The sequence below is a fragment of the Brienomyrus brachyistius genome, chromosome 2 (genome assembly GCF_023856365.1).
Source record: "Brienomyrus brachyistius isolate T26 chromosome 2, BBRACH_0.4, whole genome shotgun sequence".
Lineage (NCBI taxonomy): Eukaryota > Metazoa > Chordata > Actinopteri > Osteoglossiformes > Mormyridae > Brienomyrus > Brienomyrus brachyistius.
The window spans coordinates 25,427,164-25,544,495 of record NC_064534.1 but is presented as its reverse complement, the minus strand read 5'-3'; the positions used below and the strand labels follow the sequence as shown (position 1 = coordinate 25,544,495).

The 117,332-nt window shown below is 41.3% G+C and overlaps 2 protein-coding genes across 2 annotated transcripts in view; one reads left to right on the top strand and one right to left on the bottom strand.

The window, feature by feature from the left end:
• Positions 1–6,416: 6,416 nt before the first annotated feature.
• Positions 6,417–91,128, top strand: LOC125714667 (versican core protein-like). The gene is made up of 12 exons (XM_048985484.1): positions 6,417–6,623; positions 8,124–8,191; positions 8,470–8,835; positions 10,886–11,060; positions 11,252–11,379; positions 12,489–12,782; positions 13,559–14,440; positions 83,631–83,789; positions 84,099–84,181; positions 88,726–88,870; positions 89,193–89,375; positions 89,455–91,128. The coding sequence occupies exons 1-12, from the start codon at positions 6,601–6,603 to the stop codon at positions 89,562–89,564; spliced, it is 2,616 nt and encodes an 871-aa protein (XP_048841441.1). The 5' UTR covers positions 6,417–6,600; the 3' UTR covers positions 89,565–91,128.
• An 8,992-nt stretch (positions 91,129–100,120) lies between these two features.
• The window catches only part of LOC125719993 (hyaluronan and proteoglycan link protein 1-like), a 17,412-nt gene continuing 200 nt past the window's right edge, over positions 100,121–117,332 (bottom strand). Inside the window, exons 2-5 of the mRNA XM_048994929.1 lie at positions 108,959–109,065; positions 104,399–104,761; positions 101,590–101,892; positions 100,121–101,086 (exon numbers count right to left, since the gene is read on the bottom strand). Of these exons, the coding sequence (XP_048850886.1) occupies positions 100,797–101,086; positions 101,590–101,892; positions 104,399–104,761; positions 108,959–109,040 (1,038 nt within the window). The 5' untranslated portion in view covers positions 109,041–109,065 and the 3' untranslated portion in view covers positions 100,121–100,796. The remainder of the gene's footprint in view (positions 101,087–101,589; positions 101,893–104,398; positions 104,762–108,958; positions 109,066–117,332) is intronic.

Genomic DNA, 117,332 nt, shown 5'->3' with positions numbered 1-117,332 from the left:
TCCCAGCTCTGAGAGCTTTACATTTTTCAATACCACTTATTCAGTGCCTCAGTGCCTATCCACAAAATTGACTTTGGGTGAGCCATGGGGAAATAAGGTGCCCGAGAACCGTGTACCTATGATAACCATAATTTCCTAAAGGCCAAGCATATTAACAGTGTTACATTGTAGTTAAGGTTTCAACTTTCAATCTGAAGAAAGGCACCATCCCCACCCCCAGTCCCCAGCAATAAAAACTTCAGCATCTGGATAAACTCACGTAAACAAAGGAAGAACATTGAAAATCAAACTGTGACCCATTTTAGACCTGCAATACTTCAATTTTAATGCAAAACCTTCACGGACCAACCACGTTGCTCCTTTCTATTTCAGGCCTGGAGCATTTTTTCTTCCCAGATATGCTTAACCCCTTCACAAGCACGAACAACAGTAGAAGACTGTCATATGATCACCATCATGAGGGATTACTGTTTAACAGCATAGTTCACAAATAGCTGCTCTGTAACAGCTGTGGATTATATATATGTGTAAAATAATACTTAACAAGCACTATGCGATTTGCCATTAATTTTTGAAGAATTGGTAATACCACCACACCTATAATACATCATGTTTTCCTTTGTACATTACTACATCATTTCCTTTTCCCATTTTTTGTAAAAAAATGAAGTTTGATTCGCTGAAAGTGTGTCAGTAAAATCAAACTGCTTCTGTGATGATTGTTCAACTGTGCCACAACAGGCAGGACGAATGACTCATCAGAACGAAATCAACAAGATCGCGAGGGATCAAACCGAGAGGGTTAGAAAGGGGATGGACATGGGCTAGCAGGAGGAGCAACGATTGTGACTAGACTGGGGAGCACAGCACAGGGAAGCACGTGTATATATGGGACTAACGAGGGAGCTAGTGAGAGGCAGCTGGGAGTGATTAACACGAGGGTTAGGAACAAGAGGTAAGACATGAGTAACAGACGTGGCTTGTTAGGGCCATGCCATAGAGGAGACAGGAGGACCAGGTGGACATGGTGGGCAGGATGTGACAAATGTTTAGTGCATTAAATATTAGCTTTGTAATATGATGAGAGTATATGATTCTAGTATAATTCTACATAAAATATTTTAATTTTAATACTATTTTGCTTTGTAAAATGTCAGATTTGTTAATTTTTACAATACTTTTTACAGTAACATCGTACACGTCATTGTGAAACTGGCATGGAATCACCGCAAACTGAGAAGGAATGGATGAAATTTCCTAATGGTAGCATCATCACAAAAACTTATTAGACACCTTTGTTTCTACAATTGCTTCACTAGTCTTGTTACAGTTCCCTCCACAGCAACCTTGGTAAACACAGTACAGTAAGGGAAAGCTGTAGTGGCTGAGTACCAATAGGAACCTGGATCTTATCTATTTATACACTGCTTATTGCATGCATTCATATGTCATTCACATTTATTTAGCAGATACTTTTGTCAAATGCAACATACAAGTGAAGCAAATAGCACATTACAAACATACCTGCTGCTGAGGAGTCGAGCAGACATAGCTGCGGCTAGGCTGAGCTTCCACTGAATGTCCAGTTACAAATGCAAATATTGGAGCAAGAGCTACAGTACATAACATCTACTAACAAAGCGGTATGGGACTAAATAGATCTTCTTCCCATGCACCTCACAAGGATGACCTTTTGTTTCATTGCCCTGTAGGCCTGAAATATTGTTTGCGTTAGTTCTTAATACCACTTGTTCCCATCCCTCCTCTGTAACTGCTTATCCTATTCAGGATTGTGGGGGGTCTGGAGCCTCAGAGCCTATAAGTGCAAGGTTGGGAACAACCCAACATGTGGTATCAACCCATCACAGGGCACACATGCATAAACCTACAGGCAATTTTTGCAACTCCAATTAAGCTCAGCATATTTTTGGACTTTGGGGGAAATCTGGAGGAAACCCCACAACAACGCAGGGAGAACACATGAGCTCCACACACATGGAGCCACAGCAGACACTCGAACCCGGACCCCAGAGGTACGAAGCGACAGTGTGAACCAGTGCACCACCATGCAGCCGCTCACTTGTCCCCAGAAACACATAATTACAGAAGATTCTTCATATTGTTTCCTTAACTCTGTCTTTTAAAAGGATGTGCTTATACGTATATGTTTTTTAAATCAGAAAATTGATAATGTTCCTGAATATCAAAGTATACAATTAATGAATGATTGTTTCATCAAGTGAAATTATATATATTCAGTGAAAAAAATGATAGGGTGGGATTTACATATTATTATTTCTTTCTGCATAAGATACATGCAGAGAACAATGCTGTTATTTGTTGTTTATTACTATCCTTGACTACCATGTTTTCAGGACTGGTGTGTTTAAATATGAAAGTTTTTTTTTTCTTTATCGTTCAAGGGCCAGAAGCATGGAAGCAATTGTAGAAAGTTTTACCTCATTCATACTGGGTGCCAAGATTTTTTTCCTTATACAATTAACATTGTGCTGCAAATGGCAGCCGGCTGGTGCACGTTAAAACAACCTTCATCTTCTGTCAGCCAGGCTGCTATCAGTACTGTCGTCCTATTAGTGGGAAACATGCACCATTTGCTGCTTTTAGAACACATGGCAAAGCTGAAGTGAACTTTTCTCTGCAAGAAAAAGCAAGATGTAAACAAAATAAATCGTCATGGCAGATATATTTTCCTGTATTGTTTCATAGAAACAACTATATTAATACTTGGCTTGCCCTGGGGTGAGAGTTTGCTTGAGTTTTGCTCAAATTTGTGAGCAAAATATTGATAGGGTGGTGGGGTGAAAAAAAGATGTGAAATTGGCCGTCCTGCCCTTGATGACGTTAGCATGCCGTTTCAAGCCAGAAACTGATGACAGGCACAGGCGTGATGCCCATTCTTCTTACAAACAGGGAGAGTTACAGCAGCATAGCATGGAACTTAGATTCAATATAGTGCAAAAGATTGCTTCACTTTTAATACATAATTTTGATTTATTTCAGATGATCCATTAAAACATGAAATTCAAAACCGCAGAGCTGGTATTTAATTTGAATTGATAATGTAACATAGTCTGATAATCTTCATAATTTTCACGTGGCCTGTATCTTGTAAAAGTAAATTTTAACTACATGTCCTTTCATGTAGTTTGTTTCTGGGGTAAAATTTACAGTGTAGACTTATAAAAAAAGGCCAAGTCTTACATTAACCAAAAGGAGTTTGTCAGCAGTCTTGCATTCTGTGGCCCGTACCATATGACAATTAATGCATAGCTCAAATATTGATTCTAATCGGACAGTGTTCTTCTGTACACTAACAACTATTATTTTACATAATGAGTCTTAACCAGGTCTTTTAATAGTTTTGTGATTATTGGATAGGTCACTGTGTTTGCGTGTATGTCTGGAAAATTGATATTTGTGTATTAGTGGGAAGAAATCAAAGTTCGGAAACATATACGCATGCTTTCACAGATAAAGAGTGTTAAAGAGCAGCAGTGAGAGTTTTAAACTCAGTCAGCCCAGATTCAGTGAAGGGTCGACACTTTGTTCCCTCTGATTTGCTGAAGAGTGTGAGTTATCTTACTCACCAAGTGATAGATGCATCTGCTCTTCAGACATCTGTATTTACTCAGACACAGCTAATTTCCCAGGGAAGCACAAGAGAGAAATTCAAAAGATTATTTTGGGAGTCCTTTACTGAAGTAGGGAGTAAGAGTTAGTTACGTATAAGTCTGTTCACCCATAAAGGTATTGATGGGGCTACTCTGAATGATACACCACATTCTGAGGTTAGTAACTGCCTGAAGGTTTTTCTCAATAGCTGGATTTGTACTTTTTATTCTACAAAACAATGATGTCATGAAGGAGTTTGTAGCTTCCTGAAATTGTTCATTTCTGAATTTGATTGCGAGCCGTACTTCACTACAGTATTTCTGCTTGTGAGATCATTTCAGTGTGACTTTATCTGTCGTTTTCTTCCAGCTAACTACTCCATATGATTAACCCGGGAACACTGGGGCTTATTTTGAAAGGTCTCTCTGGCATACAACATGAGACATTATGTTTATGAAATATAGGCCCATTCAAGAATCCAAGAGATTCCAAAGCTTTATTGTCAATTAAATGATAAACAGCCAAGAACCAGCACAGTTTTAGGGCAAATAGCATAGATACAATGTGCTGGCTGTTAATAAGGTAAAATTCTTTATTTGCACAAGTATGAGGACAGGTATATTGGAATGCTTCGCTCTCTCCTACCCAGTTCTGCTCTCCATGCAACATGCAAGTTACATCAGAGGGTTAGACAGCATGCAGCACCCCTGGAGCTGGGGGGGGGGGGGGTTTCCAGACATTCCCTAATTCATGCCAAAAAAAATATTGCAAATTGGACTATGAAGCTCCACCTACTTTTTTGTTTAATTATTATAATTTTTAAAAATATTGGTGCTAGACGGTTCATCCAAATCGTACAAAACTCTAACTGTAGCATCTTGAGACCCTGTAGACAAAAATTTTTAGGCAAATTGTTCAAATGCCACAGACCAAGGAATTTCTTGGGTGTGACTGTATTGAACTTATTGACCAATTTCAACAGAACATCTGATTCTCACCGAACTTGCTATGTGTGGATGGTACGACATTCTAAAGCTACTTCCCAAATTTCGCCCAATAAGAAGCACTATAACACAAACTAGCTTATAACTTGGAACCCCCCTCCCCAATAATCAAAACCTGTCAATACAACACCCTGAACCCCCTTAAAAGAATGGATACCTCAACCCCCCAATGCTCAAACCACAGTTACGGCCCTGCATACATACAGTATACAACCTTCAGTGCAATATTGAGGAAGAAAAAACTCAGTGAACATATTGTAGCTTCACATACAAAATTAAATAATAATAATGAAAGGAATCAAAGTATTAATGTACAAAAAAGTGATAAAGTACCTAAGACCCAAGGTTGCTGGAAATAGGGGGGATGGTATAAACAGTGTATTCCTTATCTTTTAACATGAAGCCACACATCAATGAGGTCATTTCACTGCACATACAGAGCATGAGGACGAAACATACACCTAACGAAGACTGTAGTCCTGTATCAGACAAACATTTTATCATAAGGGTTAGTTTCTTCTGTTTTTTTTGTGAACCTATACCTTAAACAGTGTGTGTCTTATTAAAAAACATGAAATCTTTATTAGTCTAAGATAATTTTTAAATCTTTCTAGCATCACATCCTTTCACGATGTGACTATTACATGTGTGTCCATTGTTTCCCCCACAATTTCTACTCAAATAGTACATTCTGGATGACTGTAAAGTCATTGTTTCCCTTTGTTAAACCGTATATCTACATCATTGGTTTACCGAGTAGAAAAAGGCACTAGTGTATAAGAAAATATTATACAATTTGTTAAGTATACGGTTCGAAACGTTCAAAATGGCTAATTACTTTTACAAAGTGATTAGCCCCATTTTCTTGCAAATACAACTCTTCATTTAAGATACATGGTTCTTTTCCATTAACTATCAGATCCTTCTTCAGACCAGCCACATTTTCATGCACATGTGATGACAGATTTTTTTGCTTTTTTTTGGGTGCAGCAGAATAATTTTAATTGACAATCATCTGCCAGAGGTAATAATACTGTTCGTACAAGTCACACCTATAGCAAGTCTGCCAACTCTTTGGTTCTCACACGTGCATTTCTAGGACATTTAACAAAATTTCAATCATGATTGAATGAAGCAGGGGCTGATAGGCGGTGGTGATGGTTGCCTAGGACGCCATATTGGCTAGGAACTGGGTGCTGAGTATAGCCAAGCTAACTACAGCCCTGTCTCTCCCCCATGTGGAAGACATAGGGAAAGTTATTGTATCTCGGAGTTCTTGATGAGGTTGACAAAGAACAGGGAAACAATAGGCATTAAACAGCATTATCATTCCATTTAAATGTTAAAATGTTAAATTCTGCAGTACAAGGCATTAACAAACAAACAAATATGCTGGTCACCTCAGGACTCTTAATTTGAAGTGGGATGGGCACAAATGATACAATTAAGTGTAATATTTTTCCTCACACCAGAAATCAAATTATCTATCATATTTATTGCCTACTTATAATCATATCTATCTATCTATCTATCTATCTATCTATCTATCTATCTATCTATCTATCTATCTATCTATCTATCTAAATTATTCAGGTTATTATCTAAATTATATTGGTTATTTTTTCAACCATCCATCCTTCGACTCCTACTTTAGGAGGTACCAGCTCACTTTCAGAAGGGCTAGTGTGCCCCTCCTCTTGGGGACCATGACGAAACTATAGTGGGTGTAATTTGAATTCGAAGTACCGAATGGCTTTTCCTTGTTTAGGAAACGAACTGAGCTCAGTGTAATCTGCGAACTGAAGTTAGACACTTACTTCTCCGTTCAAACAAGAAGAGTCCTCAATGCACTATAATCAGGAGAATTGTTAGAATTGCTGTGCACGGGGGTACAACACGCGACTTCTGAATGGAAGGGAACAGTCTAATACATTGGAATTATTAATACAACTGAAACTCATTTATGGGATTACAAATTTGTCAAAGGTATTATTATTATTATTATTATTATTATTATAGTTTTTCAAGAAAAAAGTTTAATATTCCATCAGAAAAAGAAGTTATTTCCAAGTTACTTTTTTCAGAATGTGATTTTGCACCAATTAGCTTATTAGTTTGAAATGTATCTAGTGAGTCAACGTAAAACAATTGCAATTCTAAATTCTGTTTTTCTCTATAAATACTGAGAAAATCGATATATATATATATATATATATATATATATATATATATATATATTTCAGTTAATTGTTATATATATATATATCGACATAAAGATATATATAAATCTTTTATGTGTTTGAATTAACGCTCATTCGCCCTTTACGAAGTATAAAGCATGTTTCATGATTTGCTTCAGTATTTACTCCGCTGTTTTCCAGTGAATCCTATATAGCTATCGGCTCATTAAAATCTCGTATACGAAGATGCAGACGTTAATTTTTCTGGTCTCTGTCTATGTTTTGAAACGGGTTTGATACAAATGTCTGTCATATCACCTGATGACATTATTTTGACAGAAAGCATTATCGGAATCGGAAATCATTATTGGGAACTCTGCTTTTGTTTTTACCGTGTTTTAGCTCATTGATATATTGAGCACTGTCAGTTTCAATTTCGTGTCAAAGGCTAGCCGATTTTCAATAAACTGTCTATATTTGACAATATCAAGCATGCCCTTTATCCTTGTTCTCCCGTTCCTTAATTAAGTTAATCACTTCCATAACATTATGCTGGCCATACCACACTTTAAAGCAGAGATCCTTTTTCGAATGATGTGTAATACTTTTGCAACTAAAATACACTATTTTGGTTTTCCCCAGTGTTACTTTGCTTGTCTTAGAAGATGCTCCATGAATGCTTCTTTAAACAGAAGTCTTCTGGCATCTTTACATAGAATATACATGTATGCAGTGCTTTTTGATTCTGTTCTTTGACCAAAGTTCTACTGCTTCTTCAAAGTTGATTTAAAATGTAAACAGTCCTCTCTTCATCAGCCCACCCCCCTCCCCTGGTTCTCTCCTCCTGCTTTGTCAGAAGGCACAGTCATGCTTGATCATATTCCAATAATGTTTTTGAAACTTTGTAATATTTCATACCCATCTGCTGATCCTCTAAGGGTTGCTTGTTGCCCGTTGCTGACTTCGTACTTGGATTCGTACCATCTCGTAAAGGAGGGTTACATGCGCTTTATTCTGGACTAATAATTATTGAATCATAGCACAGGGGGGAGGATAAATTAGCTGTAAGGCAACTGGACAGACTTGAGCTTATTAAGAATAATTACTGCTGTGAGAATGTACAGTTTTCCAAGTAATAATTTTAAAAATTATTTTAAATTATTTGTTGCTGTTGTTATAACAAACAATCATTATAACTACCTAGCTTTAAGAAGCTGGATAGATGCAGAAACTGCTTTATAGTAGTGGTATATGATATTACCTTTTGAAACAGTTATTGATGTATTATTTGTGTTTTTTTTTTCAGACCAAGGATGTTATTTAATATAAAACATATCCTGTGGTGGTTATTTTATGTACACCAGACAGTTGATGGTAAGATATGAAATATATTCCAATCATGTATATTAGGTGTAATCTTTCAAGTTTAAGTTGACCTAGTTATATTGACATGTATTCAGCATGAACAAATCTTCTACGGTTCTATGTATTTAAAAGAACAGTGATTAGATCAGTCAATTAAAAAAAACTTATTTACATATAACCCTGTAAAGATGGCAAAAGAACATACAATTACTGAAAATGCTTGCTAAATATATAAGACTATGTGAATAACATTTGTACCTTAACTTCTTCTTCATCACTAACTTCAGGCACTTTTTTGGAACTGAACCCCATCAGTGGTTCTCTTTCGGGCAGGGTAGTCCTACCCTGTCACTTCACTGCTTTCCCCACCACTATGCCCATCATCAACAGCACTGGGAGGACAGAATACTTGCGCATCAAATGGACAAGGACAGAGGGTGATACCGAAAGTACAGTTCTGGTGGCACAGCAGGGGAAGATTAAGATTGCATCTAGCTACAGGAAACGGGTTTCAATCCCCAGCCACCCCGAGGACATAGGGGATGCCTCCCTGACAATGGTCAAGCTGCGTGCCAGTGATGCAGGGCGGTATCGCTGTGAAATCATGTATGGTGTTGAGGACAAGCAGGACACCGTTTCCTTGGATGTCAATGGTAAGAATCTGCTAAATTTTCTTTTAAGCAGTGTTTAATTTGAAAATGGCACTAACGCAAGTATTATAATATTCATGGGCTCCATATTGTGTGTGTGTGTATATATATATATGTTGTTGAATACATATATATATAATAGTCTTTTGTGTTGCATCATTAGAACTATAAGGTGACATATTTCATTTAACAAACAGTAAGAAACAGAGCAAACAGTATTTAAGTGCATCCATTAACGCAGCCTATCACAAGCCCACCTGAGGGATAATTATTTTGGTGTAAGTCTGTATTAATAAGAGCATTCCCAATTTTCCTGTTCCCTCCTACTGTATAATACATAAAACGTGCAGTTAGGCCAACCAGTGGCCCTGAATTGTCTATAGGGTTGGACTGACATGCCATCTAGGGTGACCTGTGCGTTCTCAACTCTTTATCTACTAGATAAACAGTTATACTAGATGGAAAAAGATGGATAGATGAAAGATCTTATCTGATAATGATATTACAACCTTATGCTATGTGGACAAAAAATAGGACAAACGAGTATAAAATATAGCTACTTCATGATGAGGTCAAAGGGTCTTTTTGAAGCTTCAGCAAAGAAAGTGTTGCTTCACGTCGCAACTTCAAAAATACACATCGAATAATTTACAGAAAAGGTACTGCGGAACTAATATGGATAGAAGCATTCAGTTGTGAAAAATATAGCATCTAAATAAAATTATGATTCAGCACCTGGTTTAAAACATAGGAAAAGACAGAACTTTATAATCTTCATCATGTGTAGAAACCATATCATTTCACTGTGCAATAACCCTACACCTAAATAATATGTTCAGGCGATCAGAGGAGGGCCATTGTATTTATTAAAGAAACAGTTACAGTCATTTGTATCCATGTTTGCTATCTTCATGTTCTTCAACAGCTTGAACAGCACATTTACCAGCCTCTTAATATCACAACCAGTAGACAAAGAATGTTAACAATCTGTGAACAATTAAATGAACCATGGACCCTCTTCATGTTCAGTATGAGATCTGTTAGCCTCATTGTAAAGTAGTTGTAACAGTTTTAGTTAAGGTGTCCAGTGACATTTACATGATTGTGGTTCTATTTCAGGAATTCTGAAATAATGCCAGTTTAACTACAGTAGGAGGCACCAGCTCACTTTTATAATGTATCTACAGAAATGCAGATTTTAATAAGAATGAGTAGCATTTGGATAAGCTAACAACAAATTATTAAGGGAAAGGGTGGTTCTAAATTTCAATATGAGTATTTTCTATATTGTAATGGTGCTTTGGCAGGCTGAGATGTGTTCAACAAAGCTTGATAACACAAAACTCAATTTTTTCCTTCCTTTTCCCCATACCTTCTTTCTAAACATGATGTTTTAGGTGACCCAGCACCACAAATGCAGCATTCAACTTCTACCCATTATTTATAGAGACGCCCCTTAAGGCTACGTCAAAGGCTGGTCAAAGATAGCATGTACTGCAATGAAGTACAATGTAGGACTAGCACTCATTCATCCAGCTGTCTCCTATAATTCCATTTCAAATAAAGTCAGTGACCCTGGGGCAATAAGCACAGGGCCTGAGACAAGGGAGGCCTTGGATAGGATGTCAGCCAATCAGAGGACACACACACAAACTAATAGAAAAATGACTGATTGACTTAAATGTTCAGTTTTGAAATATGTGAGGAAGCCAGAATTCCCAGACAAAATACATATAAATATGAACATGTAAACACCAGACACACACCAGGCAGGTTTCAAACTCCCAGCCCTGGAAGTGTGAGTTTGCAGTGCTAACCAAAAAAAAAACACTGTACCACTCAAACTGGACTCATCGCTCTCACAATGACAATGTGCATCACCTTATATTTATTTTTTTGCCTGACACTTACACTGCAAGCATTTACCTGTGAAGGACCCCACCCAGATACAAGTACTGCTAAACTACGCAGATAGTTGTTCATTAAAGAGGAATGCAAATTCTGCTTAACAACCTTGAATCCTAAGCTAAAGATATCTTTGGATTTTGTACAGGTGTTGTGTTTCACTACCGGGCAAGTACCAGCAGGTACAGTATGGATTATGATCAGGCTGTAAAAACCTGCCAGTCAATAGGAGCCTCAATTGCCACGTTTGCCCAGCTAAAATCAGCCTATGAGGATGGTTTTGACCAATGTGATGCTGGCTGGATTGCAGACCAGACAGTGAGGTAAGATATTTATGTTCATATAGTCTATATTATAACAAGGTGTACAGTCTGTGAGTTGGTTTAACAATATTTTGCAGCAATTTAATAGTTCATTTTGACACATTTTTTAACAAATAACTTTTTGGCTACACTGTGAGAGTGTCTTTGGTCTTTTGATTAAATTAACTCAATATGTCTGATCTTCCATGAAGATATCCAATCACAAAACCCAGAGCTGGTTGCTATGGAGATAAAATGGGAAAACCTGGTATCAGAACATATGGAGTTCGAGACCCTAAAGAGACGTATGATGTATATTGCTATGTGGACAAACTCGAAGGTGAGAAAAGTCTTGATAACACAAGCTGGAGCAGCAGGTGTGAAAAGTCAAATGGATCTAAATAAATTATTTTGAATTTCAAAGTGATAAAGAGGTGCCTGATTTCCATTGAAAGTGCTAAAATGTTAACAGATGAACATGTTTCAAAATAATTATGCTCATTTCATTACAAAAAAAAATCATACTTAAAAAAATTACTTTGTTTTATTGCTCTGCCTTGTTCCATGTGCTGCCTTGCAAGAGGCCTCAGGCACTGCTGTGATCCTGTACTGGAAAATCTCTTGGAAAAGTTTTAGAAGGACAAATTAAATTTTCATTTTATTTTGGTCACACAAATCAAAAAAATCCATAAAGTATTTGTAATCTTGTTTACATTGACTTATAACTACTAACAGCCAAGAATCATTTTAGCTTGCATAGTTATATACTGGTTACTCACATTGTGCTGTTTATAATTGTCTTTATGAGATTTTTGTTCATGGCAAATGTCTTGCCAAAACACTAAAACATAATTACATTATGTGCACAATAATAACAACATATTCAGGATTAATTGCAAAGTGCACAATGCATTAATTGCAAAGTGCACAGTTTTTCCAAAAATGTTTGCAGTGGTACAACTTTCTGATGGCTTGCTCAACATCCCAGCATCTATATGTGCGTATGTCTATATATATACACATGTATATTACATATCACACAATCACACAAAACCATATGATCATCTAACTGAGTTATTTACAAAACCGTAGACAGTTTTGTGAATGACAAAAACATGCAGCGAGGCAGATTGGTAACATTTAATTACCCATGGTGCAAGGCAGAGTGCCACATACCTTTGGCCTCCTTGGTGCGATACTGGCTGTGAATGCGCCGGTGCTGGTTAAGTGCTTATGAAAGATGGACTGATTGAGAGGATTCTATTGCATGTTGTCAAGACAACAAATTTCATTATGCAATTGCCTCATAATCATTACTCAGGAGCAGTATATACAATATGTTTGGCGTTCCATTACCAAATGTTAAGTAGATACATTTGACAGAGTGGGGCCAGCTAGTGCTTGGAGCATATCAAGGGCCCAATGGTAATATCATTCTATCAACCACAGGTGAGGTTTTTTATGCACCTGTCAATTACAAGATGACCCTAGAAGAGGCTAAAGAAGAGTGCAAACGGAAGAATGCTGTCCTTGCCTCCCCCGGTCAGCTTCATGCTGCCTGGCGTCAGGGTCTGGACAGATGCGACTATGGATGGCTGTCTGATGGAAGTGCCAGATACCCAGTTTCTAAACGCAAGTCCCAATGTGGAGGTGGTCTTCTGGGAGTAAGGACCATGTACCGATATCATAACCAGACAGGTTTTCCTAGCCCCAACTTAAAACTGGGGGCCTACTGCTTTAAAGGTAACTCAGCTTTAAAAGTCATATGTAAATGATTCATATGTAAATGATTAATATGTAAATTCAGAAAAAATATGGAATACATATACCAAGTTACATGTTTTCTGTCCACTAGTCATGATTATTTTCATGATACATCATTGTTTTTCAGGATTTGTGCTTTTGTTATGCACTTATATGTTATGCACTGTGGGCAGTGGAGGCTTAATGGTTAGGGATGAGCAGTCGTAATTGAAAGATTGTAGGTTCGATTCCCCGCTCAGCAAGGCACCATTGAGGTACCCTGAGCAAGGTGCTGCCCCCAAGCACTGCTCCCCGGGTGCTGAATTAGCTGTCCCCTGCTATGTCACATATGGGTGAAATGCAGAGGACACAAAGTAGTCTGTATGTTCGTTGTTGTGCACTGTGTGCTATGGCGTGTCAACAATGACAATTAATCACTTAATTGTAACATATGTGAGATATTATGCTACAGAACAGAGAAATGCTAGTATGCCTTAAAAGAGCTTATCTTTTGATGTCAATAATGACAGTCTGCAGAACTTGGGTACAGTCTCTTTCCCTCTAATGTTGTACTAGTGTTTCATAATACAAATAAAAGATTCTTATAACCATATGCTTATGGCCTAAAAAGATCATTATTGATCATTAGCATTGTTAAGCTCTGACTTGGCTTATTTAGCCAAGTCAGCAAGGAAGTACTACTTTGTATTTGTTCATGTGTAGTATGTAGCATAAGTAAGTAGTTTTTATAAACATTATTTTTTTTTTACATCTAGGGAAAATTCCTGCAAACCAAATAACTTGGGTTGATGTTGCTGTGAAAAGTAGTACAGCAGCTTCACAAAGGTTTGGAGGGTCATCTGCCAAGCTGTCTGCATCTTCAATCTTTGTGGACAGGACCTCTCCTAAACTAACTTCTAAACCAACTTCTAAACCAGCTATACCGAAGGACACAATAGACACAAAGCATGAAGAATTTCCCAAAGCAGAACATGTCAGATCGTCAACATCGGAGCTCACGTTTACTTTTCCACCTGATACAACTCGATCCAGGATCTCCTCCCACATTTTTGAAGATGGAGCTCAGGATTTACAACCAGACACGTCTGAGGTTCCCACAGAGCCACCTTCTATGTTTTCAACAAGCATGGCTATTCCACGCCAGAGAGGGACAGACAGCATTATTCGTGGATCCCTCACAGCAACTTCATTCCAAACTGGAAAATACAGTGAATTCACAATGGCACCCTTGTTTGACATTAAGGATTTTTTTCCACAGAGTCAGGTAGAGTCATTTCCCAGGGGTGACACACTTTACCCCACGCAATACTATCCTTTTACAACTCAAGAAGAAACTGCAACAACTGAGGCTCAAAAAGTGCAGACACCTGTAACCACTAAGGCATACCCCATTGAAATGACAGAGAGAACTACAGTCTTTGCTAAAACCGAAACAGTTATGGGTGTTACAAATCGCTTCACTGAAGAACCTACCACAGGGATTCACACAGCCACAGCAGATATGACAAAAGCTATGGACCTGGAAACTAAGATTAATGAAGAGTACTATATACCAGGGACCGGCGTCTACAGTGGAGATAAGCTAACAACAGCCTTACCGAAGACTGAAGGAACCATGAAAGAGCAGCCACAATCTGGTATGATTGGCTTTTCTTTTCATATAGTACTTGTTAGATGATTTTAATTCATTTGGTAGAGAAGGTCAAAGGACAAAGTAGTCTGTATGTTTGTAGAATAAAGGTTGTATAAATAGAGGTTTTATAGTTTGAAGTAATATGTGAGCTGTACAGTACATGCATTTACATTGAATCAGTTAGAAACTAAACAACATGTTTTTGTTTATAAATGGGGTTTACAATGAGTGGATACATTGAATTCATAGTCTGAGAAGGATTCAGTACAAAATTACAGCATATAAAGTATCATGTAATATTCTGTGATTTCTAATGTTCAGTAAAGGAAGAGTCAAAGATCTTGCAGATTATTACGGCTAAAGTACTGTTATATTATAGTGTTCTGATGTACCCACATTCCTAGATGTTACAAGCCATCATTTGGTGCACATTATATACAAAACAATGGATAAAATAATATAAACAATTTAAAAAATATTTAATTAATGAAATTATGAGTAAGACCACCTTTTGCCTTCATAACACCTCCAATATTTCTTAGAATTCTGATATAGATCTCTATAATTATATAATGGAATATTGGGTGAATCTTCAAGAAGAAAAACCTTCTGTTCTTTGATGAGTAATGGAGGCTGACAAGTACAGTGTCTTCAATGCTCCAGAATTTCGATAAAAGTTCAATCATCTTGAGATGTGGTGATTATGAAGGCCATGGATGGATTTTAATCGTATCCTACTGTTCATGAAACCACTGTTGGAGTATGGGGCAATGAAGAGGGAGCAGGGTTTGCACCATAGGATGCATCTGGTCTTGTAAAACATCCTCCAGTTCCTTTTGCTATAGTAATTAGGCCACATTTTTTTCATGTTTTGTGCTGCTTAACATAGGGCTTGCATCTTTATGCACTGGACTTGAATATAAGCAGTTTCTGAAGAGCAGCCCTGCTATTCATTACAGATTTGCAATGGTCACAACATATTTTTGGTTGTCAGTAGGACAAAGAGATCCCGACTCAGTTGTTTGGTTAGAATTTTCTTTGCTGAGTTTAGCAATTATCCTCTTAAGTGACCTTCTGTCAGTGAAGTTGCAGCTAATTTTTCTCTTTGAGAATGCAGTTTGCTTTTTTGACACATGCTGGCATGATTTTTAAGACTGTTCCATCCATTAATTTAACAGCTTTTGTGACCCGTGCACCTGCAGTTTGGGCATTAGTTACTTGTCTTCTTTAAAACTCCATTAGTTGAACCTCGTTGCTTTGAATAACTCACCCATCTTACACATACTACCAACTGGCATTCTATCCAATATGACTTCCTTCTGTAGCTACTTATATAAGTGTGATTTAGTTATTATCGCTTTAAAGGCCCTTTTCATGTATGGTTTCTGTTCTTCACCACCTGTATATCGCCTTGATTTTGTTAATCCCGCGCCCACGCCCGAGGCGCTCCCTCTGCCGGCAGCTCCAAATTTGATGAATATATGTAAAAAGATTTTAATAAGTTGCAATACATCATAACTCTAGCTATATTCTTTAATTTTGAACTAATAATATAATAAATTAAGTACAATAGCTGTGATTCCTGCATAAGTCATAAATCACTCATGCTATAGCAGCATGTTTTTATTTATTAGTTTAGTTCTTAGATTTTATAACATTTACCTTAACATGTAGGGCTAAGCATTCATCCAGTTATATTCAACTTAAGCAACATGCATAATGTAGTCTATCCATCCATCCATCCATCCATTTTCCAAACCGCTTATCCTACTGGGTCGCGGGGGGTCCGGAGCCTATCCCGGAAGCAATGGGTACGAGGAAGGGAACAACCCAGGATGGGGGGCCAGCCCATCGCAGGGCACTGTATAATGTAGTTTCTGATCTAAATATGCTGGATAGACCAGTGATATATTTTGAGATGTTGTGGCTGTCCAGGGTCCTGAAATAAATTATATTTTAATTTTGTTCCAGTGCCTTACATAGACCGTTGGGGATGGATCAGGTGAATGGTCAGACATATATGCGCGCCTTCTTAGTTTTGTGGTCAGCACTGTTGCCTTACAACTCCTGGGTTGGTGTTCCACTTCTATCCCTGCTCTTTATGTTTGCACCTAGCGCTTCCAAAAACTGCATCTGGACATATCCATCCATTTTCCAAACCGCTTATCCTATTGGGTCGCGGGGGGTCCGGAGCCTATCCCGGAAGCAATGGGCATGAGGCAGGAAACAACCCAGGATGGGGGGCCAGCCCATCACAGGGCACACTCACACATCGTTCACTCACACATGAACCCCTACGGGCAATTTAGCAACTCCAATTAGCCTTGGCATGTTTTTGGACTGTGGGGGGAAACCAGAGTACCCGGAGGAAACGACATGGGGAGAACATGCAAACTCCACACACATGTGACCCAGGCGGAGACTCGAACCCGGGTCCCAGAGGTGTGAGGCAACAGTGCTAACCACTGCACCACCATGCCGCCCCTACATAACTGATATGAAATATAAAATATATTCTTCTGTGGAGCAGTGTATTCATCTCTATATGTTGCATTTGTGATGTTAGGGACAAAGTTGTGTTATATATAGTGTAGGTGCTGTGGGTTAATTACGTTGGATCAGTCTCATAAAATGCACATAAATTAATAAAATAATTAAAATAACAAAATTTCAATGTTTAAAATTGTTAAATCACCGTATTCTTACTTCCATCAGGCTTAATTATATAAGTAATTCAACCAGTTCTGATGATTAAGAATGATTGATAGTGGTGGCTTCAAATGATATCTGTATGACCAGAAAGGACCGTTGGTTTCAATAAAGGACATTCACTGAGACAGAAAATAGTACACATTAACTAACTACATTTCTATATAAAATAGACCCAAAAAGAGCAAGGAGGGAGAAAGGAAGAAAGAGCAGTAAGGCAAAGAAGTGAGGACTGAGTGTAGCTGGAGAGCAAGCTGAGTGGCTGCTGTAGGTGTTCAGGCACACCTGTGAGTTAAGTGTCATGATGCGGGTAGCTGGTAAGGCGAACAGGCAAGCAAGGAGCAGGCAAGCAGGCGAAAATCGGGGAAAACGGGGATTTATTCGAGGGCAAGGGCAGGATGGAACACTGCCAGGTACTGACATCGACAAACATCAATGATGGACGAAGGACTCAGGCAAGACATGGACTTAAAAGGACAGGATCAATCAAAATAACAAGACACAGCTGGGTACGATCAGGGAAGCACACGTGGATAATCAGGGGGGCGTGGCACACACGAGGATCATACGAGCCGGGTATGACAGAACCCCCCCCCAAAGGCACGCTCTCCGGGCGTGCCTCAGGGGAGGCGACGGACGAGACGAGGAAGACAGGACCTGGAACAGAAGAACAAAACCATTAACGAGAGACCGGGAACAGAACAGACAGACAGAACTGGCACAGGGGCAGAAACCAGGACAAGATCTGAAACAGGACAGGGAACGCGGATAGACAGACCAGGAAGGGATACACAGAGGGAACAGGCGAGACAAAAGGACTAGGAGTGACTGGAGGGAACACCGGGGGACGAGGAGCAGAGACGGGCGGAACAAAGGGACGTGGAGCAAACGAAGGAGGGACAAAGACGGGAGGAACAAAGATGGGAGGCCAGGGAGAGAAGGAGGGGGAACAAAGGGAAGCCCAAGGGAGCCCCAGCGGGCGACGGGTGGCAGCCGGAGGGGCGGCAGGTGGCCGGGAGGCCGGAGCCGGAGGGGATATTGGAGGGGCCGAGGAGGCAGGGCGAGGGACTGATGGAGGAGCCGAGGAGGGAGTTGGAGGGAGAACCAGGGAAGGGGACGAGGGAGCTGGAGGGGACCCTGGAGAGGGCAAGTAGGGGGGGGGGAACCGCAGCAGGCGGCGACGTCCTCCGACTCGCTAAAGCGGGGGGACCCGCAGGCGACTGAGGAGCCGCCACAGGGGAGCTCGCAGGCGACCGATGAGGCACCGGAGCGGGGAGCGAGGCAGGGCGACGAGGCCGTGGAGAGGGACCCACAGGCGACAGCCGACCCGGAGGGCCAGGACCTGCAGGCGCCGACCGAACCCCAGTGCAAGCGACGGAGGACGAGCCAGGGGGCAGGGTGGATGGGACCCCAGCCCTGCGTCTGTGTCCTCTCCCCTTACGGGACACAGACATAAGGACCCTTGGCCGGGCTTGGGCTCGCCAGGGCGAGGGCAGAGGAGTCACAGGGGTAGAAGGGACTGGAGTGGGGCCAGGAACGGGAGCCACAGGGGGCACAGTCACTTGAGGCGGCGGGAGCGCCTCGGGCGTGGGCGCGGGAGCTGCAGGCAGAGGGAGCGCCTCGGGCGTGGGTGCGGGAGCTGCAGGCAGAGGGAGAGCCTCGGGCGTGGGAGCTGCAGGCAGAGGGAGAGCCTCGGGCGTGGGCGTGGGAGCTGCAGGCAGAGGGAGAGCCTCGGGCGTGGGCGCGGGAGCTGCAGGCAGAGGGAGTAAGTCTGTAAAGGCAGACACCAGGAGGTCAGTCCCTGGTTCGCTTGGTGCGACGTACTGCTCTGTCCGGAGCTCAGCCACTCGCTGGAAGTTCGCGCGCACTTCCTCCGCGAGGTGCGCGTCCTCTTCCAGAGAGAGCCGGTCCAGGATATCCCAGCTCCGGTTTACGAGGTCCCATGCCGGGGGATCTTCCCGGATACCTGGCTGGGCAATCCAAAATAGCAGCTGGTCGACGTAATTGAGGTAATCCTCCTCAGCTACGGAAGCTACTTTTCCCTCACGGTCTGTCATTCTGTCACGATGCGGGTAGCGGGTAAGGCGAACAGGCAGGCAAGGAGCAGGCGAAAATCGGGGAAAACGGGGATTTATTCAAGGGCAAGGGCAGAACGGAACACCGGCAGGTACTGACATCGACAAACATCAATGACGGACGAAGGACTCAGGCAAGACATGGACTTAAAAGGACAGGATCACAACAGAGAGAACCATCTATGGGGGGGGGGGGGGGGGGGATATACAGCAAATGGTTTATGAAGCATCGTTTTAGCCATCAATAGTCAGGAGTAGTGAGCCACAGCCTCCATACGTCTCGGAATGCACACAGCCCAAATAAAAGAGATTACAGTAGGAGAATGTAAGTTTACGTTTAATATGCTTAGAAAGCGCATTTCGCAAAACAGCTGTTGAACAAAAGTGCTGTGCAGTCAAAATAACATAAATCCATATACTGTACAAAAAACAAAGAATCCCAAGAATAAAAGTGTGTTTTCAATGGCTTTTGCATTCTTGAGGGACTACAGCTCAGATTTCAGCTCCACAACTACACTTCAGTCAGGTGTCCTCTCACCCTTAACATGGTCCTGCCTAACAGAACATGTGTTGCTCTGGTGGGAGGTATTGCCACTCTGCCCTTAAGGTGATCATGCATCTGGTGACATCTATCCCCTTTGGGATTAGTTTGCCTTTCATTCCACCTTTGTGCACCTTCTGATTTTTGGAAAGAGCGGCGCTGTGTGCGCCCAAGATGGACCACAGGGGTCTCAGAGTTTTCTAACTGTAAGGGAGTGTCCAGAGGTCTTTGGAGTGCAAGCACATATGACGCATCCTCTTTTTTATCACTGGTCTCTCATGTCGTTTGAACCATATGCCGGATCTCATGCCTTTATGGATTACCTTGCTGTTCCATGAGTGTGACATAGCTGGGTACCAATGGGTCCCAATGCATGTTTGTAGGTGTTGGAGGAAGAGAAATTTGAAAGTCTATCATCCTCCAGACCTGGTTAGTTCCTCCCTCAGAAGTAAGCTTGCCTCTCAGGTTCCTGATAATGTGTGATCTATGTTAAATGTAGTGCCTCTGATTTACCTAAAGGTTTACTAGCCTTACAGCCCAAAACACTCTGCTAGCTTAGTTAATCAGGATTTCTGCCCTGGCAAGACCCAGAGACCCGTGCAGTAGCCAACTCTTATACCACCACTGACTGCACCAGGAAGCAATGAAAGCGGTGTGAGAGACTACGGAAATGCAGCACTTGAGTGGGGATCAGTGCTAGGCTAAAAGCTAACCCCTATGGACCTGTACTGACATTTATTTTGTCTAACATCCACTTGCTGGAAAACAAAATGGACTATTTTTCACCTCCCACAATATAGAATATTTTTTCTCTTCCCTCCAACACTGCATAATGCAACAACAAACTGCGATGTTCTTTATAATGTAGAATATTTATTTTAGTCTGTATAAACTTGTCCGTGTATCTGCCATTATGTTTATTTGGTGTCAGATAGCATGGATAGCGTGTCTGTGTTTGTACATTGAACCTGGAGAAATGCAATTTCATTCAGCTGTGTACTCCTTCCTGTATAGTCTGAATAACAATAAAGTTCAGTTCAAGTTCCTATGATCAAGTGGTTCAAACCAATGGTTCCAGGGGCTTCCTGGCTATCAGGCTCAAGTTCCTCATCAGAAAAGACCTGTTCTGGAAGTTGAGTGCTATACATCCCTCTGGAAGTAGGGTCAACCTATTGAAACCTTTTTTCACTTCATCAACACTTATGTCAGACTACCTCTCCAAGAATTCAATTCTGCCATATAGGGCTTTCAGTTCAAGACTACCTCCTATGTGTTACAATCACTGGGATCACGGCAAGAAGGGAAAACATGGGACTCCAGGTGTCGGGAGAATGCGGGGTTTAATCAAAAAAGGCACAAAAACATACAGCGAAATATCACAACGTTAATGACCAGACTGGAAAAACAGACTTGAATGCGGACTTAAATACACAGGACTACTCAGAAACAACACAAAACTGCTGAATACAATCAGGAATTCACACGAGGCAACGAGGGGCGCGTGGCACATGAAAGGATCTTACAAGCAGGTCATGACAGAAAGAGATGTGCCTCAGGGGAGGCAACTGACGAGACGGGACCAGGGACCTGGAAGACAAAAGCGAAACCATCAACGAGACACTAATGTCTTTGCTGGGAGCAGGACGGACACACAGAAGTGGCACAGAGACAACAGGCTAGATAACCATTGACAGACCACAGGGAAGGCAAACAGGCGCAGGGGTACCAGGTAGGGAGACACAGGGGAAACACCAACGGGAAGAACGAAAGCACCAAAAGGGAACACAGGAGACACAGAGGGACGAGGAGCAGACACAGGACGCCAGAAGGGAAAGGACGGGGGACAATGGGGAGCCCGAGGGAACCCCAGTGGGTGGAAGGTGGCAGCCACAAGGGCAGCAGGCAACCACGAGGCTGGAGCAGGAGGGGACCCCATAGAGGGAGAGGCAGACAGAGGGACTGGCAGAGGAGCCAAAGCCAGGGAGACCGAGGACGAGCCAGGGGGCAGGACGGGCAGGACTCGACCCCTGCACAAATGTCCTCTCCTGTTCCGGGACACCGACAGGCCGGGATTGACCACGCTGGGGTGATGGTCCGGGTGACCCACAGGAGGGGTCCTTTGGGGCCATCAGGGAAATCCCTGAGGGGTTCCATTTGAGCTCCTTCTCCCATAAGGGGGAAGGAGTGGTGTTCTGATAGTCTGGGACCTCCTCAGGGACAAGGACTGAGGTCAAGGAGCTGGAGGTGCTGGAGCTGGGTCAGGATCATACGAGCAGATCATGACACTATGATAAAGTAGAAACAGTTTGCCAATTCTGTCCTGAATGCTGAGGGACTTGGGTTCTCTTTGAACTAGTGACAGTAGGTCATGAATCCACACTCATGAGTTCACACTCAGACATGGAGTACTGCATCATATTATGCATATCTGTCTCTGAGAGGTACATAACTTGGGCAACAAAATCTTCAATAGAGACCTGTTATTAGGCGCTGGCTTGTTCCTCTGGAACTTGGCTGGGGCTAGAGCTCATAATTAGTTTTTTTGCAGAGAGTTTGTGAGTGAAGGAACAGGAGTGATGCTACAAAGTGGTGTAATGTAATTACAAGCCAACAATAATTTGCAGGATAAATTTGCCCTCGCGAACGTTTTGCCCAGGGGCCCACACAACCCATAATCCGTCCCTGTTTATGGAAGCACTGAAAGCAAAAACACAACAGCAAATAAAAAAAAAACATGCCAGCAAATGCAAAAACAAAACAGCAAATATGAAAACACACCAGGAAATGAATAAACACTACAACATTAGCAGCACTGAAAACAGAAAGGGTTATGTACCTACCGATCGTCACATGCTTCTACCTGACAGTCGGCTTGTAGCTGACAGTCGTAACTATAGTGAATGCAAATATACATGTTTAGAAACTTTTAACAGGCCCTGTTCTTGTGAACACACATTGCTTTGCCTGTATCTTTTCATTGCAACTCTAAATCGCAACATATTTTTCTCGTGATCTCAACATAGCCTATGTTCGAAATCACAAAATAAAAGTTATCTCTGAAAAACAAAAGTTGTAAACACAGGTACACCATTTGTCTAGACTATTGCATGTACTGTAAAAAAAATGTTCTGTTAGGTTATTTACGTGTACTATTTTCAATACATTTAAAGTTTTTTTTGTTACGGTGGACCTTACAGCTAATCATAAGGAGGTGTAAAATTTATGTTGAAACTATCTGCGTGGTGCAACCAATTAATGTTTATTAGTTCATAAAGTAGGGGCAGTTTCCTTCCACCGTAGGCTACGACCAAACTAACTCTTACAGTAGCTGGTGAAATCCCTGCATAAAACTTGTATATCTCTGTATCCATGCAGAAAGAGTCATCAGGTCTGTTGGGAGGAAATATTCCATTTTTTTCATAGTACTTTACTTTTGGAAATGTTACATATAAAAGAGAGAGACAAAGAGGCTTAATAAACAAAATAGCAAGAATATGATGTGCCTTAAATGTCAGTCTGTTGTTCCATTTGAGTGAGAATTTTCTGGAACTTGAAAAACAAAGCAGCATGTACTGACAAACCATATTACTGTATGACCACTTCATTCTTGGTGCCAGTTGAAGGTTTGTTCCATATTTTGCCTTTAAATACGGGTCAATGAGAAATCTCTTAAATCACAATCACTTTATTTACATGTATCATAGAACTCAGTGAAAATGAAGTTCTTGTGCCACAGTTACAGGGGACAGAACAGGTGCATGGGGGACAACAGGACACAGCACTATAAACAGTGAAAAAGGAGATGGGAGAGTGCAATGTGGGGAGAGAAACAATAAATATATTCAGTACACATAAGTTCCTGCAGGTTAGGCAAAGTGCAAAGACCATTGATAAAAGTGCAAACAGATATGTAAACAGTACACTCAAATGTGTGAACTTCTCCATGTTTCCTGGCAAGGAAAGAGGATCTCCCAGGAGTAACGGACGTGGGAGCAATTATGAGAACACAACAGCAAATTCATGGACATTGAAACAAATAAATCCTTCTGCAATTCACCTATAAAACACATTCATTTATGTGCGATCAAACCAGATTTGTTGTAACGATAATGAAAACAGGCATAGCATCGTAACGTTAACATTACAGCCCATAACAAACTATATGGCTTAATATTGCCATTACATGATGAAATTAAGATAATGATAATATATAATAATAAATGCTGAGTAAACATGATTTATACTTGTATTTATCCATGAACTCACCAAAATATTTTGTCCACTTCAGAGTCACCCCCAACCTTTGAAAAACCATGTAATTCACAATATCCTCGTAATTTACAGTGGGAGGCCACATCTATAAGTCTTTTGATTTCAGTGTGTATAGTTACATCTAATGACATCCATTTTCTCTTTGTATCTTTTGCTTATATCTGATACCTAAATATGTACCTTTGGATTAACTATAGTTATGTCTGTTGGCCGATTGACAAGGTGCCTGTCCAGTAAAGCATGCGATAAACAGTAGGTACATACCCTTTCCGTTTTCAGTGCCACTACTGTTGTAGTGTTTTCGTATTTGCTGGTGTATTTTCACATTTGCTGGCATGTTTTCATATTTTCTTTTGTGTGTTTGCGTTTGTTGTGGTTTTGTATTTGCTGGACTGCTTGGTTTTGTATTTGCTGGCGTGTTTTCATGATTGTTGGTGTGTTTTCATATTTGCTGGTATGTTTTGCCCTTCAGGGCTTCCATACTATTCCACAGACATGAAACTACCACAAGAATTCAAGTCTATGGATTTACACTGGACTCACTTGAGTCAATAACTTTGGCGACACCTGGCGGTGATTTGGGGGTTTGTTAGTTCCAACACAATCAATTGTTTAGACAAAATACAAAGTTTGTATCATTCAGATATAACTGAAGCCAAGTCACAATCCCTTGCACATGGCATCAATAATATGTTGGATCAGTCTCATAGAATACACCTAAATTTATTTATTGTAATTTTAATTTTAATTGTCATTTTGAATGTTTACAACTGTTAAATTCACCGTATTATTTCCACTAAGCTTTATTAAATCAGCAATATGGGTGATTCACCTAGTTCTGAAGGTTAAGAATTCTTGATAGTGATGGCTTCAGACTGTATCTGAATGACGACATCCACTGATTTCAATAAAATACATTTATTTATACACAAAATAATAAACATGTTTGGTCATATGGATGAGAGTGGGTTTGTGAAAGGAAAGGAAGGAATGGGTTGGTGAGAATGCACATGCAGCTATGCAGAAGGGGAGTAGCGTGTAAATCTGTTTGAGTGGAATGCATGCATTATCCCTTTGATCTGAGGCTGAAAGGCAGTGGCAGCTGGCCCATAGGGGGCGCTCAGTCGCCGCCCTCGCAGATGTGGGGGGGGATATAAAATATATATATATATATATATATTTTTTTTTTAAATCAATGGCACATTTACTTAATTGTGTGTGCCTACATGCAATCTGAATTATTTAAACAACATTTCCACCAACTGACTCTCATTCAACAGTGAATTTCCACCGACAGATTTCCACCAATCATTTTTCATTATGGGTGCTCATCAAAGCGCCCCAGAAGTGCAGTGAAATAGCCAATCGTGTATGGTTGCTAGGCGAATATAATAAAGGTTTCGCCTGTCAGCATCGCTGACTTAAATGGTTTTGAGGAGCTGGAAATTTTGCCCCTGCTACAGAAAATGAAGGAAAGTTTTGGATTGCAGGTCAGTCAGTCAGAGAGAGATGATGGCGACGAGGACAGTTGAGGGGCAGCTTCCAGCAAGTTCGGTGAGATCGCCATTGAATTACCCTTTTGTGAGAAGGACGATGGTGGAAATAAATCCACGTTAAGGAGCTGGGACCCGACAAGCCCGAAATAAATCACCCACCCAACTAAGGAAATTAAATTATGATTGTGAATTTGTTGTCATTTTCTGACTGTTAATTTGAATGCTTATACTGGGCTAGGAAAGGAAATCTATTGGTATGTCAGCCCACCAAGAATTTTTTTCACCAGCCTCCACTGGTGAAAGGATTGAAATTCTCAGAGCAGAGTTCTAATTTGGATCCACAGCGTGAAATTGAACGTGTTATCATCCAGGGATTATGCAAGTCCATTGTACTCTGCCTTTATCTTCTGGTCAATTGACTGATAGTCCATGACAGTTCCTTAAACTTAAAAGTAATCAAAACAATTCACTAAAGACTGTACATCTGGGCAGCTCCTTACAGCTAGTAAACACCTGGGCAGTTTAAAATCTAGCCTAAACTAAGCAATCAACAATTATACATTAACATCACACGATCACATTTTAACATCAGACTATAAAAAACAGACCCAAAAAGAGAAAGGAAGGAGGAAAGAACACTAAGGCAAGAAGTAAGGGTTGAATTTGGTTGGTGAGCAAACTGAACGGCAGCACTGGGAGAGCAGAGAAGTAGGATCTCCACCAGCCTGAGCTGGACGTGTTCAGGGATCTCAGTGAGCGAGTTAAGCCTATTGTGGAGCGTTCTGGTGCATTTGAAGAACACAACTGAGGCACAAGTGGGGTTTTAATGTGAATGTAGACATTGTTTTCCAAAGTCCTGCATTTAAGACAGATTTTCACTGGTACATATTTTGTGTCTCAATGTGTGGGTAGACTGAAACTGAAATTCCGCTACTAATGCTGTAAGCCAAGTGCACCTGCAATGTCTGAACCTGCAGTATCAGATTTTAGGATGTCTTCTGCCATCACAGTGGGGACCAGGTACGGAGAGATTGATCCCCAGCTCAAGCTTGTTACATCCTACATTCAGTAGTTTAGGATTTTGGTTAGAAGAATGAATAAGAAAGGAAAAGAGGTTAGTCAAATGCAAGGGGTCCAGCTGCATGCAATTTGGGTGTATTAGGGCTGTTATGGGTCTTTGCCTCCCCTCCATTTGTCGGAGGCAGGATATTTCTTTGCAATGGAAAGAATGCAAGGATGAGGATGTGCATGCAGCTATGCAGAAGGGGAGGTGTGTGGAAATCTGCATGAGTGGAATGTGTGTGGCCACCCTTGGGGGGAGGGTTCACCAAGCATGTCCACTTAGGAAGAAGGGAGCAGAGGAGGAGGAATATGGAGGGAGATTCAAAGCTGTCATATGTCATAGGACACTAGAGAACAACGTAACAACCTAGTAATCTAGGTTCAGTGGGGTGTACCTAAATTAACTCAAGGGTTAAAGTACAGTATAGCAACTGCATATACTGTAGCTATATTCATGCTTTTGTTCATTCTAGAACTGGACTTTGTGTTCCCCTGAACAATTAGAGTCTTTAAGGCACTGTTGAAATTTCTACACATGTGAAGCCCTGAGTGTACAACTCTCCCCAAACCAGGTCCGAAATTTTCCCGCCCAACTGGGCTATTTTGAAAATGTAGTTGTGGGTAAATATCAGCAGGTCATGTGGGCTTTTGGGTTTCTTTCATAAGGTTCCGCAGCAGCAGACTGTAAGGGGAAAAAGAAATAAATTATTATGAATGCAACTAGCTCCTAATTCTGAGTACTATTGAATCGTTAGACCCTGTAAGGCAGAGACAGATGCACACGGAAAACAGGGCTGCTAACCGTCATGCATCTGGTGTGAAACTCAAGCTTTCAGACTCTCATGCAAGCAGTCTTATGGTACATCTGTGTTATTCCATTATAAAGCTACAATTAGCTACATCAGAAGAGTTGAGGGTAGTTTACAAACCCTACAGACTATTTACAAGGTGATAAAACTGTTACATACATGTAAATGCGCATGCAGACCAGTCTTTTCAATTGAAAATCTCACTCCGACCAGCTAACCAAAGTCGGGAATAGAGTAGGTCCATCTATGTGACGTCATAGTGTTTAAGTGTGGTTTTATAATATTCAATATTTCAATGTGAACAACATGCAGAATACTGGTTTATTTCTTTGAGATACAGTATACTGGGGTTTCAAATATTTGAAATATATGAGTTTAAGCTTCCACTGAGTGGATTTTAAGCAGATTTTTGGTTGACCTGGCAACACTGCCTCAAACAATAAAGATGTTAAACACATCATGATTTGAGGCTGTGCATCAAGCATAGGAACTGGAGCCGGAGAAGCGTGATGCCAGGCAGAATCAACGATCTCTAAAACCATGGGTGTCACATCATTAGCTTCGATCACTTGTGGCTCTAGCCATGAGTATTTTAAGCCTATCCTTCAGTATTTTAGCCCTGATGCCAAAAGTAAAAAGAAAAAGTCAAGCCCCAGGTAAACTTGACTTAGCACCTGATCTTTTAAATAGCTAGAAACTCCCCTGTGAAAAACGTTTTCTGTTTTATCACTGGTTCAAAATGTGGACCCTATCTGACAAAGCACGGGATATTCTGAATGTTAATTTAATTTGCTTAGAAATAGGCGTTGTTTAACTTGTATCATAAACCATATATATACATATCTCCTACATGTTCTTATACAGTGACACATATTGGCATAGATTGCCATAAATCTGATAATTTAGCAGGTATGTCCCAAAAACATTTTTGACAAACTTTTCCAAGCCAATCTGTATTTTCTTACAGCTTAAACACTGCCTGCACCTTTTCATTGTGCCCTGCATATGGCGTATGGTATTTTCAAATACTGTCGAAATAAGTCAGACAGTTAATAAGTTAATCCTGCTTTGTGGAACACTTCCCTGCCCCCTTGTTGACCGGTTGTCTGTTTGTATTTAAATGTCTGCCTGTTATTCTGTGTGATTGCTATATGTTACTCCGCTGGTTCTCCAAGTTCTGTTCCCAGTGTTACACTGTTTCACAGTTTTGTTGCTTGTAGCTAGTTTTTGTTTTCCCTGTTTGCTATTGACCCCTTGTGGTCCTTATATTTTCTGTTTTCCCTGTTTTTTCGGTTGTTCTGTTCTCTTCTCAGTGGTTTCAAACTTTGATCCCATGGTTGTCATCTGGTCAATTCACTAAATGTTTTTCAGAAATAAGTCTGCTGATATTCTCCTGGGAAAGAGTCTGATCGATGATGAGAAACTGCAGAGGATCCTACTGAGTGCATACTTTGTGTGCCAAATTGCGTGTTGCCTTAAGACATAAATTACTTTCAAGTTTGTATAGTATAGTATTGGGTACCAGACAAAGGGCAAAAGGCTGGCTTCAGTTGCGACAAGACTTTACGTTTCCACTGTAACTAAGATACACCATCCACCATTAGCCAGTCGCAGTGTGGAATCACAGCACCACTGGATAAACTGAAAAGGCATCACTCTGAAATTTACACTACGGGTCCAGAGGTTACATGTTTTGTAGCTGATCATAACACGTCAATAAAACAATAGAGGAGGGGTATTGATAAAGGTGGGACCCACCTTTGTTCAGGCTGTGAGTAACCTACATACCTCTCTATGTATATCAAACGATACTAACTCTAAGCTGGAGCAACATCATGATGTGGAATGTTGGAGTGTTGGCATATATGGATATTTATTATTTTATTGTGAAACAAGGACTTTGGATGGTGAAATCCAGATGAACTTGAATCGCTTGATGGTTTGTTAGGATTTCAACAGTGCCCGCTGGACAAATATAGGGAAAATGGATTGTGTTCTGGTTGTTGTGCATCATGTTCACTTGGTGTTAGGTGTTCAGTTATTTTTGTCTGAAATGTTATAAATGTTCATTTGTTCCCTTAAAATGAAGTGCAGTCTTATTGATTACACAGATTGTGTAATATAATTATTATACAGTGAAATAAGACTTCAGTCAACCTTGAGAAATTTGTAGCTCAGCTGTTAAAGGTACAAAAAACTTAACATCAGTACAAACATTCCTTTAAGGGTCACTACTGCAGACTTGCATGGTTCATTTAACATACACTGCAGTAAGAAAGTAACAGGAACAGACTTTTCTTTCAAAAATTATAATCTAACAATAAGTTTTGCATATACGCTTAATTTGTGCTCTTTTGTTAGAAACTTGAACCTTATGTTCTGTTAGACATTTTGTCAAAATTTTACCATTTATTTAATGAATCACTTATTACATTTAACAAATCAGGTTACCATATACTGCTTGTAATGTGTAGGTTATATGTACATTAACAAAAAATTTTTAAAACCTGCAGATGATGTTTGGGAAAAATACCCACATAAATGTTTGGAAACACTGTTATTTACAACATTGTAAAGACACATTGCTCCAAAGGAGAGGAGATTTTGGCTAAATAAGTTAACAATGATCTGGAAGTGGCAAGATGAATACTTTATTGCATTGCAAGAGCTGTTTTATGTTTTATAAGATTTAATAATTGCATTTTTTCTTTTTCCAGTTATTCCAGTCAATATGTTGGACATATTTCAAGAGCTGGTTGATAGAGATACCCAAAACTCTCAAATTTTTGGTAGTGAAGACCCTGAAGTTTTTATACCCTCCAAAATAAAAATAACCCCAACACTGAGTTTTGTTAATGGGAAGACTGAAGTAACATTAAAAGCATTGCACCACGAGGAAAAAGAAGCCAGGGGAGATCAGTCTGAAATGACTACAGTACAAATAAAACAAAATGATACTACTATTGAATCCATGTCAGGTATGAGTACATTTAGTGAGGAAACGGTTAGAAACAAATCCATGCTGCCCAATGACCTTGAGGTATCATCAACAATGCTGATGAAAGTAGAATCCAAACTGAGAGGACAAACTGTGGGAACAGAAAGACCTACACTCTTTCCAATCATACATGAAACAGAATCTGCAGTCTCCTTTACGAGTGTAGGAATGTTGAGCGATGCAACTCAAAGGCTTGGAACTATGGAATCTGATGTAAGTGGGTCGACTTTTGAGACTAGTACATCAAAATCTGAAGCGGAATCTAGGACTGGAGTCCTTCATTTTCCAAGCATGCAAACAACACCGATTTCTGCTGAGGAATCTAAAACAGCAAAAGAAATTCCACTGACAGTTACTGAGACAGCTATGCATTCCATAAGTGTGTCTGCAAGGACTGGGGTGACTGAAGAAGATGATATGAAAAATCACACAGTAGACAGAACTGGGGCACCAAGAGCTACAGTTACAGCAAGTCCAGACATAACACCTGCAATAACCCCTATTACATACAAACTGGATTCCTCCCTTCCACCCTCGGCAGTCAGTGATAAAGATCTAAGTACGATTGGAGTGTCCTCTGAACCCAAAACAATCAGCAGTGAAAAATTTACCACAGGGTCATCGGATGACCTAAGTATGCGTGCCACAGAATTCGCAACTGCAGATATCGGCATCACACAAGAAACCAAATCGGCAACCCCTGAATCATCTCCCCGTACTTCAGGCATGGTTACCAGTGTAGTGAAAACGGTGGAAAGTGATGTTACAAAAGTGACAGATGAAACAACACCTGAGACCCAACCCGGACTTCACCATACATTAGCTGTCACAAGAATAGATGACGACACTGAAGGATCTGCAGTCAATGAAACTGAAGGTTCAGCAGGAGATAGCTCAACTGAAGAAGACATACTAATGGGGCAGCCATCTCCTATGACGCCTATTGGGCTGATTAGTACAGTCACTAGCAAATATGCAACTGCATTTTCAGCCTTCACAGACAAAACTCCAGTAACAAAAACTAAGGAAGTGGACGTTTCAAAGGAACCGGCACTAGACACAGAAGCAACCGACATTGTCATTCCGGCATCAGCAAAAGTGAGCCCTTCAGAACAAATGACAGAGACTTCTACATCAGACTCCATTGTAACTAAGGTACCTTTCCAGTTTACTTCAGAAATATCTGAGGGTGGATTAACACCATCATCCTCAACTGTACTAAGCTCAGATGTAACAAAATCAAGCAGAACATCAGATGTCATAACGCACGATATAGAAACATCAAGCAGTCCATTATCTGAGCAACCTGTAAGTACATCATCATTTGCCCCAGAATCCAAACTGACAGGACAAACTGTGGGAACAGAAAGACCTACACTCTTTCCAATCATAGATGAAACAGAATCTGCAGTCTCCTTTGCGAGTGTAGGAATGTTGAGCGATGCAACTCAAAGGCTTGGAACTATGGAATCTGATGTAAGTGGGTCGACTTTTGAGACTAGTACATCAAAATCTGAAGCGGAATCTAGGACTGGAGTCCTTCATTTTCCAAGCATGCAAACAACACCGATTTCTGCTGAGGAATCTAAAACAGCAGATGAAATTCCACTGACAGTTACTGAGACAGCTATGCATTCCATAAGTGTGTCTGCAAGGACTGGGGTGACTGAAGAAGATGATATGAAAAATCACACAGTAGACAGAACTGGGGCACCAAGAGCTACAGTTACAGCAAGTCCAGACATAACACCTGCAATAACCCCTATTACATACAAACTGGATTCCTCTCTTCCACCCTCGACAGTCAGTGATAAAGATCTAAGTACGATTGGAGTGTCCTCTGAACCCAAAACAATCAGCAGTGAAAAATTTACCACAGGGTCATCGGATGACCTAAGTATGCGTGCCACAGAATTCGCAACTGCAGATATCGGCATCACACAAGAAACCAAATCGGCAACCCCTGAATCATCTCCCCGTACTTCAGGCATGGTTACCAGTGTAGTGAAAACGGTGGAAAGTGATGTTACAAAAGTGACAGATGAAACAACACCTGAGACCCAACCCGGACTTCACCATACATTAGCTGTCACAAGAATAGATGACGACACTGAAGGATCTGCAGTCAATGAAACTGAAGGTTCAGCAGGAGATAGCTCAACTGAAGAAGACATACTAATGGGGCAGCCATCTCCTATGACGCCTATTGGGCTGATTAGTACAGTCACTAGCAAATATGCAACTGCATTTTCAGCCTTCACAGACAAAACTCCAGTAACAAAAACTAAGGAAGTGGACGTTTCAAAGGAACCGGCACTAGACACAGAAGCAACCGACATTGTCATTCCGGCATCAGCAAAAGTGAGCCCTTCAGAACAAATGACAGAGACTTCTACATCAGACTCCATTGTAACTAAGGTACCTTTCCAGTTTACTTCAGAAATATCTGAGGGTGGATTAACACCATCATCCTCAACTGTACTAAGCTCAGATGTAACAAAATCAAGCAGAACATCAGATGTCATAACGCACGATATAGAAACATCAAGCAGTCCATTATCTGAGCAACCTGTAAGTACATCATCATTTGCACCAGAATCCAAACTGACAGGACAAACTGTGGGAACAGAAAGACCTACACTCTTTCCAATCATAGATGAAACAGAATCTGCAGTCTCCTTTGCGAGTGTAGGAATGTTGAGCGATGCAACTCAAAGGCTTGGAACTATGGAATCTGATGTAAGTGGGTCGACTTTTGAGACTAGTACATCAAAATCTGAAGCGGAATCTAAGACTGGAGTCCTTCATTTTCCAAGCATGCAAACAACACCGATTTCTGCTGAGGAATTTAAAACAGCAGATGAAATTCCACTGACAGTTACTGATACAGCTATGCATTCCATAAGTGTGTCTGCAAGGACTGGGGTGACTGAAGAAGATGATATGAAAAATCACACAGTAGACAGAACTGGGGCACCAAGAGCTACAGTTACAGCAAGTCCAGACATAACACCTGCAATAACCCCTATTACATACAAACTGGATTCCTCTCTTCCACCCTCGACAGTCAGTGATAAAGATCTAAGTACGATTGGAGTGTCCTCTGAACCCAAAACAATCAGCAGTGAAAAATTTACCACAGGGTCATCGGATGACCTAAGTATGCGTGCCACAGAATTCGCAACTGCAGATATCGGCATCACACAAGAAACCAAATCGGCAACCCCTGAATCATCTCCCCGTACTTCAGGCATGGTTACCAGTGTAGTGAAAACGGTGGAAAGTGATGTTACAAAAGTGACAGATGAAACAACACCTGAGACCCAACCCGGACTTCACCATACATTAGCTGTCACAAGAATAGATGACGACACTGAAGGATCTGCAGTCAATGAAACTGAAGGTTCAGCAGGAGATAGCTCAACTGAAGAAGACATACTAATGGGGCAGCCATCTCCTATGACGCCTATTGGGCTGATTAGTACAGTCACTAGCAAATATGCAACTGCATTTTCAGCCTTCACAGACAAAACTCCAGTAACAAAAACTAAGGAAGTGGACGTTTCAAAGGAACCGGCACTAGACACAGAAGCAACCGACATTGTCATTCCGGCATCAGCAAAAGTGAGCCCTTCAGAACAAATGACAGAGACTTCTACATCAGACTCCATTGTAACTAAGGTACCTTTCCAGTTTACTTCAGAAATATCTGAGGGTGGATTAACACCATCATCCTCAACTGTACTAAGCTCAGATGTAACAAAATCAAGCAGAACATCAGATGTCATAACGCACGATATAGAAACATCAAGCAGTCCATTATCTGAGCAACCTGTAAGTACATCATCATTTGCACCAGAATCCAAACTGACAGGACAAACTGTGGGAACAGAAAGACCTACACTCTTTCCAATCATAGATGAAACAGAATCTGCAGTCTCCTTTGCGAGTGTAGGAATGTTGAGCGATGCAACTCAAAGGCTTGGAACTATGGAATCTGATGTAAGTGGGTCGACTTTTGAGACTAGTACATCAAAATCTGAAGCGGAATCTAGGACTGGAGTCCTTCATTTTCCAAGCATGCAAACAACACCGATTTCTGCTGAGGAATCTAAAACAGCAGATGAAATTCCACTGACAGTTACTGAGACAGCTATGCATTCCATAAGTGTGTCTGCAAGGACTGGGGTGACTGAAGAAGATGATATGAAAAATCACACAGTAGACAGAACTGGGGCACCAAGAGCTACAGTTACAGCAAGTCCAGACATAACACCTGCAATAACCCCTATTACATACAAACTGGATTCCTCTCTTCCACCCTCGACAGTCAGTGATAAAGATCTAAGTACGATTGGAGTGTCCTCTGAACCCAAAACAATCAGCAGTGAAAAATTTACCACAGGGTCATCGGATGACCTAAGTATGCGTGCCACAGAATTCGCAACTGCAGATATCGGCATCACACAAGAAACCAAATCGGCAACCCCTGAATCATCTCCCCGTACTTCAGGCATGGTTACCAGTGTAGTGAAAACGGTGGAAAGTGATGTTACAAAAGTGACAGATGAAACAACACCTGAGACCCAACCCGGACTTCACCATACATTAGCTGTCACAAGAATAGATGACGACACTGAAGGATCTGCAGTCAATGAAACTGAAGGTTCAGCAGGAGATAGCTCAACTGAAGAAGACATACTAATGGGGCAGCCTTCTCCTATGACGCCTATTGGGCTGATTAGTACAGTCACTAGCAAATATGCAACTGCATTTTCAGCCTTCACAGACAAAACTCCAGTAACAAAAACTAAGGAAGTGGACGTTTCAAAGGAACCGGCACTAGACACAGAAGCTACCGACATTGTCATTCCGGCATCAGCAGAAGTGAGCCCTTCAGAACAAATGACAGAGACTTCTACATCAGACTCCATTGTAACTAAGGTACCTTTCCAGTTTACTTCAGAAATATCTGAGGGTGGATTAACACCATCATCCTCAACTGTACTAAGCTCAGATGTAACAAAATCAAGCAGAACATCAGATGTCATAACGCACGATATAGAAACATCAAGCAGTCCATTATCTGAGCAACCTGTAAGTACATCATCATTTGCACCAGAATCCAAACTGACAGGACAAACTGTGGGAACAGAAAGACCTACACTCTTTCCAATCATAGATGAAACAGAATCTGCAGTCTCCTTTGCGAGTGTAGGAATGTTGAGCGATGCAACTCAAAGGCTTGGAACTATGGAATCTGATGTAAGTGGGTCGACTTTTGAGACTAGTACATCAAAATCTGAAGCGGAATCTAGGACTGGAGTCCTTCATTTTCCAAGCATGCAAACAACACCAATTTCTGCTGAGGAATCTAAAACAGCAGATGAAATTCCACTGACAGTTACTGAGACAGCTATGCATTCCATAAGTGTGTCTGCAAGGACTGGGGTGACTGAAGAAGATGATATGAAAAATCACACAGTAGACAGAACTGGGGCACCAAGAGCTACAGTTACAGCAAGTCCAGACATAACACCTGCAATAACCCCTATTACATACAAACTGGATTCCTCTCTTCCACCCTCGACAGTCAGTGATAAAGATCTAAGTACGATTGGAGTGTCCTCTGAACCCAAAACAATCAGCAGTGAAAAATTTACCACAGGGTCATCGGATGACCTAAGTATGCGTGCCACAGAATTCGCAACTGCAGATATCGGCATCACACAAGAAACCAAATCGGCAACCCCTGAATCATCTCCCCGTACTTCAGGCATGGTTACCAGTGTAGTGAAAACGGTGGAAAGTGATGTTACAAAAGTGACAGATGAAACAACACCTGAGACCCAACCCGGACTTCACCATACATTAGCTGTCACAAGAATAGATGACGACACTGAAGGATCTGCAGTCAATGAAACTGAAGGTTCAGCAGGAGATAGCTCAACTGAAGAAGACATACTAATGGGGCAGCCTTCTCCTATGACGCCTATTGGGCTGATTAGTACAGTCACTAGCAAATATGCAACTGCATTTTCAGCCTTCACAGACAAAACTCCAGTAACAAAAACTAAGGAAGTGGACGTTTCAAAGGAACCGGCACTAGACACAGAAGCTACCGACATTGTCATTCCGGCATCAGCAGAAGTGAGCCCTTCAGAACAAATGACAGAGACTTCTACATCAGACTCCATTGTAACTAAGGTACCTTTCCAGTTTACTTCAGAAATATCTGAGGGTGGATTAACACCATCATCCTCAACTGTACTAAGCTCAGATGTAACAAAATCAAGCAGAACATCAGATGTCATAACGCACGATATAGAAACATCAAGCAGTCCATTATCTGAGCAACCTGTAAGTACATCATCATTTGCACCAGAATCCAAACTGACAGGACAAACTGTGGGAACAGAAAGACCTACACTCTTTCCAATCATAGATGAAACAGAATCTGCAGTCTCCTTTGCGAGTGTAGGAATGTTGAGCGATGCAACTCAAAGGCTTGGAACTATGGAATCTGATGTAAGTGGGTCGACTTTTGAGACTAGTACATCAAAATCTGAAGCGGAATCTAGGACTGGAGTCCTTCATTTTCCAAGCATGCAAACAACACCAATTTCTGCTGAGGAATCTAAAACAGCAGATGAAATTCCACTGACAGTTACTGAGACAGCTATGCATTCCATAAGTGTGTCTGCAAGGACTGGGGTGACTGAAGAAGATGATATGAAAAATCACACAGTAGACAGAACTGGGGCACCAAGAGCTACAGTTACAGCAAGTCCAGACATAACACCTGCAATAACCCCTATTACATACAAACTGGATTCCTCTCTTCCACCCTCGACAGTCAGTGATAAAGATCTAAGTACGATTGGAGTGTCCTCTGAACCCAAAACAATCAGCAGTGAAAAATTTACCACAGGGTCATCGGATGACCTAAGTATGCGTGCCACAGAATTCGCAACTGCAGATATCGGCATCACACAAGAAACCAAATCGGCAACCCCTGAATCATCTCCCCGTACTTCAGGCATGGTTACCAGTGTAGTGAAAACGGTGGAAAGTGATGTTACAAAAGTGACAGATGAAACAACACCTGAGACCCAACCCGGACTTCACCATACATTAGCTGTCACAAGAATAGATGATGACACTGAAGGATCTGCAGTCAATGAAACTGAAGGTTCAGCAGGAGATAGCTCAACTGAAGAAGACATACTAATGGGGCAGCCTTCTCCTATGACGCCTATTGGGCTGATTAGTACAGTCACTAGCAAATATGCAACTGCATTTTCAGCCTTCACAGACAAAACTCCAGTAACAAAAACTAAGGAAGTGGACGTTTCAAAGGAACCGGCACTAGACACAGAAGCTACCGACATTGTCATTCCGGCATCAGCAGAAGTGAGCCCTTCAGAACAAATGACAGAGACTTCTACATCAGACTCCATTGTAACTAAGGTACCTTTCCAGTTTACTTCAGAAATATCTGAGGGTGGATTAACACCATCATCCTCAACTGTACTAAGCTCAGATGTAACAAAATCAAGCAGAACATCAGATGTCATAACGCACGATATAGAAACATCAAGCAGTCCATTATCTGAGCAACCTGTAAGTACATCATCATTTGCACCAGAATCCAAACTGACAGGACAAACTGTGGGAACAGAAAGACCTACACTCTTTCCAATCATAGATGAAACAGAATCTGCAGTCTCCTTTGCGAGTGTAGGAATGTTGAGCGATGCAACTCAAAGGCTTGGAACTATGGAATCTGATGTAAGTGGGTCGACTTTTGAGACTAGTACATCAAAATCTGAAGCGGAATCTAGGACTGGAGTCCTTCATTTTCCAAGCATGCAAACAACACCGATTTCTGCTGAGGAATCTAAAACAGCAGATGAAATTCCACTGACAGTTACTGAGACAGCTATGCATTCCATAAGTGTGTCTGCAAGGACTGGGGTGACTGAAGAAGATGATATGAAAAATCACACAGTAGACAGAACTGGGGCACCAAGAGCTACAGTTACAGCAAGTCCAGACATAACACCTGCAATAACCCCTATTACATACAAACTGGATTCCTCTCTTCCACCCTCGACAGTCAGTGATAAAGATCTAAGTACGATTGGAGTGTCCTCTGAACCCAAAACAATCAGCAGTGAAAAATTTACCACAGGGTCATCGGATGACCTAAGTATGCGTGCCACAGAATTCGCAACTGCAGATATCGGCATCACACAAGAAACCAAATCGGCAACCCCTGAATCATCTCCCCGTACTTCAGGCATGGTTACCAGTGTAGTGAAAACGGTGGAAAGTGATGTTACAAAAGTGACAGATGAAACAACACCTGAGACCCAACCCGGACTTCACCATACATTAGCTGTCACAAGAATAGATGACGACACTGAAGGATCTGCAGTCAATGAAACTGAAGGTTCAGCAGGAGATAGCTCAACTGAAGAAGACATACTAATGGGGCAGCCATCTCCTATGACGCCTATTGGGCTGATTAGTACAGTCACTAGCAAATATGCAACTGCATTTTCAGCCTTCACAGACAAAACTCCAGTAACAAAAACTAAGGAAGTGGACGTTTCAAAGGAACCGGCACTAGACACAGAAGCAACCGACATTGTCATTCCGGCATCAGCAGAAGTGAGCCCTTCAGAACAAATGACAGAGACTTCTACATCAGACTCCATTGTAACTAAGGTACCTTTCCAGTTTACTTCAGAAATATCTGAGGGTGGATTAACACCATCATCCTCAACTGTACTAAGCTCAGATGTAACAAAATCAAGCAGAACATCAGATGTCATAACGCACGATATAGAAACATCAAGCAGTCCATTATCTGAGCAACCTGTAAGTACATCATCATTTGCACCAGAATCCAAACTGACAGGACAAACTGTGGGAACAGAAAGACCTACACTCTTTCCAATCATAGATGAAACAGAATCTGCAGTCTCCTTTGCGAGTGTAGGAATGTTGAGCGATGCAACTCAAAGGCTTGGAACTATGGAATCTGATGTAAGTGGGTCGACTTTTGAGACTAGTACATCAAAATCTGAAGCGGAATCTAGGACTGGAGTCCTTCATTTTCCAAGCATGCAAACAACACCGATTTCTGCTGAGGAATCTAAAACAGCAGATGAAATTCCACTGACAGTTACTGAGACAGCTATGCATTCCATAAGTGTGTCTGCAAGGACTGGGGTGACTGAAGAAGATGATATGAAAAATCACACAGTAGACAGAACTGGGGCACCAAGAGCTACAGTTACAGCAAGTCCAGACATAACACCTGCAATAACCCCTATTACATACAAACTGGATTCCTCTCTTCCACCCTCGACAGTCAGTGATAAAGATCTAAGTACGATTGGAGTGTCCTCTGAACCCAAAACAATCAGCAGTGAAAAATTTACCACAGGGTCATCGGATGACCTAAGTATGCGTGCCACAGAATTCGCAACTGCAGATATCGGCATCACACAAGAAACCAAATCGGCAACCCCTGAATCATCTCCCCGTACTTCAGGCATGGTTACCAGTGTAGTGAAAACGGTGGAAAGTGATGTTACAAAAGTGACAGATGAAACAACACCTGAGACCCAACCCGGACTTCACCATACATTAGCTGTCACAAGAATAGATGATGACACTGAAGGATCTGCAGTCAATGAAACTGAAGGTTCAGCAGGAGATAGCTCAACTGAAGAAGACATACTAATGGGGCAGCCTTCTCCTATGACGCCTATTGGGCTGATTAGTACAGTCACTAGCAAATATGCAACTGCATTTTCAGCCTTCACAGACAAAACTCCAGTAACAAAAACTAAGGAAGTGGACGTTTCAAAGGAACCGGCACTAGACACAGAAGCAACCGACATTGTCATTCCGGCATCAGCAGAAGTGAGCCCTTCAGAACAAATGACAGAGACTTCTACATCAGACTCCATTGTAACTAAGGTACCTTTCCAGTTTACTTCAGAAATATCTGAGGGTGGATTAACACCATCATCCTCAACTGTACTAAGCTCAGATGTAACAAAATCAAGCAGAACATCAGATGTCATAACGCACGATATAGAAACATCAAGCAGTCCATTATCTGAGCAACCTGTAAGTACATCATCATTTGCACCAGAATCCAAACTGACAGGACAAACTGTGGGAACAGAAAGACCTACACTCTTTCCAATCATAGATGAAACAGAATCTGCAGTCTCCTTTGCGAGTGTAGGAATGTTGAGCGATGCAACTCAAAGGCTTGGAACTATGGAATCTGATGTAAGTGGGTCGACTTTTGAGACTAGTACATCAAAATCTGAAGCGGAATCTAGGACTGGAGTCCTTCATTTTCCAAGCATGCAAACAACACCGATTTCTGCTGAGGAATCTAAAACAGCAGATGAAATTCCACTGACAGTTACTGAGACAGCTATGCATTCCATAAGTGTGTCTGCAAGGACTGGGGTGACTGAAGAAGATGATATGAAAAATCACACAGTAGACAGAACTGGGGCACCAAGAGCTACAGTTACAGCAAGTCCAGACATAACACCTGCAATAACCCCTATTACATACAAACTGGATTCCTCTCTTCCACCCTCGACAGTCAGTGATAAAGATCTAAGTACGATTGGAGTGTCCTCTGAACCCAAAACAATCAGCAGTGAAAAATTTACCACAGGGTCATCGGATGACCTAAGTATGCGTGCCACAGAATTCGCAACTGCAGATATCGGCATCACACAAGAAACCAAATCGGCAACCCCTGAATCATCTCCCCGTACTTCAGGCATGGTTACCAGTGTAGTGAAAACGGTGGAAAGTGATGTTACAAAAGTGACAGATGAAACAACACCTGAGACCCAACCCGGACTTCACCATACATTAGCTGTCACAAGAATAGATGACGACACTGAAGGATCTGCAGTCAATGAAACTGAAGGTTCAGCAGGAGATAGCTCAACTGAAGAAGACATACTAATGGGGCAGCCTTCTCCTATGACGCCTATTGGGCTGATTAGTACAGTCACTAGCAAATATGCAACTGCATTTTCAGCCTTCACAGACAAAACTCCAGTAACAAAAACTAAGGAAGTGGACGTTTCAAAGGAACCGGCACTAGACACAGAAGCTACCGACATTGTCATTCCGGCATCAGCAGAAGTGAGCCCTTCAGAACAAATGACAGAGACTTCTACATCAGACTCCATTGTAACTAAGGTACCTTTCCAGTTTACTTCAGAAATATCTGAGGGTGGATTAACACCATCATCCTCAACTGTACTAAGCTCAGATGTAACAAAATCAAGCAGAACATCAGATGTCATAACGCACGATATAGAAACATCAAGCAGTCCATTATCTGAGCAACCTGTAAGTACATCATCATTTGCACCAGAATCCAAACTGACAGGACAAACTGTGGGAACAGAAAGACCTACACTCTTTCCAATCATAGATGAAACAGAATCTGCAGTCTCCTTTGCGAGTGTAGGAATGTTGAGCGATGCAACTCAAAGGCTTGGAACTATGGAATCTGATGTAAGTGGGTCGACTTTTGAGACTAGTACATCAAAATCTGAAGCGGAATCTAGGACTGGAGTCCTTCATTTTCCAAGCATGCAAACAACACCGATTTCTGCTGAGGAATCTAAAACAGCAGATGAAATTCCACTGACAGTTACTGAGACAGCTATGCATTCCATAAGTGTGTCTGCAAGGACTGGGGTGACTGAAGAAGATGATATGAAAAATCACACAGTAGACAGAACTGGGGCACCAAGAGCTACAGTTACAGCAAGTCCAGACATAACACCTGCAATAACCCCTATTACATACAAACTGGATTCCTCTCTTCCACCCTCGACAGTCAGTGATAAAGATCTAAGTACGATTGGAGTGTCCTCTGAACCCAAAACAATCAGCAGTGAAAAATTTACCACAGGGTCATCGGATGACCTAAGTATGCGTGCCACAGAATTCGCAACTGCAGATATCGGCATCACACAAGAAACCAAATCGGCAACCCCTGAATCATCTCCCCGTACTTCAGGCATGGTTACCAGTGTAGTGAAAACGGTGGAAAGTGATGTTACAAAAGTGACAGATGAAACAACACCTGAGACCCAACCCGGACTTCACCATACATTAGCTGTCACAAGAATAGATGACGACACTGAAGGATCTGCAGTCAATGAAACTGAAGGTTCAGCAGGAGATAGCTCAACTGAAGAAGACATACTAATGGGGCAGCCATCTCCTATGACGCCTATTGGGCTGATTAGTACAGTCACTAGCAAATATGCAACTGCATTTTCAGCCTTCACAGACAAAACTCCAGTAACAAAAACTAAGGAAGTGGACGTTTCAAAGGAACCGGCATTAGACACAGAAGCAACCGACATTGTCATTCCGGCATCAGCAGAAGGGAGCCCTTCAGAACAAATGACAGAGACTTCTACATCAGACTCCATTGTAACTAAGGTACCTTTCCAGTTTACTTCAGAAATATCTGAGGGTGGATTAACACCATCATCCTCAACTGTACTAAGCTCAGATGTAACAAAATCAAGCAGAACATCAGATGTCATAACGCACGATATAGAAACATCAAGCAGTCCATTATCTGAGCAACCTGTAAGTACATCATCATTTGCACCAGAATCCAAACTGACAGGACAAACTGTGGGAACAGAAAGACCTACACTCTTTCCAATCATAGATGAAACAGAATCTGCAGTCTCCTTTGCGAGTGTAGGAATGTTGAGCGATGCAACTCAAAGGCTTGGAACTATGGAATCTGATGTAAGTGGGTCGACTTTTGAGACTAGTACATCAAAATCTGAAGCGGAATCTAGGACTGGAGTCCTTCATTTTCCAAGCATGCAAACAACACCGATTTCTGCTGAGGAATCTAAAACAGCAGATGAAATTCCACTGACAGTTACTGAGACAGCTATGCATTCCATAAGTGTGTCTGCAAGGACTGGGGTGACTGAAGAAGATGATATGAAAAATCACACAGTAGACAGAACTGGGGCACCAAGAGCTACAGTTACAGCAAGTCCAGACATAACACCTGCAATAACCCCTATTACATACAAACTGGATTCCTCTCTTCCACCCTCGACAGTCAGTGATAAAGATCTAAGTACGATTGGAGTGTCCTCTGAACCCAAAACAATCAGCAGTGAAAAATTTACCACAGGGTCATCGGATGACCTAAGTATGCGTGCCACAGAATTCGCAACTGCAGATATCGGCATCACACAAGAAACCAAATCGGCAACCCCTGAATCATCTCCCCGTACTTCAGGCATGGTTACCAGTGTAGTGAAAACGGTGGAAAGTGATGTTACAAAAGTGACAGATGAAACAACACCTGAGACCCAACCCGGACTTCACCATACATTAGCTGTCACAAGAATAGATGACGACACTGAAGGATCTGCAGTCAATGAAACTGAAGGTTCAGCAGGAGATAGCTCAACTGAAGAAGACATACTAATGGGGCAGCCTTCTCCTATGACGCCTATTGGGCTGATTAGTACAGTCACTAGCAAATATGCAACTGCATTTTCAGCCTTCACAGACAAAACTCCAGTAACAAAAACTAAGGAAGTGGACGTTTCAAAGGAACCGGCATTAGACACAGAAGCAACCGACATTGTCATTCCGGCATCAGCAGAAGGGAGCCCTTCAGAACAAATGACAGAGACTTCTACATCAGACTCCATTGTAACTAAGGTACCTTTCCAGTTTACTTCAGAAATATCTGAGGGTGGATTAACACCATCATCCTCAACTGTACTAAGCTCAGATGTAACAAAATCAAGCAGAACATCAGATGTCATAACGCACGATATAGAAACATCAAGCAGTCCATTATCTGAGCAACCTGTAAGTACATCATCATTTGCACCAGAATCCAAACTGACAGGACAAACTGTGGGAACAGAAAGACCTACACTCTTTCCAATCATAGATGAAACAGAATCTGCAGTCTCCTTTGCGAGTGTAGGAATGTTGAGCGATGCAACTCAAAGGCTTGGAACTATGGAATCTGATGTAAGTGGGTCGACTTTTGAGACTAGTACATCAAAATCTGAAGCGGAATCTAGGACTGGAGTCCTTCATTTTCCAAGCATGCAAACAACACCGATTTCTGCTGAGGAATCTAAAACAGCAGATGAAATTCCACTGACAGTTACTGAGACAGCTATGCATTCCATAAGTGTGTCTGCAAGGACTGGGGTGACTGAAGAAGATGATATGAAAAATCACACAGTAGACAGAACTGGGGCACCAAGAGCTACAGTTACAGCAAGTCCAGACATAACACCTGCAATAACCCCTATTACATACAAACTGGATTCCTCTCTTCCACCCTCGACAGTCAGTGATAAAGATCTAAGTACGATTGGAGTGTCCTCTGAACCCAAAACAATCAGCAGTGAAAAATTTACCACAGGGTCATCGGATGACCTAAGTATGCGTGCCACAGAATTCGCAACTGCAGATATCGGCATCACACAAGAAACCAAATCGGCAACCCCTGAATCATCTCCCCGTACTTCAGGCATGGTTACCAGTGTAGTGAAAACGGTGGAAAGTGATGTTACAAAAGTGACAGATGAAACAACACCTGAGACCCAACCCGGACTTCACCATACATTAGCTGTCACAAGAATAGATGACGACACTGAAGGATCTGCAGTCAATGAAACTGAAGGTTCAGCAGGAGATAGCTCAACTGAAGAAGACATACTAATGGGGCAGCCTTCTCCTATGACGCCTATTGGGCTGATTAGTACAGTCACTAGCAAATATGCAACTGCATTTTCAGCCTTCACAGACAAAACTCCAGTAACAAAAAGTAAGGAAGTGGACGTTTCAAAGGAACCGGCATTAGACACAGAAGCAACCGACATTGTCATTCCGGCATCAGCAGAAGGGAGCCCTTCAGAACAAATGACAGAGACTTCTACATCAGACTCCATTGTAACTAAGGTACCTTTCCAGTTTACTTCAGAAATATCTGAGGGTGGATTAACACCATCATCCTCAACTGTACTAAGCTCAGATGTAACAAAATCAAGCAGAACATCAGATGTCATAACGCACGATATAGAAACATCAAGCAGTCCATTATCTGAGCAACCTGTAAGTACATCATCATTTGCACCAGAATCCAAACTGACAGGACAAACTGTGGGAACAGAAAGACCTACACTCTTTCCAATCATAGATGAAACAGAATCTGCAGTCTCCTTTGCGAGTGTAGGAATGTTGAGCGATGCAACTCAAAGGCTTGGAACTATGGAATCTGATGTAAGTGGGTCGACTTTTGAGACTAGTACATCAAAATCTGAAGCGGAATCTAGGACTGGAGTCCTTCATTTTCCAAGCATGCAAACAACACCGATTTCTGCTGAGGAATCTAAAACAGCAGATGAAATTCCACTGACAGTTACTGAGACAGCTATGCATTCCATAAGTGTGTCTGCAAGGACTGGGGTGACTGAAGAAGATGATATGAAAAATCACACAGTAGACAGAACTGGGGCACCAAGAGCTACAGTTACAGCAAGTCCAGACATAACACCTGCAATAACCCCTATTACATACAAACTGGATTCCTCTCTTCCACCCTCGACAGTCAGTGATAAAGATCTAAGTACGATTGGAGTGTCCTCTGAACCCAAAACAATCAGCAGTGAAAAATTTACCACAGGATCATCGGATGACCTAAGTATGCGTGCCACAGAATTCGCAACTGCAGATATCGGCATCACACAAGAAACCAAATCGGCAACCCCTGAATCATCTCCCCGTACTTCAGGCATGGTTACCAGTGTAGTGAAAACGGTGGAAAGTGATGTTACAAAAGTGACAGATGAAACAACACCTGAGACCCAACCCGGACTTCACCATACATTAGCTGTCACAAGAATAGATGACGACACTGAAGGATCTGCAGTCAATGAAACTGAAGGTTCAGCAGGAGATAGCTCAACTGAAGAAGACATACTAATGGGGCAGCCTTCTCCTATGACGCCTATTGGGCTGATTAGTACAGTCACTAGCAAATATGCAACTGCATTTTCAGCCTTCACAGACAAAACTCCAGTAACAAAAACTAAGGAAGTGGACGTTTCAAAGGAACCGGCACTAGACACAGAAGCTACCGACATTGTCATTCCGGCATCAGCAGAAGTGAGCCCTTCAGAACAAATGACAGAGACTTCTACATCAGACTCCATTGTAACTAAGGTACCTTTCCAGTTTACTTCAGAAATATCTGAGGGTGGATTAACACCATCATCCTCAACTGTACTAAGCTCAGATGTAACAAAATCAAGCAGAACATCAGATGTCATAACGCACGATATAGAAACATCAAGCAGTCCATTATCTGAGCAACCTGTAAGTACATCATCATTTGCACCAGAATCCAAACTGACAGGACAAACTGTGGGAACAGAAAGACCTACACTCTTTCCAATCATAGATGAAACAGAATCTGCAGTCTCCTTTGCGAGTGTAGGAATGTTGAGCGATGCAACTCAAAGGCTTGGAACTATGGAATCTGATGTAAGTGGGTCGACTTTTGAGACTAGTACATCAAAATCTGAAGCGGAATCTAGGACTGGAGTCCTTCATTTTCCAAGCATGCAAACAACACCGATTTCTGCTGAGGAATCTAAAACAGCAGATGAAATTCCACTGACAGTTACTGAGACAGCTATGCATTCCATAAGTGTGTCTGCAAGGACTGGGGTGACTGAAGAAGATGATATGAAAAATCACACAGTAGACAGAACTGGGGCACCAAGAGCTACAGTTACAGCAAGTCCAGACATAACACCTGCAATAACCCCTATTACATACAAACTGGATTCCTCTCTTCCACCCTCGACAGTCAGTGATAAAGATCTAAGTACGATTGGAGTGTCCTCTGAACCCAAAACAATCAGCAGTGAAAAATTTACCACAGGGTCATCGGATGACCTAAGTATGCGTGCCACAGAATTCGCAACTGCAGATATCGGCATCACACAAGAAACCAAATCGGCAACCCCTGAATCATCTCCCCGTACTTCAGGCATGGTTACCAGTGTAGTGAAAACGGTGGAAAGTCATGTTACAAAAGTGACAGATGAAACAACACCTGAGACCCAACCCGGACTTCACCATACATTAGCTGTCACAAGAATAGATGACGACACTGAAGGATCTGCAGTCAATGAAACTGAAGGTTCAGCAGGAGATAGCTCAACTGAAGAAGACATACTAATGGGGCAGCCTTCTCCTATGACGCCTATTGGGCTGATTAGTACAGTCACTAGCAAATATGCAACTGCATTTTCAGCCTTCACAGACAAAACTCCAGTAACAAAAACTAAGGAAGTGGACGTTTCAAAGGAACCGGCACTAGACACAGAAGCAACCGACATTGTCATTCCGGCATCAGCAGAAGGGAGCCCTTCAGAACAAATGACAGAGACTTCTACATCAGACTCCATTGTAACTAAGGTACCTTTCCAGTTTACTTCAGAAATATCTGAGGGTGGATTAACACCATCATCCTCAACTGTACTAAGCTCAGATGTAACAAAATCAAGCAGAACATCAGATGTCATAACGCACGATATAGAAACATCAAGCAGTCCATTATCTGAGCAACCTGTAAGTACATCATCATTTGCACCAGAATCCAAACTGACAGGACAAACTGTGGGAACAGAAAGACCTACACTCTTTCCAATCATAGATGAAACAGAATCTGCAGTCTCCTTTGCGAGTGTAGGAATGTTGAGCGATGCAACTCAAAGGCTTGGAACTATGGAATCTGATGTAAGTGGGTCGACTTTTGAGACTAGTACATCAAAATCTGAAGCGGAATCTAGGACTGGAGTCCTTCATTTTCCAAGCATGCAAACAACACCGATTTCTGCTGAGGAATCTAAAACAGCAGATGAAATTCCACTGACAGTTACTGAGACAGCTATGCATTCCATAAGTGTGTCTGCAAGGACTGGGGTGACTGAAGAAGATGATATGAAAAATCACACAGTAGACAGAACTGGGGCACCAAGAGCTACAGTTACAGCAAGTCCAGACATAACACCTGCAATAACCCCTATTACATACAAACTGGATTCCTCTCTTCCACCCTCGACAGTCAGTGATAAAGATCTAAGTACGATTGGAGTGTCCTCTGAACCCAAAACAATCAGCAGTGAAAAATTTACCACAGGGTCATCGGATGACCTAAGTATGCGTGCCACAGAATTCGCAACTGCAGATATCGGCATCACACAAGAAACCAAATCGGCAACCCCTGAATCATCTCCCCGTACTTCAGGCATGGTTACCAGTGTAGTGAAAACGGTGGAAAGTCATGTTACAAAAGTGACAGATGAAACAACACCTGAGACCCAACCCGGACTTCACCATACATTAGCTGTCACAAGAATAGATGACGACACTGAAGGATCTGCAGTCAATGAAACTGAAGGTTCAGCAGGAGATAGCTCAACTGAAGAAGACATACTAATGGGGCAGCCTTCTCCTATGACGCCTATTGGGCTGATTAGTACAGTCACTAGCAAATATGCAACTGCATTTTCAGCCTTCACAGACAAAACTCCAGTAACAAAAACTAAGGAAGTGGACGTTTCAAAGGAACCGGCACTAGACACAGAAGCAACCGACATTGTCATTCCGGCATCAGCAGAAGGGAGCCCTTCAGAACAAATGACAGAGACTTCTACATCAGACTCCATTGTAACTAAGGTACCTTTCCAGTTTACTTCAGAAATATCTGAGGGTGGATTAACACCATCATCCTCAACTGTACTAAGCTCAGATGTAACAAAATCAAGCAGAACATCAGATGTCATAACGCACGATATAGAAACATCAAGCAGTCCATTATCTGAGCAACCTGTAAGTACATCATCATTTGCACCAGAATCCAAACTGACAGGACAAACTGTGGGAACAGAAAGACCTACACTCTTTCCAATCATAGATGAAACAGAATCTGCAGTCTCCTTTGCGAGTGTAGGAATGTTGAGCGATGCAACTCAAAGGCTTGGAACTATGGAATCTGATGTAAGTGGGTCGACTTTTGAGACTAGTACATCAAAATCTGAAGCGGAATCTAGGACTGGAGTCCTTCATTTTCCAAGCATGCAAACAACACCGATTTCTGCTGAGGAATCTAAAACAGCAGATGAAATTCCACTGACAGTTACTGAGACAGCTATGCATTCCATAAGTGTGTCTGCAAGGACTGGGGTGACTGAAGAAGATGATATGAAAAATCACACAGTAGACAGAACTGGGGCACCAAGAGCTACAGTTACAGCAAGTCCAGACATAACACCTGCAATAACCCCTATTACATACAAACTGGATTCCTCTCTTCCACCCTCGACAGTCAGTGATAAAGATCTAAGTACGATTGGAGTGTCCTCTGAACCCAAAACAATCAGCAGTGAAAAATTTACCACAGGGTCATCGGATGACCTAAGTATGCGTGCCACAGAATTCGCAACTGCAGATATCGGCATCACACAAGAAACCAAATCGGCAACCCCTGAATCATCTCCCCGTACTTCAGGCATGGTTACCAGTGTAGTGAAAACGGTGGAAAGTGATGTTACAAAAGTGACAGATGAAACAACACCTGAGACCCAACCCGGACTTCACCATACATTAGCTGTCACAAGAATAGATGACGACACTGAAGGATCTGCAGTCAATGAAACTGAAGGTTCAGCAGGAGATAGCTCAACTGAAGAAGACATACTAATGGGGCAGCCTTCTCCTATGACGCCTATTGGGCTGATTAGTACAGTCACTAGCAAATATGCAACTGCATTTTCAGCCTTCACAGACAAAACTCCAGTAACAAAAACTAAGGAAGTGGACGTTTCAAAGGAACCGGCACTAGACACAGAAGCTACCGACATTGTCATTCCGGCATCAGCAGAAGTGAGCCCTTCAGAACAAATGACAGAGACTTCTACATCAGACTCCATTGTAACTAAGGTACCTTTCCAGTTTACTTCAGAAATATCTGAGGGTGGATTAACACCATCATCCTCAACTGTACTAAGCTCAGATGTAACAAAATCAAGCAGAACATCAGATGTCATAACGCACGATATAGAAACATCAAGCAGTCCATTATCTGAGCAACCTGTAAGTACATCATCATTTGCACCAGAATCCAAACTGACAGGACAAACTGTGGGAACAGAAAGACCTACACTCTTTCCAATCATAGATGAAACAGAATCTGCAGTCTCCTTTGCGAGTGTAGGAATGTTGAGCGATGCAACTCAAAGGCTTGGAACTATGGAATCTGATGTAAGTGGGTCGACTTTTGAGACTAGTACATCAAAATCTGAAGCGGAATCTAGGACTGGAGTCCTTCATTTTCCAAGCATGCAAACAACACCAATTTCTGCTGAGGAATCTAAAACAGCAGATGAAATTCCACTGACAGTTACTGAGACAGCTATGCATTCCATAAGTGTGTCTGCAAGGACTGGGGTGACTGAAGAAGATGATATGAAAAATCACACAGTAGACAGAACTGGGGCACCAAGAGCTACAGTTACAGCAAGTCCAGACATAACACCTGCAATAACCCCTATTACATACAAACTGGATTCCTCTCTTCCACCCTTGACAGTCAGTGATAAAGATCTAAGTACGATTGGAGTGTCCTCTGAACCCAAAACAATCAGCAGTGAAAAATTTACCACAGGATCATCGGATGACCTAAGTATGCGTGCCACAGAATTCGCAACTGCAGATATCGGCATCACACAAGAAACCAAATCGGCAACCCCTGATTCATCTCCCCGTACTTCAGGCATGGTTACCAGTGTAGTGAAAACGGTGGAAAGTGATGTTACAAAAGTGACAGATGAAACAACACCTGAGACCCAACCCGGACTTCACCATACATTAGCTGTCACAAGAATAGATGACGACACTGAAGGATCTGCAGTCAATGAAACTGAAGGTTCAGCAGGAGATAGCTCAACTGAAGAAGACATACTAATGGGGCAGCCTTCTCCTATGACGCCTATTGGGCTGATTAGTACAGTCACTAGCAAATATGCAACTGCATTTTCAGCCTTCACAGACAAAACTCCAGTAACAAAAACTAAGGAAGTGGACGTTTCAAAGGAACCGGCACTAGACACAGAAGCTACCGACATTGTCATTCCGGCATCAGCAGAAGTGAGCCCTTCAGAACAAATGACAGAGACTTCTACATCAGACTCCATTGTAACTAAGGTACCTTTCCAGTTTACTTCAGAAATATCTGAGGGTGGATTAACACCATCATCCTCAACTGTACTAAGCTCAGATGTAACAAAATCAAGCAGAACATCAGATGTCATAACGCACGATATAGAAACATCAAGCAGTCCATTATCTGAGCAACCTGTAAGTACATCATCATTTGCACCAGAATCCAAACTGACAGGACAAACTGTGGGAACAGAAAGACCTACACTCTTTCCAATCATAGATGAAACAGAATCTGCAGTCTCCTTTGCGAGTGTAGGAATGTTGAGCGATGCAACTCAAAGGCTTGGAACTATGGAATCTGATGTAAGTGGGTCGACTTTTGAGACTAGTACATCAAAATCTGAAGCGGAATCTAGGACTGGAGTCCTTCATTTTCCAAGCATGCAAACAACACCGATTTCTGCTGAGGAATCTAAAACAGCAGATGAAATTCCACTGACAGTTACTGAGACAGCTATGCATTCCATAAGTGTGTCTGCAAGGACTGGGGTGACTGAAGAAGATGATATGAAAAATCACACAGTAGACAGAACTGGGGCACCAAGAGCTACAGTTACAGCAAGTCCAGAAATAACACCTGCAATAACCCCTATTACATACAAACTGGATTCCTCTCTTCCACCCTCGACAGTCAGTGATAAAGATCTAAGTACCATTGGAGTGTCCTCTGAACCCAAAACAATCAGCAGTGAAAAATTTACCACAGGGTCATCGGATGACCTAAGTATGCGTGCCACAGAATTCGCAACTGCAGATATCGGCATCATACAAGAAACCAAATCGGCAACCCCTGAATCATCTCCCCGTACTTCAGGCATGGTTACCAGTGTAGTGAAAACGGTGGAAAGTGATGTTACAAAAGTGACAGATGAAACAACACCTGAGACCCAACCCGGACTTCACCATACATTAGCTGTCACAAGAATAGATGACGACACTGAAGGATCTGCAGTCAATGAAACTGAAGGTTCAGCAGGAGATAGCTCAACTGAAGAAGACATACTAATGGGGCAGCCATCTCCTATGACGCCTATTGGGCTGATTAGTACAGTCACTAGCAAATATGCAACTGCATTTTCAGCCTTCACAGACAAAACTCCAGTAACAAAAACTAAGGAAGTGGACGTTTCAAAGGAACCGGCACTAGACACAGAAGCAACCGACATTGTCATTCCGGCATCAGCAGAAGTGAGCCCTTCAGAACAAATGACAGAGACTTCTACATCAGACTCCATTGTAACTAAGGTACCTTTCCAGTTTACTTCAGAAATATCTGAGGGTGGATTAACACCATCATCCTCAACTGTACTAAGCTCAGATGTAACAAAATCAAGCAGAACATCAGATGTCATAACGCACGATATAGAAACATCAAGCAGTCCATTATCTGAGCAACCTGTAAGTACATCATCATTTGCACCAGAATCCAAACTGACAGGACAAACTGTGGGAACAGAAAGACCTACACTCTTTCCAATCATAGATGAAACAGAATCTGCAGTCTCCTTTGCGAGTGTAGGAATGTTGAGCGATGCAACTCAAAGGCTTGGAACTATGGAATCTGATGTAAGTGGGTCGACTTTTGAGACTAGTACATCAAAATCTGAAGCGGAATCTAGGACTGGAGTCCTTCATTTTCCAAGCATGCAAACAACACCGATTTCTGCTGAGGAATCTAAAACAGCAGATGAAATTCCACTGACAGTTACTGAGACAGCTATGCATTCCATAAGTGTGTCTGCAAGGACTGGGGTGACTGAAGAAGATGATATGAAAAATCACACAGTAGACAGAACTGGGGCACCAAGAGCTACAGTTACAGCAAGTCCAGACATAACACCTGCAATAACCCCTATTACATACAAACTGGATTCCTCTCTTCCACCCTCGACAGTCAGTGATAAAGATCTAAGTACCATTGGAGTGTCCTCTGAACCCAAAACAATCAGCAGTGAAAAATTTACCACAGGGTCATCGGATGACCTAAGTATGCGTGCCACAGAATTCGCAACTGCAGATATCGGCATCATACAAGAAACCAAATCGGCAACCCCTGAATCATCTCCCCGTACTTCAGGCATGGTTACCAGTGTAGTGAAAACGGTGGAAAGTGATGTTACAAAAGTGACAGATGAAACAACACCTGAGACCCAACCCGGACTTCACCATACATTAGCTGTCACAAGAATAGATGACGACACTGAAGGATCTGCAGTCAATGAAACTGAAGGTTCAGCAGGAGATAGCTCAACTGAAGAAGACATACTAATGGGGCAGCCATCTCCTATGACGCCTATTGGGCTGATTAGTACAGTCACTAGCAAATATGCAACTGCATTTTCAGCCTTCACAGACAAAACTCCAGTAACAAAAACTAAGGAAGTGGACGTTTCAAAGGAACCGGCACTAGACACAGAAGCAACCGACATTGTCATTCCGGCATCAGCAGAAGTGAGCCCTTCAGAACAAATGACAGAGACTTCTACATCAGACTCCATTGTAACTAAGGTACCTTTCCAGTTTACTTCAGAAATATCTGAGGGTGGATTAACACCATCATCCTCAACTGTACTAAGCTCAGATGTAACAAAATCAAGCAGAACATCAGATGTCATAACGCACGATATAGAAACATCAAGCAGTCCATTATCTGAGCAACCTGTAAGTACATCATCATTTGCACCAGAATCCAAACTGACAGGACAAACTGTGGGAACAGAAAGACCTACACTCTTTCCAATCATAGATGAAACAGAATCTGCAGTCTCCTTTGCGAGTGTAGGAATGTTGAGCGATGCAACTCAAAGGCTTGGAACTATGGAATCTGATGTAAGTGGGTCGACTTTTGAGACTAGTACATCAAAATCTGAAGCGGAATCTAGGACTGGAGTCCTTCATTTTCCAAGCATGCAAACAACACCGATTTCTGCTGAGGAATCTAAAACAGCAGATGAAATTCCACTGACAGTTACTGAGACAGCTATGCATTCCATAAGTGTGTCTGCAAGGACTGGGGTGACTGAAGAAGATGATATGAAAAATCACACAGTAGACAGAACTGGGGCACCAAGAGCTACAGTTACAGCAAGTCCAGACATAACACCTGCAATAACCCCTATTACATACAAACTGGATTCCTCTCTTCCACCCTCGACAGTCAGTGATAAAGATCTAAGTACCATTGGAGTGTCCTCTGAACCCAAAACAATCAGCAGTGAAAAATTTACCACAGGGTCATCGGATGACCTAAGTATGCGTGCCACAGAATTCGCAACTGCAGATATCGGCATCATACAAGAAACCAAATCGGCAACCCCTGAATCATCTCCCCGTACTTCAGGCATGGTTACCAGTGTAGTGAAAACGGTGGAAAGTGATGTTACAAAAGTGACAGATGAAACAACACCTGAGACCCAACCCGGACTTCACCATACATTAGCTGTCACAAGAATAGATGACGACACTGAAGGATCTGCAGTCAATGAAACTGAAGGTTCAGCAGGAGATAGCTCAACTGAAGAAGACATACTAATGGGGCAGCCATCTCCTATGACGCCTATTGGGCTGATTAGTACAGTCACTAGCAAATATGCAACTGCATTTTCAGCCTTCACAGACAAAACTCCAGTAACAAAAACTAAGGAAGTGGACGTTTCAAAGGAACCGGCACTAGACACAGAAGCAACCGACATTGTCATTCCGGCATCAGCAGAAGTGAGCCCTTCAGAACAAATGACAGAGACTTCTACATCAGACTCCATTGTAACTAAGGTACCTTTCCAGTTTACTTCAGAAATATCTGAGGGTGGATTAACACCATCATCCTCAACTGTACTAAGCTCAGATGTAACAAAATCAAGCAGAACATCAGATGTCATAACGCACGATATAGAAACATCAAGCAGTCCATTATCTGAGCAACCTGTAAGTACATCATCATTTGCACCAGAATCCAAACTGACAGGACAAACTGTGGGAACAGAAAGACCTACACTCTTTCCAATCATAGATGAAACAGAATCTGCAGTCTCCTTTGCGAGTGTAGGAATGTTGAGCGATGCAACTCAAAGGCTTGGAACTATGGAATCTGATGTAAGTGGGTCGACTTTTGAGACTAGTACATCAAAATCTGAAGCGGAATCTAGGACTGGAGTCCTTCATTTTCCAAGCATGCAAACAACACCGATTTCTGCTGAGGAATCTAAAACAGCAGATGAAATTCCACTGACAGTTACTGAGACAGCTATGCATTCCATAAGTGTGTCTGCAAGGACTGGGGTGACTGAAGAAGATGATATGAAAAATCACACAGTAGACAGAACTGGGGCACCAAGAGCTACAGTTACAGCAAGTCCAGACATAACACCTGCAATAACCCCTATTACATACAAACTGGATTCCTCTCTTCCACCCTCGACAGTCAGTGATAAAGATCTAAGTACGATTGGAGTGTCCTCTGAACCCAAAACAATCAGCAGTGAAAAATTTACCACAGGGTCATCGGATGACCTAAGTATGCGTGCCACAGAATTCGCAACTGCAGATATCGGCATCACACAAGAAACCAAATCGGCAACCCCTGAATCATCTCCCCGTACTTCAGGCATGGTTACCAGTGTAGTGAAAACGGTGGAAAGTGATGTTACAAAAGTGACAGATGAAACAACACCTGAGACCCAACCCGGACTTCACCATACATTAGCTGTCACAAGAATAGATGACGACACTGAAAGATCTGCAGTCAATGAAACTGAAGGTTCAGCAGGAGATAGCTCAACTGAAGAAGACATACTAATGGGGCAGCCTTCTCCTATGACGCCTATTGGGCTGATTAGTACAGTCACTAGCAAATATGCAACTGCATTTTCAGCCTTCACAGACAAAACTCCAGTAACAAAAAGTAAGGAAGTGGACGTTTCAAAGGAACCGGCACTAGACACAGAAGCAACCGACATTGTCATTCCGGCATCAGCAGAAGTGAGCCCTTCAGAACAAATGACAGAGACTTCTACATCAGACTCCATTGTAACTAAGGTACCTTTCCAGTTTACTTCAGAAATATCTGAGGGTGGATTAACACCATCATCCTCAACTGTACTAAGCTCAGATGTAACAAAATCAAGCAGAACATCAGATGTCATAACGCACGATATAGAAACATCAAGCAGTCCATTATCTGAGCAACCTGTAAGTACATCATCATTTGCACCAGAATCCAAACTGACAGGACAAACTGTGGGAACAGAAAGACCTACACTCTTTCCAATCATAGATGAAACAGAATCTGCAGTCTCCTTTGCGAGTGTAGGAATGTTGAGCGATGCAACTCAAAGGCTTGGAACTATGGAATCTGATGTAAGTGGGTCGACTTTTGAGACTAGTACATCAAAATCTGAAGCGGAATCTAGGACTGGAGTCCTTCATTTTCCAAGCATGCAAACAACACCGATTTCTGCTGAGGAATCTAAAACAGCAGATGAAATTCCACTGACAGTTACTGAGACAGCTATGCATTCCATAAGTGTGTCTGCAAGGACTGGGGTGACTGAAGAAGATGATATGAAAAATCACACAGTAGACAGAACTGGGGCACCAAGAGCTACAGTTACAGCAAGTCCAGACATAACACCTGCAATAACCCCTATTACATACAAACTGGATTCCTCTCTTCCACCCTCGACAGTCAGTGATAAAGATCTAAGTACCATTGGAGTGTCCTCTGAACCCAAAACAATCAGCAGTGAAAAATTTACCACAGGGTCATCGGATGACCTAAGTATGCGTGCCACAGAATTCGCAACTGCAGATATCGGCATCATACAAGAAACCAAATCGGCAACCCCTGAATCATCTCCCCGTACTTCAGGCATGGTTACCAGTGTAGTGAAAACGGTGGAAAGTGATGTTACAAAAGTGACAGATGAAACAACACCTGAGACCCAACCCGGACTTCACCATACATTAGCTGTCACAAGAATAGATGACGACACTGAAGGATCTGCAGTCAATGAAACTGAAGGTTCAGCAGGAGATAGCTCAACTGAAGAAGACATACTAATGGGGCAGCCATCTCCTATGACGCCTATTGGGCTGATTAGTACAGTCACTAGCAAATATGCAACTGCATTTTCAGCCTTCACAGACAAAACTCCAGTAACAAAAACTAAGGAAGTGGACGTTTCAAAGGAACCGGCACTAGACACAGAAGCAACCGACATTGTCATTCCGGCATCAGCAGAAGTGAGCCCTTCAGAACAAATGACAGAGACTTCTACATCAGACTCCATTGTAACTAAGGTACCTTTCCAGTTTACTTCAGAAATATCTGAGGGTGGATTAACACCATCATCCTCAACTGTACTAAGCTCAGATGTAACAAAATCAAGCAGAACATCAGATGTCATAACGCACGATATAGAAACATCAAGCAGTCCATTATCTGAGCAACCTGTAAGTACATCATCATTTGCACCAGAATCCAAACTGACAGGACAAACTGTGGGAACAGAAAGACCTACACTCTTTCCAATCATAGATGAAACAGAATCTGCAGTCTCCTTTGCGAGTGTAGGAATGTTGAGCGATGCAACTCAAAGGCTTGGAACTATGGAATCTGATGTAAGTGGGTCGACTTTTGAGACTAGTACATCAAAATCTGAAGCGGAATCTAGGACTGGAGTCCTTCATTTTCCAAGCATGCAAACAACACCGATTTCTGCTGAGGAATCTAAAACAGCAGATGAAATTCCACTGACAGTTACTGAGACAGCTATGCATTCCATAAGTGTGTCTGCAAGGACTGGGGTGACTGAAGAAGATGATATGAAAAATCACACAGTAGACAGAACTGGGGCACCAAGAGCTACAGTTACAGCAAGTCCAGACATAACACCTGCAATAACCCCTATTACATACAAACTGGATTCCTCTCTTCCACCCTCGACAGTCAGTGATAAAGATCTAAGTACCATTGGAGTGTCCTCTGAACCCAAAACAATCAGCAGTGAAAAATTTACCACAGGGTCATCGGATGACCTAAGTATGCGTGCCACAGAATTCGCAACTGCAGATATCGGCATCATACAAGAAACCAAATCGGCAACCCCTGAATCATCTCCCCGTACTTCAGGCATGGTTACCAGTGTAGTGAAAACGGTGGAAAGTGATGTTACAAAAGTGACAGATGAAACAACACCTGAGACCCAACCCGGACTTCACCATACATTAGCTGTCACAAGAATAGATGACGACACTGAAGGATCTGCAGTCAATGAAACTGAAGGTTCAGCAGGAGATAGCTCAACTGAAGAAGACATACTAATGGGGCAGCCATCTCCTATGACGCCTATTGGGCTGATTAGTACAGTCACTAGCAAATATGCAACTGCATTTTCAGCCTTCACAGACAAAACTCCAGTAACAAAAACTAAGGAAGTGGACGTTTCAAAGGAACCGGCACTAGACACAGAAGCAACCGACATTGTCATTCCGGCATCAGCAGAAGTGAGCCCTTCAGAACAAATGACAGAGACTTCTACATCAGACTCCATTGTAACTAAGGTACCTTTCCAGTTTACTTCAGAAATATCTGAGGGTGGATTAACACCATCATCCTCAACTGTACTAAGCTCAGATGTAACAAAATCAAGCAGAACATCAGATGTCATAACGCACGATATAGAAACATCAAGCAGTCCATTATCTGAGCAACCTGTAAGTACATCATCATTTGCACCAGAATCCAAACTGACAGGACAAACTGTGGGAACAGAAAGACCTACACTCTTTCCAATCATAGATGAAACAGAATCTGCAGTCTCCTTTGCGAGTGTAGGAATGTTGAGCGATGCAACTCAAAGGCTTGGAACTATGGAATCTGATGTAAGTGGGTCGACTTTTGAGACTAGTACATCAAAATCTGAAGCGGAATCTAGGACTGGAGTCCTTCATTTTCCAAGCATGCAAACAACACCGATTTCTGCTGAGGAATCTAAAACAGCAGATGAAATTCCACTGACAGTTACTGAGACAGCTATGCATTCCATAAGTGTGTCTGCAAGGACTGGGGTGACTGAAGAAGATGATATGAAAAATCACACAGTAGACAGAACTGGGGCACCAAGAGCTACAGTTACAGCAAGTCCAGACATAACACCTGCAATAACCCCTATTACATACAAACTGGATTCCTCTCTTCCACCCTCGACAGTCAGTGATAAAGATCTAAGTACGATTGGAGTGTCCTCTGAACCCAAAACAATCAGCAGTGAAAAATTTACCACAGGGTCATCGGATGACCTAAGTATGCGTGCCACAGAATTCGCAACTGCAGATATCGGCATCACACAAGAAACCAAATCGGCAACCCCTGAATCATCTCCCCGTACTTCAGGCATGGTTACCAGTGTAGTGAAAACGGTGGAAAGTGATGTTACAAAAGTGACAGATGAAACAACACCTGAGACCCAACCCGGACTTCACCATACATTAGCTGTCACAAGAATAGATGACGACACTGAAAGATCTGCAGTCAATGAAACTGAAGGTTCAGCAGGAGATAGCTCAACTGAAGAAGACATACTAATGGGGCAGCCTTCTCCTATGACGCCTATTGGGCTGATTAGTACAGTCACTAGCAAATATGCAACTGCATTTTCAGCCTTCACAGACAAAACTCCAGTAACAAAAAGTAAGGAAGTGGACGTTTCAAAGGAACCGGCACTAGACACAGAAGCAACCGACATTGTCATTCCGGCATCAGCAGAAGTGAGCCCTTCAGAACAAATGACAGAGACTTCTACATCAGACTCCATTGTAACTAAGGTACCTTTCCAGTTTACTTCAGAAATATCTGAGGGTGGATTAACACCATCATCCTCAACTGTACTAAGCTCAGATGTAACAAAATCAAGCAGAACATCAGATGTCATAACGCACGATATAGAAACATCAAGCAGTCCATTATCTGAGCAACCTGTAAGTACATCATCATTTGCACCAGAATCCAAACTGACAGGACAAACTGTGGGAACAGAAAGACCTACACTCTTTCCAATCATAGATGAAACAGAATCTGCAGTCTCCTTTGCGAGTGTAGGAATGTTGAGCGATGCAACTCAAAGGCTTGGAACTATGGAATCTGATGTAAGTGGGTCGACTTTTGAGACTAGTACATCAAAATCTGAAGCGGAATCTAGGACTGGAGTCCTTCATTTTCCAAGCATGCAAACAACACCAATTTCTGCTGAGGAATCTAAAACAGCAGATGAAATTCCACTGACAGTTACTGAGACAGCTATGCATTCCATAAGTGTGTCTGCAAGGACTGGGGTGACTGAAGAAGATGATATGAAAAATCACACAGTAGACAGAACTGGGGCACCAAGAGCTACAGTTACAGCAAGTCCAGACATAACACCTGCAATAACCCCTATTACATACAAACTGGATTCCTCTCTTCCACCCTCGACAGTCAGTGATAAAGATCTAAGTACGATTGGAGTGTCCTCTGAACCCAAAACAATCAGCAGTGAAAAATTTACCACAGGGTCATCGGATGACCTAAGTATGCGTGCCACAGAATTCGCAACTGCAGATATCGGCATCACACAAGAAACCAAATCGGCAACCCCTGAATCATCTCCCCGTACTTCAGGCATGGTTACCAGTGTAGTGAAAACGGTGGAAAGTGATGTTACAAAAGTGACAGATGAAACAACACCTGAGACCCAACCCGGACTTCACCATACATTAGCTGTCACAAGAATAGATGACGACACTGAAAGATCTGCAGTCAATGAAACTGAAGGTTCAGCAGGAGATAGCTCAACTGAAGAAGACATACTAATGGGGCAGCCTTCTCCTATGACGCCTATTGGGCTGATTAGTACAGTCACTAGCAAATATGCAACTGCATTTTCAGCCTTCACAGACAAAACTCCAGTAACAAAAAGTAAGGAAGTGGACGTTTCAAAGGAACCGGCACTAGACACAGAAGCAACCGACATTGTCATTCCGGCATCAGCAGAAGTGAGCCCTTCAGAACAAATGACAGAGACTTCTACATCAGACTCCATTGTAACTAAGGTACCTTTCCAGTTTACTTCAGAAATATCTGAGGGTGGATTAACACCATCATCCTCAACTGTACTAAGCTCAGATGTAACAAAATCAAGCAGAACATCAGATGTCATAACGCACGATATAGAAACATCAAGCAGTCCATTATCTGAGCAACCTGTAAGTACATCATCATTTGCACCAGAATCCAAACTGACAGGACAAACTGTGGGAACAGAAAGACCTACACTCTTTCCAATCATAGATGAAACAGAATCTGCAGTCTCCTTTGCGAGTGTAGGAATGTTGAGCGATGCAACTCAAAGGCTTGGAACTATGGAATCTGATGTAAGTGGGTCGACTTTTGAGACTAGTACATCAAAATCTGAAGCGGAATCTAGGACTGGAGTCCTTCATTTTCCAAGCATGCAAACAACACCGATTTCTGCTGAGGAATCTAAAACAGCAGATGAAATTCCACTGACAGTTACTGAGACAGCTATGCATTCCATAAGTGTGTCTGCAAGGACTGGGGTGACTGAAGAAGATGATATGAAAAATCACACAGTAGACAGAACTGGGGCACCAAGAGCTACAGTTACAGCAAGTCCAGACATAACACCTGCAATAACCCCTATTACATACAAACTGGATTCCTCTCTTCCACCCTCGACAGTCAGTGATAAAGATCTAAGTACGATTGGAGTGTCCTCTGAACCCAAAACAATCAGCAGTGAAAAATTTACCACAGGGTCATCGGATGACCTAAGTATGCGTGCCACAGAATTCGCAACTGCAGATATCGGCATCACACAAGAAACCAAATCGGCAACCCCTGAATCATCTCCCCGTACTTCAGGCATGGTTACCAGTGTAGTGAAAACGGTGGAAAGTGATGTTACAAAAGTGACAGATGAAACAACACCTGAGACCCAACCCGGACTTCACCATACATTAGCTGTCACAAGAATAGATGACGACACTGAAAGATCTGCAGTCAATGAAACTGAAGGTTCAGCAGGAGATAGCTCAACTGAAGAAGACATACTAATGGGGCAGCCTTCTCCTATGACGCCTATTGGGCTGATTAGTACAGTCACTAGCAAATATGCAACTGCATTTTCAGCCTTCACAGACAAAACTCCAGTAACAAAAAGTAAGGAAGTGGACGTTTCAAAGGAACCGGCACTAGACACAGAAGCAACCGACATTGTCATTCCGGCATCAGCAGAAGTGAGCCCTTCAGAACAAATGACAGAGACTTCTACATCAGACTCCATTGTAACTAAGGTACCTTTCCAGTTTACTTCAGAAATATCTGAGGGTGGATTAACACCATCATCCTCAACTGTACTAAGCTCAGATGTAACAAAATCAAGCAGAACATCAGATGTCATAACGCACGATATAGAAACATCAAGCAGTCCATTATCTGAGCAACCTGTAAGTACATCATCATTTGCACCAGAATCCAAACTGACAGGACAAACTGTGGGAACAGAAAGACCTACACTCTTTCCAATCATAGATGAAACAGAATCTGCAGTCTCCTTTGCGAGTGTAGGAATGTTGAGCGATGCAACTCAAAGGCTTGGAACTATGGAATCTGATGTAAGTGGGTCGACTTTTGAGACTAGTACATCAAAATCTGAAGCGGAATCTAGGACTGGAGTCCTTCATTTTCCAAGCATGCAAACAACACCGATTTCTGCTGAGGAATCTAAAACAGCAGATGAAATTCCACTGACAGTTACTGAGACAGCTATGCATTCCATAAGTGTGTCTGCAAGGACTGGGGTGACTGAAGAAGATGATATGAAAAATCACACAGTAGACAGAACTGGGGCACCAAGAGCTACAGTTACAGCAAGTCCAGACATAACACCTGCAATAACCCCTATTACATACAAACTGGATTCCTCTCTTCCACCCTCGACAGTCAGTGATAAAGATCTAAGTACGATTGGAGTGTCCTCTGAACCCAAAACAATCAGCAGTGAAAAATTTACCACAGGGTCATCGGATGACCTAAGTATGCGTGCCACAGAATTCGCAACTGCAGATATCGGCATCACACAAGAAACCAAATCGGCAACCCCTGAATCATCTCCCCGTACTTCAGGCATGGTTACCAGTGTAGTGAAAACGGTGGAAAGTGATGTTACAAAAGTGACAGATGAAACAACACCTGAGACCCAACCCGGACTTCACCATACATTAGCTGTCACAAGAATAGATGACGACACTGAAAGATCTGCAGTCAATGAAACTGAAGGTTCAGCAGGAGATAGCTCAACTGAAGAAGACATACTAATGGGGCAGCCTTCTCCTATGACGCCTATTGGGCTGATTAGTACAGTCACTAGCAAATATGCAACTGCATTTTCAGCCTTCACAGACAAAACTCCAGTAACAAAAAGTAAGGAAGTGGACGTTTCAAAGGAACCGGCACTAGACACAGAAGCAACCGACATTGTCATTCCGGCATCAGCAGAAGTGAGCCCTTCAGAACAAATGACAGAGACTTCTACATCAGACTCCATTGTAACTAAGGTACCTTTCCAGTTTACTTCAGAAATATCTGAGGGTGGATTAACACCATCATCCTCAACTGTACTAAGCTCAGATGTAACAAAATCAAGCAGAACATCAGATGTCATAACGCACGATATAGAAACATCAAGCAGTCCATTATCTGAGCAACCTGTAAGTACATCATCATTTGCACCAGAATCCAAACTGACAGGACAAACTGTGGGAACAGAAAGACCTACACTCTTTCCAATCATAGATGAAACAGAATCTGCAGTCTCCTTTGTGAGTGTAGGAATGTTGAGCGATGCAACTCAAAGGCTTGGAACTATGGAATCTGATGTAAGTGGTTCGACTTTTGAGACTAGTACATCAAAATCTGAAGCGGAATCAAGGACTGGAGTCCTTCATTTTCCAAGCATGCAAACAACACCGATTTCTGCTGAGGAATCTAAAACAGCAGATGAAATTCCACTGACAGTTACTGAGACAGCTATGCATTCCATAAGTGTGTCTGCAAGGACTGGGGTGACTGAAGAAGATGATATGAAAAATCACACAGTAGACAGAACTGGGGCACCAAGAGCTACAGTTACAGCAAGTCCAGACATAACACCTGCAATAACCCCTATTACATACAAACTGGATTCCTCTCTTCCACCCTCGACAGTCAGTGATAAAGATCTAAGTACGATTGGAGTGTCCTCTGAACCCAAAACAATCAGCAGTGAAAAATTTACCACAGGGTCATCGGATGACCTAAGTATGCATGCCACAGAATTCGCAACTGCAGATATCGGCATCACACAAGAAACCAAATCGGCAACCCCTGAATCATCTCCCCGTACTTCAGGCATGGTTACCAGTGAAGTGAAAACGGTGGAAAGTGATGTTACAAAAGTGACAGATGAAAAAACACCTGAGACCCAACCCGGACTTCACCATACATTAGCTGTCACAAGAATAGATGACGACACTGAAGGATCTGCAGTCAATGAAACTGAAGGTTCAGCAGGAGATAGCTCAACTGAAGAAGACATACTAATGGGGCAGCCATCTCCTATGACGACTATTGGGCTGATTAGTACAGTCACTAGCAAATATGCAACTGCATTTTCAGCCTTCACAGACAAAACTCCAGTAACAAAAAGTAAGGAAGTGGACGTTTCAAAGGAACCGGCACTAGACACAGAAGCAACCGACATTGTCATTCCGGCATCAGCAGAAGTGAGCCCTTCAGAACAAATGACAGAGACTTCTACATCAGACTCCATTGTAACTAAGGTACCTTTCCAGTTTACTTCAGAAATATCTGAGGGTGGATTAACACCATCATCCTCAACTGTACTAAGCTCAGATGTAACAAAATCAAGCAGAACATCAGATGTCATAACGCACGATATAGAAACATCAAGCAGTCCATTATCTGAGCAACCTGTAAGTACATCATCATTTGCACCAGAATCCAAACTGACAGGACAAACTGTGGGAACAGAAAGACCTACACACTTTCCAATCACAGATGAAACAGAATCTGCAGTCTCCTTTACGAGGGTAGGAATGTTGAGTGATGCAACTCAAAGGCTTGGAACTATGGAATCTGATGTAAGTGGGTCGACTTTTGAGACTAGTACATTAAAATCTGAAGCGGAATCTAGGACTGGAGTCCTTCATTTTCCAAGCATGCAAACAACACCAATTTCTGCTGAGGAATCTAAAACAGCAGATGAAATTCCACTGACAGTTACTGAGACAGCTATGCATTCCATAAGTGTGTCTGCAAGGACTGGGGTGACTAAAGAAGATGATATGAAAAATCACACAGTAGACAGAACTGGGGCACCAAGAGCTACAGTTACAGCAAGTCCAGACATAACACCTGCAATAACCCCTATTACATACAAACTGGATTCCTCTCTTCCACCCTCGACAGTCAGTGATAAAGATCTAAGTACGATTGGAGTGTCCTCTGAACCCAAAACAATCAGCAGTGAAAAATTTACCACAGGGTCATCGGATGACCTAAGTATGCGTGCCACAGAATTCGCAACTGCAGATATCGGCATCACACAAGAAACCAAATCGGCAACCCCTGAATCATCTCCCCGTACTTCAGGCATGGTTACCAGTGTAGTGAAAACGGTGGAAAGTCATGTTACAAAAGTGACAGATGAAACAACACCTGAGACCCAACCCGGACTTCACCATACATTAGCTGTCACAAGAATAGATGACGACACTGAAGGATCTGCAGTCAATGAAACTGAAGGTTCAGCAGGAGATAGCTCAACTGAAGAAGACATACTAATGGGGCAGCCTTCTCCTATGACGCCTATTGGGCTGATTAGTACAGTCACTAGCAAATATGCAACTGCATTTTCAGCCTTCACAGACAAAACTCCATTAACAAAAACTAAGGAAGTGGACGTTTCAAAGGAACCGGCATTAGACACAGAAGCAACCGACATTGTCATTCCGGCATCAGCAGAAGTGAGCCCTTCAGAACAAATGACAGAGACTTCTACATCAGACTCCATTGTAACTAAGGTACCTTTCCAGTTTACTTCAGAAATATCTGAGGGTGGATTAACACCATCATCCTCAACTGTACTAAGCTCAGATGTAACAAAATCAAGCAGAACATCAGATGTCATAAGGCACGATATAGAAACATCAAGCAGTCCATTATCTGAGCAACCTGTAAGTACATCATCATTTGCACCAGAATCCAAACTGACAGGACAAACTGTGGGAACAGAAAGACCTACACTCTTTCCAATCATAGATGAAACAGAATCTGCAGTCTCCTTTGCGAGTGTAGGAATGTTGAGCGATGCAACTCAAAGGCTTGGAACTATAGAATCTGATGTAAGTGGGTCGACTTTTGAGACTAGTACATCAAAATCTGAAGCGGAATCTATGACTGGAGTCCTTCATTTCCCAAGCATGCAAACAACACCGATTTCTGCTGAGGAATCTAAAACAGCAGATGAAATTCCACTGACAGTTACTGAGACAGCTAAGCATTCCATAAGCGTGTCTGCAAGGACTGGGGTGACTGAAGAAGATGATATGAAAAATCACACAGTAGACAGAACTGGGGCACCAAGAGCTACAGTTACAGCAAGTCCAGACATAACACCTGCAATAACCCCTATTACATACAAACTGGATTCCTCTCTTCCACCCTCGACAGTCAGTGATAAAGATCTAAGTACCATTGGAGTGTCCTCTGAACCCAAAACAATCAGCAGTGAAAAATTTACCACAGGGTCGTCGGATGACCTAAGTATGCGTGCCACAGAATTCGCAACTGCAGATATCGGCATCACACAAGAAACCAAATCGGCAACCCCTGAATCATCTCCCCGTACTTCAGGCATGGTTGCCAGTGTAGTGGAAAGTCATGTGACAAAAGTGACAGATGAAACAACACCTGAGACCCAACCCGGACATCACTATACATTGGCTGTCACAAGAATAGATGACGACACTGAAGGATCTGCAGTCAATGAAACTGAAAGTTCAGCAGTAGATAGCTCAACTGAAGAAGACAAAATCACGGGGCAGCCTTCTCCTATGACGCCTATTGGGCTGATTAGTACAGTCACAAGCAAATATGCAACTGCATTTTCAGCCTTCACAGACAAAACTGCAGTAACAAAAACTAAGGAAGTGGACATTTCAAAGGAACCGGCACTAGACACAGAAGCAACCGACATTGTCATTCCAGCATCAGCAGAAGTGAGCCCTTCAGAACAAATGACAGAGACTTCTACATCAGACTCCATTGTAACTAAGGTACCTTTCCAGTTTACTTCAGAAATGTCTGAAGGTGGATTACCACCATCATCCTCATCTGTACTAAGCTCAGATGTAACAAAATCAAGCACAACATCAGATGTCATAACGCATGATATAGAAACATCAAGCAGTGCATTATCTGAGCAACCTGTAAGTACATCATCATTTGCACCAGAATCCAAACTGACAGGACAAACTGTGGGAACAGAAAGACCTACACACTTTCCAATCATAGATGAAACAGAATCTGCAGTCTCCTTTACGAGGGTAGGAATGTTGAGTGATGCAACTCAAAGGCTTGGAACTATGGAATCTGATGTAAGTGGGTCGACTTTTGAGACTAGTACATTAAAATCTGAAGCGGAATCTAGGACTGGAGTCCTTCATTTTCCAAGCATGCAAACAACACCGATTTCTGCTGAGAAATCTAAAACAGCAAAAGAAATTCCACTGACAGTTACTGAGACAGCTATGCATTCCATAAGTGTGTCTGCAAGGACTGGGGTGACTGAAGAAGATGATATGAAAAATCACACAGTAGACAGAACTGGGGCACCAAGAGCTACAGTTACAGCAAGTCCAAACATGACATCTGCAATAACCCCTATGACATACAAACTGGATTCCTCTCTTCCACCCTCGACAGTCAGTGATATAGATCTAAGTACGATTGGAGTGTCCTCTGAACCCAAAACAATCAGCAGTGAAAAATTTACCACAGGGTCATCGGATGACCTAAGTATGCGTGCCACAGAATTCGCAACTGCAGATATCGGCATCACACAAGAAACCAAATCGGCAACCCCTGAATCATCTCCCCGTACTTCAGGCATGGTTACCAGTGTAGTGAAAACGGTGGAAAGTCATGTTACAAAAGTGACAGATGAAACAACACCTGAGACCCAACCCGGACTTCACCATACATTAGCTGTCACAAGAATAGATGACGACACTGAAGGATCTGCAGTCAATGAAACTGAAGGTTCAGCAGGAGATAGCTCAACTGAAGAAGACATACTAATGGGGCAGCCTTCTCCTATGACGCCTATTGGGCTGATTAGTACAGTCACTAGCAAATATGCAACTGCATTTTCAGCCTTCACAGACAAAACTCCATTAACAAAAACTAAGGAAGTGGACGTTTCAAAGGAACCGGCATTAGACACAGAAGCAACCGACATTGTCATTCCGGCATCAGCAGAAGTGAGCCCTTCAAAACAAATGACAGAGACTTCTACATCAGACTCCATTGTAACTAAGGTACCTTTCCAGTTTACTTCAGAAATATCTGAGGGTGGATTAACACCATCATCCTCAACTGTACTAAGCTCAGATGTAACAAAATCAAGCAGAACATCAGATGTCATAAGGCACGATATAGAAACATCAAGCAGTCCATTATCTGAGCAACCTGTAAGTACATCATCATTTGCACCAGAATCCAAACTGACAGGACAAACTGTGGGAACAGAAAGACCTACACTCTTTCCAATCATAGATGAAACAGAATCTGCAGTCTCCTTTGCGAGTGTAGGAATGTTGAGCGATGCAACTCAAAGGCTTGGAACTATGGAATCTGATGTAAGTGGGTCGACTTTTGAGACTAGTACATCAAAATCTGAAGCGGAATCTATGACTGGAGTCCTTCATTTCCCAAGCATGCAAACAACACCGATTTCTGCTGAGGAATCTAAAACAGCAGATGAAATTCCACTGACAGTTACTGAGACAGCTAAGCATTCCATAAGCGTGTCTGCAAGGACTGGGGTGACTGAAGAAGATGATATGAAAAATCACACAGTAGACAGAACTGGGGCACCAAGAGCTACAGTTACAGCAAGTCCAGACATAACACCTGCAATAACCCCTATTACATACAAACTGGATTCCTCTCTTCCACCCTCGACAGTCAGTGATAAAGATCTAAGTACCATTGGAGTGTCCTCTGAACCCAAAACAATCAGCAGTGAAAAATTTACCACAGGGTCGTCGGATGACCTAAGTATGCGTGCTACAGAATTCGCAACTGCAGATATCGGCATCACACAAGAAACCAAATCGGCAACCCCTGAATCATCTCCCCGTACTTCAGGCATGGTTACCAGTGTAGTGGAAAGTCATGTGACAAAAGTGACAGATGAAACAACACCTGAGACCCAACCCGGACATCACTATACATTGGCTGTCACAAGAATAGATGACGACACTGAAGGATCTGCAGACAATGAAACTGAAGGTTCAGTAGTAGATAGCTCAACTGAAGAAGACATACTAATGGGGCAGCCTTATCCTATGACACTTATTGGGCTGAGTAGTACAGTCACTAGCAAATATGCAACTGCATTTTCAGCCTTCACAGACACAACTGCAGTAACAAAAACTAAGGAAGTGGACATTTCAAAGGAACCGGCACTAGACACAGAAGCAACCGACAATGTCATTCCAGCATCAGCAGAAGTGAGCCCTTCAGAACAAATGACAGAGACTTCTACATCAGACTCCATTGTAACTAAGGTACCTTTCCAGTTTACTTCAGAAATGTCTGAAGGTGGATTAACACCATCATACTCATCTATACTAAGCTCAGATGTAACAAAATCAAGCACAACATCAGATGTCATAACGCATGATATAGAAACATCAAGCAGTGCATTATCTGAGCAACCTGTAAGTACATCATCATTTGCACCAGAATCCAAACAGACAGGACAAACTGTGGGAACAGAAAGACCTACACACTTTCCAATCATAGATGAAACAGAATCTGCAGTCTCCTTTTCGAGGGTAGGAATGTTGAGTGATGCAACTCAAAGGCTTGGAACTATGGAATCTGATGTAAGTGGGTCGACTTTTGAGACTAGTACATTAAAATCTGAAGCGGAATCTAGGACTGGAGTCCTTCATTTTCCAAGCATGCAAACAACACCGATTTCTGCTGAGGAATCTAAAACAGCAAAAGAAATTCCACTGACAGTTACTGAGACAGCTATGCATTCCATAAGTGTGTCTGCAAGGACTGGGGTGACTGAAGAAGATGATATGAAAAATCATACAGTAGACAGAACTGGGGCACCAAGAGCTACAGTTACAGCAAGTCCAAACATGACATCTGCAATAACCCCTATTACATACAAACTGGATTCCTCTCTTCCACCCTCGACAGTCAGTGATAAAGATCTAAGTACAATTGGAGTGTCCTCTGAACCCAAAACAATCAGCAGTGAAAATTTTACCACAGTGTCATCGGATGACCTAAGTATGCGTGCCACAGAATTCGCAACTGCAGATATCGGCATCACACAAGAAACCAAATCGGCAACCCCTGAATCATCTCCCCGTACTTCAGGCATGGTTACCAGTGTAGTGAAAACGGTGGAAAGTCATGTGACAAAAGTGACAGATGAAACAACACCTGAGACCCAACCTGGACTTCACTATACATTGGCTGTCACAAGAATAGATGACGACACTGAAGGATCTGCAGACAATGAAACTGAAGGTTCAGTAGTAGATAGCTCAACTGAAGAAGACATACTAATGGGGCAGCCTTATCCTATGACACTTATTGGGCTGAGTAGTACAGTCACTAGCAAATATGCAACTGCATTTTCAGCCTTCACAGACACAACTGCAGTAACAAAAACTAAGGAAGTGGACATTTCAAAGGAACCGGCACTAGACACAGAAGCAACCGACATTGTCATTCCAGCATCAGCAGAAGTGAGCCCTTCAGAACAAATGACAGAGACTTCTACATCAGACTCCATTGTAACTAAGGTACCTTTCCAGTTTACTTCAGAAATGTCTGAGGGTGGATTAACACCATCATCCTCATCTGTACTAAGCTCAGATGTAACAAAATCAAGCACAACATCAGATGTCATAACGCATGATATAGAAACATCAAGCAGTGCATTATCTGAGCAACCTGTAAGTACATCATCATTTGGACCAGAATCCAAACTGACAGGACAAACTGTGGGAACAGAAAGACCTACACACTTTCCAATCACAGATGAAACAGAATCTGCAGTCTCCTTTACGAGGGTAGGAATGTTGAGTGATGCAACTCAAAGGCTTGGAACTATGGAATCTGATGTAAGTGGGTCGACTTTTGAGACTAGTACATTAAAATCTGAAGCGGAATCTAGGACTGGAGTCCTTCATTTTCCAAGCATGCAAACAACACAAATTTCTGCTGAGGAATCTAAAACAGCAGATGAAATTCCACTGACAGTTACTGAGACAGCTATGCATTCCATAAGTGTGTCTGCAAGGACTGGGGTGACTAAAGAAGATGATATGAAAAATCACACAGTAGACAGAACTGGGGCACCAAGAGCTACAGTTACAGCAAGTCCAGACATAACACCTGCAATAACCCCTATTACATACAAACTGGATTCCTCTCTTCCACCCTCGACAGTCAGTGATAAAGATCTAAGTACGATTGGAGTGTCCTCTGAACCCAAAACAATCAGCAGTGAAAAATTTACCACAGTGTCATCGGATGACCTAAGTATGCGTGCCACAGAATTCGCAACTGCAGATATCGGAATCACACAAGAAACCAAATCGGCAACCCCTGAATCATCTCCCCGTACTTCAGGCATGGTTACCAGTGTAGTGAAAACGGTGGAAAGTCATGTGACAAAAGTGACAGATGAAACAACACCTGAGACCCAACCTGGACTTCACTATACATTGGCTGTCACAAGAATAGATGACGACACTGAAGGATCTGCAGACAATGAAACTGAAAGTTCAGCAGTAGATAGCTCAACTGAAGAAGACAAAATCACGGGGCAGCCTTCTCCTATGACGCCTATTGGGCTGATTAGTACAGTCACTAGCAAATATGCAACTGCATTTTCAGCCTTCACAGACAAAACTGCAGTAACAAAAACTAAGGAAGTGGACATTTCAAAGGAACCGGCACTAGACACAGAAGCAACCGACAATGTCATTCCAGCATCAGCAGAAGTGAGCCCTTCAGAACAAATGACAGAGACTTCTACATCAGACTCCATTGTAACTAAGGTACCTTTCCAGTTTACTTCAGAAATGTCTGAAGGTGGATTAACACCATCATACTCATCTATACTAAGCTCAGATGTAACAAAATCAAGCACAACATCAGATGTCATAACGCATGATATAGAAACATCAAGCAGTGCATTATCTGAGCAACCTGTAAGTACATCATCATTTGCACCAGAATCCAAACAGACAGGACAAACTGTGGGAACAGAAAGACCTACACACTTTCCAATCATAGATGAAACAGAATCTGCAGTCTCCTTTTCGAGGGTAGGAATGTTGAGTGATGCAACTCAAAGGCTTGGAACTATGGAATCTGATGTAAGTGGGTCGACTTTTGAGACTAGTACATTAAAATCTGAAGCGGAATCTAGGACTGGAGTCCTTCATTTTCCAAGCATGCAAACAACACCGATTTCTGCTGAGGAATCTAAAACAGCAAAAGAAATTCCACTGACAGTTACTGAGACAGCTATGCATTCCATAAGTGTGTCTGCAAGGACTGGGGTGACTGAAGAAGATGATATGAAAAATCATACAGTAGACAGAACTGGGGCACCAAGAGCTACAGTTACAGCAAGTCCAAACATGACATCTGCAATAACCCCTATTACATACAAACTGGATTCCTCTCTTCCACCCTCGACAGTCAGTGATAAAGATCTAAGTACAATTGGAGTGTCCTCTGAACCCAAAACAATCAGCAGTGAAAATTTTACCACAGTGTCATCGGATGACCTAAGTATGCGTGCCACAGAATTCGCAACTGCAGATATCGGCATCACACAAGAAACCAAATCGGCAACCCCTGAATCATCTCCCCGTACTTCAGGCATGGTTACCAGTGTAGTGAAAACGGTGGAAAGTCATGTGACAAAAGTGACAGATGAAACAACACCTGAGACCCAACCTGGACTTCACTATACATTGGCTGTCACAAGAATAGATGACGACACTGAAGGATCTGCAGACAATGAAACTGAAGGTTCAGTAGTAGATAGCTCAACTGAAGAAGACATACTAATGGGGCAGCCTTATCCTATGACACTTATTGGGCTGAGTAGTACAGTCACTAGCAAATATGCAACTGCATTTTCAGCCTTCACAGACACAACTGCAGTAACAAAAACTAAGGAAGTGGACATTTCAAAGGAACCGGCACTAGACACAGAAGCAACCGACAATGTCATTCCAGCATCAGCAGAAGTGAGCCCTTCAGAACAAATGACAGAGACTTCTACATCAGACTCCATTGTAACTAAGGTACCTTTCCAGTTTACTTCAGAAATGTCTGAAGGTGGATTAACACCATCATACTCATCTATACTAAGCTCAGATGTAACAAAATCAAGCACAACATCAGATGTCATAACGCATGATATAGAAACATCAAGCAGTGCATTATCTGAGCAACCTGTAAGTACATCATCATTTGCACCAGAATCCAAACTGACAGGACAAACTGTGGGAACAGAAAGACCTACACACTTTCCAATCATAGATGAAACAGAATCTGCAGTCTCCTTTTCGAGGGTAGGAATGTTGAGTGATGCAACTCAAAGGCTTGGAGCTATGGAATCTGATGTAAGTGGGTCGACTTTTGAGACTAGTACATTAAAATCTGAAGCGGAATCTAGGACTGGAGTCCTTCATTTTCCAAGCATGCAAACAACACCAATTTCTGCTGAGGAATCTAAAACAGCAGATGAAATTCCACTGACAGTTACTGAGACAGCTATGCATTCCATAAGTGTGTCTGCAAGGACTGGGGTGACTAAAGAAGATGATATGAAAAATCACACAGTAGACAGAACTGGGGCACCAAGAGCTACAGTTACAGCAAGTCCAGACATAACACCTGCAATAACCCCTATTACATACAAACTGGATTCCTCTCTTCCACCCTCGACAGTCAGTGATAAAGATCTAAGTACGATTGGAGTGTCCTCTGAACCCAAAACAATCAGCAGTGAAAAATTTACCACAGTGTCATCGGATGACCTAAGTATGCGTGCCACAGAATTCGCAACTGCAGATATCGGCATCACACAAGAAACCAAATCGGCAACCCCTGAATCATCTCCCCGTACTTCAGGCATGGTTACCAGTGTAGTGGAAAGTCATGTGACAAAAGTGACAGATGAAACAACACCTGAGACCCAACCCGGACTTCACTATACATTGGCTGTCACAAGAATAGATGACGACACTGAAGGATCTGCAGACAATGAAACTGAAAGTTCAGCAGTAGATAGCTCAACTGAAGAAGACAAAATCACGGGGCAGCCTTCTCCTATGACGCCTATTGGGCTGATTAGTACAGTCACTATCAAATATGCAACTGCATTTTCAGCCTTCACAGACAAAACTGCAGTAACAAAAACTAAGGAAGTGGACATTTCAAAGGAACCGGCACTAGACACAGAAGCAACCGACAATGTCATTCCAGCATCAGCAGAAGTGAGCCCTTCAGAACAAATGACAGAGACTTCTACATCAGACTCCATTGTAACTAAGGTACCTTTCCAGTTTACTTCAGAAATGTCTGAAGGTGGATTAACACCATCATACTCATCTATACTAAGCTCAGATGTAACAAAATCAAGTACAACATCAGATGTCATAACGCATGATATAGAAACATCAAGCAGTCCATTATCTGAGCAACCTGTAAGTACATCATCATTTGGACCAGAATCCAAACTGACAGGACAAACTGTGGGAACAGAAAGACCTACACACTTTCCAATCACAGATGAAACAGAATCTGCAGTCTCCTTTACGAGGGTAGGAATGTTGAGTGATGCAACTCAAAGGCTTGGAACTATGGAATCTGATGTAAGTGGGTCGACTTTTGAGACTAGTACATTAAAATCTGAAGCGGAATCTAGGACTGGAGTCCTTCATTTTCCAAGCATGCAAACAACACAAATTTCTGCTGAGGAATCTAAAACAGCAGATGAAATTCCACTGACAGTTACTGAGACAGCTATGCATTCCATAAGTGTGTCTGCAAGGACTGGGGTGACTGAAGAAGATGATATGAAAAATCACACAGTAGACAGAACTGGGGCACCAAGAGCTACAGTTACAGCAAGTCCAGACATAACACCTGCAATAACCCCTATTACATACAAACTGGATTCCTCTCTTCCACCCTCGACAGTCAGTGATAAAGATCTAAGTACGATTGGAGTGTCCTCTGAACCCAAAACAATCAGCAGTGAAAAATTTACCACAGTGTCATCGGATGACCTAAGTATGCGTGCCACAGAATTCGCAACTGCAGATATCGGCATCACACAAGAAACCAAATCGGCAACCCCTGAATCATCTCCCCGTACTTCAGGCATGGTTACCAGTGTAGTGAAAACGGTGGAAAGTCATGTGACAAAAGTGACAGATGAAACAACACCTGAGACCCCACCTGGACTTCACTATACATTGGCTGTCACAAGAATAGATGACGACACTGAAGGATCTGCAGACAATGAAACTGAAAGTTCAGCAGTAGATAGCTCAACTGAAGAAGACAAAATCACGGGGCAGCCTTCTCCTATGACGCCTATTGGGCTGATTAGTACAGTCACTAGCAAATATGCAACTGCATTTTCAGCCTTCACAGACAAAACTGCAGTAACAAAAACTAAGGAAGTGGACATTTCAAAGGAACCGGCACTAGACACAGAAGCAACCGACAATGTCATTCCAGCATCAGCAGAAGTGAGCCCTTCAGAACAAATGACAGAGACTTCTACATCAGACTCCATTGTAACTAAGGTACCTTTCCAGTTTACTTCAGAAATGTCTGAAGGTGGATTAACACCATCATACTCATCCATACTAAGCTCAGATGTAACAAAATCAAGCACAACATCAGATGTCATAACGCATGATATAGAAACATCAAGCAGTGCATTATCTGAGCAACCTGTAAGTACATCATCATTTGCACCAGAATCCAAACTGACAGGACAAACTGTGGGAACAGAAAGACCTACACACTTTCCAATCATAGATGAAACAGAATCTGCAGTCTCCTTTTCGAGGGTAGGAATGTTGAGTGATGCAACTCAAAGGCTTGGAACTATGGAATCTGATGTAAGTGGGTCGACTTTTGAGACTAGTACATTAAAATCTGAAGCGGAATCTAGGACTGGAGTCCTTCATTTTCCAAGCATGCAAACAACACCAATTTCTGCTGAGGAATCTAAAACAGCAGATGAAATTCCACTGACAGTTACTGAGACAGCTATGCATTCCATAAGTGTGTCTGCAAGGACTGGGGTGACTAAAGAAGATGATATGAAAAATCACACAGTAGACAGAACTGGGGCACCAAGAGCTACAGTTACAGCAAGTCCAGACATAACACCTGCAATAACCCCTATTACATACAAACTGGACTCCTCTCTTCCACCCTCGACAGTCAGTGATAAAGATCTAAGTACGATTGGAGTGTCCTCTGAACCCAAAACAATCAGCAGTGAAAAATTTACCACAGTGTCATCGGATGACCTAAGTATGCGTGCCACAGAATTCGCAACTGCAGATATCGGCATCACACAAGAAACCAAATCGGCAACCCCTGAATCATCTCCCCGTACTTCAGGCATGGTTACCAGTGTAGTGAAAACGGTGGAAAGTCATGTGACAAAAGTGACAGATGAAACAACACCTGAGACCCAACCTAGACTTCACTATACATTGGCTGTCACAAGAATAGATGACGACACTGAAGGATCTGCAGACAATGAAACTGAAAGTTCAGCAGTAGATAGCTCAACTGAAGAAGACAAAATCACGGGGCAGCCTTCTCCTATGACGCCTATTGGGCTGATTAGTACAGTCACTAGCAAATATGCAACTGCATTTTCAGCCTTCACAGACAAAACTGCAGTAACAAAAACTAAGGAAGTGGACATTTCAAAGGAACCGGCACTAGACACAGAAGCAACCGACAATGTCATTCCAGCATCAGCAGAAGTGAGCCCTTCAGAACAAATGACAGAGACTTCTACATCAGACTCCATTGTAACTAAGGTACCTTTCCAGTTTACTTCAGAAATGTCTGAAGGTGGATTAACACCATCATACTCATCTATACTAAGCTCAGATGTAACAAAATCAAGCACAACATCAGATGTCATAACGCACGATATAGAAACATCAAGCAGTGCATTATCTGAGCAACCTGTAAGTACATCATCATTTGCACCAGAATCCAAACTGACAGGACAAACTGTGGGAACAGAAAGACCTACACTCTTTCCAATCATAGATGAAACAGAATCTGCAGTCTCCTTTTCGAGTGTAGGAATGTTGAGTGATGCAACTCAAAGGCTTGGAACTATGGAATCTGATGTAAGTGGGTCGACTTTTGAGACTAGTACATTAAAATCTGAAGCGGAATCTAGGACTGGAGTCCTTCATTTTCCAAGCTTGCAAACAACACCGATTTCTGCTGAGGAATCTAAAACAGCAGATGAAATTCCACTGACAGTTACTGAGACAGCTATGCATTCCATAAGTGTGTCTGCAAGGACTGGGGTGACTGAAGAAGATGATATGAAAAATCACACAGGAGACAGAACTGGGTCACCACAAGCTACAATCACAGCAAGTCCCCAAACGATAACACATCCATATATTTTCAGTGATATTCTGTCTCTTGTATCACAAAGAACATCAACATCTCCGATTACCTCTGTAGTTTACAAAAACCATGAAGAGGAAGAATTTTTTTTACCGAGTCCCATTAGCAGCCAAGCTAAAACCAGCATTGTTGAGTCATACCCTGCCATAATTGATAATATCCAGGAAATAACATCTACTATGTCCACTAACGAAGTGCATAAGAAAAATGAATTGTTCTCTGGTGTGACGGGAACTGTTAAAGAAGATTTTACTACGTCTAAAATAATGATGGAGGATGGAATCACTACTAATTTGAATACTGTTTTATCAGGAAGTTTATCTTTGTTGCCTAACGTCTTGATTGAAGAAAAAGATGTCACAGCAAGCTTAACTGTCCGACCGCCCTCACCGTCAACACCAGACGTAGCAAAAGCTTTTGTGACAGATATAGAATTCCCACCACTGACCCATGCTTCATTGAAAAATGAGTTAATTTTTCCTACTAAAGAGCCATCAAAATCGGGTAAATTACAGAACATCACAGAGTCTTTGGCAGCTTCCACTTTTAAAATCACTGGCATTCAACCCTCGAAAATTCCAGTAAAAGCAACACCTATGACAAAAGCAAGCATTACGCAGTATGATGATATATCTTCTTCTGCAATGTTTGAAGCTGGGCTACCTTCAAGTGAATTAATAACCACCCTCAAATCTGAAATAAACTCCGGACAAAGACATACCATTGAAGCTTACACAGTAGATATCGCAGGTATTTGATTGCAACTGTCATTTCTTAATTCACGTAAATTTGATAGTTGTGATAATATAGATTATTCCTACAGTCCCTCAATCGAATACTTATTACATTTTCCAGTATATATATATATATATATATATATATATATATATATATATATATAGTACTGTGCAAAAGTCTTAGGCAGTCCAAAGAAATGTTTAAAGCTGTCTATCTGCGTAGCAAATATACTTTGGCTTAGAACAAAAATCACAATTTAACATTAGAACATGTGCAAATTAAAAGCAGCACAATAAAAACTAGTAATAATTTCTTCTGTTTTCTAAAAAGTTACTGATATCTAGTTCCCAAACTTCTCCTCAGGGGCACCTCAGCCGTTCTATGATTTTGTTAAATTTCATCAACAGCTCAATTAAATAATTAAATATATTGGTTTAACAAGTCAGTGACAGATTGACTAGCTGTATGGCTAGTGGCCAAGTCAAAAAATACATGGCTGCACTGGACGGTCACTGCAAATTTCTGAAAATTCTGAAATGGCTAAGCTGACACACTTTGACAGGCATAATATCATAGTTTTAGACCAACATGAGGATAATCTATACCCTTTATTTGCTTGCCTAAGACTTTTGTATAGTACTGTATATATATATATATATATATATATATATATATATATATATATATATATATTGCTACATAAATTACTACTTCAATTACATTGTTCTTCCAAATTCAAATCATCCTGATTATAGCTAATTTTTCACTCTTCACAGATGTTCATTCATGTGCTGAAACAATTTGCCTGAATGCTGGCACTTGCTACAAAATAGGAAACATCCAGTCATGTATTTGTGCTCCTGGTTATAGCGGCGAACAATGCGAAATAGGTATGTTGAACATGGTGCTTCTTATGATCACCTGACATGAAATATATTCTACACTCAATAGACAATAATGGATACCTACAGACAGGTTGTAATTTTTTACATATTAATGGTCCTTTTGAGCTTGAGGTTTCTTCTCTTCTAAATACTGATGTTATTAGTTTACTCCATTATAACTAAAATTAAATATGAATTTTATCCACTGGTTGCATTATTATTTATTAATAATATTTTGGTTCTTTGCACATAGACATTGATGAATGCCAGTCAAATCCATGTCACAATGGAGCTACTTGCCTTGACGGCTTAAACTCCTTTAGGTGTATTTGCCTTCCTACCTACGAAGGAACTCTTTGTGAACAAGGTGAGACCACTTGGTTTTACTTTAAATTGGTTATATGGCTTTTGACAAGCTTCTTATTTTGCTGCTAAATATTTTGTCTGTAAATATAGTAAAAATGTACCATCAAGACAAATTTCAGTATTAAATTTAGTATACCTGCAATAATAGGCAGCTTTCACCCTTATTAGTTACTTAATATTATTGTATTATCACCTTTAATCATTTATTAGTTACTGTTTAATAGGCAGTTTTAGAATATATGCAGATATGTGAATAGGTATTTGTAGCAGTAGTAGTAGAGGTAGTAGTATAGCCGTAGTATACATTAATGATAAAAGTCACTACACAAGGTACTGTACTGTGCATCAAGCTGACAAACCACTGGAGCTGTGTGACGTCTCAGTAAAAAATTTATTAAAATCAATACTCTTAGACTAACAACATTTAATAATAATCAATACTTTATTAATCCCTGTGGGGAAATCGTCTTTGTAGAGTAAGTTGTCCATGAAGGGCAGCCACCTGTAGCGGCACCCAGGGGTTAAGGGCCTTGCTCAAGGACAGAGAGATGTGCTGAGGTTGGGATTGAGCTGTTTGATTACAGGCACACAGACTTAGCCCACTACACCACACGCTGCCCCTTAAACGTATGGAACATAGAATAGTGTAGGCTAATAGAAATTTTCCCAGAATGATGGGTTTTACAACATTTCTTGAACGTTGATAGGAAATCTGATGATTGGATGCGGATTTCCAGCTCAGAGATCCACACATAACAAACATCTTGAGTGGGATTTCTCATATGGTAGAAAGATCTCTAAGTGGCACTGGTTTTCCAATTGAAGAGGACAAGATAGGTAGTAGGTCTTGAGCAATATCTTCATGGAAATGGGTGTCCATTCATTAATGGCTCTGAGAGCCAACACTAATGACTTGAACTTGATGCAGACACCTATGGAGAGCCAAAAAAGAGACAATTAGTGGTTTTGGATCATTTTCAATCTTTATGACATTTTACAGACGTTTTAGACATATTACCACATTTGGAATCATCTGCAGGGGTTTGGTAAAACAAGATGGTAGTCATTTCAGTCAATGGTGCAGAAAGGGGAAATTCAGGATGATTCCAAATTTTTTTAGGGCCACTGTCACTCAGGGGCCCTAAAAAAATTGGAAAATAACTGGATTGGTCTGGACTGGGGCCAAAATATGATATGCTTTCATGGAGACCAAAATCTTTAGCAATGCCCCTGATTCAGTAAAGATTTGCAGTGATCTGGTGTGACATGTCAAGTGACTGGATGTTGGCATAGTAGTAGTAGGAAAACCAAAGTGACCGGGTGATCAGCTTTAGAGAACATTTGTGTATGTGTGTGTGTTTCTGCAATGGATTATCTGGAGGTACTGCTGTATTTTACATTGGGGTTACCTTGTTACATATTATGGTCTAAACAACAAATGGTTTATACAATATTACTCAAGATGAACTATGCCTTGCATTTAAAAATTCTAATGATAGCGTGTTTTCCTTGGTCATGTGTCATCCGGAGATTCTGTTTTTGCCGGCATGCAGATTATGTTTATACCATGCTTGTAAATGACAGACATACAAAACCATAAAAAGCATTGAGTAGTTTTTAATATACATGATACATTTTCTGCAGATACATGATATACATACAGTTCACCCTTCTGCATCATTGTTGTTTCAGTAGATCACAGGGTCGAAGAATTTAAATGGAATATTTGGAAACCCTGTTTTGCGAAAGCTGCACAGGACACATGAAGACCAACAGACTACAGACAAAAAGCTTAGTGACTCATAAATGCAGAAAATATATGTACATTGCTAGTTTGGAGGACGCCAAGCATGTTTATGGTAGCCTCTCACTTGTGAAAATATTATCTGGACTGGGCAGCTGACCGAGGCCTGACAGCAGAGAGGCCTGACAGCAGAAAGGCCTGACAGTCTTATATTATAGGAGCTTGCAGGGAGGCCTGTGCCCCTAACCCCTGTGATGTGGAAGGGTTCACTTTATATAAAAGGACATATATACTACAACATTATATAATTAAATTATTAAAGAGGGATAATCATCCATCCATCCATCCATTTTCCAAACCGCTTATCCTACTGGGTCGCGGGGGGTCCGGAGCCTATTCCGGAAGCAACGGGCACGAGGCAGGTAACAACCCTGGATGGGGGGCCAGCCTATCGCAGGGCACACTCACACACCATTCACTCATGCATGCACTCCTATGGGCAATTTCAGCAACTCCAATTAGCCTCCGCATGTTTTTGGACTGTGGGGGGGAAACCAGAGTACCCGAAGGAAACCCCACGACGACATGGGGAGAACATGCAAACTCCGCACACATGTGACCCAGCCGGAGACTCGAACCCGGGTCCCAGAGGTGTGAGGCAACAGTGCTAATCACTGCACCACCATGCCGCCCCGAGGGATAATCACTTAGGTTTATTATATATATGGTTCAAATTATAAAACATGTTTAGGGCATTTAAAATTTATTTGATCAGAATTCCTTCAGCCAAGCAGTTCAAAAACTTTGTGCATTGTGTTTTGTGTAGAGGTAACTTGAAGAGGAATTATGCAATAGTCCTTTTCAAATTGATTGATTTATAATCTGAAGTTATTTCTCTACAAACTAGAAGTATTACACTTCAAACAAGTGTAATAATTAAATGTTATTGTACAGGAACAAAGTGAGTATTATATTAAGACGTTAATTATTATTCAACTGTCTAATTTCTCTATAATGGGTCTCTTTAGACACTGAGACATGTGATTACGGCTGGCACAAGTTCCAGGGCAACTGCTACAAATACTTTGTTCATCGGCGTGCTTGGGAAGCCGCAGAGAGAGACTGCCGTGTAATGGGAGCCCATCTCACCAGCATTCTTTCCCATGAAGAGCAGCTGTTTGTGAATCGTAAGTGCTGTCTCGCTGCCTCCTATCAGAGCTACCATATTTGTAATTAACAAACACTGAGAAAAAAACTAGATTTCCCCTGAATTTCCTCTAGCCCCCTATATTGTTCCCTAACCATTTCTGCCTTTTCCTTTTCTGCCTAAAATCACAAATATTTTTTATTTACATCATTTATATCATTCATTCATATATATATATATATATATATATATATATATATATATATATATATATGTGTGTGTGTGTGTGTGTGTGTGTGTGTACAGACACACAATTATTTATTTATTTATTTATTTATTTATTTAACAGGTTTGGGAAATAACTACCAATGGATTGGTCTCAATGATAAGATGTTCCAAGACGACTTCCGCTGGACTGATGGCCAACCTATGGTAAAAATCATTTCCCATTTTAAATTAGCATGCTGTCAATTTTTTTTCTATTATTGTCACGATCGGTGACGGGAACATGCGAAGGAAGCCGTGGATACGAAAAAAAGGATTTACTAACAGGATAACACAATCCAAAACACGCGTAACGTCAACGACAGGACTGGGGAAACATACTCTGAGGTGAACTTAAATACACTGCACTAATCGGAAGTAACGTAAAACAGCTGGTAATCCATACGGGGAATCCATACGGGGTAGATGAGGGGGCGTGGCAGACGGGGTAGATGAGGGGGCGTGGCACACAGGGTAGATGAGGGGGCGTGGCACACAGGGTAGATGAGGGGGCGTGGCACATAGGGTAGATGAGGGGGCGTGGCACACAGGGTAGATGAGGGGGTGTGGCACACAGGGTAGATGAGGGGGCGTGGCACACGGGAGGATCGGACGAGCGGGTCATGACAGTTATTGTGATTTGAAAATGTTCATTATACAACAGTTTGAATTTGCAATATCCAGAAAGCGCAACCTTCATTATAGAAAGCATGCAGACATTTTGTGTCTCTTTAGATAAGTGAGGCTCTGCATGTCATATTTTTTTGGGGGGGTGAGGTGGCATGACTTAGGCTCTTCTGGAAGCTCTGTAAATGGCAAGCAAGTGAGTGCCTCATAGTTGCCATATTGCTGCCTATAACACACAATTGTATCCTCACTTCAAAACCAGTTATTTAATCCACCTATAAATAAAAGGAGGCTTTGGGATATGGAAACAACACATTACAACAAGTTAAATGAATCATAAATAAAAGGAGAGCTAAAGGTTTAGGCAAGCAGTGAAAACATAAGCCTGGGTCTGGACGAGGTGAGGATTGTGCGGAGATCATTTGATCAAACATGCAACATATGCCAGATGGAAAACTTTTGGAAGGAGCTTTGGCGTTTGTGAATTTTATAAGCACTTATGTCTAAACAATTTCAAATACAATTTTGGGAGGGTTAAAAACAGGGCCTTTCCAGACCGAAGATAGTATTCAGTAGAATTCACATTCAATACCAGCACCTTTCAATAGAACAGTACATGTATGAAAATCGATGCATATGGAGCTGCACATTCCATTATTTAAATATTGTCTTGTCCCATTATAATGTACTACAGTATGCCTGTCTTTTTGATTAATTTTAATGCAAAATTCAGAAATGGTTTAGATGAACTGTATCTTCATAATGCATTCATTATGCATTCATTGATCATTCAGCGCACCTTCATAAAGTATTTATAATACATTCATAGAACATTCATAAGCAGCACATAAGTATACCTAACATCCGAACGTACCTTAACAGCTTAAACAATTACATTAATAACAATCAATATATGATAACAAACATTACATCCATCCATCCATCCATTATCTACCGCTGAATGTGGGGTCGGGTCGCGGGGGCAGCAGTCTCAACAGGGAGACCCAGACTTCCCTCTCCCCGGCCACTTCATCTAGCTCCTCTGGGGGGACCCCGAGGCGTTCCCAGGCCAGCCGAGAGACAACATTACAATTGTATAATAATAGGTTTGTTCTTAATGTACTTACATGTTGTCTATGAATATTCTATGAATGCATAATAAAGGTGAACTGAATGTTCTACAAACGCATTATATGGTACAGTTTATGTAAAGCGTTAAATTTTGTCACGATAAATGAATTCCAAAATGTTCTGATATGCAGTCATGAAAAAAAGGCGTAGACAGTACGGTTCATCATAACTGTATGTCATAACTAGATCTGTAACTGGATCTGCTTCTGTAAAGCATTATTTGGATTGAAATTTATACCGATGAAGCAAAACATTATCACCATCCACATGTGAAGTGAATAATGTGGACTATCTGATTGAGTCTTGTTGCATGTGGGGTAATGTTAGCTTATGCTAACCCCTATCTACAGTCAAAATCGCCTACAATGGGCATACAAGCATTGGAACCGGAAGTTGTAAGCAATGGAAAAAGATTGCTTGGTCGAATGAATCCCATTGTCTGTTGCATCACGTATACCTTGATATACACCATATATTTTGAGATAGTCAACATAATTCACTTCACATGGGGGTAATCATAATGTTTTAGGTAATTTCTTTATGTCCTTTAATTTCGTCATTCATTTTTAAGTATTCACAAATTTGATTTAGTGAATAGACCACTATTTTGCCAGATGTTTTACATAGATCTACCGTACATTCATTTGGCATGTAGAAATAAAATATAGCTGTATATCCAAGTATATCCAGGGTTGTTTACTGTTTTTTTTTATTTTTTACAAAAATGGAATAGTCTTCCTGTTAGTGTAGTACAAGCTAAAACCCTGGGTTCCTTTAAATCCGAGCTAGATAAGATTTTAACTCTGAGCTATTGGTTGAGTTCTCCCCAAGCGAGCTTGATGGGCCGAATAGCCTCCTCTCGTTTGTAAATTACATATGTTCCTATGTTCTAAAGGTAGACCTTTATTTTACTATGCAGAGCGGTATGGAGTCTCAGATTTTTCACCTAGGAAAGGCCAGCTGTGTAATGAGCATAAGCTCTGGAAGTGACTTGGCAAATATGTACAGTTCTCGCAAACAATCATATGAGACCAAGGATGACATTTACTATGGATCTGAACCAGAAACCTTAGCCAAAAGCCCTGCACTACACGGCGCCCAGAGAGTGGATGAGGCTGGAGCTTATCCATGTAGTCCTTACTGCCAAAATACTTCTCTAACTTTGTGTATAACTGAAGCATTTTATATAGACCTAAAAAATTAAGGGGCTTTTGCAAAGGTGATGTCTTTCTGCAAAAATATGTGTTTCACTAAAGTAAAGTAGGCTATTTATTATTACTATTATTATTATTATTATTATTATTATTATTATTATTATTGGTGGTGGTTTTTATTTCAGTCATTATTCAGGGGTAGATTGGCAACAAAAAATAGCCTGTGGTATATTTCACCACTGTCTGCGGGTGTGTGTGTGTGTGTGGGGGGGGGGGGGGGTTTCCAGGGTATTTTTTGCCAATCATGATCACCAATAACATAAAGCATTATCCATTAATCTTCTTCTGTGACTTATCTGTGCTCAGCCCTCACAAGACCAGCCACTGGGACAATTTCTGAACTTTCCAAATCTATATTACTTTTGTTAAAGCAATTAATGTCATTTTGTTAACTCTTCAGAAAAGCTAAATATGTAAGTTACTATTTCATTTTCATTGTTGAAAAAAAATAAACACTTTATTTTAAAATATTTTATACTCCATTACGCTGGAACTGTTACAATAATACCTTGAGTCGAATTTTAGATTCACTTCCTAAATGTAACTTTATTGCCACCAAGTGGCACCTGAAGGCATTGCCTGTGCTTAGTAGTTGTCCTTGCTCAATTCAATCCATACTTTACCTTAGTTATAGCCTACTTGACAGTTTAGCCGTTCACCAGTAGAACTTGTAAAAATAAAATAAATGAACAAACAAATAAATTATGTTGAGCAAAAGCAAACTTCTGCATTATGACACAAAACCAGTTTGTATTTATATGTTTACAAGTCAAAAGTAAGATTTTTCTGTTATTACCCAGCACCGTTTTCACACCAAGGTAGCATAGCTCTATGGGCATGAAAAAATAAACCACAATGAAGCTAAGTCTGTGTTAGGAAAAAATGTAAATTGGTAGTATCGACACAACACCGGTGTGATATCTCTCTCCCCAGTTATTGTTACACCAGTTACAGTTCATCGGCTGGATTGTCACTGGAGCATGGGTCCCTGAGGTACATTTGTGTGCCCAATCCCCTGCTCCACAGTGGTACAGTACATTGCAATCCAGTGGCGATGAGTTCCTGGGAGTTACAAAGCACAGGGTGTTTTACACCTGGGAAAGCATGGAGGAAAATCTGGATAGATTAAGGCTTCCTCTCTTGGAGTCAGAGCACAATCCATCCACTGAGGAATTTCAGGTGGAGAGTTTTGCATAGCACCAGGTGGCACTTGACAGGGCTAGTCATGAGTCCTGTCTGCTGGATGGAGTCTTGGTAGGCCACTGTATAATGAGCCTGTGGAAGGTGATAGCTGATCCATCCATCCATTTTCCAAACCGCTTATCCTAATGGGTCACAGGGGGTCCGGAGCCTATCCTGGAAGCAATGGGCATGAGGCAGGGAACAACCCAGGATGGGGGGCCAGCCCATCGCAGGGCACACTCACACACCATGCAGTCACACATGCACTCCTACGGGCAATTTAGCAAGTCCAGTTAGCCTCAGCATGTCTTTTGACTGTGGGGGGAAACCGGAGTACCTGGAGGAAACCCCACGATGACATGGGGAGAACATGCAAACTCCACACACATGTGACCCAGGCGGAAACTCGAACCCGGGTCCCAGAGGTGTGAGGCAACAGTGCTAACCACTGCACCACCATGCCGCCTCATCATCCTAACATGAACAAAATAATTATTCATTATTAATGCAGAATAGATGTATTTTTCCATGAATGAAATAAAATCATTTATTTTTTAGCAATATGAAAACTGGAGGCCAAATCAACCTGACAGCTTCTTCACATCTGGTGAGGACTGTGTGGTTATGATCTGGCATGAAGATGGGCAGTGGAATGATGTGCCCTGTAATTATCATCTCACGTTTACCTGCAAGAAGGGAACAGGTATCAGTCATCACTTCCAAACCACTACTGTTGAATGCTCTGTCAGGATTTCTTGTGATCTTTTTCCTGCGATATTCAAAACAGTTTTTACTAAGAACATAAGTTTAGATTACACTATGGCACTATGCCAAGGACTATTCAAATTTGTGCTCTGTAAATGTCTCATTTGATAAAACTCATTCATTAGTAATGGGAGTAGTATAATATTTTCATAAATTGTTATTTATATTTTAAAATTTATATTTATATTTTAAAACTCAACAACATGACTCAACATTACCAGAGTAAGATAATTCTTTGTACCTTTTGTCCCTCCTCACAGTTGCATGCACTCAACCTCCACTTGTGCAAAATGCCCGCACCTTTGGAGTACTAAGACCCCGCTATGAGATCAACTCCCTGGTGCGCTACCAGTGCCAAACTGGTTTCATACAGAGACACCTTCCTACAATCAAGTGTAGGGGAGATGGACAATGGGACAATCCTAAAATCTCCTGCATGATGCGTGAGTATTTAGGTAGCGTTTTAACATATTATGTATGCATCAAAGAAACTAAATCTGCCTATTTCTGTATTTTGTTCAGCATCTACATATCAAAGGACGTATGCACTGCAATATCGGTACAATCTCTACAACAATAACAGGAAGTGGTCCAGTGAACATCTGAAACACCGCCATAATTGGTACAAATAAGAATACAAGGACAGATATTTGCAATTTTCCTTGGTAATTGTGCACTGTGTCCTAGTAGTAAAAGTCTACTACTAGCCTTTTTAACATTGAAGCAACTGTTTACAGATGCTTTACACACTATATGAAATCTTTTTTTTTTTTTTTCATTTTCAGTACTAAATACTGATTGGTAATGAGAAAGGTAGATACAGCTGGTCACTGAAATCTCTTTCTGTCCATGTTGATGGAATGATCTTTATGCTGAGGAATGTCAGTTGTGATTTCTTGCTCTGTAATTGTGTTTATTTGTTATGTGCAACACTGTGTATTTGTTGTCTAATATATTTTAGTATAGCGACTTCCTTAATGACATAACATGTGACTGAAATCTTCTCAAACTATTTTATGGTGGGATTATGCAAGCTGCAACACTTGTAAATAGTATACAGTATAATGCTGAATAATGTAAATATATCATTTATCAGACATCAGTATGAAAACACTGTATGAGAGTAAATTTGACAGTTCTTATGCTGTTTACGTACATAGGCTGGAAGCACCGTAGCTTAATCTACAAGCAAGTTATATTAAATATTGTCAATAGATCGACCAAAACATAATCCTGTCAGAAATATAAATGAATATACAATATAAGGAGACAACCTCCAATTCTATATGAACTATCCATGACGGGGGAGTGACAGAAATCACGCTGACGATGAGGATAAACGATCCTTCTGGAATCTTGTTACATGTATGACATACCCTGAGATGATAAAGTTTTAGAGAAAGATGTTTTAGAGAAAATGATACTGTGTTGTAATTTCAGCCATGAATGTGATGGTTTTCAAAGACTGCGTGCCTTGTTTATTATTTTAAAAAGGCAGCTTTGAACATTTACTTAGCAGACAGAAAATTAAATTTAGTTTTTTTTTCTTTGAAAAATATTATATATTGCTAAATTAACTGAATAAAATTCATATTTTCCTATTGTATTATTTAAATATAGGATGTTTAGAAGTAGATGAATAGATGTCAACTGTCTGAATGCTGCAGCCAATAAGAAAGGCAAGACATTTTAGTGAAGCTATGAACATTTAAGTTACACATTACTGAAAGTGTATTTCTTCATTCTTTTGTGTCATGTTTACATGAAAATTTCACCATATTGTTGCTATTCTGCTAGTATCCTCTACACATTGTAAGTCTTCCTTTCAAAGTAATTTTTTGATGAAATCACATTTTTTTTGTGAATAAATTTCAAAAAGATATGAATATTAAAAAACCCTGAAAGACTTGAACAACACATTTAATAAGACATCTAATTTATTAATCAGAGGGATTTGTTTCCTTTCATTAAATGAAAAAATATTATCGATAAAAAAGTTTTCCATTTGCAGTGTTAATGAGACAAAAGAAACATGCATTAAGTGATAAAAGACCAGCACTACAACAAAATCAATATAAATAAAAAACTATTTTGACATTGTTTTTAACCCTATAGAGAATCTTTGATTAAAAAATTACTTGTTTAAACTGTTACTGTGTTTTGACTTAAATTAAATATTTCATATTACATTGTGAATGTTTACGTTGTTAATTTCTGTCCACCCATGTTAGAGCCTTCCAATGGCATTATTATGGTAAAATAAGAATGACTCCATTTTGCAAGACTGTACATCATAAAAGCCCAGAATTGTACAAATAACTGAGGTAATATAGTGCATTTCATGCACCACTTGGTGGTGGTAGTGGCACAGGACAGGCATACACAATTTAATTATTTATTAGGAACAACTAAATTTTGCCTCCAGACATTTACCTCCAAGTTACCCTGCCTGACTTGGTGCCTCCAACGCCCAGCCAAGGAAAGATCTCCACCGAACCTCCAGTGCCTGGCCCAGGATGAGCCATACATGCTTTTTCTAAGCTTCAACAGACCAGCCAGGAAGAGGCTACTGCTCATCACAAGCCTCCAAATCCCTATCCAGCAAGGGCAGTCGTCTCCCTTACTGTGCCTCCAAGGCTCATCTTTGCCTCTGCCGTGCCTCCCGAGCCAACCTTTGCCTTAGCCTTGCTCATGGAGGCTATGCACTAGGCTTCAAGCCTGCGATCTAGGCACTCAGCACAGATAGGGCTGCTCCACCTACATTTCAGGTGTTCAGTTCAGAGAAGGTTGCTCCACCCGAATTCCAGGCCAAAGAATGGCCACATTGCACCCATGTTACCCCGCGGCAACCATCTTCGCCAAACCTGACCCAAGAGTCCTGGCTGTGCCCTGCTAACCTCCAGGTGTCTTGGCTTCATCCTGCTATCAGCCCCAATCTCCTGCTGCCCTGTTGGCTCCAGCCCCATCTCCTGATGTCCCGCCAGCACCTGCCTCATCTCCAGTCATCACCCTGCCACCCACCTCGGCTCCTGTCATCACCCTGGTGCCTGCCTTGTACAGTAGCTTTCTGGCTCACTGCCAGTGTTATCCTCTGCTGGTCACTGGCAGCCCAACACCTGGCTCCCCGGCTACAAACAGCCAGATGCCCGACTCCCTCTCCACTGTTGGCCTGACGCCCAACTCCCCGGCCACCGCCAGCCCAATGCCGAACTCCCTCGTCGCAACCAAGCTGGAATAGAGTGATACAAAGGATGCCCTTGCAGCAGACATAGAACAGGATCCTCGGATCTCGCCTTGAGTTCCACTCCTTGGGTCTCTGCCTCCACCTGAGGTCCCAGGACGGCTAGCTGGAGTCCAAGGGAAGGGCTCATCGAGTCTCCATTTCCCAGAGGGGGAAACAGGGGTACATCATTCATGGCGGCCATCCAGACTCCCGTCTGCCTGACATCACCCACTCAGACAACTCTTCTGCTGGGACCCAGAGGAGGGGAGCTCTGGCCCTGCAGGCCTCTCGGTACCGTCTGGCCCTGCTCTTCCCTCTGCACCATCCAGCCCTGCTCTTCCCCCTGCACCATCCAGCCCCACTGTTCCCTTTGCACCATCTGGCCTCACTGTCCCCTTGGTGTTTTTAGCCTTGCTGGCCTCTCTGTGTCACCCAGTCCCACTAGCTCTCCAAGGCCCTTTGGTCCTGTGATTTAGACAAGTCCCACCTTGCCAAGAAAGGGGCCCAGGAGGACCCAAACCATGTTTACTGCACAGCTGTTCAAGGTCCATGAGACTTCCTGGAAGTCCCCTGATTCCATTCATCACACCTCAGTCCCTGTACCAATACCCTGGTTTGCTTTTGTTTTACTCAGGTTTGTGTCCTCTGTGGTCATCTTTCTGTCCTTGTGGTTCCTCCAACTCTCTGCCCTGTCCTGGTGTGTGTCTTGCTGGATGGTCTCTTTGCTGTTCTTAGTATAGCCTAGATCTGTTCTGAGCCCCTAGTCGTGTTCTTTGATTTGTCCCATGTCCTGGGTTATTGTCCGTGTAGTGTTCCCTGGTATGGTGTGTTTGGTCCCATCCTGTCCTGTCAGAGGGGCTCTATCCCTCTGATCTCTTGTGGTGTCTTTCCTGTGAATCCTGTTGGTCTTGCCTTACCCTCTTTAGTCCGGTGTCCCATCTCTCCTCAGCCCTGTGGGTCCGCCCTGTCTTTTGTCCCCTTAGTTCTCACCCCTGTTCATCTTTTGTGCCTGGAGGGCACACTTCGGGGGGGGGAACTGATACTTTCATGTTCTCCTCCATGGCATGTCCCTAACAAGCCTTGTCTGTTACTTGTTTGTCTTACCTCCCGTTCCTAATCCTCATGTTAATCACTCCCAGCTGCCTCTCGTTTGTTTTGTTTATACGTGCTTCCCAGTCCTGTGTTCCCCAGCCCAGTCATTGACATCTCCCTGTTGCTACTGCCCTTTCAATTGTCCAGTCCTCCCATTTTGATCCCTCCAGTTTGTTTCCAGTCTCTGTTCATTTAGTTCAAATTAACCCCCTTTTTCTGCCCTTGAGCGCTTTGTCCCTTAAGTCGTGACAATATCTTTTGGGCAGCTTGGTTAACGTGGTTTTGCATGTGGTGGCAAACACGATGATCACACACATACATAGTATTGGGCATTTAATTATTACAATGGGAAACTACTCAATCTATTTTGACCAGCAACACTAAAGAAACTGAAAATTATGCCAAATGATGACAATTGTAAAAAACCTTTTGCACATATGTAGTAAAATATTTGGAAATTTGTGTGAGCCAATGAGAACTGATGTTCTGCTGTGCAGAAGTGACATTAAGGTGTGGAGATTTTGTCCCACTCGTCCAATCCTCCCATATGCCACGCCCCCTCATCTACCTGGTTTGGAATTCCTGCGTTTACCAGCTGTTTCTTGTTACTGTTAATTAGTCAGACATATTTAAATCTGCGTTTGGTATGTTTTCCCTAGTCCATTCATTGGCGTTGCATGTCTCCAGTGTCTTGTGTGGGATTGATTCCTAATAAACACCGTATTCCCAGATTCTCCGTCTCCCTGCTCCTGCTTCCCCGGTCCACGTTGTGTCAGATTTCACTTCTTGTTTTGCATTTATGAAATGCTCTAAAGCAATCGATAAAAATGGTAATATTTGGCAATGAGAGGGGTAAAATCAGCTGATAACTGAAATCTCTGTCTACCTGTGTCGACAGAATGATCTTTTATGTGATTTCTCTGGGTAATGTTCTTTTCTGACTGTGGTAAGTGAACTCGTCAAAAAACAAGAAAAAAAAGAATATGAAATCAAATGTAGCACCTATGTAGATCTCATTCACTCTTTGCAATGCTACTGCCACTGCAATCAAAATTCAGCACATCTTAATCATTCAGTCTCTGTCACCTTTTCTTTTTAGAAGGCCCACATTTAGTGGGTTAAGCAGGTATCATTGAACTGCACATCTCTAGAGCTGATAGTGTGAATACAGCTCTAGAGCTGCAGAAGCACATATCTGATACTCTCTCTATGTTGCATATGGTGCATGTCCCTTCTGCCCTGTTTCGATAACAAAAATGCAAAGTTTTTTTTTGTTTTCCACTACATGTCTTCTTTATTTTCTTTAAAAATATAACGACTCATTGTCAGAACATGCTGATTTTTTTTGCAAGTTACAGAAACATTGAATTATATTTTCCATGCTTGAATACATAACTCCAACATGCTAGGAGTGAGTTAGTAGTTGTAAACTTTGAATTTAGTTCTCTCATTCAGTGGGGAAATAAGACTCTGGAAAGAGTGTGACTCACAATGTTTTTTTCTGTTTTCTAATGCAACACATCTGTGAGCATTGAGCCTTTATGCTTCAGCTGTTCCAATAGTACGTAAAGACTGAGGGCAGTTCCTGCTTCTTCAAAAATAAGCAACAGACAGAGAATAAACTTGCCACAACTGGAGCTGTGAACAGTACTGATCAGGAAGTGTGAAGATATAAGATGTTTTTTCACATTCATATATGAAACTGTGTGCTGGATTTGCTGGAAATCTACATGGGTGGTATATAGTTGACCTTGCATAGGGCATGTGTAACTAAGGACAGGGGGCTGTGTGTCTGTTCAGCTGCATCACCTGTGAGATGAAAGATCTTTGCTTACCGTATTCCAGCTGGGAGATGTATGGGGAGAAGACATTTATTTACACAGTATGGACTGCGTGGGGGGTCATAAGAGTTTATTGACAATAGGATTGGAATCCAATTGATTTGGGCATCTTGAGATGACACCACTGAATATTATGAGTTAGATATATTGGATAAGAGAAAGCGGAACGAAGTCAAAATTTATTCTGATTTCATATCACTTTTCCCTGGTGATAAAAAAAGTTACTCAGGAGCACAGTGACAATCCATATCCATTCACTTACCATGATCACTAGTACAGGGTGACTGTGAGTAGAGGACACAAGGCAGGGAATGCCAGTACAATACGATGGCTCAGTATTTAGTACAACATGTGAGGAAATGTAGTCATCTTGGAAAAGAATTAGACAATAAAAGAACTCGTTAAAGGAAATAAAAAATTTCTTGGATAATACCATTTACAAAGACACTTCACCTGATCTCAATCTGGTTCTCAGTGTTCTGCAGCATCACTGTAGTAGTAACTAGTCACCATATTTTAGTACAGCAAATTATACATATCTGACTTTTATGCAAGAACGTAATCGATTGTGTGGCTGAAAAATACGGAACAAATAGCATCCCATACTGGTTCAACAGCATTTCAATACAACACAGCATTTAAATTTTTATATTTTCTTTTCAATATAGGAAGATTAAATAACATACATGTATGGGATGGATGGACAACTTTAATCCATGGGCATCGTTAGGCCAGATCACTATAGCCCAGGGAATTTTAAGCCTATCCCTGAGTATTTTAGCCCCAATGCCAGTTTTCCTTCAATAAAATAAAACAAAAATCAAGCCCCGGGTAAGCTTCACTTAGCCCCTGAATTTTTTCAATAACTAGGAATTACCCTGCTCTAATCTTCACAGACTTAACTGCACAATTCCACTGACATGTTCCTTTTGCATAATAATAAGCCATCCATCCATCCATCCATTCATCCGTTTTCTGAAACCATTTGTCCTTTTCAGAGTCGCAGGGTGTCCGGAACCCGTTTGAAAACTCCAATCCACCTTAACATATTTTTTGACTATGGGGGTAAATAATAATAACAATAACAATAATAATAATAATGATTGTAACAAAAACTGAATAGTCTTATTTACACTAGAACGTTTGGCTATTTCATTCATAGTATATCAATGTCTTGTCCACAAACCAACAAGTATGTTTATCGTGCTTGACTGCTGAACTCATGAATGGTTAAATGTGCATCAAGCAGAAAAATCTTTGACAAGAAAATACTTTGCATTTTAACCTGTATACTGCAAATGAAGTAGAGTTAGCACATAAAGATTAAAATGCATTATATTTTGCTTTCATATCAGCGCAAATGCACATAAAATAAGCTTGCATTTACACTGTTACCACAATCGATTGTCGCACGTATCATTTTTAAAGGTGAATGCGTACTTGCATACCAATTATGTCCATCCTTGCTTATAAGAATGATTTGTAGCTAAAATTGCTCTATTAGGACTTTCACATGCAATTTAGTAAGCAAAATTAGTAAGTAAAATTATCTTAACTGCTTTGAGCTATTTTTAAAGGCCTCCTCACTAACCATTTAAGATGTTAAATGTGTAAAGCCGTGAGCATTGCAGGACCCTGCAACTCTATCAAGTCTGCGCTGCTTCTCACCCCAAGGGGAGAACCGTTAATTTGCACTGACAAAATTGGGCTCAAGCCATCAGACCCCTATACCAGTCATCACACTGTGCAAGAAAGAGCCTGCAGGCACACCCTGTGGACTCACTGACCAGAAAGCCATCCTTCCCTCTCCCCCCCCTTCTTCTCCTCTGCCCCCGTCCCAGGTCACAGAAAGTTTACATAGAATGCCAGAACATGAGAAACATCACCCAAGGTTAATGCACATACTCATGTTTGGTATTTGGCCACAGTGCGATGGGTAAAATGGTCTCAGAAGAGTATGCCCTAATATTTTGAACATACAGAAAGTTAGGTAAACTCAATCATAGCAAAAGACCCTGTCGGGAACAGAGAAACTTAACAACCCCACCTGTAAAGTTTCAGTAGGCTGACAGTCTGGGAAGCTGATTACACAGCAATCCATAAGTATACAGTACTGATGCTCCTTGCATTACAATAGTTTGGCTTAGAATATTTCAACTTTAGGATGGTGGAATAGTTATACACTTTCAGTACAGTAGTCATCAAACTTTGAATTTTGATCCGTTCCCGGGCTAGCAATAAGCCATACGATACTGTCTACTTATGCCAAGTGATGGTAACATCCATCTGGCCACACTTCCAGTCTGTGTAGCATTAGTGAGCGTAAACATCTCATACAGTGTTTAACAACAGATCATACGATGTTTTTTTCTGTTTGATCGAGCAGTACTGCACATTTAATAATGGGATGACCTTGTATTGCTTAATTAAATTTTCAGGTACCGGTATTTAGGTACGTAGTTATAGTAATTATTTACTTATTCAGTGACAGTAGTTATTTATATACTTATTTATTTATCATGTCATATTCATATTTAACTTTTGCAACTTACCGCATTAAGTCATGCAGCATCTGTACTTAGAAATAGATTATAATAAACACCCTGCAATTAAACTCATACCTATGAAAACTGATGTCACTGGCCATAGATGTATTCAACTATGAAAGATCCTATTATTTGTCAGCAAATTCCTTGTCAACTCCAACGGTCCCAGCTGTGTTTCTAGAGATTATCTGTATTGACATTTTTTTGTATAGTGCCAGAAGAATACAATAGAGCCTTTGATGTTCTCATGTTGGGGCGGCATGGTGGTGCAGTGGTTAGCACTGCTGCCTCACACCTCTGGGACCCGGGTCTCCGCCTGGGTCACGTGTGTGTGGAGTTTGCATGTTCTCCCCATGTTGTCGTGGGGTTTCCTCCGGGTTCTCCGGTTTCCCTCCACAGTCCAAAAACATGCTGAGGCTAATTGGAGTTGCTAAATTGCCCGTAGATGTGCATGTGTGAGTGAATGGTGTGTGAGTGTGCCCTGCGATGAGCTGGCCCCCCATCCTGGGTTGTTCCCATTGCTTCCGGGATAGGCTCCGGACCCCCCGCGACCCAGTAGGATATGTGGTTTGGAAAATGGATGGATGGATGTTCTGATGTGGCAGCCTACCTAAAAAGTCTCCTTTCTGGCAAGAGATTAATTTTTTTAAATTGTGATCTCTTGTCTGCTATTAACTAAGTAGTGTTACTAATCAACCCACATTGGACCTAGAGCTAGATGAGCTTATCACTTGTTTCACTTTTTGTCAGTTTACTAATACAGCTGCAATAACCTCAAATTGAACCTAAAATAAAATAATTACACCTGATGAAAGATCATATTTTTCTGTCAAATTACAAGTGCCTCATTATCCTCATTCTTATCATCTTCATCAAGTCAGAGTGCTAATAGGCATAGTTCAGAGTGCATGGAAAATGATGGCAAATGCAGAACTGAACAAAGTACATCAGTCAAACTCTGCTGTCAATCTGTTGCTCAAAGTGTTGTTCTGTAGCGAAGTGAAAAAGAGAAAATTCCCAATGCATGGGAGGACTTACATACTGTATACTGTATTAATACACATATTTTTTCTGTTTCTATTAAAATATATCTTGGGAATATATATTTATTTGCCTTTATTGTTTTGACATCCATGGACAGTAGGACAGTAAACATAGTGTGTAAATGTGAGTGTTTTTTAAACCCTGGCCAGTACACATACAATACCTAGTCCCTGATGAGCCCACTTCCCCCGGCCCCAACCAGAAATTGGGAACCAGGAAATGTGCCTGGTTCATCCCAGCCTCTGGTTAAGCCCCCACTACAACCTGATGCTCCTTTTGGTGTTTCTGCATCCTATTTCACCCAAGTTAATGTTTTCCTGTTGTTCTGCATCACTTATCTGCATCCATCCCAAAATTAAAATCCCAGTTCCTGCCTCACCTTCCCTGTACCAAATATTCCATCTGAATTATACTCCTCTCACACTCGCCTGCCTTATATCTAATATGTGTATTTTTCAAGCACTTAAAGAGAGACACAAATACATGCAGACACACATATGGACAGAAATGCATGACTATGTTTTTTTGTTTGGGCCTTGTTTTACTAAAGTTCCTTTTATCAAAATGTGTGGTGCTGTTTTGCACAATGGGAGACATTTCTTGAACTACCACGCTGTTTTGGTGTCACATGGGAATCGTTGTTGCGATGATACATTGGCAATAAAAGGATATTTTATGCATTATGAATGTTACATTTTTTTTCATTTCTTCCTTTTTCGCCGAAGCACCGGTTCATCTGTTGTTTTAAAGAAACCTAAGAGGAAATGTACGAATAGTTTATAGTTTTTGCCGATCAAAGTCACTTTTGCTGAAATTCTGCAAACACAAAATAAGTAAATAAATAAAATACTCAGATTGCTTAACAATTATTGAATGATTATTGAAAGAATTTAAATTCTGGACAGTGTGGCTTCACACATGCGGGGTTTGAAGTTTGATTGCCATTCCTGGTTTTGTGTGTGTGGAGTTTTTATATTCTCACTATGTTTGTTTATATGAATTGATTTGTTAAATTGCCAATTGTGTATCATGTTTAGGGTGTCCCTTGACTTTTGTCTTGTGCTTCTTGGGATATGATCCAGGCACATACTGAGAACCACTGCTGTGCTTAAGGTAGATGAATAAGTAGAATGATCTGAAAAATAGTCTAGCTTCCAGAGCATGATATATTATCATCATGGGCCACGTCTGGATAAAGGGACAAAAACCACTAGCGCACAGGAAAAAGTCTTTAAAATTGATCCTTAAAAACAAAAAAAATCTGGCCAGTTGAAAAATGAGAAAATATGGAAATTGGCATAGCTTCTAAACAATATTTGGAAGAACACCTTAGCAAAGTCCATCCATCCATTTTCTGTAATCACTTATCCTGTTTAGGGTCACGAGGGTCCGGAGCCTACCTTAGCAAAGTAAAACACAAAAGCTGAGCAAAAAAATGATGATTTACAAGGGAAGAATCAACATTTTATTTGAACTTTTTAAGTTTGGTACAAGAAATAGTTCCATGAAGAATAACTCATAAAAAGAAAAAACCAAAATTACCAAAATTTTCAAAAGAAAGTACTTCATACATAAAAAGGCAAGTTATGACCTGCACAGTATTCCACTGCAATTTTTAAGTGTTTTAAAATAATTGTTTATTCTGTACTAAAAACCAGACTCATCCATCTTTGAATCATTTTCATTCACTGATTGTGCTATAGGGGGTCACCAAACCCTCACAGGCAAAACACACCATTCAGACAGACATTTACACATATCGACAACTTGACAACTCCAATTCACCTCAGCTTGTATTTCAACTAATTTGAATGTTCTCATACCTATTTTATGCGCAAACAGGGTAAAACTGTCATAACTTCTGACGTCACACAGTTTTGAATTTCTTATTCTTGCCCATTTGCATTAAAACTATTAGGTAAATTAATCTGCAAATTGAACTTCACCACTGTAAAATTAATAAGAATAAACAGTGAAAGAACATTGCTTTATGTTTACAGAAACTGAATATAGAATTAAAAAAAAATCTATTAAAAAAGGATTATCACAGTTGGAGTTCACACTAGTTAAAGTATTTGTAGTAAAAAAATCAATTAATTCTTGACTGCCGTTTCGCTCTCACTCGAGGGCCTTGAAGCAGTAAACACCATACAACTTGTGCTTTTTATCAGGGAAGCCGACGAAGCGCACAGCAGCCTCAGTGGGGCTGCAGTATTTCCGTGGCTTTGAGATGGGGTAGCGTACACTGCCGTCGGCGAGCCAGCCAGCATCACAGCGATCGTACCCCCCTATTTTCCAGGCAGCATATATCTGCCCCACCTTAGCGATCTCAGAACCATCCTTCTTGCATGCCTTCACAGCCTCATCATATGTTAGCTTGCTTGCCTGAGTCAGGAAGTAGAAGTGCCCTTTAGGAGAGAGGGGAAAAAAAAGCAATTTTATATTTAAAGATCTAAAAATGCTTCATATTTATAAAATCAATGCTATTAACATCCATCCTTTCCCAAAGCACTTATCCAATATAGTGTTGCAGGAGTTAGGGGTGGGTGGGTGAGTGGGTGGGTGTCACAGGGAGAACATGTAAAATCCAATCTGAGTGAGGGGCTGAATTTGAACCCCTAACCATAAAATAAATACAATATTTTATCATCGTTGGAGCTCATACAACGAATTGTGGGGCAACAGTTCTACCTCAGTGACCATAACACCTATTTTTATTATTATTGATGATAATAATAATGATAATAATAACGATGTAGTGATTGGCAATTGTGTTCTTATTAATAATCACAGTTCATCAGAACAAAGTCATGTCACGACCATATTACTGCATGCTGAATAAAATTTAATTTCACAAAAAATGTCTTTAGTAAATGTACATTAGTGTGTGTACATTCAGAGCTGATCTAACCTTTATAGTCTGAGGTGAAGCAGAAAACATCATAGTGGTTGCTATGCTTATTTTGTGATCCATAACTTCTCATGCCTGCCGCTGCATTCTTGCCACCGCATGGTTCCCTGGGTACAGCAATGGGGTACTGCACAGAACCATCACTGAGCCAGCCAGCGTTACACCAGTCAAACCCTTCTTCCCAAGCACTGTACAGCTGGGCAGTGGATGCCATAATTGCATCCTGTTGCAGGCAAGCGTTCTCCGCATCATAGAAATTCAGGTTGTAGCGTCCCAGACGAGGAGAATACGGGAACACAACACCTATTATAACAAAAAAATAAGTGAATATGATTATTGCACCATTTAAATGAGACATTAAAGAGAACAATAACAACCAAAATATAAATTTAGAGGAATTAAGAAAGAATTCTAAACAAATTCTGCACAAAGTTAAAAAAATAAAAATCCATATATATTGATCCATTACTGTAGGTATTTAGCTTTCAGTATCATAACATATGCATGTACCAGCTTTACCTAATACTGCTCTCCTGTGGAAATAATTATGTTGCACAAGTATCTGTTTAGTAATTGAGACATGTAACTCCATAACAATAAATGGAAACATTCAAATTATTGTATATGGCATATACATACAGGTAAGGGGCTCACACTGATTACAGGCCATTGCACTGCATTACAGCATGAGTGCAGCCATGCAGTGGGTTATACCTCAGCACCACACCAATCTGAATGGACCAGAGTTTTTTTTCTGGTGGCTGCAGTGCCAATCCTGCCACCAACCCCCAAATTTCTCTGCAAGTTTGGGGGACTTCCTTACAGAGCTAGATGTAGATTAATGTCTTACCCAGAATGAAGAAATTGCAAGTTAAAGGCTTTGCTCAAGGGCCCAACAGAGTAAGATCACTCATGGCATTCATAGGATTCAAACCAGCAACCTTCTGATTACTGGAACAGATCCCTAGACTAAGAGCCACCAATCCACCCACCATGTTACATATGCAGCACTGGAAAAAAATTAAGAGATCACTCTATATTATTTCTTTCCTGGTTTAATCTTGGTCCTGCTGGCAGAAAGCTACACTGCGTTGCAGACTGTCATGCCCAGCTCGCACGATCCTCGTGTGTGCCACTCCCCCTGATTATCCACGTGTGCTTCCCCGATCTTGCCCAGCTGTGTCTGATTATTTTCGCCCAGTCTTGTCTATTTGAGTCCAAGTTTTGCCCTGGTTGTTTGTCCGTCATTGATGTTAGTCAATGTCAGTGCCAGTGTTTTGCTCCGTTCTGTCCTGCCCCTTATTAAATCCCAGTTTTCCCCGTATTCCGCCTGCCTGCCTGTTCCTACCTGCCCACTTACCTGCCCGTCCGATTACCCGCTTAACTGCGATTCTGACAGAGACTGCTTCCAGGTTCAAAGTTTCTAAGACAGCAGTATACAACAAGAAGATGAAGCAGGAGACACTGGCAATGACCAAAAACCAGCCAGATAGAGGGAGGAAGCAACTTTCTAATGCCAGAGATGACCATCAACTTATCTGGTAGTGCCTCATAAATTTATAGATGATCCCAAGTGACCGTTGAATGGGAAACATTAAGTGGTGTGAAGTGCACTGCTAATAATAATTAATTGATACTTTATTGATTCCCTGCAGGGAAATTATCTTTATGCCTGCCTCAACTTGCTGTTTGTGGAGTAAGTTGACCGTGAAGGGCTGCCACCCATAGCAGCACCCTGGGGGTTAAGGGTCTTACTCAAGGACCTGCAGATGTGCTGAGGCTGGGTTTGAACCTGCAACCGTCTGATTACAAGGACACAGGCTTAGCCCACTGAGCCACACGCTTCCCCCAAGAAGACCTTCATCAGTGAGAAGCAGGGAAGAGCCTGGCTGGAGTTTGCAAAAAATAAAATGTTTACACAGTACAGCTAAACTGAGAAATGTGTAAAACTGAAAATTTTGCTGTGGTCTCAATTTTTTGCAGAGCTGTATATTGCATTACTGTATGTGCTCTTATTTGTGTTCCAATGGATGGGCACATAATGGTTATAATGTAAGAGGGCCTGGTATTGCTGTAAATAAACGTGACACAGTTATCTATGGAGCAATAATGTCACAGTCTTGAGGCAATAAGTATGCCAGATGGACAGAGATGGCAAAGGAATCATATATTTTTCCCAAGAAAGCCATTCTATAAATCCTAGCACCACAATCATTACACAGAAGCACATGAAGGAACACTCACAAATACTACCACAGATCATGAATGCAGGAACAGTGATTAAATAACATTTTATTTACTACAAAAAAATGATAAATTAATGTTATGGATTTTAATTTCCTAATTCAATCTGTTTTATTGTGCTGATCTGTTTGCATTTCACTAATCTGGCCCCTTTCCATGAAACATTCTACCTGTACTGTGCTACATCAGCACTGGAATAAGCAATAAGCATGGGACATCTAGCTGGGGGAAACACGGCAAACGATGCTACCAAATTAGCCTTCACATACAATAATTAGGAAATGGCAAAAGCAATAATCCTTGGACAGCTTATGTTTCTGTCATGAATGTCAACCATGTTTAATATTACAGCCAAAGATAAAAAAAGAGGTGTGAGACTACTAATTTGACTAATTGGTAGAATAATCGTTCATTTATTGTGTGGAAAATTCCCTGATTTATGTGTATTAGTATTCTTTGTATACCTTTGTACAGCAGTTTACTGATATGGTTATTTGTATCTGCCGCAAGCACACAACTGCATTCTCTTTACCAAGAAGCAATCTTGGCAGATCACTCTGCTTACCTTGCAGCTCCAAAGTGATAATTCCAGCACCATCATCCATGCCGTCGATGATCTCACATTTGTACACACCGGTGTCATGGAGTATGACATTAGTGATGACCAGTGAGGCGTCATTCTCATCTGCTTCTCTCAGGTACACGCGGTCGTGGAAGCTGCCGAATACCTTCTTGTAGATGCCCATGGACACCAGCACATCCACCTCGTCCGAGTGGTCCAACGAAAGCTTGGACCATCTGATTCTCATTTCGCCAGTGGTAAAGTCATGTGAACTGCCTTGTAACCTGCAGGGTAGAGTGGCATTGCTGCCCCGCCAAGTGACCACTTTGGTCTCTTGTGTATGCACAGACAGGCGAGAGCCATTTTCTGAAATCAAGAAATAATATTTTGTTATTGTTAAACCTAAATTAAACCTTATTCAAACCTAACTCATGAGAATTAACTTAAAGCTTGACCAGTTAAGCCAAAAATTAGTAGAAGGGTATACATCTAGTAGAGTAATTATTTTATGTTTTTGGATTTACAGGTTATCATACATTTAATAAAACATCAACAATGGTTATTTTAAATATAATACACTGAAAAGGCAAATCTCTCTTAGTTACAGATCCCTTGCAGACAGCCAATGAGCTGAACTGAAGTTGCTTCCTGTAACTTAAAAAAATCACTATACAGTGGTACCTTGGTTTGTGAGCATAATTAGTTCCGGAAACGTGCTTGTAATCCAAAGCACTTGTATATCAAAGCGAATTTTCCCATTAGAAATAATGGAAACTCAAATGATTCATTCCACAACCAAAAAATATTCATATAAAAATGATTAATACAAAATGTATGGTAAAAATAAATAAAACAAATAACCTGCACTTTACCTTTGAAAAGAATCATGGATGGTGTGAGGGAGACGAGAGAGAGGAAAAGATTATTTTGTTATTAGGTTATTTTGTAGGACGACTTTCACTATAACTGACAGAATCATTGCTATCTGTTGACTCACTGGAATATTTTTCTTTTGGTGCAACTTTAACAATGAACCTATGCAATGACAGCTGCTTTGCCTTCTTTTCAATTTTGCGGAAATTTGGATATTGCATTGTCAGTAAACAGATTCACGTTGGGTAGGTTACACTGTTACGGCCTTATGGTGCTTTTCTACAAAATTTTAACTATACGAGTGAGGCACGCCGACTGAGACCGAGCGTGGGAGATGATTACCCAAAATCCCACAGCGAGAGAGAGAGAGAGAGAGAGAGAGAGAGAGAAAAGAACCATTGGCTCAGTTATGATTACGTGACGCTAGGCAGACGCATATACGTAATACTCGTATTACAAGACCTCGCTCGTTTATCAAGTTAAAATTTATTTAAAATTTTTACACGTCTTGAAAAACACTCGCAATCCAAGAGCAAGTTACTCGCAATTCAAGGTTTTACTGTATTTACTGCATACATCCATTGTTTGCTGCTTATCCAGGTCACAGGGGCAGCAGTCACTTCTGTCAATCTTCTGCTCTATTCCACACTTCTGATCAAGATAAACAAGATCAAGAGATACAGTACTTGAACACCTCTGCTTGAGGTAGTAACTCATCCCCAACCTGGAGGAGGCAACCCACCCACTTTTGGTTTAATGGTTTCATGAATAAACCCAAACCTGCCCAACACCTCTCTTCCATAGCAACTAAAGCTCTAAAGCCAATTTCATTAGTCTGGAATACATCCATCAAGGCCCCTGCCTTCAACTGCCATCTGATCTACAATGTACCAGAAATTTATGGCTCCTCCTTCAGGTGGAGAAGTGAATTATGTATTGGAATGTGATGTTTTGTTTGTATAATACTTCCCCAGGAACCATCTTCCTGCCCACCTTAGGGAGATTAGAACATTGCAATTGAACAACCTCACTTTGCAAAAATTATCAGGTGGAGACTCACTCTGTTACATGTAACACCTCATGAAAACCACACAAAGTGTTATGAATTAATAAATAAATGTTAAATTTATCAGGTCCTTTTTAAGACACCGAAAGCATTTCACAGAACCAATGGGGAGCCACTTGAACCACCACTGTGTAGCACCCACCTGGATGATGCAACAGCAGCTCAAGTAATGATTATCCACCTATCATCCACTTTCTAATCTGTTATCCATGGTCAGGGTTGTGGGGGGACCGGAGTCTATCCCAGGCAGCACAGGGCACAAGGATGGAGTAAATAGTTTGAAACTGGAAAATAGTGTACCAAGACCTGACTTCTACAGTCAGACATCTACAGCAGTTCTACAGGCAAGATTGAAATAAATGAAACCACAACAAAACAAGTGGTGGAATGTGGTGCAATGAACTTCCCCTAGATGTCCGAACAGCTGAGTCATTGGGTGCTTAATTCATGGCAAGTAAATGATTTCTTATATATTTGTTTTGGCATTAAACTCATCTTAATCTTAGTGTACTTTGTAAATATGTCAGATGTATGTGAAGTTTGTAATTTGACATCAAAGTATAGACATTGCAAAATGCAGTTTGGAACACTTGTAGAAACATTATAAAAGTACATAGCAAGCAATGGTGGCAGTTTGTTTTGATCCCAGATATCTGATCACCAAAGTCTTGGCTACATGAAGATGAAATGTGGTAAACAAGATCAAGAGATACGAATAAGAAAAACCTAACTTATGTCACTATTTCTGGTTTCATTTCATTGAATATGTAGCAATTTTCATATGTATGCATGAGCCATTCACACCTGGCCACCCCCCCCCCCCCCCTTTTTTATGATGTTGATGGTGATGTATCTGGATCGCGTTTCACTGTTGCGTTGTTCATCAAATTACCATGCGAATGCGATTTGAATACACGGAAATGCGGCTATTTAGAATGCGAAGAGTGATCTTCAGGTGAGGGCGGCACTACACACCCCCAACGAAGGTAAAACAAAGTAAGGTGACATGGTTTACTTTTTTGCCGATTTAAGCTAATTTAAAAAACTTTAATACTTCCAATAATTTTCAGTGTTTTTTTGTATGTTTCTACAATAAGATTTCAGCGAGTTTCAGTATGAATTGAATTACACGAGAAAGATACGCGGCATCGCCGATAATGCCGTCGCCAGAGGGATAAACAGGCACGATACCCTTCTGCTCTCCGCGGGAGTAGCTCTGCTGCAGCCGCCCACAGGAAGGCTGTACACACCATGAAAGGGATGGGGAAAGTCTTTACGAGATTCATCCCCCGAAGAGTTGAAACCATTGGAGAGCTAATAGGGTCAGGACTCTTGGGGATCGGGGCTGGTGAGCTTCTGAGGCGTCATCTGCTGCATTGCGGCCCATCCGGGTGGGTGCCTGAAACGTCTTGTCTCTCTGGCAAGATGACCATCTTTCTCTGCTGTCAGGGGAGGTTCGTAAACTCCGCATTTTGGTGGCAGCCCTCTCTGAGGTATGCAGACCTGGGAGTGGCCAGATCTTTGTAGGTGGGTATACCTACTTTCGGTCTGGTGGCTGTCATACTATTGCAGTAGCTATTGCTGTAGTGGATCAGCTTGGTGGTTGATGGGTGCCCATGAGGTGACACTCCTCTGGTCATAGGTGACTTCAATGCCACCACCGGCACTGACTGAGTCCCCATAGGTCTGGAGACCGGGGTGAGAGTGGCTCCATGTTCCTTGACTTTACAAAAGGTCAGGGGCTGTGGGTCGCTGGATCCTGGTTCCAACGTCCTGAACCGCATCATTGATCTTGGTGCTCCAATACTGGGGGTGTAGCAAAGGAGATCGATCACATCTTCATAGGTAGACGCTGGAGGCTCCTCCAGAACTGCAGGGTCTATAGAAGTGCCCAGTTTGTGAATTCTGACCACAGACTTCTGTGATAAGACCATGAAGGTTGACAAGGGTTGTGTTGGTGCTGCCGGTGTTCCCAGAAGGAGGTGTTTCGTCTCGCAACGCACCCTGAACATTATCGAAGAGAGTTGCTAGATATCTGATGGGAGCTCCGCGACACATGGGTGACTTCATCGAGTCACGTTGTGAACAAAATAGAGATATTCATAAAACAGGGATACTATGAATAGGGATATTCATAAAATAGGGATACTCAATTGGCTGACAATCGATCCACCCCCCCGGTCGGCAAAATGTAGTGTGGAAAGACGCCAAGATGTGCCATTCTTTGATACATACTATACATAGTTTAACACAAATAGATAGCATCCAGCATAACAGCCACATATTACAGTAAGCGCCAAATTCATTGCTTTACAAAAAGGAGCACACTCCCTTTTGGTCAAGATTGGAAAGGACGTAGGTAAGAAATATTGTTAGCAGTATTAAAATTATTCTTAATATTTAAATATTGTTTAGTAATATAAACACAAATATATTTGTTTACTCCACATAATGTTAATTCTGATGTAATTAATAATCAAAGAAACAAAAAACAATTTAACTACCAAAGGTAGTTATACCAACCATGCACCATTTACAAAAATAAAATAAATTGCAGTATAATTTTCACTGAAGTCATGCAGACTGTGCAGTACATACGTACATGCATACACAGTTCTCCTCACCTGATACGTAGACAGGAATTTTGGGATCCATGTTGCTGTAAGCATGGTCGAAAATTAATACCAAGGCAAGCAAGGTAATCATTTTTTTATGCACCAAGGGCTCTTTGCTGAAAAAGAAGAAATATGCATGAAACGTCAGAAAACTGGATTCAATGCACTGATGTATTTCTTTTGTGGTTGACAGTTTTTACAGCTGCAAATCTGAGTGCTTTTGAAAACCTAGGGCTCCCCTGAAGTCCCTCTTAAGTGCTTTTACTTCAAACATTTTTCGAACTTGGTTCAAACAACACCCCTTTCTCAAACAAGTGACTGTGAAGATAGAATTTTTCCAGCGAGTGACGCTAATTTTTTCTAATCTATGTGGTTTACGTAAATTTAAAAACATTAAAACATGAAAATGTGTCTGTGTGACTGAACGGTGTGTGAGTGTCCCTTGCAATGGGTTAGTGCCCCATCCTGGGTGTTTCCCAGCCTTGCACCCGTAGCTTCTGGGACAGGCTCCAGCCCCCCATGACCCTGAACAGGACAAGTCCTTACAGAAAATGGATGGATGGATGGATGGATGGATAAAATTTGAAAATAAAGAAATTACTTGCACAGATTCCTTTTTTCAGTACCTTGTCTAAACTTTCTGGCTTTAATAAATTTTATGAATGGGGGATGATGGCAAAATTGTGAATGTAGTATAACCATAAAAAATGAACCAATTAATTAAACTTGTTTAAAATATTTGAAATTATCAATAAAACACCATATGAACAAGTTTGGTATAATCTTACACTAGAACTGTTTAATAGAAAGTAATGGAAAAGTCAACTTTTTTATTGTCAATGTGGTGTAACCACCAATTAAAGAGCCATGAAATTCATATTGTGCAAGAAATCCATTTGATCATAGAGGAACCCTGGATGAACCTGCCGCATGCCTAGGTTTGTAACTTATATTAAGATATCAGATAATTTGACACTTTTAGTGTATGATCAGGTGCGACTAGGTCAATATGTCAAATGGTATAACCTCAGGGAAACTCAAATCATCCTAATTATGAAGATGGCTACTTTAAAAATGTGCTTGAAGCATTCACCCCAATGCCATGTGCTTACTTACATAAGTGTACAAGATAAAGCTTGTCAAACTTGATTTGGTCCTATTACAAGCCTTTCTGTTAGGCCAATTTAGTCAAATATCGGTAGTTTATGATGCTGATCAAAGATATAATACAAACTGCAAGCAATGATTTTTCCCAAATAAGCACCATGTTTAAACAAAAGCATATTCATAAGTACACTTGGTATTGTAAGCCAAAGACTGAATTTATAGCCTTGTCATCTGACTGGAGGCCATGGATTTTGGAGACACAATTAAAAAGAGAGAGGCAAAGCCATCAGCTGAACCAATTGATGGTAAGGCTGTTTCAGGGCCAGGAAATCCTATATGAGGAATCAGGGTTTACTGGGAATATCTGGTTGAAACTTTAGTAAAAGATGAATTAAACGCACACCTCCAGGGAAAAAGAAAATTCTACCATGTACCAAATGAGGTCGATATGGTTGGGGCCTCTTGTCATCACAGAGGCTGTAAACAGCTGTGGCTACAGCTGCGACTACAGCTGCCTGCCATGGAACTCTGGGACCCACTAATGGACACCTCTGGTGAGGGAAGATATCAAGTTGAAGAAGGAGGTCTTCATGGAATGTTTGTACATGGGTCTCCTGAACCCACTGGAAGGTACTGACATGCCAGAAAGGCTGGAGCAAAAACAGTTCCATAGGCCAAAGCCGGTGAATGCGAGGAGTATTGAGAAGCAATGGAGAGTTTCAGAGATGGTTTGGAAAACCCAGAGATGTCTCAGGAGGGGCAGGTGTAGCCTTGCCTCTGGTGTTTAGCTGGGATACAGAAACAATATCCAAATTCACAGGATATTCCTGAGTGATGGAAGGAACATGAACTCCTCAACTCAGTTACATGCCTTCTTACAAGAAGGCAAATGTCTGGTGTATCAAAGTCACTGGGGCTGAAGCCTTTATGGTAATCAAAGGTCATTGTGGTGGACATACTGCAGGGAACAATGAAATCTGTCCATTTGGTCCAGTTAAAATTGTGTATGAATTTCTGTCTATATGCCTGGTGCAAAACTTCAGCCATTCAGAGGGGGTGTTAACCTCTGTCTCCACATCCATTCATGATTTTCATGGACAGGATACCAAGGCAAAGTCGTGGCTGGAAGGGTATCCAGTATGGACAGCTAGAGGTACCATCACTGCTATCTACAGATGATGTTGTGTTTGAATGATTCAATGTCAAGTGTGAAGCAGCAGAGTTAAGAATCAGCACCTCCAAATCCGAGGCTATGGTGCTCTCTGGATCGCTTCTTTCTGGTGAGGGGAAATAAACTCTTTCGATAAGGGCAGACTAAGTATCTATATATATAGCCTGGCTCTTCCCTGCTTCTCACTGATGAAGGGTCTCTTCCTTGCTTTATGGATCTTCAGTCCTGTGTCTAGGAGCTTGATATGAACTGTCCTATAGCAGTGCAGTTCACCACCACTTTTTGAAGGTCATTTGATGTGATCCTCCTATTCATGAGAAAATGTTGGATAAGTGAACGGTCATGTCTGTCATTAGGAAGTCACTTGTGCCTCAGGGGCATGAATTTGTCTGTGTGTTTGTGTGTGTATATATCCTTCTGAATTGTGACATAAAACAGACAGCACAACTGTGCGGTGTGTTGCCCATCTGTGTTAAATCAGTTAACACGACTGGTTCGTTGTGCTGCCATCACTTAGCACTGCTTCTGTCTTCATATACCATTTCCTATCCAAGTTTTAGCATGTGAATCAATCCCATTTGTATACATGTAGTGGCAGTATTCTTTGTAGTTCTATTCACCCAAGACATGCCAAGATATTATGGAAAATTCTGTGCTTCTAACTCTGCTGGAACAGTTTGGGGGAGGCCTTTTCTGCTCCAGCATAACTGTGCCCCCATGCACAAAGCAACGTCCATATTGACAGGTGAGTTTGGTGTGGACAGAGCCTTGACCTCAAACCCATCGAACACCTTTGGGATGAATTTATGGATTTAGATGTCATAAAAGTTCCTGTGGACGTCATGGCCAGGTGTTCCAATACTTTTGTCCATATAGTGTGTCTTCCAGCTGCTTGTCTAGTAGAGGGGCATATGAAACTCCCCACACAGAAACCTAGCCAGTCTTCAGGCTGTTTATCCAGTAAAGGGACCTATAGAATTCCCTGTACAGGAACTCAGTCTTCCAGCTGCTTATCCAGCAGGAGTGGGATTTGTGACCTCAGTCTCAGAGATGTGAGGCAACAGTGTTACCCATGAAACCACTGTGGCACCTATCTTCTGTAAGCTATTAATAATCAAAATAATAACTGCATACAGTAGTAGTTCCAGAGTGATTTTACCATCCATACTGTAAGATATACAATACGCTTCTGTAAAAATAATTCCAACAAATTGATCATGTTCAAAATTAGAAAGATGTCATATGCTATCCCCTTGAAATATAGCCTGCCAAATAATATTGCCTGCAGGACTATTTGGCTGAACAGATTGTACTTTATATTTTCCAGTAATAGGCCTAGATGATGAAGGAACTGGGGTTACTAAGCCAGTTTATTGAAACAGACAGTGTTTCTTGTTTTTGCATGCAGCTAACAGATTTTTCACAAATCTCATTCCAGAAGTCATAGAATCAAGCTAGTAAACAATTTCATTTGCAAAAAGATGTTCAAAGAAATTAATGCTATCACCAAAACTTTCACGAAAAAACATTATAAATGAATCAAACTAACTAAATCAATCCAATAATAAAACTGTGGGATACACGATAATTTCCTGAATATTGTATAATAAGCATATATTGATTTTTCATTGCTAGCCTCCTTGTTATATACATAGCGGTCTGGAAGCTAGTCAGTGAAATTTATTGTGAGATAATTTAATTGTCTCTCTCTTTCTTTTTGGAGTGTTGGGGAAAGTGTGTAAGGTAGGCATCTAATAATATTTCCTTCAGACTGTGATCATACAGAAAATTTTTTCAAGGGCAAACCCTGGCTTGGCTAGACATCATGGGGTAATTAATTTGTGTCACTTAGCCCTAGTTCATTCCAGCCTAGTCAGTGGTTGCACAAGAAAGAAAAGGTACAGATCTGGCAAACCTAATTACACAAGTCGCATGAAGCACTCCAGGGTAACCAAATAAATGACTTTAGTGCGCACTCAGACTCCAAGCTTTGCTCTCATCTGTGTATGTATGTGTACATGTGTGCGTATATCTGAAAAGGTGAGTAATTAACCATGTTTAACCATTGAAAACATGAGTTCAGCCAAGATAAAGTCACTTGTTTGATAAGCACCTTGTTGTTTTGTGAGTTAGGGAATGGTATAGTCTACTCTAAGTGGAAGAGCCAAGAGTTAAAAATACTTTGATTACAGTATGAATACTGTTTTTATTGATTATAGCTAATCCCTACTATATACTGTAATTTAGTATTGCATCAATAATGCAGCTGGTCTGAGGAGGAACAGATTGCTAATGCAAAGCTCTTGGGTTTAAATTCTAGGATGCACACAAATTGTAGCCCTTCCCTTTACTGTAAGTTTTGGGGATAAATGCATCAGTTAAATGTACATTGTGCACACAAAAATAAAAAATAAACAAACAGACAAATAAATATATAAATAAACTGTTTGTGCCCATGGTGCTGAGCAGTGAGTACAGGGCCCACTAGAGGATGTTGGGCCCTCAAGCCATCCTCAAGAAGTCTGTTTATGATTGTTTGGTCAGGGGCCTGTTGGAGGTCATTTTGTAGGGCTCTGGCATGCAGTGCTCATCCTGTTCCTCTTTGCACAAAGGAGCAGATACCGGTCCTGCTGATGGGTTAAGGACCTTCTACGGCCCTGTCCAGGTCTCCTTGAATCTCCTCCATGACCTTGAGACTGTGCTGGGAGACACAGCAAACCTTCTGGCAATGGCACGTATTGAGGCGCCATCCTTGATGAGTTGGACTACCTGTGCAACCTCTGTAGGGTCCAGGTATCGCCTCAGGCTACCAGTAGTGACACTGACTGTCGCCAAATGCAAAACTAGTGAAAAAAAACCGTCAGAAAAGATGAGGAGGGAAAAATACCAGTGGCCTCCACCTGTTAAACCATTCCTGGTTTGGGGGTCGTCTCATTGTTGCCCCTCTAGTTCACCTGTTGATAATTTCATTAACACCAAAGCTGAAACTGATTAACAACCCCCTCTGCTACTTAACTGACCAGATCAATATCCCAGAAGTTTAATAGATTTGATGCTATACTCTAATTAATAAGTGTCCCTTTAATTTTTAGAGCAGTATATAACTGGATTGTGCAATAAATGTATAGGTGTAATTTTGGACCGACATGTCACAACTCACAACACATTTATTAACTTTCACATTTCCAGGGTATCTGTCAAGTACTTCTAGAAAGCATCTTGGCGCTTCTTGGCGGCACGAGGCAATTGCGCAATACTATTGCAACCCTCCATAGGTGAGAAAGAAATCACCTATATGATAAGAGAACCGATAAAAAGGTAAGTTGACCGACCCTGGGATTTTGTGAATTGATATCGAATAAAAAAACCAAGATCAAGATTAATCATAAAATCGATATTTTTCACACGCCTACGATTTATACCTTCTCAGCATAATTCTGAGCTATTCAGGGTCATTGAAAGTAATGAAGAAGAGACATATCAGCTCTAAGCACTTTGTCAAGGCAGCATATCCACAGATTTATGCACATTTGTCTCATTATAGTTTTATTGTCTTTTTCATCATAGTGCCTCAGTATGTACAATAACTGGCCAGCACCCAGAACAGCATTTAATGTTTAAGCTGCCACTGCCAGCATTTACAATATCTTGCAGTTATGTACTGCCTGCATTAAAAACAAAGGCTATTGTCTGAAATAACCACAGTTCCAATTTTGTCTTCAAAGATCCTAAATCATGATCCAATTTCACTCTGAGACCCTGAATAGGAGACTGGAAGATGGATTATCTCTCTCTCGTCCCTAGAAGCCAGAAGCAATTACATAAGGACCTTTTATGGAGAATTTCATTAATGCTAAGGAGTAGTGTTTTTAAATGACTGAAATCGTACAAGTCAAGTAAGATTTCTGTTGTTGTAACCACCAATAGTCAAAAAAAACTCTTAGTGTTTCACTTAAGACACACGCACAAGGATTTAATTCAAAATGATTGCTGATGGTGCAGTCATTCTTCAATGGACTACATTTACACAAACAGATGCCTGTGTGTCATTTTTTCCTCTATCCTTTCTGAAGACCCTGTCCACCCTGAAGAGAATCATGAATGGCATGAAATGAGCAATATTCTCAACTGCAGACTCTGTGTTAGCTTTTTGCTAAACAATCTGGAATATAATCTGAAATACCTCGGTCTCATGAGACCTTAATACTTTGTCTACCATGAAGTGCCGTAGCTCTTTGATGAGCTTTCATCCATCTTGGAGTGCCAGGCTCACCTAGACATGGTCCAGGTGGTGCTAGATTTTTATCATCCACCATAGGGGAACCTGCAGTCTATCCCAGGCAGCACAGGGCACAAAGCTTGATTGGTTTGGTATGGCAGTATATCACTGACCACATACACATGCATACACACAATTGTTCCACATGAGGAATTTGAGAGACCGATAATTTGCATAACTTCCTGTCTTCGGACTGTAGGAGGATCCTACACAAGACAGAGAACAGGCAAACGCCAGACATATGGAGTGGAGGCAGGATTCAGACCCTCCAACTGAGGGTATGTGTGGTAACTCCCCTATTCACAGAATCGCCATGATACACGAAGGATGGGCCTGATTGCTTACATACCGAGCACAATAAAACAGCAAAACAGAACAATTACACTCCATTTTAAACGGGATGTGTATACTAATCTAACCAGTGTGTTATAGTTTTCCACGTTTTAATTCATTCAGAAATCTGGAGCTTTTTGTTTCTGTGATAGTTGCTGTTAAACCCTTAGAGGACATCCTCATTTAAGTTTTATGCATTTTCGTCCGAGGTCAATAGTAAATAAATAATATACACTAATCGAGAGACACTTCAGAGCGGAGGTACTGTAGTAGGGCTTTAACAGATGTATCGCTTAGTATAACTGCTGTAACAGGTGTAGGAGAATGACCAACCGTCTATATCTAACTTGTGATACAGTATGCATACAGTAATGTATATGTAAAGCACAGGTAGAATATCGAGATACGTCCAAATTGACTTGCATCCCGTGGTCTTGGTCCGAAATACGAATGCTAATCGGCCACGGCTGTATTATTGTGAGATTTTAATTTGAACTTTAAATACTCCATTCAAAATGGCAAGATCTTTAAGTTCTTTTAAGATTTTTTCTTCAAGTCTCCCCATATCATGTCCGTCTTCGGATACATTTTTGTTACATGTTCAATTCAAAATAACCACCATGTATTTAAAACTGTTTAAATCTCTCATTCATACAGTACAAAGCGATCGCCTGGCTAAACCGTTTAATGCGAGTCCCTCTGAACAGCCAGCGCCTTAGAGACGCATTCAGTTTTGAAACTGATAGATGACACCCATTTCTACACAGAAATGTCAATCAAATTGAACATCTTCTTAATTGTAACATAATTTTCATTTATAAAAGTCCTCAGTTAACTGGCATTTCTTTTAGTAGAATCGAATCCTATATATATGTCCACAGTATAAGTTTCATTATATATCAGCGCAAATAAATGTCATTACCTCCTCAGACCAGCGACAAATAATACGCTTTGTGTTCATTGTGGAAACATTAATAAAGTGATAAATAATTTTTCAAAAAGCAATTTAAAGGTGTATATATGCATATTCAAAATTTTCATAGGCTACTTATGCGGACGCAAATATTAAACCTTAATAGGGAGACAAATTAGCGTTTTATATTGATGCATATTTATATAAATTAAAATGCGGCTGTGTGTTTTATCACTGAATCTGTCAAGGTTTTAATCAATTCATTGATCAAGAAATGTTTTCATAGGCCTATTTGTGGTTGGTCTAATTCGAAAATAGATAGCATCAGTGGTATTGTCACAAATCTCATCAAGAAACATTTTTAAGTTTTAAACAGGCTGATATCGCCACTTTCAGGAAGTCGCTAGAATTTATCAGGGATGAATCTCGTCTGAAAGCTTGGTAATACTGCATAGTTATGCGGTGAAATAGTGTAGAAAATGTTATTTTAAAAACGAATTCGTATGAACTGACTAAGTTTCATTAGAGAGAGTCTGAAAGATTTGGCCTAGACTACCCATATGTCAAACAAAATTGAATA

Excerpts from the sequence above, each read along its gene's own strand:
- LOC125714667 (XM_048985484.1), top strand. The coding sequence starts at position 6,601 with ATGGGATTACAAATTTGTCAAAG. Across the intron at positions 11,061-11,251 it reads ATTGCAGACCAGACAGTGAG|ATATCCAATCACAAAACCCA; the intron begins GTAAGATATTTA and ends TCTTCCATGAAG. Across the intron at positions 89,376-89,454 it reads TAAAATCTCCTGCATGATGC|CATCTACATATCAAAGGACG; the intron begins GTGAGTATTTAG and ends TATTTTGTTCAG.